Here is a 140,161-nt window from a genome sequence, read left to right as displayed (position 1 = left end):
GGCTACACCCAGTCAGAGATTAAGTGAAAGCAATTTGGGATGCCCCAGCACCTACAAATATTTCAGAGCTGAAGGCTTACTGAACTACTACAGGAAGTTTTTGCCAAACTTATCAAAACTTCTAATGCCTCCTGTAACCTTCTGGCACCCACCTCTTGCAGGTGACCCTTCTAGTCATGTGTGTCTGCAGTCTTTAAACCAGTCCCAGCCCTGGTATCAAGCCATACCCCAAAGGCTTCCTCTTGGGAGGCAATGGTTTCACCCTCTCTGGTCTTTTCTGGCCCCAGCTCAGCCATTAAGTAGTTCTGAACCCCTTCTGGAGACCATCACTTATCACTCTCCAATTGTAGGCCACTTCCCCACCCACTACTCCAGGTCCCAGCCCAGTGACCCTAAGAATAGCAGTCACATGTCACTGCGTCTCTTTAACTAAACTGCTTTCAGTTCTCTGGGCCACTTCAACACAGCCCCAATCTTCACCAAAGCTTCATCCTGACCTCAGGGCTCTTCTATGTTCAGGCCCAGCAGTCAGCCAGGAGCTCTTCCTCACTCCCCCAGTCCCTGCCCACACTGAGCTGTCCATGGTGTTGCAGTTCCTTTTGGCCAGCCAGTAGCACCGTCTACACTCTTCTGGCTCCAGCAAAAAACTGACTGGCTCCACAGCTCCTTTTTATATGGCCCTCCTAGGCCCTGATTGGCTGCTCCCTGGAGCTACTCTAGGCTGCTTGGAGGACTCTTCCACTGCTCCTTTTCTAGGACAGGTGTGGCGGGACCCTGAGGCATTCAGCAGGGGGCCTCTGGGCCTAGTCCACCCCATCACACCTCTGTATATGTTACTTTAAAATGAGATTAAATGCTATTGGAAATCAGCTCAGGAACAAGTGTTTCAGGATTCTAACAATTTCTGCAGACCTCAGAAGTCCTGATCCATTATCAAGCTGACAAAGAACAGATTTTGACTTGTGATGCATCTCCTGGAGTGATTTTAGCTCACCGGAAGGAGGATGGACCAGAGAAACCAGATGGCTTTGTATTCCAGACTCTGTCTTCTGCTGAACATATGGATTCACAGTTAGAGAGAGAAGGATCAGCTGTTATTTTGGGGTGGAGAAGTTTCACAAATATATGTATGGGTGTCTGTTTACAATTTACACTGAACCCAAACCCCTGATCTCATTGATTCCTGAGATAAAGACTGTGGCACAAATGACATCACCCAGAATCCAAAGATGGGTAGTGACATTAAGAGCCTATGAATATGCTATTGTAAACAAAGCTGGGAAATGCAGCTGCTTTAAGCCATTTGCCTTTAGTGGAGACAAAGGAAAAAGACAAAAGTGAAGAGACAGCGTTACTAATGGACTGTCTCGACACACCTTCAGTGACAGTGTTACAGGTAAAATCATGGACTGGTGTAGATCCCGTATTCACAAAAGTGGTGCTTAGGGAATGGTCCCAGACCAAAGTGCCTCAGGATCTCACACCTTATTATAAATGACACGGTGAACTTAGTGTGCAAGACAGGTGTGTATTATGAGGAGCACGGGTCATTGTTCCAAAGCAAGGACGTGACATAATAAAGGATGAACTACATCAAATATACCCAGGTATTGCTAAAATGAAAGGATTAGTCCAGAGTTACATGTGCTGGGCAAAGAGGGATATTGAGAGTGAGAGTGAGGTACATCCTGTTCTATATGTCAAGAGAGTCACAAGGATTGTGGCTCCATATCATCTTTGGCAGTGATCAGAGAAGCCACTGAGGAGAGTACATAGGGATTATGCTGGACCATTCCTGGGAAAAATATTTTTTGTACTAGTGGATGCACATTCCAAATGGGTAGACATCTACCCCATAAATACATCCACTAGTGAAGTCACCACAGAAAAACTAAGGACCACTTTTGGTATCCGTAGTTTACACAAAAAGCTTGTATCAGATAATGGAAGTTCATTTACTAGCATGGAAATTGCAAAAATTTATGACGCAAAACAGCATTCAACGCATTACAACGGCACCTTACCATCCATCATCAAATGGGTTAGCTGAATAAGCAATTCAGTCACTTAAAGAAGATATTAAAAGAATAGCTGGAGGTACGATAGATATGAAAGTGTCTCATTACCTGTTTAATGGTCAGATAACACTGCAGTCAACCACGGGTCTGTTCCCAGCAGAGATGTTAATGGAAGGAAAAGGTCAAAGTTAGCCCTTATCCAGCCATACTTAATGAGAAAATACAGGAAAAATAACAGAAGCCAAAAGCAGCAATGTGACAAATATGCTAAAGAACATAGTTTTACTGTTGGAGAAGCTGATTATACTAAAAAGTTTGGCCTGAGTGGCAATGGGTGTCAGGTATCATTCAAGATAGCACAGGACCAGTGTCCTGCACAGTCATGCTGGCGGACGGGAGGGCTGGGTGCCAACACATGAATCAGCTGAGTAAAAGGGTGTGGTAAACTATGGAGATGTGTGGCATTTAGATGTTGCTTGTAATTATTAGAACTGGGAGCCCTGGCTGTTGGGAGTCTGAAAGGACAGGAAACAAGAAGGAGGGGGGAGGAGTTGAGAGGCTGGGAGAAACCTACAGAGGGTGCAGCAGCAGCTTGGTAAAGAGGTTTTCACTTTGAAAATAAAGTCCTATTGAAGCTTGTTAGTACCTTGCCTGGTTGATACTACTTTTGGCGATGAGGATAGATCTTCTGCCTCTGAACCCACCTGCACCCTTTCTGCAAAGCCCAGGTGAGCCTCCAATTGCTTTTACTACCTGGATCCATATGTTTTGGACTTATCTGCTTGCAATCAGTGCTACAGAGATTTCTGAAGTAAGAAAGCGTGCTTTGCTAATCCACTGCCTTGGAGCAGAAGGGCAGCATATATTTTACACTTTTCCCCTTGCAGATGATAAATATGAGACTGCACTCACTGCATTAAAGAATTTTTGTGTGCCAAAAGTGAATGTAGTAGCTAATCGCTACAGATTTCACCAGCATGAGCAGAAACCAGGGGAAACTATAATGCAGTATATTGCTTCCCTGAGGAGTCTGATTGTAATTTGTGACTTTGGGAATATGGCAGATGAGATGATTAGAGACCAGCTCATTGAGAAAACAACCACGCCTCATGTAAGAGAACGCTTACTTCTAGAACCACAACTTACAGTAGAAAAAGCAATAACCATTGCTACTCAGATTGAGTCAGCTGCAGCTGAAACCAAAATAATGAGCACGGATAGAGGAGGCACAGTCCAGGCTGTGACTCCTTTGCAGAAAAGTTCACTACCACTGCAGACACACAATTGCAAGAGGAAAACTAATGAAAAACCACCGAATCAGTAAATTCAAAATACAGTAAAAGCATGTTTTCACTGTGTATCCCCATAACACCTTGCAAGCTACACCGGATGTCTGGCAAAAGTAGCTCAGTGCAATCATTGCAAAAAGATTGGACATTTTGCTAAAGTATGTCGCAGTAGCCAGTTCAATCAACAGGTGCATGCAGTTACAATACCAGATGTTACTGTGCTGAGCTTGGACAAAATCACTACTGCACATATTCCAGAACAGATAAAGTGCACTGTAAACGTTTCTGCCATACCCTCAGGCAAATCACACTCTATTCAGCTAATACTGGACACTGGCTCAGCAGTATCTATACTACCTGATTCCATCTATCTGCATTACTTTAAAGATGTGCCTCTTACTGAACACAAACTTCACTTGGTGTGCTATTTGAAAAACCATATCCCTGTACATGGCTGCCTGCCAGTAATAGTTACTTTTGGTGATTGCTGTGTAACTGCAGAGTTCTACATTGTCCACAAAAGCACTCCTATCCTTGGCAGAGATTTATTGGCTGCTTTAAATCTCAGGGTAGTTAATGGACGAATTGATCTTCCTCAGCAAAGCACCCTTGCGGTACACACACCAGATTCACCTGGGACCCAACACCAGGTTGAGGAGAAACTTGGCTGTGCTTACGGGTTTCTGCATAAAGTTAAAATGCGGAATAATGTGATGCCTGTATGACAGAAGTTACGGCGCTTACCATTTTCAGTCAGGGAAGCTATTTCAGAGGAACTTAGAAAACTTGTTCAAAAGGACATTATTGAAGAGATCGACTCCTCGGAATGGGTTTCACCTATAGTAGTGACACAGAAGAAGGGTGTAGGCATTCACCTTTGTGTGGACTTAAGGGAGCCAAATAAAGCTATTGTGATTGACAGCCATCCTCTTCCTCACATAGATGAAGTATTTCCAGAACTCCATGGAGCAAAGATGTTTTCTACTCTTGATTTGCAGAGCACATACCACTAGGTCATGTTGCATGAAGATAGCAGAGACCTTGCAGCATTTATTACACATGAGGGACTATTTTGTTTTAAACCTGTTCCATACAGTCTCGCATCTGCCCCAAGTGACTTTCAAAAAATGATGTCATTGATTCTGAAGAATAAACAGGGAGTTCAGTGCTGTCTGGATGATATTATTGTGTTTGGAAATACTTCTGAGGAGCATGACAATATCCTGCAGTCTGTACGAAACTGCATCAGCACAGCAGGCCTCCAGCTCAGTAGGTCCAAATGCAAATTTAGACAAAGTGAACTCTCCTTTCTGGGGCATACAATTTCACAGGCTGGACTAAAACCTGATCCAGATCATATCCTGGCAATTTCAAATGCTCCTCCTCCAACAGATTTGCAAACCTTACGTTCCTTCTTGGGTCTTACCTCCTGGTATGCAAAATTCATTCCCAATTATGCTTCTGTCATTGAACCGTTACGGGAATTACTACGGAGAAGTTCAACCTTAGTGTGGACAACAGATGCACAAGCTAGTTTCGAAACAGTGAAAGACTTGATTGTACATAGTCCAGTACTTGCACTATTCAGTCCTGCATTGCCCACAATTGTAACTACTGATGCTTCTGATTATGGACTTGGGGCTGTTCTCACACAACTGCATGAGGACAACACAGATAGGACTGTTGCATTTGCTTCAAGGACACTAAGTAATGCTGAGAGAAAAAAGAAGCACTTGCTTGTGACTGGGCTACTGAAAAATGGAGAACTTACCTGTGGGGCCGCACGTTCAAGCTGCGCACAGACCACAGACCTTTGACAACGTTGCTCACCATGAAAGGACTGGGAAGAGCAGGATACCGTATTGCTTGATGGTCTGCAAGATGACTCTCTTTCAATTATGAACTGGAATATAAGCCTGGAAACCAAAATGTGGTCGCTGATTGCCTCTCTCGCCTGCCTTTGCCTTCTCCAGATGGTCCACTGGAGGATGAGGATGTAGTGGTTGCACTTATTACAAGCACTCTCACTGAAGTTACAAGAGAACAATTTCAAACTGCTTGTTCAGTGTGTCCAATTCAACAAAAACTACGGGAATTTCTGACAAAGAGATGGCCCAGTAACCCTAAAAACCTCCCATGTGGCTTGTTGCTATGGTGACTCCATAACCCATGAGACCCCGTAGCCTGTCCTCTCCCCCAAACCAACCCTTCTTTGAACCCAGACAAGCTCCTCCCACCCTGTCCTCGCACTCGGCACTGGGCTGATTCTACACCAATTTACATTCCCCCCCAGGGTGAAATGAGCTGCCAGGAGTCACTGGCAGGAGCAGTGGAAGCGTCCTAAAGATGGGGGGAGCCAGAGGAACCCAAATCGTGGCCCCTACCCCTATGCTGTGTTGCTTCCCCAAGGCCCCGCCTCCACACTGCCTCTTTCCCAAAGGCCCCACTCCCACATCACCTCTTCTCTCCAAGACCTTGCCCCCAACTCGCTCCTCTCTGTCTCCTCCCCCGTCATTCACCCTTATGGCTGGTAAAAGGTTGCGGGGGCGGGGGAGGCATGGCCCCCTGGTTCCGCCTGTGCTGGTGCCCCTGGGATTTGACCTGGCGAGGGCTGGGCCCACAGACATCGGAGAGGTGGCTTGTGGGTAACTGAGGGCAGAAAAAGGATCTCAATACCAGCTGGCCTCCAGGCTCCCTTAGCCTGCTAGCTGCAGGGCCCAGCACCTGCATTGAACATTCCCCCAGCTCTGTGGCCCAGGCAGCGTCCACTGCCAGCACTTCCCTCAGACAGCCGACTCACCAGCTGTTCCCCTCTCCCCCTGGTCTCTGGGCGTGGGACGTGGTGTGCTGTCAGAGTGAGGCCTGGCTGAGCTGGGCACCTGGCCTGAACCACAGCCAACATGCGGCACGGGCAATCTTTGGTAATTGTGCTGCCTGCAAAGCCCGTGGAAAGACAGTGACTGACAAAAGCTTTCCCATCACCCAGCCCTCCAGCAGCCCTAGACTGTTCCCGAGTAACTCAGGCCCCGGGGACACAGACCTCTGGTTTCTATCAACATGTGCTCAATAAATCCATTCTGAAACGCCAGTCCATTAAAGTCATCTTAATCTCCAGTGCAAAGAGATAAGCTGAATATGAAATAAATGCAGCTGCTTCCCGTGGGCTGGCTGGGAGCGGCACTACCCTGGCTAGTTCGGAGTGATTCAAACCATGTTTTGGCACATTTTCCCAGAGACGGCTCCCAGCCTTTGATGCCGGCTCTTCTTGAATTGACAAGTCTTCAGTCTGGCTTTGCGGTTCGTGGCCCCCCTGCACCAGGGCTCTGCGCCGCCATAGAGAGTTTGGTTACTAATAGGCTGCTCAAACGCAACTTTATAAAACATGATGTGTCACGAGTGAGCTATCACGTTGCAGGGGGAGGGCCAGATGCTTTGGGGAGAACAGGACATGAGCATTTTGTCTTTCTCTCTGTACTGCCAAGCCGACCTGCAAGACCAGGCAGTGGAGGTTACCCTGAGCTGAGAGGGGCAGGAGGCAGAGTATGAAGTCCCGGCCCGCTAGATGAGTCCCTAATGCAGATAGGGCTTGGTTTTTGCCAGCAATAGCTGATCCATTAAAACAGACAGTGGAATTTGGGGAGATTGGGGAGGAAGGATGGTTCGGGTGCTGACCTGGGACTGGGGAGCCTGGGTTCAAGTCCCTTCTCTCCAAATAGGCCCCCTGGGGCAAGTCCCTTAGCCCTGGATCCTCAAAAGGATTTAGGAGCCTCACTCCCACTGAGCTCCTGGATTGCTGTGGAGTTAGATGTCTGCATTCCTTTCAGGCCCTGGGCCTTAGTCTCTCATTGCCTCATCCCCCATCCCTGGCTCCCCGGGGGCAAACTCCTCACAGAGCAGGAGTGCTCAGCTACCAGGGGGATGGGGACAGAGTTTGACCAGACAATACTTGGTGGATGGAGCCAGCTTCTCCTGCTAGTTACGCTGCTGTTGCTGGGCCGCCTCTCCCAGGTTCAACATGAGTCCCTTCACAGCAGGTGCTTATTTCAGCCTCTTCATCCTCTCCCAGTTTCTGTCTGCAAACTCAAAGGTTTGTCCCCCAGGCCAGAATGGCTGCCATCACCCCCCACCATCAATGGGACTGGAACCACAGGTTGCCCTCTGCCAACATGGCTGTCCTTTCCTGACAGCCTTTGCACGGGAAGGTGAAGCTGCCCCCAGTAAAGATGGCCACCAGCTCTCGTTGTTCCGCAGTGGTCCTGAAGCTACGCTGCCCTCAGGAAAGATGGTGGCTCCTTCGTGGAGGGTGGGATGGGGGGACAGAGGCACACAGAATAGCCAAACTGACATTTTTTTCATTTTCAGGCATTTAGGGTTTTGATAAAAAAGGAAATTTTGCCCAGAAAGTAAGGACCTGTCAGGAATCAGGTCACTGAGTTGAACTACCCAATTTTCCATGGAAAAATGGTTTGGACAGAAGATGTTTGCCCAGTGTGATGCTGGTAGACCATGTGCCAGCTCATGCCAAGGCCCCTAGGTCTCACTGACTGCTGACAAATGCACAGTTGGAAACCAGTCTGATTCACCGGTGTGTTAGTAGTGTTCAAATAGGTATTAGATTTACAGAGCTGTGTTTAGTGTTTGGACTTTATGAAATGCTAGTGGGTCATTGTAACCCATGTTATAAGGTAATATAAACGTGTTTGCTCTAAAACTGTACACAGCCAGGAGAGAAGCAGTACCAAGTGTGAAATATTAGATTACCATAAGAGATGTCATCTCCTGCCCATAGACACCAGACAAACCACTGGGGAACATCAGAGGACAAAAGACTTTGTTGATTGTTTTCCCCACACCCCTAAAGAGGGGATGTGCACAAACGCTCATCCAATCACAGCTTGAATACTGGGGGAAGGGCATAAAAATCCTTGAGGAGAAGAAGAAATTGTTATCTTTACGCTACTTGGACTTCAGGGAGAGGGCAAGATGTCTAAGCACAAGCAAGAGATCCCCAGCTGTTCAGCTTGGGTTAGCCCTAAAGGAGACATAGAGTTTGCACATTACAGCAGCTTCCATTACTTTTTGAAACCTGAGACTGTAACTCATTTGTGTGTGTAAGTTTACCTGCTTTCTCCTTGCACATAACTCTAATTTCTTGTTCCTAGTTAATAAACCTTTATCTAGTTTATTATAAGATTGGCTACAAGCGTTGTCTTTGGTGAAAGATGTAGGGTGCACTTGACCTGGGGTAAGTGGCTCGTCCTTTGGTACTAGGTGTAACTTGAATATTGCTGTGATCTTTGGTGTAAGGGACCACCTATCACAAACATAGGCTCACCGGTATACCCAAGGGGACTGTCTGTGACTGCTTGTTAAGGCTGGTATAGTGCCTGAGGAGTTCACATTTGATTCTTGGTTGGTGAACTCTACATACAGAACTAACAGCCAGTCAGGGGGTGTGCTCTGCTTCCTAACAGTCTGCCCTGAGGCTGGCACTCACGGTCATGAGCCACTCCAGACAGCTTGACACCCAGCTCTGACACTGAGCACACAGGCAAGGACAAACCCTCGACTCCCCATGGCACAGATGGGGAGCAGGAGCCTCACTTTTCTGCACTATCAAAAGTGGCTGCTAATTGGGAGCGCTTCCATGAGTGGGTGCTCAGTTTGAGACACACTCAAGGTCCCGGGGGAGACCACCAAAGACTAAGTCCTCCAAAATAAACTGCAGAATGTCAGAGCAGGGCCTTGGTGGACGGCTCTCCTGCTGGCAGTCCTGCAGCCAGGGGATACTGCCCTGCCAGGGGGCAGGGGTACTGGCCCAACCCACTTTATGAGATTGGAGCCAGGTGATCCAGTGCTGTTCCTTGCCAATGCCCTGTATGACAGATCCTCATTCCAGGGAGCCAGACGTAAACACCCTCTCTCCTTGCAAGGGAGCAAAGAATGCCTCCTGCCGCTGACATGCCTCCTGCTGCTGCTGAGTCGTGGTGCCCAGCGCAGTGCTCCGCACCTTCACTTTGCTCTGTGTCTGCGTGGTTGGAGTGCATGTGTCTCTCACCAGCAATAGCCAGCATATCCCCTTCTTGAAAGGGACGTCAAACCCCAGCCCTCCTGCCCCTCCATCTTTGTCCATTTCTCATCTCCCTCCATGCCTTCCATTCCCAGGGGCACAGTCTGCCCTGGGCACATCAAGGAACTCCCTGGAGACGCTGGTGCACTGGCAGTAACAGGGTGTGTCAGCAGGAAAGGCTAGACCAGGCCCCACTGCATGGGGAAACCACTGCAGTCAACCCAAGCAGCTTCTGTGTGTGTTCAGGGCTTCAGCCTGGCGCCATGGACCGGAGACAGCCATGCTGCATGTGGGGATTACAGGGAATGATGCCTTAGTAACCAGGCTAATTGCCGGGGGCTGTGGTAAGGGCAGGAATGAGCAGCATGTTATCAGCATATGGGGCGCTAGTGAAGAGATTTGCAGATGAATTGTATCCCATGAAACAGCCAGCCAGCGTCAGCCGTGCAGGGACAGCAAGGAACCTGCCTGGGAGCCCAGCTCGGGGCCTCTGAGCCCGCTGTAGTTTAACACCGGATGTACTAAATAGATCTGTCTCTCCGCACATAGCCAACCCACCGCACACTCACAGCACACACCCACACCGCACACATGCATGTTCAAAAACTCCGCACAAAGACACACACTGCTAAACACACCCAGATAAACACACCGCACGCTCGCAGCACACACCCAGACCAACACACCCAGACAAACACGCACATTCAGAAACTCTGCACACAGACACACACAGCTAAACACACACACTCATACAGGCACCTGCACACACAGACACTCGCATCCCACACCCTTAGACACACCCACACACAGACAAACACAGACACAGACAGACAGACAGAAGATAAACACACTAACACAGAACACTCGAAAGCTCATCTCTCTCACCAACAGAAGTTGGGCCAATAAAAAATATTACCTCCCCCACTTGTCATCCTAACACAGACACACTCACATGTAAACACACACCCCCACCACATCCAAAAACATTGCACGTGTACACTCTTCCAAGCCACCGGATGCAGCTGTTTCTCTCCCACCCTCCCGCCTGTTGATGTTCCCCCCTCCTGCAGTCACAATATTCTCCTCTGTAGGCCCACCCTGAGACATCATGGGCGCATGATTCCTTCAGTCACATCGTCCTGATGCTCCTGCCACCCTCTTGTCTGCCCCCCCCCCCCCCCCAAGGAGGAACAAGTGAGCTTGGAATCAGCTGGCCCTTGTGGAATCTCTGCAGCCCAAAACTGACCCACCCAGACATGTGCAAGGAGAAATCTGATATCAGGCTCTGCTCAACGGAAAAGATGCCATAGCATCAGGTCACCTTGGGAAACAGATAATGTAGCCTGGGTCTCGAATCTCAGAGCCAGGAAGGACAGGCCCCCAAGGTGGATGACTCTGGGGATTGGCCTACAAAGCTGGGTTTCAGGACAAAAGCCCGAATTTCCATAAGGCTTGTCTGAGGTGGAAGAAAGGAGAAGGGATCCTGACTTGGCTGCTCCCTGAATCAGAGGAGGCAATTGTGGGAGCTGAGGCTGGACGAGGGTGAGAGACGGGAATGGTCCATTGGGCAGGAGACACCCATCCTTCTCCAGCAGCGAGTAGATGCCCCAGCTGCAATGGATGCCAGATCTGAGTCCATTAAGCAGGGCTCTGCCCAGTCTGCTGGGAGGAAATCATTCCCGGTGTGAGGAGGGCTCCAGATCAGTTTGGATGGGACTAAAACAGATGTGCAAGGTGATCAAGGGGAAAAGCTCTACCATGGAGTCTTGTCTTATGAAAGGAGACTCAAGGAGCGTGGCTTGTTTAGCCTAACTAAAAGAAGGTTGAGGGGAGATATGATTGCTCTCTATAAATATATCAGAGGGATAAATACAGGAGAGGGAGAGGAATTATTTAAGCTCAGTACCAATGTGGCCACAAGAACAAATGGATATAAACTGGTCATTGGGAAGTTTAGACTCGAAATTAGATGAAGACCAAATTAGACAAAGGTTTCTAACCATCAGAGGAGTGAAGTTTTAGAATAGTCTTCCAAGGGAAGCAGTGGGGGCAAAAGATCTATCTGGCTTTAAGATTAAACTCAATAAGTTTATGGAGGAGATGGTATGATGGGATAACATGATTTTGGTAATTAATTGATCTTTAAATATTCATGGTAAATAGGCCTGTGATGGGATGTTAGATGGGGTGGGATCTGAGTTCCCCAGGAAAGAATTTTCTGTAGTATCTGGCTGGTGAATCTTGCCCATATGCTCAGGGTTTAGCTGATAGCCATATTTGGGGTCGGGAAGGAATTTTCCTCCAGGGCAGATTGGAAGAGGCCCTGGAGGTTTTTCGCCTTCCTCTGTAGCATGGGGCACGGGTCACTTGCTGGAGGATTCTCTGCTCCTTGAAGTCTTTAAACCACGATTTGAGGACTTCAGTAGCTCAGACATAGGTGAGAGGTTTTTCGCAGGAGTGGGTGGGTGAGATTCTGTGTCCTATGCTGTGCAGGAGGTCGGACTAGATGATCATAATGGTCCCTTCTGACCTTAGTATCTATGAATCTAGTATCTATGAATAGGGCTCTGTACTGCGCCCATCTGGATGGCACTGCAGAGATGCTCAGGAGGAGGGTGCAGGGATCCCAGCTACACACCTGCTGCAAGGAAAGTCCTTCAGGGACCCTCTCCATGGCTAACAGCAGGGAGAGCTGAGTCCAGCACTTCATCCCACAGTGGCGAGGGCTCCCCTGCCAGCCAAGGAGGAGGCTTGACCCAGCCCCTTCTCTGGGGAGCGGGTTTCATGCAGTGCATAGACACATCCCTGCTCAATGATGATTCCCTGTTTATAATTACATTTTGAGACCTATCAATTAGCTAGCTTTTAATCCATTTACTGTGTGCCAGGATAATGTTATATCATTCTAGTTTTTTAATCAAAATGTTGTGTTACCAAGTCAAATGCCCTACAGAAGTCTATATATCTTGCATCATTACTATCAACCCAACTCGTAATATCATCAATAAATAGATATCGAGTTTGTCTTAATCTATGAAATTTATGTGGTGAGAAGGGGACATCACAGCTATTTGTTCACGCACTGCAGGGCTACAGACAAATTGCTTGTCCACTCTGAAATTAACTTCTGCCCCTGTCAGCTTTATAGGCACCAGGGAAGCATTTCCCATTCTAGCACCCTCTGCCTAGGGTTAGCCTGCTGTCGACTGAGCTGCACAAGGGCAGAGAGATCTGCATCTAGCCGAACCTACAGGATTTTACCAGGGACATTGTGAGAGATTCATGTAGATTCAGAAGTTTTTTTTTTTTTAAATGCCAATGTATTCAGAAAAAGCAGTGGCCCTTCAGGCCAGAGACCACCCTCCAGAATGGCACCAGACAGGACAGTGTTACTGAACTCAGACATCCTGGCTGCTGTGTGCCGGTTCCCCATTTCTAAGGTGACGACTCTGCAGATCCGGGACTGGCACTGCAGCGGGGTTCTGACGCCTGGCACTGCATCGGGGATCTGGGAGCTAGCGGTGGGAAGCAATGGACAGAGGAGCAGGAAGGGAAGTGGCATGTGTCTCATGTTAGTTGCATACCGGGGTTTTCGGTTTCAGGACGTCAGTGGCAGACCATAATCCACAGACACTTTGCCGAAGTGATCAACAGAGCAGCCTGCTCTGCCAATGTGATCAATTTCAGCTGGTTTGAGTTAAGATTCGCTTTAGTCTTAGATGCTGGGGCAATGAAATGTTGTGATCCCTATTGTATGAGTAATGGGCAGCAGAACTGTGCTCAGTGATCCCTTAATTGAGGGCATCACCCTAATTCTAACCTCACTCATGAAGCAGGGGGTAGCGATGTCAAAGCTGTTTGAAAAGCAGAGGGGTTGGGGACAAGTGGTCCTAGCAGGTTGGGTGAGATACACAGTCCTAGCGGCCATAGGCACCGACTCCCGGAAAAAAAACAGTGGGTGTTCAGCAGCCACCTGCCAAGAAGCTGTTCAGCAGCAGGTGGGAGGCGCTGAGGGGAGGGGATGGAGCAAGGGCAGGAAGAGGTGGAGAAAGGGTGGGGCCTAGGGTTGCCAGGCGTGCAGTTTTCGACCAGAATGCCGGGTCGAAAAGGGACCCTTACAGCTGCGGACAGTACCGCTGACCAGGCCGTCAAAAGTCCAGTTGGCAGTGCTGCGGGGCTAAGGCAGGCTAGTCCCTACCTGTCCTGGCTTCACGCTGCACCCCGGAAGCAGCCAGCAGGTCCAGCTCCTAGGTGGGGGGGACTCTGCACGCTGCCCCCACCCTGAGCACCAGCTCCGAACTCCCATTGGCCGGGAACCACCCCAGGGATGAGGGGTTTGGAGTGCAGGAGGGGGCTCCGGGCTGGGGCTGAGGGGTTCAGAGTATGGGAGGGGGTGCGGGCTCTGGCTGGGGAAGTGGGCTCAGGGGTGGGGCCAGGGATGAGGGGTTTGAGGTGGACAGAGGAGGAGATAGACCTGGGTGTGAAGGTCGATCATAAGATGACTATAAGGATCTGTGAAAAAGGCAAGTGCAATCCCAGGACGTATCAGGCAAGGCACTTCCAGCAGAAAGAGGGAAGTATTAATGCCACTGTACAAGGCACTGGGGAGGCCTCATCTGGAATCCTGTGTACAGTTTGGGTCAGCCATGTTCAAGACAGACAAATCCAAACTGGAACAGGTGCAGAGAAGAACTACTAGAATGATCAGGGGAACAAAGGGCCTGTCTTATGAGAGGAAATTACAAGAGCTCGGTTTGTTGAGCCTAGCAAAATGCAGGCTGAGAAGGGCTCTGACTGCTCTCTACAAATCCATCGGGGTAAACACCAGGGAGGGGGATGAGCTACTGAAGCTAAAGGACGGTGTGGGCACAAGAACAAATAGGGAGAAACTAGCCATGAACAAATTGCGGCTGGAAATGAGAAGAAGGTTTCTAAGCATCAGAGGGTGAAGTTCTGGAACAGCCTCCCAACAGGAGCAGTGGGGGCAAGAAACCAAACTCGTTTGAAGATGAAGCCGGATAAGTTTGTGAACAGGATGAGATGAGGGGCTGACTGAGATAGCAGAGGACTGGACTTTGTCAGGGCAGTGATCGGGAGCCGCCATGGGAGACAGATGGATGCACGAAGCCAGTCATTATTTCTCAAGGGCAAAGGCATGTGTTTTATTTCCCCCCGTCACCTTTTGTATTATTTTTGCAAAAACTTGACAGAAAAAATTCACCCTTGAGCAACAACCCAGAGTACCACTTTCAAAAGGGCCTAGGGGCCATCTTCAGATGTGAATTAGGCACTTAGAAGTCTCAGTTCAATTGACCTTCAATGAGACTTGGGCTCCTGTGTTCCAGAATTTTCCATGTAGGTGCCTAAAGATGCTTATAGGTGCCTGGTAGGGTTCTCAGACGTGTCTAGGTGCCTAACTCCCATTTGAAAATCCCACCAGCTGCCTTGCTGCATTTTATGGGGCCTTTGAAAATCTGGCCCTTTCGCACATCTGACAGTTTTACACCCGGTTGAGAGAATTCCCAGTCTACAAATTCTGGAGCTAGGGAAAGGGCCTGTAGAATGGCAATTGTAAATGAGCAGCTGCCACAACATGCCCCAGCCAATTCTATAATAATAATTAATAGATTCTAATAAATATTGTCAGCTTTTTGGTGCAAAGACCGCCGTTTTGTTCAGTGTCTGGTCTACGCCTGGGGAGGCACTGCAGTAATACAAGCAGTAATCTGCGAATCTGTTGTGACTCGTACAGTTTACGGAACCCCAAGGGGATGTGGACTCCAGCGAGCCAGGTGCTGTCCCTGAAAGTAATTGGAGCCAGTCCCTGCCCCAGGGAGCGCCCTGATGAACTTGACAGGGAAGAGGAGAAAGGGGCTATTCTCACTTCACACAGGTGGGGATTGGAGGCACTGGGAATGGAAGTGATGTACCAAAAAGGTGTCACACACAGTTGGCTGCTGAATGCCCTGTTCTCTGTGCTGGGGGTAGTTTTCTGACCAGAAATCAGTTGCAACTTCCCTCTCTAAAATTCTCCCCCTGCCTGGGTGCTCCCCTGGCACCTCCTGCTGTGCTAAGGAAATCCCGAAGGAGCCCAGCAATGCCACAGGCTGAGGAGGGGGGGCCCTAGAAGGTTACAGGAGGGGTTTCCAGAGGGAAACATGGTATTGAAAAGTGCCATTGTGGTGCTACGTGGCCTCTGCAACCTGGCGGGGGGGGGGGGGGGGCAGGAGGATGGGTGTGTGTGTGCTTCAGGGCTCTGATCTCTGCTGAGTTGACACAGGAGCTTTCCACCTCCCATTCACGCACTGCCTCTTCTCGCACTATGAACATTGTTTCAGCTGAACCTTAGATCCTAGCTTCTCTTGGTTCCCTAGGCTCCACGGTGACCCAGGACACGCTCTGCCAGTTCCGGAGGCTCTGACCTGGAACAGGCCTCTCAACGGGCCAGTCACTGCCTGATGTTCAGAGCCATTGCCCCGAGCTGGCCTTGAGCTCCAGGCGGGCTCCTCTCTCCTTCCTGCACTTCATGGACCCTACCCTAGACGTGGCCCCTACACTGAACCACCCGGGCAGCTCCTCGCCTGTTGAATGGCCACAGCTCCCCAGAGCCAGCTGCACTTTCACCCTCGAAGGCTTTGCAGAGATAGCTGGCCAGGCACACGGACTCACACATGCAGAGACACCAGCGTTGAACACACACAGCGTTGAACACACACAGCCCCGAAACGTGCAAGCCCAGCCCACGTGCACAGAACAGGAGCCGGGAAAGGAAGGCAGCCTGGGAGGTGAGGCTGGAGCCTTTGGCTAGCCAGGGCCTGAGATGGCTCCCAAAGAGCCCAGACAAACCTCGAGCAGATTAGACTGCAGAGGAGGGTCTAGGAGATCACACTGCTGGCAAGGAGAAGCAGGTGCCAGCTCCCCTCCCTCCATTGCTGCCAAGTGCCCTTCCCCCTGCTGTCTCTCTGTCTCCTCAGACTGGGTGCCAGATGCTGGCCCATGCTCTGGCCCCATGGCACCACCAGAGCAGCACTAGGAGAAAAGCCCCAGCTAGGACAGCTCTAAGATCTCTCCCCCTGCTCCTGAGCAGGGGGCAGGTCACAGGCATGCCTAACGGATGGGGCATGCATACCAGGGCCAATGCGGCTGGCATAAGTTAGAGCAACCTTGAGTTGCTCCACGTTGCCCTGGGGAAGCATATAGGTGGCACAGGGCTCCCCCAAGGATATCTAAGGATCAGAGCCCTGCCACCTCCCCTGGCCAGCAAAGCTCAGATTGCAGCCCCCTAGGGCTCAACGCTTTTGGGCTGCCAGAATTGAGTTTTCACTATAGCATGAATTTACTTTGACACATGGCGACTAGATAGACAGACAGCTAGGCAGACAGACATCCTTACAGCATAGAAATATCGGCTCCTCTTTTGTACCCATCTTGGAACAACAAATTAGTCTAGTTCCACCTTTTTTAGTTGAGTGACTTTCTGTCCCAGATAAGGATAGGCAAGGCTGCTTTCACCTGGGCTGCTTTACATTCAAGAGCATCTGGCCTGGCCAATCTAGAAGCAAGTTCAAGCCAGGCTAGAGGAAACAAGAGCAAAGGACATTTTCCCCCTCACCCAAATGAAAGCAATCCATTTGTGACATCCCAGTATGGCTCACTGCTGCAGCCACTGTGCAGAAGAACTTGAATTGTTCTTTTGCAGCTTCACAGCCTAGGAGGACAGAGCGTCTGGAGGGAGAAAGCAAGCAAGCAAGAATTGTCCCAGGACTCAGACTTAGATGCGGGGCTGAGGAAAGCCCCCTGCTGCTCAGGCAGTGGCTGTGGGCTGTCTAAGTCTCTCCTGCATAGATAACCCGCTGTCAGGCAGGCCAGACTAGATCAAGGGAAGCGGCCTTGTGACTGCTTGCTCAGGGCTGGGGTTGAAACAAGCGCTGGGCTGCTCTCTGAAGTTCTCAAAAGACAACAGTGCCCCCTTGTGGCCTCGCCCAGTAGCACTGTGGCTGCCTCAGAGCCTGTCCAGCCTGCAGGATGCTCGCCGCAGGTCCACGAGCGCCTGACCCCAGCCCTGTATGTGCCCTGATGTCACTGCTACAGTCTCCTCAGTCTACACTCCAAATACACCATTGCAGCCACAGATTTGCTTTGCTTTGCTCATCCCCCTTTTCCCCAAAGCCAGTCCTTGCGGGCCCTGCAGGTCACTATGCCGTGCTCTGCGGGGAGGCTGGCTGTGGTCTTGGCCTGGCTTGAGAGTTTCTAGCTAAGTCCCTCTCTTTCCTTTCATTGAGGCTTGGTCTGCACTAGGAACTTACGGCAGTAGGGCTACACCACTCAGGGATGTAGACAATCCACACCCCCCCCCCCACATGAGCAATGCAGTTATACCGACCTAGCCCCCAGGGCAGACAGTGCTTCTCCTGTCGACATGGCCACCGCCTCTCGGGGAGGGGGCGTACCTATGCCGGCGGGAGAAGCTCTCCCATCAGCATACAGCCCTGCTGCAGTGCTGTTGGTGTAGACAAGCCCTGAGGCTCGGCATTCATCCCCACAGTGAAGCAACCATCTCAGCCCTGCTCCTCAGGACCCCCTGCCTCTCCCACCCCGGGACAATCACCCTGCACAAGGCGGATGGGTTAGGGTTAGATCCTGCAGCCCCCTGTCCCCTGGCTCTGGGACCAAACTCTGAGTCCCGCTGGGGGTCCCAGTAGCATGTGAGCCAGTGGCTGGTGTGCAGCTGCCGGGGCCTGAGCCCAGGCCGGCTCTCCAAGGGGAGGCGCCCCACAAAGCTCCGCTGGGAACAGCTCGGCAATTACTCGCCTCATTTGTTGTGTGAAAGGCCCCTGTGCTGCTCCACGGGGGATGGGCCGGACCAACACGGCCATGTTCGGCCATTAATCAAGGGGGCAGGGTTGGCACTGTTCCTGCTCCAGCGGCCCAAACTGCCCCATCAAGCCACCGCAAAGAGGGGCCTTTCCCATACCACAACCCTGCTGAACCCTGCTCTGGCATGGAGAAGGGACCTGTGCCCTGGGGCAGCAACAGTGTCTACGAATAGGGGTGGGGCTGGGGGCACTGTGTAGCAGCGGGGTGGGGCTGGGAGGCTGTGTATTTGAATGGGGCTGGGGCAGGGGGGCAGTGTCTGTGAATAGGAGTGGGGTGGGGCAGTGTGTAACAGTGGGGGGCAGTGTGTAAAGGTGGTGAGGGGCTGGGGGCCAGGCGGGGGGCAGTGTGTAATAGTGGAGTGAGGCTGGGAGGCTGTGTATTTGAATGGGGGTGAGGCAGGGGGGCAGTGTCTGTGAATAGGAGTGGGGTGGGGCAGTGTGTAAAGGTGGTGAGGGGCTGGGGGCCAGGCCGGGGGCAGTGTGTAATAGTGGGGTGAGGCTGGGAGGCTGTGTATTTGAATGGGGGTGAGGCAGGGGGGCAGTGTCTGTGAATAGGAGTGGGGTGGGGCAGTGTGTAACAGTGGGGGGCAGTGTGTAAAGGTGGTGAGGGGCTGGGGGCCAGGCTGGGAGCAGTGTGTAATAGTGGGGTGAGGCTGGGAGGCTGTGTATTTGAATGGGGGTGAGGCAGGGGGGACAGTGTCTGTGAATAGGGGTGGGGTGGGGCAGTGTGTAAATGTGGTGAGGGGCTGGGGGCCAGGCTGGGAGCAGTGTGTAACTGGGGCTGTGGGGCAGTGGGATTGAGGGCAATGGGGTAGCATCACGTGCTAAAACTGCTTCACAGCAGCCACAGCCCTGTGACTGCAGTGAAGTCCTGGCTCTGTGGAGCCAAGGGGAGTTGGGCTCTGACTGAAGTGGAGCAGGACGGCCCCCTGGGTGTCAAACCCAGGAACCCTAGCCTGGGGGGAGGAGGATGTACAGGGCACACTGGGAGGGGAGGGGGACACTGGCAGTGCTGGGAGGGCAGCAGGTTTATTGGTTACACGGGTGTGCCAGTACAATGCGAGGCCAAAGGCTCCCATGCCAACATGCCACCCAGCCAGCCAAGCCCAGCGTGCAGCTGCTGCCCATGCAGCGGGCACCTTAGCTGGCAGCCCCGGGGCTGGAAGGGCTCCCGCTCGCGTTCCCTGCCTGGGAAGCAGCTGCCGGGCCGGGAGAGGCCAGGGAGCGGAGGGGCTGTCTGCACTGCGCTGCTCAAAGGCCCTTTCTTGGCGCAGGCCCCATGCTGCTTGCCCTTTGCCAGAGGCGTTTATCACGCTCCGAGGGGCCGCCCGGCCCCACTGCAGCGCTCCCTCTCCTTTGTGTGCCCCGAGCGCTGCCAAGGGCCCTACATTTATTAGTTTGACCTTTGGCTGGGGAGGGGAGCCATCAAAGCAGAGCCGCCAGGGCTCCGGCTCTCTTGTGAGGGGCTTTGTGCCGGGAGCGCCCCGCCCCCTTTCATGGGCCTTTTGTCCCAGGCGCTGAGAAGAGAGCTCCCTCGGGGGCGGCCCTGAATGCCAATACAAATCGATTCGTCTCTGGGCCAGCGGAGGCGGGGAGGGGGGTGAGAACGGGGCTGCGCGCTAATCAAATCCGCCATGGTGCCGGCGCTGTGCAGAGCAGGGCGGGCGGGCCTGGCATGGGCAGGGCTGGCAACAGACGCAGCTTGCCTGGCCCGCCAGGTGGCAGCAGAGCACCGGGTGCCCTTTTCCTCAGGGTGTTTCGGGGAGACCCAGCCAGGGGCTACCCTGACAATCCTGCCATGCCAGCTGCTCGCTGCGAGGCAGATGGGGCAGCTCAGCCAGGACTTGCTGGGGGCAGGATTATGGTCCTCAGGCTCTGACGTCAATGGGACTGGGGTGACTGTGACCCCCAGTGGGCAGATCCCATAGATGGGGAGGGGCAGTGACTCAGGGAACGAGGGGGCATTGGCACTGCCAGCTGGCCCAGCCTACCAAATGCACAGGGCACCTGCTAGTCCAAGCCCTATCCCAGCTGGCTTCCCTGCAGTGCCCAGGGCTTGGGCCCCAGGCTCTGGTCTGCAGAGGTCCCTCTACCCTGGCTGTGATCCTGGGCTGCAAGCCAGCCTGGCACAGGGGCTTGAGGCTGCCCTCACCTCCATCTTTTGTTACCTCTACCTGAGTTCCTGCTAATGGAGCTTGGATTGGCCCCTGACAGGGGCCAGGCTGCTTCGGGAGCCTCACACCTGTGGCAGCGGCTTTGCCCACCTGGCCTGAGCTACGAGGTGAACCTAGACACCTGCCACCACTTCACTGCAGGCAGGGAGAACAACCCAGGCTGAGCCCCCGTCCACAGAGCATCCAGGGGCAGGACGCTGGGGGGCAGAGTATATTAGTGATTAACAACACAAAAAAGGGCTAATACCCAGGAATCAGCCATGGTTAATAATTATTAGTAATGAACCATAATCAGTAACGATCGTAACCCCACTGCCTCCCTCACTGGCATGGCCTCTGGTGGGCCCTCACACAGAGCCAGCCGGGAGTGTCCCGGACGGACCTTGTTCCACTGCCTCGAGCCAGCTGTGGCCTGGGGAAGAGGGTGGGCCAGGGCTTGGCTGTCTCTTGCTGCCAAATCCCGCCCTGGTCTTTCCCCCACCGGCTGTGCCCACGCTCCTTGCCGGAACTCCTGATTTTTCTCTCTAGCTGAATTTCAGACACTGGCAGTTGATTTCCCTGCATCGGCTGCTGCCCTCTCTGATCACAAGCACTAAATATGGTGCTTTTACAACGAGAAAGAGCATGTGCTGGGGGCCAGGCTGGCCCCTCAGGGCTGAGGAGGGTCCTGGAGGCAGGTTCAGGGGTGCTGGGCACAAGCCACTGTGGCCAGGGATAACTGGGTCTGCATTGCCCAGAAGGCTGCCTCCAGCCCTGGATATTTTTGCCTTGGATTTTGCAAGGACAATGCATCCCCTTTCCCTGCCACTTCCCAGCCGGTTAATATTCAGCCCGAGTGCCAGACACCAACGCCCCTCCGCTCTCTTGTCAGCATTCTATTTTAGGAAGGGGCCCCCCCGTATATCCCACACACACACACACACACAAGGGCAAACAGCAGCCGCTGCCTGAGAAGCCCCTTTCTCTTTTTTTGGCTGATGTGCCTTTGAAAACATCTCCCCTTCCCCTTGCTGAACAAGCCGGAGGCTCTTCGCTCTGCAGCCGGTGCTGGGTGGATGTTGGAAACACACACACGGTACAGGCAGACTTCAAAGGGAAGCCCCCGAGCTCTTCCCGCGCCCAGGCTCTCAGACCATGAGAGCCGTGACCCTGATGGACACAATATGTGGGGGAAGGCAGCAGGACTGAAGTCAGGCTCATGTGTTTGCAGGATTGAGGCCCTCCTGCCTGACACTCAGCAGCGTGATTTAAACCCTCACTATCATCCTCAACTTTTCATCCAGGCCTCTCCCAGCAGGTCAGCAGCATCAACCCCATTTTACAGATGGGGAAACTGAGGCATTGAGGGGCAGTGACATGCCCAAGGTCACCCAGCAGGCCACTGGTAGAGGTGGGAACAGAACCCTGTGCTCCTGTGTGCCGTCCAGGTCATAGAATCAAATCATAGAATACCAGAGTTGGAAGGGACCTCAGGAGGTCATCTAGTCTAAGCCCCTGCTCAAAGCAGGACCGAGCCCCAATTTTTGCCCCCGATCCCTAAATGGCCCCCTCAAGGGTTGGACTCACAACCCTGGCTTTAGCAGGCCAATGCTCAAACCACTGAGCTATCCCTCCCCCCAGGTCACTGTCTGCCAGGCCCTACTTATGTAATGGCTGGCAATCTTCCCTCACAATGGATTTTCATCTGCTGCCCCTGGAGAGGCAGAAAAGCGTGTGATTCTGCCCCCGGACTGCTGGGCTCCAGCTTGTTCCTGGCCCTTTGCCCACTTCACTCCAAGGAGACTGGCATCGACACTGTGCACAAAGCAAAACCCAGGCACCCGCTGCACTCTCCAGGCTGAGACAATCCCTGGCCTACCGGTTGCGTTTGTACGGTGTAAGTAGGGGGGCTGGGAGGGTACTGCTAGAATTCCACCAGCACCCCCTAGCATAGTTTCAATGATCCCAATAGAAAGGTGCCTTATACCAGTGGTCTCCAAAGTGGGGTGGGCGCACCCAGGGGGTGCGCCAGAGGATCCCAGAGGGTGCGTGGCAGGAGGAGCGCCACCAGACAGCACTCCGCCCTTTTCTTTTCTTGGGTGGCAGCTCTGCATACCTGCAGCAGGTCTTCCCCTCCAGCGGAACGCCTGCGGCAGGTCTTCCCTCCTTCTTTCTTCGGTGGCACCGTGGGAGTGCGTGATCCAAAAACTTTGGAGACCACTGCCTTATACAACAGAGCTTATTCTCCTTCCCGCATGGGAGTAACGAGCCTAGCATAAGCACTTTCATACCAGTATAACCGGGCCCACACCGGGGACTGTACCAGTATGATTACACTGGTGTGTCTACATCGGGCCAATTTTTGTGCAAGCTTCCTCCCCTCACCCCCGGCTGGAAAAGCTGGCCGGTTTCTCTCTGAGCTGGTGGGTGTTTATCAGGGAAGTCGGAACAGGTGGGTCATTTTCAAATCCCTGTCTCTGCCTTTAATCATTTGGAGCCTGACCCTGCAGACAAAGCTGTCCCGGCCCAGAGGGGGCTTGAGGCTCCAGTTCTTTTAGGTCTGGTCTACGCTGGGGACAGCGCCTGGCCTATCACGGTGCCCCATCTCTGCACACTGGGCACAGCATCTGGAGTGGAAGCAGCTGCCCCACTGCAGACAAGGGAAGCTGCAAGGCTCAGCTCCACCAGTTGCCTGTGGGTTGGCACTGGGGCAGCTCCCCACATCACCAGCTCCCAAGGGCTGCAGTAGGGGGTAATTCACAAGGGTCGCCATGCCCACAGCTGCAAAGCGGGCATAGAGTGGAGAACTCTGCTCTGGGCGCATCTGGTTCTCATTGGAGTAACCAATGCCCATGCTTCTGGACACAGGCAATCAGGCCTCTGGGGCTCTCCTTTACACTGTCTAAATTAGGGCCCTTAACCCCAGGTTTGGCCTCATGGTTTGACTCCATGGTACAAACCTGACTTGGGAGCAGTCGGGGGCAGCAGAGAGGAATGCCAGCCCCAGCCCAGGGTGTGGGGATGTAACCACAGGCTCCAGCTGGAAGCAAGAGGCTGGTCCGGCTAGCCCAGGCAGCCTGCCCCATCTGATATGTATTTCAATAGCTGCACCAGGACGGGAATTCAGCCTCACGTGATCTATTAGGCTGTGAATGCAGAGAGGACAAAGGCGATTAGAAGAGCACTGGCTCACAGCCCGAGGGGGGGGGGGGGGTTAATGGGCACCACATGGGTCCAACTGTGCTGGGGGTGGCGGGGGGTTCAAAGGATGAGCTGTTGCAGGCAACGCCAGGAGAGGCAGAGTGGAGCAGGGCTGCTCCCCCTGCCACCTCCGGCTCTTGCTTGATGGACGCACTGGCTTCCCGTGCCCAGGGCTATAGGAACAGGCAAAGGTCCCATCCCCATGCCAGCACTGAGCACCCTCTGCTCCTATGGCACCCAGCACAGGGCCATGGGCGCAGCAGAGGGCCCAGACAGACCATTTGGGAGGGTTTACTCATAGGACAGGCCAGCCTGCCACCAAGCATACCCATCACCAGTGCATGCCTCAGTCTTGCCCTACCCTTCCCCGCCCCAGCAGCAAGGCAGCCCAGACAAAGGGTGGAGGGGGGCAGTGGGTTCTGCTGAGCTGTAGGCAGCTTCCCCCCAGGGACTGGACTGAGGCCCGCCAAACTCACTGCACAGCAGCTAGTGGCACCCCCTGGCAGCCATTCCATCCCTGCACCACAGGGGAAGTGCCAGGTCCATGCCAGCCAGTGCCCCCTAATTGCTCTGCCATGGGGGATAATGGGAAGCACATATATTTATGCCCAGTCCTTATTCATGCTGAATGGACCAGAAATGTTTCAATAGGAACCCTGGGCTCTGGCTAGGTACCCCCTGCAGAGCAGCTGGGAGCAAAGCCCCCCACCCCTCCCCTCACTAGGGAACCCCCACACCAGTCCGCGTATCACTTTTACGGCGGTGAGATTTGCAGTCAGCAATGCAGGGGCTGGAGCTGAGGAACACTGGGCAAGCACAGGCCCGTTTGGCTCCATTTCCCTACACTTATCTGCACCAGTGCCCCCAAGGCTGCATCCGTGCCAGCCTTGCCCTGGCAGGGCCAGGGTCCATCCTCTGGGCTCGCTCTGGCAGGGGGGGAGGGAGCCGGTGACCTGGGGTACTCCTGGCAGGGGAGGGGGATTAGGAAGACAGACCTTGTTCACAGTGTAGGCAGTGCTTTGGGGGTGCATTGGTTAGGGCCCTGGGGCTACGTCTTTACTGCCTATAGTGACATACCCACCGCCTACAGCTCTAGCCCAGTGATTGCCATGCAGATCATGGCTCAGGGCGGCAACCTGGACTCTGCCACTCAGCCGAGACTTGTGCCAAGGGGTGTTTGCACGGAGGCTAACCTATGGTCCCATGGACTGCATGTGCTCAAGGTAGCTATACCTGCCGTCTGTGCTGAGGAGGGAGGAGAATCTGCAAGGGGGAAGCACAGAGAATGCCCACGCAGTGCCAGACACATGCCCCACTTGGGGGGGGTGGGGGTTAAGGGCCCTAGAGCTCCCCAGCACACAGGGGGATCGCTGCTCTGCCATTCCCCTTCTATCCCTTGCCCAGCTGGGGGACCCTGGGCAAGTCTCCTCCCTGCCTGTGCCAGGGAACTACGCCCCTGCCCTCCTGGCTGAAACATGGGGAGAGCTGGGATGGAAAATGGCTAGAGAGGAGCTGGGCATTGGTTATTGCTGTTATAGCCCCGCTGCCCCCTCCCAGCCACAGTCTGGGCACGTTCCATGCACCCGCCCTCAGGCTCCAGCCTTACCTCACCTCCTGGGAAGGCAGGAAAAGGCCCAAGGCCTGGTCAAAGCTGGGGAGTACAGTCCTTCCCAATCTACCTCCTGAGCCCACTATTACCAGTGTTTAACCCCTGGGGACCCAGAGTCAATCCCTCTGCCCCACCCTCAGCCCCCTCTTCAGCCCCATTGCTTTCCAGATGCAGATAGAGGGACAGGAGCAGCCATAAGACCACAGGCAGCTTTGACGGGGCCAGTGCCATCTCCCCCCAAGGCCATCCTAATCCACTCTGTGAACCCAGTGGTGTGCGAAGGGCACCACACTGTGGAAGGCCCAGCGTAGCACACAAAGGAGGCCAGTGGAGGGGGCTGGGTTTATTTGCTTGTCACTGGGGCTGGTGACTGGAGCAGGGGGCACTAGCCCAGCATGGGGCAGCAGCCCACACAGCACTCAGGTTGCCCAGCCCAAACAGCCATACAACAACCATGTCTAAACCTTGGGCGCCACCTAGTGACAGCCCCGCACACGTGCAGAGGGAGCAGGACCCAGCTTGGACAGATGCAAGTTGGGGGGTGGGGGAGAACCCTACAGTCTGGGGCTTGGGGGCTGCACACGGGGATCCCCAGGGGTGCACCCCCTGCTAGTGGCTCTGAGGCCTCGGGGCTCTGGTGCAGGAGAGCACTGCTGGAAGGGGGTCTAGTACACAGGGCAGGAGCAACAAAATGAACCATCTTCCCTGGCTCAGCTTGGGAAGGCAAATCCCCTGGCCTGGGGCAGGGCCGCTTCCTGTGGCTTGCAGGGGCTGCTCTGCCCTCACAAACATGAGGAGGGTGGCTCTGGGGCTAAAGCGCTGAGTTGGGACTCCAGTTAAGTTAGGTTCAATTCCCACCTAGGCCTTGGCCTCGCTGCCCCCTCTGTAAAATGAAGGCAATGACCCTTCTCTCTGTCAGGCCTTCCTAGGCCCATCCAGTGCCTGGCCCGAAGGGATACTCAGGAATCGCCAGGGGCTCTCTACCTGCAGACCCCACATGGGTATCTTGGTCATTGGGGCAATTCAGGCTCAGGTCTCACTGGCCTCTCTGAACCACTCCTGACCTTGTATGCTAGCCCTAACATGATGCCCTGGGTACAGGAGCCCAGGACTGGCAGCGCCACAGCCCACTGAATTTTCTGTTTGGAGGCAGCTGGTCTGTGCCGTGGCCTCCAGTGGGAATGACCCTCTCCAGCCATGCTGCGTCTGGGTCATGGCGTTCTCCTCCTCCTGTTCCCTGCCAGAACCAGGCAGCATGTGGACTTTCCTGCTGCACCGCACAGAGACACCGCATGGCAGTGCGGGCTCCACCAGGACCACCAAACAGCCGGCACCCCCACCTGCTGGGGCTCAGGAGGGCTGCTGGCAAGGGCCCGTCCTGGTACATTATTAAATGCACCAAACCCCCCTGCCTGCTGCCCCCCAAACCACACCCAGGACACAAACCAGGCTACCTAGCAGTGCACCAGCGAGAAACAGACTGAGCCCACTAGGGCATGGGGCAGCCCCATGTGGGGGTGAGCTCTCAGGGCTGGAGGCAACAGGGCTGGTTCAGTGACCAGAGCCACTGTGACACATTTGCTTTCCCAACAATATTAACCAGACCCAAAGCATTGCAAAGGGCAGCAGTTCATCCAGGTCTCAGCTAGCACCCCAAGCAGGCACTGCGAGCCCCACTTCTAGCTAGAACTGGTGAATGCCCAGGGCACAGCTGAGAGTGGACTCAGGGCCTTGGACAGGCATCCATCCCCACTTTGCCTAGTGCAGCCAGCCCAGAGCTCGGGAGTCCTGCAGGGACTGCCTCCCTGCTTGGAGATTGGGCAGCACCTAACCTAGTGGGGCCTGGTCTCTGGTTCCTAGCCTCCCCCACAATACATCACACTAACTGCTGCTGGGAGGCTGGGTCCAGCCAGACCCGCACAGCGAACGTCAGCTGCATTCCCTGCAGCACCGCAGGGCTCCTGAGGGCGAGTGAAAGCATGGTGAAACTCAGTGGGCTTGGAAGGCCCGTCAGCGTGCAGCTGGCAAGGAGAGGCTGCCCACCTTGGGGAGGGACGGAAACCAGCTTCCTTTTCCCACAGCCATGACAGAGAACATTAGGATGAAACCACTCCCTGAGGCTCAGGCCCAGCCCTGCGGAGGAGAGAAGGGCTGTTCTCCCTGCTTTACACCCAGAGGAAACTGAGGCACGGAGCAGGAACGTGACTTGCCCATGATCACCCTACAGGCAGGAGCAGAACCCAGGAACCCCTAGTCCCAGCCCTGAGCTTTTCCCCCCCTCCCCCCATTTCCAGCCTGGTCGTTCTCATGCACACCCCTTTCATGGGTCTCAGGGCATAGCAGCTAGAACAGCTGCTCCCCTTGGGCCCATTTCATCCTGTGCCAGGGCTTCATGCCACCCTCATGCCTCCTGCACCTCCTCCTCCTGTTTCAAGCCCTGGCAGGGATCAAAGCAACCTGAGGGTTGCCCACCTCAGCACCTGGCTACCTCTGCCCCCATGGGGCCATTGCAGTCACTGGGACAACTGCCTCCTCACCACCAATTCTGCTGAAATGAGGCCCCTGCCTCTAAGGGGCCAAGAATGGATCAATCAGGGTGCACTGGACTCAGGCCCCTCTAGTCACAGCACTGGGGCTCCACGCTCTATGGAAGCTAAGCAGAACCACTGTCCCCAAAGGCTGCTGCTCCCCCCAGCCCGAAAGGAGATACTGCTCTGCCTGAGCACAGCGCCTGCCAGCACTCCCGGGCAGCAATTTCAGCTCATGAAAAGCAACAGAGAAGCTGGCTCACCTCCTGTCGGCCATTGACAGGGAACAATGGACCCTCCTGGGTTAGCACATCAAACCCCTTGGCAGAGGGTAACGTGAGCTGCGGATTGCAGCCGCTGAAAGGCACCCACCTGGCAGCGAAACCCAACACGCCCCACACAGTGGCATCCATCAGCAGGGAAGGCAGGACAGGCGGCTGGGACAGGACTAGTGTTAATGCCCAAGTGGTTTTTAGCTAATTAGACTCAATGCTAATTAGCAAGAAGGAAGGGCGGCGGGGGGAGGAAGTCTGTGTCCCCAGCCAGCTTGCTTCCCACACTGACGCCAGTATCAAATGCTAGTGCTCAAAATTCAACAGCCAGGCCTCAAAACCTCATGAGGCTGGTTTGAAAAGCAGGAGGTTCTGTAAAAATACAGGTGGGGTCAGTTGTATTTGGCTGCTGGCTCGGTGGCCTGCAGCTCACGCACTCAAATCAGTTTCAAGCTTTTCTCTGCTACTAGCAGCTGTGTGTTTTCAATGCCCACCGAGAGTCCCAACTCGTCACAAGCATCCGGGAGCTTGAGAAAAACACCAATGAGCATGAGGCTTGCCACGAAATCACAAAAGCTGCCAACACTACGGAGAACATCAGGTCAACCCAATTCCACTCCCGCAAAACCCCACCGAGTCAGTGGAGTTGAGTTTGGCCCTTCCTAGATCCCCTTCACACTCAGTAACTGCAGGAGGTGACTGCAAGGCAGCAAAGGCAATCCGCGCTGCTGGAAGAGGGCAGGGGTGCTCTGATAGGAGAGCGGTGCACAAAGGGGAAAAGCACCAGCAGCCAGAGGCCAGGCAGGAGCAGGCTGAGTGCAGGCCCAGCGTACCAACCTGGACACACAAGATGCCAGCTCCTGCCTGAGGGGGCCTGTGAGGATGGCAGCAGGGCAGGATTTCACCTGTGTTCCACTGGAGCAGCTAGGAATCTCGGGCCTGGGGAATAGACAGGACCGGTGGCTGTGCACGGGAAGATGGCTTTGGAGCTGCTCTGATGGCTCCAGGGCGGGCGTCGGACGCTGAATCGTCAGGGGGAAGCCAGCACACACGAGAGGGTGGGCTGGGGAGCAGAGCGCTGGCCCGGCACATGAGAGAGCGGAGCTCTAGGCCCCCGCTCTGCCACCACCTCTCCAGACGACCTTGGCCAAGTCACTGTCTCTGCTTGGCCCTCAGTTCCCAGGTGTGCATGGGGGACAGCAGCAGTCCCTGGATCTGCCTTGCCTAGGAGTCTGCAAGCTCTTTGGGACCGGGACCCTGTTTCACAGCTGGCTGAACAGTGCCTCACACAGGGGATCCTGCTCCCAGCTGGTGCTCCTGGGATACTAAAAGGGCAGGGGTGTGGGGAGCCGGCACAGACCCCAGCCTACAGGCCTTGGGAGGGAACGATGCACTTTCCCTCACACTGCGCTCAGCTGATTCCCAGCGGCCTGCTGCGGAGGTCCATTCTCCCAGATTTGTTTTTGTACTGCTCGCTGGCCAGCTCTGCCAGGGGCCTGGAGAGCTAGTGGGGTTTATGACAGCTCCAATTCCACACAAGTGAGACCTGATCCTCCAAAAGGGGAATGAGATCTTAGTCAGTTTGTTTTTTTTAACTCAAATGCTTGAGATACAGATAGGAGGAAAGAACTCGCTGTGAAAGCTCCACCCCCAGGCTCTTGAGGTTAGATTCCTGTGATGCCTTCTGCTTGGGGTGACTCCGTGGGACTAGCTAAACAGGGCAGCTGCTCCTCATATGGATCTTTACCTTGCAACACTCTGGAGTTGTTCCCAAGCTGTGCAGGCTGGCTGGGGGCCTCTGCGGGGAACTCAAGGGGTTGATCTTGCCTTTTAGAATCCTACATCATGCAAGCTTAGCCTCAAGGGCTTGTCCTTATGTTCAAGGCACTCAGTGGCCTGGGCCCAGCAGATCTGCAAGAGCCTCTAGCTCTGGGATGAACACTGCCATCGGGAGCAGAGTACTTGAAAGGCGGAGCCTGTCTGTGCAGGAGACAGAGCTTTCTCAGGGGCCAGGGCTGAGGACCATCCTCAAACATGCCACCTGATGCTCCATATGCCAGCTGCTGAGAGAGTAGCCAGTGCATGAAAACCAAACCCCCAAACTGCAGTTTGAAGAGGAAGAGTCTCTCTACTCTGCCAGAGCTGAAGTCTAACCTTTCTCCCCGACGTTGTCTGTCCCAGTGATATGTGCAGTGCTAAGCAGGGGCCAGGTATTTTTCTATGATTTCAACTCTTTGCTAGCTTTGCACTTTGAGATGGGACTGTCAGAGGGTGGTTGTGACCATGCTTGTGAACTGACCCCAAACCTGAAATGCCTCAAACCCTGTGGGGTTCAGCTGCAGATTCAGGGATTTTCTGAGCCCAAAATTACTTCAAGGGGGAAGATGCATTGTTTGCATTAAGGTGACCTAATCAACCCTTGTTAGGTCATGCCAGAAGGGGAGTGCCCTACTCCGAGGCAACAAACCACTCCTGGGCCAGGCCACCATCCCCACAAACCGAAGGGAAAGCAGCAGCCACCGCTGTCTGGCTGTCAGCCTCTGGCATTCACTTGCTTCTGGCTATGCTGGTCTCCAGCCATGCAACACCACCATGCCGGATAAAGAGGCCTTGCTCCCTGCACCCTGCCGTCTCACCACCGGAGTCCCACAACATGCAAGAGTTGCAACAGCCGTGATCACTTTAGATAAGCTATTACCAGCAGGACAGTGGGGTGGGAGGAGGTATTGTTTCATGATCTCTGTGTGTATATAATGTCTGCTGCAGTTTCCACGGTATGCATCCGATGAAGTGAGCTGTAGCTCACAAAAGCTCATGTTCAAATAAATTGGTTAGTCTCTAAGGTGCCACAAGTACTCCTTTTCTTTTAGCCCATTACATAGCGCTTATAAAGGATTGGTGGTTTACTGTATATAGTTTCATCAACTTGATAATTAGACTAGCTCGATTATTTGAGACTCACCTGCTTCGTTAATCTGATTTGTTTGCATGTCTTCAATTTTATGCTTTTGCTCATTTACTTTAGTTAACACAAAGCTAGAAGCCTCACTTGTTTCTTACCCAGTTATAAGGGGCCAGGACCAATGGAATCCCAATAGAGAGCTCTGTTCCCCACCTAGTGGCAGCCCACAGAACTGCCCTGATAGTCCTCAGCATGTTTTTTTGACCCACCTTAAATAAGAAAAACAGAGTCCTTAAAATTTCATGTGATTTTCTCCCTATGGGGAAAATCACAGGTAACAAATGCCAGTAGTCGTGTTGCTTAAGACACTCTGGTAACGAGGGTGGTATCAGAACTGGAATAGCATATTAGCTCACACTACAATATTGCACAGGTGCCTCTGATGTCATAAGCCTACCAGGTCTGCTATTGTCCACAGAGTCTTCCATGGTCAACAAGACATGAATGCCAAAAGCAAAACAACCCGAGAAGCCCTTTACAAGCCCTCCCAGGCCTCCTTCAGACAGGGTATAAAGCAGCATGAAATCACAAAGAAGATGGAAAGCAGCACTTTCTCTCAGATCCCAGGTTGGTCCTCTTGGGCTGGAGTCAGAAAACCCTTGTCAAATGAGCACAGCTGATCTGGCATCACTGTGTCTACACTAGCAAACTCATAGCGGTGATCGCCACCACTGTAGCACTGCTGCCAAAAGCTGTGGTGTGCACAGGGCTCCACTATTCTTCCCATGAGGGCATCTAACCCTGGTGTTAGAGCAGTGGTGCGCAAACTTTTCCAGTGGCGTCCCCATTGCCGCTCATGGAATTTGTCGTGACCCCCACCATTATTTGCAATCGGAAGTCATCCCTTACTTCTGTGCTGCTGCTGGCAGCGGCAATGCCTTCAGAGCTGGGCGGCTAGAGTGACAGCTGCTGGCCGGGGCATTCATGTTGTTTGTGGTGTGGGAGGACTATTCTTTTTAATCCCACTCTGCAGTGGCCACTCTATTTTTATCCCGCTCCTGCTATTACGGAAGTGGGTCCTGTGAGATCCCAGTTTCTTCTCACCCCCTACCCCACCCAGAGAACCTCGTGTCCCCCAGGAGGGCACTCCCTCCAGCTCACGCACCACTGTGTTAGAGCACACAGTGGTAAAACACTCACGCCTGCCCAAGCTAGCACAGTGCAGCGCTACCCAGTGGTAACAAGGGCAGGAGACCTGCTAGGGCAGCCATGATCGGATAGCTACAGCAGGAGTCTGGTGGGGCTTAGAAGTCATTGCTCTTGTTGGGGTCAGGATATGGATGGAGCCTCGTCACCACATAATCCCCAGGGATGTGGTGGAGTCCCTAGCAGAGCTTGCTGGTGTGACAAACTCCTAACAGGCTACTGCCAAAGGGGCTGAGCTGAACGCCCGTAAGGCAGCTGATGGGGCAGTTAGAGTGAGCTGGAGACCAACGTACACCAATAAGCTGCAATGTACCCACCTGGGACAGGATCAATAATTCCCTGCCGCAACGGCACCAGGATTTGTCCTCCACTGTATAACAAAAACTAAGGAAACTCCCACTGGAAAAAAAACTTGGTTAAATTGTTCAGGCAGAGAGTGTAACTGAAAGGGTTAGGTGATAACATTGCACTGTAGCTTTTCAAAGAGCCAAGGAATTCTACATTAAGCTCATTCAAATATCCTTAACTCTGCCCCTCCTTGTCACCCCTTAGCTCACAACTAGCTCAATAACGAGTTTAGCCACTGGCAGGTAAAGGAGATATTCAATGGCCAAGTGGCTTCCCCTCTCCATTTACCCTCTGTTGGCTGAGCTCATGATCTGCGCAGGGGTGGAGCCTCCTGCACTGCCACTAAGGGTATGCCTGCACAGAGGGGAGGCATCGATGCCAGCGCAGGCAGGCAGACGTGCTAGCAATCCTCCAGCTAGCGCATGACAAACAGCAGTGGGGCCGTGATGGCACAGGCAGTGGGGTGGGGTTAGAGTGTACTTGAGTGGCTCACGCACCCCAGCTGCTGTGTAGACATATCCTTAGCACGTCCAGTGCAGCCATCCTGGTGGTCAGCCCTGTGCTCCAGGACACAAGCCAACCAGTCACGATGGGTCAGGAAGCGACACCCCTAGGGTTATTCCCACGAGTGCGTCTCTTTGCTTGACACCTTCTCCCGTCAGTGACAGGCCATGGGATGAGACGGCCTCCTGCTCTGATCCAACCTGGCCACTCCTACGTTGTAAGAGTAAGAACACCTCAGCGCATCTCTGCGAGCCGGGCCACCGGTCCTTCCATCCCGTCTGTGAGCCGGGGGCCGACAGCTCGAAGCCAGGCACCAGCTCGTGGTCACTCAGCACTAGGAATCAGACCCACTTCAGCACAGGGGCTTCCAAAGGCCACTGCCCCCCAGCCCGTAGGAGAGCACTGCACCAAGAAGCTGGCAGGCAGAGGGACTGAGCTGGCTCCAGAGCCCCCTGTCAGAGACCCGCATGCCCAGCCAGGGGAGAGGTGGGAGCCAGTTTCCTGCTCAGCTGGGCCGACTCAGAGCAGGAAGGAGTCTGAGGACAGAGAATGTCCCCTGAGTTGGAGGTTTCCTATTGTTTGTTACGCTCATTTTACCACGGCCACCTCCAAGGCTGGAGCACTGAGTCCCTGCCATGGGGAGAGGAGAGCAGCATGGCTGGGGCAGTGGCGTTTTGCTTAGTGACCAACCCAAACCCCAGAGCCCTCCTTTGTCTCCAGCTCTCAGAGCTGGAGCACCAAAGCGTTTGGCACATGAAATCTGAAGCAACCCTCCCCGGGCGAGGGCAGTGCCGCCAACACAGCCAGGGGAGCCCTCGAGTAAAGATCACACGACAATCTCCATTTCCGATTTTCTTATCGTGAACAAAAGCATTGGGTCATTTGAGATTCAGATCAGACGTGTTCCCTATTCTCCGTCACCTGATTAAATGGAAGGGCCCAAACTGTTAGGCTAGCCTACGGCAGCTCCTTCCCCAACACCCCGTGTAATGTAGCGTTTGTGAATCAAAGGGCCTTTCCTCCCAGGGCAATGGCACAGGATTTGCCACCCGCACTGGTTACTGCCGGGCGCAACCTGCTGCGACGGTTATTTGTTAGTCCCACCCTGCAAGGGGATCAAGGCAGAGGCTCCAGCTCAGCAGCTTCGAGAGGACGAGGCACGCTGGCATTCAGTGGTCTGTGAAGTTTGCCTTTCTCTTCTCCACGAAGGCTGCCATCCCTTCCTTCCGGTCATCCTGAGAGAGAGAGAGAGAGAGGGGCTCAGGGGCACGGTTTGTACAACAGTCGCTCTACAGACAAGCGGTCCACGGGGCAGCGCCTGTACTCACCGTAGCAAAGGTGGCATGGAAGAGCCTCTTCTCCATTTTATTCCCCTCAGTCAGCGTCATCTCAAAGGCTGAAAAAGAGGAGCCAGTGGCAGACGCGGGTGAACACGGAGGGCGTGGCTGGGTGTTTAACAATCTCATCTAGCCTGCTCCCTGAGAGGAGAGCCCTCCAAGGAGAGCGAGAGGGTTTGTACTGCCCCACCGCAGCCTCACCGGGGGAAGGCCAGAATCATGCACATTCCAGACCTCTCGTCCCCTCCTTCCACGTTCCTTTACCAGGTCCTGGGTGGCCGGGCAGGGGGCTCTCCCCAGACTGCACCCAAAGCCGGCTGACATGAAACCAGTGAGGTTTCAAAGAACCCCTCGCTCACGCGGAGCCACAGCACATTCGATTCCCTGCCATCCCCACCTGTTTGTATGAACCCAGGACTGCACTGTCTGGCCGGGGCTTTGGCAGGTGGGTGGACCAGCTGGGACGGCGGGATGAGCATGCCCGCTAGATGTTTGCGCGAAAAGCATCGGCAGTGAAAGGGTAAACGCTGGCCTGCCCATAGTCCCCGTTAACCCCAGGCTGTCACCCTGTCTGGGCTAGCGCACCAGTCTGACTGCACGCAAATCACTGCAGCAGCCACACTCGGGCCACAGTTGCAAGGTTTTAGGCCCAACCAGCAGAGCCGACGAACCCAGGCTTATCTTCAGAGATCATTATACTGAGATTGGCCAGACGTGAGCCTGCAGAACAGGGGTCACAGAGCTGAAGGCCAGAAGGGTCCCCCAGATCATCTCGTCTGGCCTCCTGTCTATCACAAGCCACCAACCCCACACATTCCCCACATGCAAACCCAGCAACCAAAACGAGACCGAAGCATTACAGCCCGCAGGAGGCTAGACTGCCGTGTGCCACAGGCAAGGAATAGGAGGGGCGGGGGACAGGTGACGGGCTAGAGACCTCCGACCCGAGGGGCGTTCCTGGAGTGGGCCATGGCGGGGGGCTAAAAGGTGTAGTTGCCATTGAAACCGTGATATTACTTTTTTCATGCAAGTGCCTATTCCGGGACACCATTCCTCAGCAAGGCTGGCCTCTACGGCCATGGACCCAGAGCACCTCAGCCTCCCATTGGGTCCTGGTGGGGTCACTTCAGCCCAGTGAACCCACCCCCATGTTCAGCCATCTCTCAGCACTGCCTGCACCTGCATTGACAGCTTCCTTGGCCATTGCTGTTACGAGCTTAGAATTCCCTGCAATCTTCTCCCCACAATTGATGGCTTCTTCCAGCAGCTTCTCCACGGGGTAGATTTTGCTGACCAGGCCTAGGGAGGAGGGGGCACGTTACTGGACTGTCAGCACTTGGCGCTCAGCATTCCCGTGTCCTCCCCACACACCACCATCCGAGAACATGTTCACAACTCCCAGCTTCTGAGCAGCGGTGCTCGTCGGACAGTCTTGCCCGGGGTCCAATGTCTGACACCGGTAACGCAGAGCAGCTGCCGTCAGCAGACCCAGCGCGTGAACCTCGGGTCAGTTAGCAAGCTCTGCACATGGCACAAAGCCTAACTGGAGTACATCGTGGGCATGGCCCGAGGCGCGACTGTGCACGAGCATCCCCTTCCATCCCCTACACCCACTCCCATGTGTACTCAGAGCTGCGGCTGCCACCACTTGAGCTGGATAGTTCGTAGTGCCCAGCACCAGAGTGCGGAGGGACTGGAAGCAGAGCACGGAGCAGCATTCGAACCCAGCAGCTTCGGCCTGGCCACGCAGCCGTCTCGCCCTCAGGTGTGTGGGCTTTGCAGGGCTGTGTGAAAGGCAGCTGGAGTCTTGGCCCCAAGTCAGCTCTTTATTGCTGATGGGGCCAGAGCCCAGGCTGTGTTTCCCATTAGCAAACCCCTCTTCCTTCTAAACCGAGCACAGCTGAGGGAGACACCAGCACGGAGCCGCGGGATGCCACTGCAGAGCCCACAGAAAGCTCCCACTGTCACCCCACTTTGGAGCTTCCCCTGCAGGAGAGAAATGCCCGAGTGAAGCCTGTGGAGGCCATGGGATACCACCAGCCAAAAGCCACCCCATGCCGAGCTCCCTCTGTGCTTCAGACTGAGCAGCGGGAGGCACCTCGCTCCCAATCCCCGTTTTACCTCCTGGCAGCGAGTCCACATGAAACTGTAGGATCCAGAGCGGACAATAAGCGTGTGCCCAGCTACAGGGACAAAGGCCAAACTCTGCCCGGGAGATGGAATGGGGGAGGGTTGTTACCCTTTCTATTCTAGCTACGAGGCAGAGGGCTGCTGTCTACACAGCCAATTGCACACCTAACTGCTGTTCCAGTTGACAGCAATTTGGTCCCCTCCACCCAGCATCAGCTGCTGAGTGCAGCCCTTCCTGCTGGGGATCTGGACACCCTCCATAAGGCCATGGTGTGCAAAGAGCTGCCTTCCTGGCTGGACCCCTCGCCTGCTGGGTTGGTCTGAAGAGCCCCTGAGCTGATTTATCACGATCAGCCGGGATTTGGGGAGTAATAGTGAAGGGAGAATGCCTGGGGGAGGAAATCCTACTCAGGAACGTCCCCTTCTCTCTGAATGATCTATCCCAGGACACTGAAAAGAGAAATAATGCGAGGCAGCAGACCCTCTGCACTAGGAGCGCCAGGGAGAGCGGCTGGGCAAACGCCTGACAGAGACGGGATCAGTGTGGAAGAGCGAGTCGTAAGACAGAAGAGCCACGTGCCCCTAGCAGCCTCCAACCAGGTATGTTCCTAGGAAACAACTTCGCATGCTGGCTGGTCTGCAGCCTGGGGAAGCCACCTCCTGCTCCGTGCTACAGGGATGGCTGGGCCACGCATGCAGCAGGGAACAGCCGGCTTTAAGGGACAGTGATGGATTTGTACTCCGGCAGGGCTCTGAGGCCCCGTTGTGCCTGGCAGCAGAGAATGCACTCTCTGCCCTGACTCATTTAGTTACCTGACACATGCCCAAGGCACGGAGCCAGGAGGATCTCAGTCGTCCATTGATCCACAGATGGGGAGCCCTCCCCAGGAGCCATGAGTTCTGGAGAAGGGCATGAAGTGACTTGCCAGCTTCAGTCAGCTCATCAAGGACCAGAAATGATGCGTGAGCAGCTCTCACGGATTGCCCTCTCACCCACAGCATGGGTACAGATACCAGCCCTGTCCTCAGCACTCTCCCCTCCCTTCCCACCTAGTGCCGCAGGAGGGGCCTGGTGGGAAGCCGTATACACTTGTGCCCATACCTGCTTCTTTGGCTTCCTGAGCAGAGATCCTGTCTCCGGTGAGGACCATTTCCATCGCCAGGGACTTGCCCACTGCTCTCGTGAGTCTCTGAGTCCCGCCAGCTCCTGTGGTTAATTAGAAAGGCTGCAATGAGCTTGCAAGGGTCAGTCAAGAGGAATTTCCTAAATAAACGCACCCCGATCACACACCTGCAACGGGTCAGGTCTGTGCACACGGGGGCGGCAGCACGGCAAGGAGAAGAGGAAGGGTGAGCAGGGAGACAAGCTGTTGGATCCTTATGTAACACGCAGTAAGAGACAGGCGCATTTCTACCTGCTGGCTGTTTTATCACAGGGCTCTAGCTTTGTCCTGGAGCTTAAGGATGTCACCATATCCCATACCCCCACCCTGTGGAATTATGGGGCACCCTTGACTGCCATTCACTCTGTATGTAACCACTTGAACTATTCTCGACACAGATCTAGGCAAAGGGAGTGTTCTGGACCCCGCTACAAGTACATTTCTTGAGCATCTGGGATCTGAGATCGGGGCGAGCTCAGGGATCCCATTCCTTTTATGGGTCTTTAAAGTGACCACATGATTGACAGCTGCCCTGTGCTCGGACGCAGGTCTATCAATAGCTACCAATCAAAAATCAGAGGGTAAATCAGGCTAATTACTGAACGCAAGGCTCCAGATGACCCAACAACAGCATCACCTGACCTTGGAGGAAATGGGGTGTGTGTCTAATGGACAAGAAAGTATCCTGACAACACATCTAGCAGGTGGAAGACCTACAGATTCCTGATGTTAGATACATACATGAAAAAAATGATACCAGCCAAGCCCAGAGCATTGAAAGGCAGCAGGAACAGTGAAGGAGGAATGGGACCAGAGATTGGTGTGGTCATTTAAAAAAAAAAAAGCGGGAGGAAGACACATGCCAGAGATCTGAGTGGGCTTTCACTGTGAAGCAGGAAGTTGTCAGACAGTGATATTTGTCTCTGCACACCACAAGAGGGCTGTCAACATTTGAAAGCCTGGTAGTTCGGGATTCCGAACTAACCAAGCCCATAAGAGATGCCTTGGTCTGAACTGATTGCACTCATGTCTTTATCTGAGTAACCAGAAAGGGTCGGTTTCAATGCTTCGTGTACCACGTGTCACTGGGACTCTCACAGTACCTTTCAATACGTCCTTTTAAAAGCATTCATTTCCCTAATGCCACCAGCCAGTGCCAGAGCTGGGAAGGAGCTTGGCCACCCTAGACGCTCGCAGGCAGGAGTGTGCTCAACATGGGTTACCTGGAATGGTTCCCAGCAAGATTTCGGGTTGCCCAAACTGCGCCTTCTCACCAGCAAAGATGATATCGCACATCATGGCCAGCTCACAACCACCGCCCAGCTTCAGGGGAGAGAGGGGCACGGGTTAGAACTGGCATAGCACCACCCGGCACACAAGGGTTTCTTGCAGTCGAGCTAGGTCCCATGGGATCAGAGGCCTCACAGTCTGCGCTGTATTCATCCAACGCAGGAGGGGGGAACTAAAGTCACTTGCCCACAGTCACCCAAGGAGCGTATGGCTGAGCCAGGACTTGAATCCCCTTCGTCCAAGTTCCCATCTGATGCCCTAACCAGCACAGGGCTATAGAACTCACTCGAGGAGCCCGAAGAGAAACAGCTTAGTACAAAGCATTCCACTCCTCTCTTCCAGAAGAGACTAGGGGGTGAGGGATGGGACATTCCTCAAGGGAGGAAGGCAGAGCTGCTTCCTGGGCAAAGCAGGAGCAAAAAACTCCACAGCCAGAGCTGCAGGGAAGGAGGTGGTGTTTGGATGCACTTCCCTTATCCTGCTGCTTTGACTCAGAAAAATTTCCCATCAGCCCTCTCCATAAAAAGTATATTAAGACTACCACAATTCCCAGTTAAGACTGGCATCTGGGTCTGCCCGGAGCTGGCTGAGACAATGACACAGAAGTTAACCACGGTACAATATTTACCAAGAAACATTTTAGACTGTGGGGTAGATTAAGGAACGGAAAACCCAAACTCACCGCATATCCATTCACAGCTGCTATGACCGGCTTCCGGACCAGAGAGACTCTGTTCCAGTGTGCAAGGAAATTGCCCCCGTAACATTCCTGGAAGGTTCTGTTCTGCATCTCCTTTATATCTGCTCCAGCTGAGAGAGAGAATATTGTGTAGACAGGTTGAACTGGGAAATGACCATCCTTGGGCCACGTGGTGTTGTAGCCCTGTTGGTCCCAGGATATTAGATGTTATGCAGCAGAATGGAAGAAGAGCTCTGTGTAAGCTTGACAGCTTCTCTGTCCCACCAACAGAGGCTAGTCCAATATAAGATATTGCCTCCCCCACCTTCTCGCTAACATCCTTTGATCAGTAAGCGATCAGCACTAGATTGGTTTGTCTAAAACTTACAGGGGCCTATTGAAAAAATTTCAGGTCCAACCCCTGTCTCCAAGTTGCCCTGATAAGATTTGTGATTTGCCAAAAAAAAAAAAAAAAATCCCAGAAATCGTCCTATTTTGTAAAAGTTTTCTTGCCTCCTGTTACTGTGTGAAAAACTGATAGATGCGGGAAAGGCGCTCAGACTGCGCTGGGGAACCCGGGAAACTGACTCTACACTCAGAGCTCCCCCACTGAAAGAGAGAGAAATACTATTTTCTCTACTCTCTTTCCACACAGGGATCTTAGGGCTTACTTGTAGGAAGAGCAGTAGGTAACATATGCTCAGAGAGAGGCGTGATGCTTAAGCTGAGTGTCTCTTTAACAAAAGCACCTGTCACATTGCATGCCAGAAAGACATGGTTATAAAGCATCTGGCCTTAAAAATAATCCCCCATCCTTGGGGGCTTCACACTGGGTTCTCAGTGGCAAAGCCAGACCCTCGCCATGATCCAGGTGCGATTTGTTTTTTCACCCAGGGGAAGGGCTGGAACCTCTAGTGTTTGGACATTTAAAATCCAACTGGACAAACACGGAGGGTACGTCTACCCTAGAAACGCTGCGACTGCGCCTCTGCAGTGATGAAGCGTAGACGCTTCCTGCAGTAGCAGAAGGGGTTCTTCCATCACTGTAGTAAATCCACCTCTGCGAGGCAGCAGCTGGGTCAAAGAAAGAATTCTCCCATCGACCTGGCAGCGTCTACACTGGGATGAAGGTCAGCTTCATTACATCACACAGGGGATGACAATTTTCACAGCCCTGAGCCATATAGTTAAGCCCACCTAGCTCTGGATTGCAGGCCAGCCCTGGGAAGCATCCTTCACTAACCCCTGGGTACGAGGGGGGCCTTTCCCATCTCTAATGCTCACAAGTCTCTGAACATTCTGGGGGAGCAGCCAACCACTCGGGATCCCCAGAATTTTCAGCGGCTTAATGCCTTGAATCTCTCACACAGCTGGGTTCTCCCCTTTCCAAGAGAAGTGGGGATGAGGCTCTTCCATCCAAAACCAGACCCACAACAGGAGTCAGCGATTCCCCTTCCTAAACTCAAGCCCTGTTTTCCTCTGAAAGTGCTCCTGTAAGGAACAGCAGAGCTCCCTAGCATCGCCATCCACAAGGGAGGGCATCCAGAAGGCAGCTCCCAGTTGGGCTCAGAGTTTTCCTGTAGTTCTCACACATCCTCTTCACCAGGAGACAAAACATTTAAAAGCGAAGCAGTCACCCCGAGGCCTTTGCAGCCCCTGCAAGCCCACCACCTGCCAATGGCAAGTGGGTGGCTAAGGCAAAGCATCTTCCAGCCCACTCACCTTGCTATGGGACGTGCTGAGTGAGCCGCCCCAGAGAGCCCCAGGGTGCCCTCTCTGCATACCTGCGAAGGCTTTCTCGCTGCCGGTGATGACAATGGCTCCCACATGTGGGTCCTTCTCGAAGGAGTCCAGGGCCTGGTTCATCTCGTTCATCAGGCCATCGCAGAGGGCATTCAAGGCCTTGGGGCGGTTCAGCTGGATCACTCCTACATTCTGCTTCGCCCCCTTCTTCTCCACCACAAGGTACTGGAACTGAGTGCCTGCCAGGAAGGGACACCGGCACATTGTTACAGCAGTGGGCGGCACTGCACGGGATGGACCTGCTTTCTGGTGAACTGGGATCCCCCTCCTATCCTGCAAGGGCAAGCACCCGCCCCTCCTCTGCCAAAGCCGTCGCACTTCTGCCAGGGCCCCCAGTTACCAGGCCTCTGCACCAGCGTGGAGCAGTTCTGTGGCTTGCTGACTCTGGGCTTCACAAGTCTGCTCTGCTGGCTAGTGTCCTGCACTGAGAACGACTCAGGACAGGGCTGGCTTCCTGTGGTTATGAGCACAAAGTCAGCACCCGCCTGCTGCTTTCCCTGGCGTTTCCTACAATGCACAGGGCTTGCCCCTGCTAGCTGGGGACTGCACAGCCTGGCCAGAGGCTGTGAGAGCTGGGCAGACTGTAGGGGCCTGCCCTTCAGGGCAATGCCCAATGAGCAGCTCAGCTATCCCACACCCAGGCTGCTGGAACTCCTACCCTGTACCTTGGGTGGCTCCACATTTCATTTCAGCCTCTGGCTGACAGCTCTTTAAAGCCCTCCCTACCTGCTGGACTGGAGAAGCATTCTGTGCGTCTCCACCTGACTGCTGCAGGACTCTCTCCCTTACTGTACCCTCTCCTAGAGCCTCTTAGCGATGTGTTGTAGGGAGGGTTGGGAGAGATGACCTCTATTATTCTGTCCCTTCTCTCAGCCTTCAACATTGGCCCCCTCCCCATGGATTATCTAGGCTGGTCTCCCTTTAGAGCTTTCCCAGGGAGTAGTGACACTGACAGAGACTTGTCTATTTCACAGCTGGGGCTGGTTCAAACCAACCTTGATAATTTCACTATACTGCTGCTCTGGAAAGTTCTGGGCAGCAGCAGAGGCACTGGGGAGTTTGCAATCTCAGGCAAATAGGGCTGCATCTGGTATCCCATTTGGAAGGTTTTGTTCATAATCATTAAGGCCAGCAACCTACTTTAAAATAATTCACACCTAGCTCTTGCTTACCAATTGTCAGCAGAGGATAGAAGCACTTTACAAAGGCAGGTTGTACCATTATCCCATTTTATAGATGGGCCTTGCGGGGTAAGGACTACCCTAAGATCACACCAAAAGTCAATGGCAGAACTTTGCACCGAACCCAGGAGTCCCGGATCCTAGTCCAGCAAAAAGTGACAAATGAAAGTGTAAATTCTGCAGAAGCTGATGGTGTAAACCTAATCCCCTTCCATTGGTAGTGGGCATTACTAAGCCCCCCAGGACCTACCTCAATGGTAGCAGTACACTACAGAAGATGGCAGCAGTACACCAACAAGGACAGCCTGCAGAAAAGCAGCAATAATCCAAGGCACTTCTGGGTTAAAAGGTGCAGCCTCCACAACCAGGAGCCTCCAATAAAATGCATTCCAAAAGAATGGGCCAAAAGAAATCTGATGAGGTTCAACAAGGACAAGTGCAGAGTTCTGCACTTAGGACAGAAGAATCCAATGCACCGCTACAGACTAGGGAACGAATGGCTAGGCAGCAGTTCTGCGGAAAAGAACCTAGGGGTGACAGTGGACAAGAAGCTGAATATGAGTCAACAGTGTGCCCTTGTTGCCAAGAAGGCCAATGGCATTTTGGGATGTATACGTAGGGGCATTGCCAGCAGATCGAGGGACGTGATCGTTCCCCTCTATTCGACACTGGTGAGGCCTCATCTGGAGTACTGTGTCCAGTTTTGGGCCCCACACTACAAGAAGGATGTGGAAAAATTGGAAAGAGTCCAGCGGAGGGCAACAAAAATGATTAGGGGCCTGGAACACATGACTTATGAGTAGAGGCTGAGGGAACTGGGATTGCTTAGTCTGCAGAAAAGAAGAATGAGGGGGGATTTGATAGCTGCTTTCAACTACCTGAAAGGGGGTCCAAAGAGGATGGATCTAGACTGTTCTCAGTGGTACCAGATGACAGAATGAGGAGTAATAGTCTCAAGTTGCAGTGGAGGAGATTTAGGTTGGATATTAGGAAAAACTTTTTCACTAGGAGGGTGGTGAAACACTGGAATGCGTTACCTAGGGAGGTGGTGGAATCTCCTTCCTTAGAAGTTTTTAAGGTCAGGCTTGACAAAGCCCTGGCTGGGATGATTTAATTGGGGATCGGTCCTGCTTTGAGCAGGGGGTTGGACTAGATGCCCTCCTGAGGTCCCTTCCAACCCTGATATTCTATAATTCTAATTGAAATCCCTTCAATTGTTCTAGTTATATTTATTCCTGTGTGTGTATGCAGGTACGACAGGCTCCTCCCAGACTATCTGCTCCTCTTAACCTGAGCCTGCCATGTCCTCAGAATGGGGATTTTGTGGCACTTTTTGCCATAGCAACCCTGTCCCAAGCACTGGTTTAGGGGCTTTGCTGCAGCATCTAGCAAGAGACAGATCTGCCTGGGAAATGATGCCCCATTCTTTGGCCTCCTTGGATTATTGGGGGAAACCATCAAATTTTCAAATTGGGGTACCTGAAAATCCATATGTAGGCTCATAATGAAGTGGCCTGGATCTCAGAACTGCTGGAGTCAGTGCGAGCTGCAGGTGCTCAATAATGTTGCAAGTCAGGCTGCTTTTACATAGGAGCCTAAATACGGATGACAGGAAGCCAGGCATGGAAATCAAGGCCCATATCATAGGCTTTTAACTCACAAAAGTTGCCTCCCCAGGCTTGTGTGAACCTGGACAATGATGGGGTTCAAGCTCTGTCCTCACTATAGCTGGCCTTACAGGACCTATTTTTCTATCCAAACCCTGCTTCACATCATATTAGCCACGGTGACCCCTTTGGCAGCATCACCAATGACAGACCCACCAATCAGCCTGGCTGCAGGCATTGATTAAAGGGGCACTGTACGTTGGAATTGTAAGAAAAGCCATTTTCTGATGCTCTGTGCAGGGGCACCATAAATCCGGATTTTATTCTTAAATTCCATTTTTAAAGCATCCAAGAGGTTTCCCACTCCTCTGCTGAGTTTTATAAGGATCTTTTTCCAATTAGCTGTCTCCCCCTCTCCGACTAGCCAGGAGACCCCTGACTTTGCAAGGTGCTGTCACATGCATGATGCACAACTGAAAAGAGGAAAATAGTTTTTCCTCGATCAATCCTTCAGTTACGGGAATGTTGTGCCGACAAGGGGCTCTGTTCAGGAGTCTGGCATCATATGGGAGGACCGGGGCCTTACGTACAGCTTTAACAACAGATGGCACAACAGCAAGGTTGATTTTCAAGTTGACCTGGAAGTTGGTGCCCTCTGAAGTCAAATTCCTGAAACCACTGAATTAACTGCATGGAAGTGGACTGATCGAGTAAACTGATCTATATATGCACCACCAGTATGAAAGTCTCATACAAGAGCAGCAGATCTCCTCTTGTGTAAGCAGAATCAAAGCATTCTACATACACGTCTCTCCTGTGTGTATTTCTGTATTGCACCTAACTGGTGCAAAGTGTAATTCATACACTGCTCTCAAAGCATTTGTCAAAGGAAGATCAGGATCATCATCCCACATTACAAATGGCAGAATGGAGGGGAAATAATTACCCATGTGCTTTTCTGATCAGGAGCCGCAATTGTTCTGGTCACTTACTCCACACCTGATGACATAACCCTCCACTGGTGAGGTCACACTCACCTCCACAGCAGCCAACAGAACCTTAAGTGAGGACATTAGCAGGCAGATGCTTAAAGGAACAAACATCCTGTTTACACACCAGGTCCCAAGGAAGGTTTAGTTAGGCTAAATAAGTTTTATTGCCCAAAAGCATTATGATGGCTAGCATCTACCTTGAGTAACCAAAAAAGGGGAGAAGAATACATGGAGAAATCACAAGGATTCCACCCCCAAGTTTAAAGGAAAGCATAATTTAATAAAGAATGATTTAGTTGGGGATTGGTCCTGCTTTGAGCAGAGGGTTGGACTAGATGACCTCCTGAGGTCTCTTCCAACCCTCATATTCTAGGATAACCAGATCCAGCTTCCAACCCAGCTCAGGCTACAGCTCCCCTCAAATACACCAGGAGCATCAACTCCAATATGGTGCTTAGCACGAACCTTCCACTGAGAAAGCACAATGCCTGAATCCTGCTTCATTGGTCGGATTTGAAAGAATGTTACACACAAAAAAAACCAAAACACATATTAATCATTTCCTGTATGAAAGGTATGGGAGGCAATCAAACATGCACCCACACTTCAGACACTCATTCATAGAATCATAGGACTGGAAGGAGCCACAGCGCTAAGTATTATCTAGACCAGTGGTTTTCAAAGACGGTCCGCCGCTTGTTCAGGGAAAGCCCCTGGCGTGCCGGACCGGTTTGTTTACCTGCCGCATCCGCAGGTTCGGCCGATCGCAGCCCCCATTGGCCTGGAGCAGCGAACCACGGCCTGTTGGAGCCACGATTGGCCAAACCTGCGGACACGGCAGGTCAACAAACCGGTCTGGCCCGCCAGGGGCTGTCCCTGAACAAGCAGCGGATCTGCTTTGAGAACCACTGATCTAGACCAGCCCTGACAGGTGTTTGTCTAACCTGTTCTTAAAAATCCCCAATGATGGAGATTCCACAACCTCTCTAGGCAATTTATTCCAGTGCTTAACCACCCTGACAGTTAGGAAGTTTTTCCTAATGTCCAGCCTAAACCTCCCTTGCTGCAATTTAAAGCCCATTGCTTCTTGTCCTACCCTCCGAGGTTAAGAACAATAATTTTTCTCCCTCCTCCTTGGGGCAACCAATCCACAGGACTTTCCACATACACACGTGAAGAAAAGCAACCCAGGCATACTAGAGGCTGTGTGAATAGATTATCCAGCAGCTACAATACCTAGAATTGCCAGATATATATACACAAGCTAAATATAGCAAGTCTCTTCACTCTAACCCACTCACTAACACTCCTCAGCAGACCTGCAATCAAGTGAATTTGGCTCTAATTTCTTTTCTTAACATTAAAAAAAAAAAGTTCACTGAGACCATGCGAGCAATATTTTTATGCAAGGCCCTGTGTATCAGCTCCTATTGCATCAGCCCTCTCCCCTGGTCAGTAATGCCAACTTGGATGCACAGTGTGTTCCTCCCACAACTATTTTAGTTCCATTTCTCACCCCCTGCCCTTATTCCAATCTGCCAAGCCACTCCCTGTGCTGTGTGTAAATCTCTCCTGAAGCCTCACTTCTCCTCCTGAAGAGTGAATAATTTCACATATGACATTAAGGCTTTGTCTACACTGGCAAGTGAAAGATAAAACTTGTGTCATTCAGAGGTGTTAAAAAAAGCAACACGAATTGTTCTCCGGAGCATTCAACTAATGCCCAGAGAACCAACAGTACCAAGCAGGAGGAATCTGTAAAAGGCTCTGACCACACTGAGCTAGAGTTAGTGCTGCAAAACTGAAATTAACATTCCCACGACTATGTCAGAGCAGCCTGGCAGAACCCAGCCTGTGAGAGGTCAGTCTTCTGGTCTGCAATTAAAACAGACCCTTATTTTTCCATCATCCTCACCATAGCAATGATGGGTGAAGAGATTTGGGCCTAGACCCACTGGTAAATTTTACAAGGCTGGTGTCAGAAAAGAACCTGGTACAAAATAATGGCTAGTAGGAAGCCAGCTGGGGGTAGCTCCCAACGGCCATTCAGTTTCCCACACGAGTGGCAACCCAGCTCCTAGCACCAGCAGCATCCCAATGTCCCCTTACCAGCACGCCTGGAGACTGACCTTGCCTCTCAGCAGGCCTGAGGCACACTGTGGGGCAGCATGGGGAAGGCTTGCGCTGCTGCCCACTCTAAACCTGACCTTGGATACAGGTTTTCCTTCTCCAGGGCAGCACATCCAGTCCCTTTCACAAGCCCCAAATTAACTGAGAAAGAACTGAATGTGGAGGTCTCGCAGACGGGCTCCCGTCACCCTGAGCCCTGCTGGCATGGCTCTTGACACATCCACGTCAGCCGCAGGAACTGTCTGCACAGGGCGAGGGAAGAGGGTATGACCAGGTGGCCCCTAGCCAGTCCTCAGGCAAGCCCCTAGAACCAGGCTGAGGCACTGACTGCTGCGAGGTGCTGTCATGAGTGCCCCATGCCCACAAAGCAGGGTGGGTGCAAAGAGTGCCTTGGAAGTCACCAGGACTGACGGCTCCCCAGCCAGCTTGAACGGGAGACAGGGCACCGGGCACAGCTCTGGCATTACTGCCGCCCACAGTGCAATGCAGCCCTGAGCTCCTGGGCGGCAACTCCAGGGGTGGGCAGCAAGCAGCAAGAGAGTGAGACAGGAGCTGCTGGGGGAACCGTATTTGTTTGGATAGGCAGAGCTCAACTCAGGAGAACTTTGCCCTCTGCTTTTGGGCAACAACTCCTCCTCCTCCAGAGCTGGTCATGCTGGCTGGGCCTTAGGCCCCTGCATGAACTTCCAGACAGCACCCTCCCCACTGCCCTACAGAATCCCCAGGCCGCAGGATCAGGCAGACAGAGAGGGACGGGGCAGTGCAGGGAGCCAGCTCTATGGGGCAGAACCCTCTCCTGAGGAGGTGGGGGAGCACACACAGACAAAGCACATCAAGGCCCAGCAATACTAGCCAGAGAGGGGAGCGACCGCCCGAGGAGCCAGCCGGGCAGGGGCAGCAGGCTCCACAGCGGGTGTGCCGAGCACCCTGCAGGGAACTGAATCACCCCTGTCCCGCAGCCCCTGCGCCCCAGCCCCCCACCATACTCTGGGACACCAGCCCCTGCACCCCAGCCCCCCACTATACCCCGGGACACCCCAGCCCCCCACTATACCCCGGGACACCCCAGCCCCTGCACCCCAGCCCCCCACTATACCCCGGGACACCCCAGCCCCTGCACCCCAGCCCCCCACTATACCCCGGGACACCCCAGCCCCCCAGCCCCCCACTATACCCCGGGACACCCCAGCCCCTGCACCCCAGCCCCCCACTATACCCCGGGACACCAGCCCCTGCACCCCAGCCCCCCACTATACCCCGGGACACCCCAGCCCCCCACTATACCCCGGGACACCCCAGCCCCTGCACCCCAGCCCCCCACTATACCCCGGGACACCCCAGCCCCCCACTATACCCCGGGACACCCCAGCCCCCCAGCCTCCCACTATACCCCGGGACACCCCAGCCCCTGCACCCCAGCCCCCCACTATACCCCGGGACACCAGCCCCTGCACCCCAGCCCCCCACTATACCCCGGGACACCCCAGCCCCTGCACCCCAGCCCCCCACTATACCCAGGACACCTCAGTCCCGGGACACCCCAGCCCACAACCGGCCCCCACTGTACCCCCGGCCCCGGGACACCAGCCGCCGCTCACCCGCCGAGCAGAGCCGAGCCGGGGCTCGCAGCAGCAGGCGAGCTGGGGCCCGGGCCGGACAGAGCAGCGCGCGGAACAAGAGAGCCATGGCGGAGCTGAGCCACGGGACCCGGACCCCGCCCCCAGCGCCTACATCGCATAGCCCCGCCCCCGCCCCCAGCGCCTTCATAAGCACAGCCCCGCCCCCCAAGACCTTCGTCGCATAGCCCCGCCCCCTGCCCCTGGGTGGGTTCAGAGACCGGGGAGAAGCAGGAGCTGTGGGTGGGTGGGTTCAGGAGAGCAGGGATGATGGGCTGTGGGTAAATTCAGGGGAGGATCAGGGGTGTAGGTCGGCTCAGGAGAGGGGGTGGGTGGCCGGCCATGGGCAGGCCTTCTTATCTCACCTGATGGGTCCTGAATGGGTACTGTCCCCTCCCGGCCCTTCTAACTGCTGGAGGACCACGTTTTGTTGGTTCCACAGATAGAGAGGGGGAGCAACTTGCCCAAAGTACAACAGGTCAATAGGAAAACCAGCAATGGAACCCAGGAGTCCTGCCTCCCAATCAGTGATGTCCCTAGGCAGTGCAGGGAGGTCTAGACCCCCTCCCCTTCTATTCCAGGCAATGCTCTTCGTTTGCGTTTTTATGTCAGCTTTCTACAAGGACTCCAGCAGGGGCCAGAGAAGTCTTGAAGCAGCCATCACAACACTTAGTTGTTTATTAGCTCACCAGGAATGCAGTATCTTAAAAGGTTCTCGTGCTTCCAGGGAGTGAAGGATCAGATGCTCTAGTCTTAACCCAATTGTAGCACTGGTGGTCCCTCCCTACTAAGCCAAGTGTCCAGTACCACTTTTAGGTTCTGCAGTTTATTTGTGGGTTGGATCACCTGGGAGCTCCCACCCCATGACTTCAGTTTTTATATTTGGGGTGTTTACAGGGTTGAGTGGTGACTCTCTTTTTTTCTATTGTACCCTTGCTGTCAGAGCTCTTAGATTTCAGCTCAGTTTCTCTGATGCTTCCATCAGTATCAGGTAGATGGCACTGTTGGATAGCACACATCTCACCTTTTCTTGCAAGGTTTTTTGTTTTCTTCATTTTAAGGATTATCTTTCTCTATTAACCCCTACTATTAGATGGAATTTCCCCCTACTTACCCATTTCTTTTAATATTCCAGGCTTACACACTGATTAAGTGCTTATCTCTTTCAATATTCTTTCTCCTTCTGGTGCCATAGCAATTCTTATCACTTCTATAATACAATAGTCATTTGAAAAGGAGACCTCTTTCATACCGTTTCTAAATTAAAAGGACATAGCCTGTACATTCTTTGATTATATAGTACCATTAATTGCTCATCTTTCAATGCTTGCAGCAGAACAAGAGACATTCTGCTGAAGGAACAAGACAGGTCAATCACATATAGAGAGGGGGTCTAGCTGATCCCAACAGTGGACCAATATATAGATCTGAATTTGAAGTAAAAGCTAGTTTGTTTGGATTTGCTGAGGTATCAGGAAGTGTGACCTCTGGAAGGTTTCTGGGTCTCATGGGAAGCTATTCCTTAAACACTACCTCCCATTCCTTAACTAGTTTATTTGATGTAGAGTTCTTGACTCCCTCTCTCTGGCACTTACTTTATTCACAGGACACAATTGGTCAATGGTCCACTCTACAGCAGAAAGCAAAATGCTACTCTTTGTTTGTCAACCTGTGGGGTTCCCTGGAGCCAACCAGCAAAATGGGAAGCTCTTCCACATGCAAATCTTGTCTGCGGAACAAGCATCTGAAGAATTCGATGAACATCCCATATCTTATTTCTGGTGTTTGGCATTTCTGAGGTCTACACTAAAAAAGATAGGTTGACCCAGCTACACCCCCTGAGGGGTGTAATTAAGCCTACCTAACCCCAGGTGCAGACAGTGTTAGGTCCGTGGAAGAATTCTTCTGTCAACCTAGCTGGCGGGTTCTTGGTGAGGTGGATTAATTACAGTCATTGGAGAACGCCTCCTGTTGGCATAGATGGAGTCTACACTGAAGCAGTACAGCAGCACAGCTCCAGAGTCACACCCAGTATTGCTGTTGGGGCCGTGAGTACTGGGGCTTGTGCCTTTGCGTTACAGTAAGGAGGGAGGCTGTAGCTAGGTAAACAAAGAAGTTGTTGCTCTGTGTGGGTTTGCAGGGAGTGGCAGAAGAGGGCACCAGAGGGGTTTGCTGGGGAAAGTTTACTGATGCCAAAGACAACCAGGAGCAGCCAAGACTCTGCCAAACTGGAACTCTGCCCAGGATTCCTGAACTCTGAGTGTAGATGCTCTGCTCAGTGACTACCGCTCCGTATTGTGGTAGCACTGCACGGGCGGGTCCTCTTGTTGGGTGTAATGCTGTTTTACCACTCCCCCTATCTTTCCCCCCATTTTTATCCATTCATTCCTCTGTAAATATTTCCCTTTCCTATATTCATTGTACTATTCCAGGCAGTGTGTGTGTGTGTGTGTGTGTTTACTCCAGGGGGCTTGGAACTGGTGCCCTGGACGGGGTGGAAGGGAGTTTCTCTGCTGCATTCCCGTGGGCGTCTTTTCTTGGCCGGAACTGCCGGCAGAGCGGACTCCATCTTGGCCACGAGTGCACTAGAGTTACATGTGTGAAGTACCATGTGCTCCTGAATCAATCCTTCAGCTAATCAAATGCTCATGTGCAAAGATCAGATGCCCACAAGCCTACAAATGTTGGGCCAGTAGCCTGCCTTGTACAGAGATGTGTGTCAGAAACTGGGATGGAGATGGCCAGGCCTAGCGGTCAGAGCTGGAATTAGGAGTCCATGATGGTCAGCGTGAGGCTGGAAGACTGTGAGCAGGGCAGCAACAAGAGCAAGGCTAGGGCAAGCTGAGGCCTGGGGAGTCTTGCCACCATCAGGCAGCAGAGAGTTCCAAGCCCTGAACTCTCACTGAGCAGACTGAATTGCTGTTGCTTCTGTGGGGCTTATATACCTGCCCCGGAAATCACAGTTCCTGGCTTGTGGATTGGCTGGAACCTAGCACAGGAGTGACTCATGGGATTGGCTACAAGCGTTGCCTTTTGTGTGAGATCTAAGGTGCAACTGACCTGGGGTAAATAGCTGGTCCCTTGGGACTGGAAGTAACCTGAATATTGCTGTGATTCTTCATGTAAGGGACCATCTATCAAAGGCAGGCTCATCTGGTTGGCAAGACAAATTGGAGCAGTGAGGGGACTGTCTGTGACTCCATGGTTAGGCTGTTATAGCATTTGAGCAGTTTACGTTTGATAGCTGGTTGGTGAAATCTAAGTATAGAACTCACAACCAGTTTGGGGGTGTGCCCTACTTCCTAACAGTCTGCCCTGAGGTTGGTACTCACGCTCATGAGATGCTGCCCACAGCATTACAGGCAGCAGAGTCCTTACAGGCATAACCCTGCAGTACCTAGAAAACAAAGGCAAGGCAGCCACATAACCAAGCCCTCTGCAAACAGCTGGAGATAATTCCTAGGAGTGAGCGGATGAGAGACAACAGGAGTGGTGGAAGCCCATTCCTCGGGGGTGGACAAAGCGCTGGAGAATGCATCTGTCACTGGAACAATCTGTGCTAACCCCTGCGGCTGGGTGGAGGAATGTTCCATCTCTTCTGTGATTCTATAAATAACATCTCCACCCCCTCTGTGCAGACATATGCACAGCCCGGCATACGTGTCCCCAAACACAGGCATGCATATATGTGCACACATGCACTCCCCCCACACCTACATATGGGTACCCTCCCACACCTGCACACACACGTAGGTGTACCCACCCACCCCTGCACGCAAGCACCCACACACATTTGTGCACATGCATGGGTGCACCCACACACACAAGCACCCATGCACACAAGAATAAAGAGAGCAAATTCCTCCCCGCAGGCCCAAGAGATCGTGCTCTGGGTCTCTCTCATGGTGTGCTGGCTGTCCCTCTAAGATAGCAGTGCTACTGCAAGCCCCAGTCTCAGAGCAGACACAAGAGCCCAGCCTGGGCACACAGGACATGCCAGGTCCCAGCTGCAACCCCCTTTGCACCATTCCTGAGCCCCCCTCTAGCCCCCCATCAACATAGTGGGGGAGGGGGACTCCCAGCAGTAGCACGAGGAAGACAAAGAAGCATGCCCTGTCTCCCCACCAATCCCCTGCCAACCTGCCTGCATGTCCCCTCCCTGGCCCTATCCCCACTCACCCCTGCCCCTCCCCCCATCCGTTCCTCCCCCCCAAAAGGGCCCCCCAGCTCTCTGCCCCCTCTAATCCCAACCGCTTCACATACATTGCCCTGAAAATACACTGAGTCCCACCATCACATAGTGCGGTATAATCCAGCCGTGCCCCAGATATAGATGCCAATCTTCATCATTGTCTGCGGCACTGAGAGGGGGAGGGGTGGGTGGGGACTTGGCAAAAAGATCCTGTGGGAACGATGAGGGTGTCACTAAAAATAAGAACCCACCGCACCAACACACACACACACAGCACCCATGCGACACTACAACTCCCATATAGAGCAACTGTGCCACACCGCAACCCCCCACACAGAGCAACCATGCCGCACTGCAACCGCCCCACACAGATCACCTGTGCCACACCACAATCCCCGCTGCACAGAGCAGCCGTGCCACACTGCAAACCAACACACAGAGCACCCATGCCACACCGCAGCCCCCCCACATAGAGCACCCATGCCACACCGCAGCCCCCCCACATAGAGCACCCATGCCACACCGCAACCCCTCCCCACAGAGCAACTGTGCCACACCGCACCCCAACACACAAAGCACCCGTGCCACACCACAATTCCCCCCAGAGCACCCGTGTCAAACATCCCCAGAGCACCCGTGCCACACCGCAGCCCCCCCCCCACATAGAGCACCCGTGCCACACCGCAACCCCCCACACAGAGCCTTCGTGCCACACCACAGTCCCCCGACCACCTGTGCCACACCACAATCCCCCTGAGCACCCGTGCCACACTACAACCCACCCCACAGAGCACCCGTGCCACACCACGACCCCTCCCACACAGAGCGCTCATGCCACACCGCATCCCCGTAAACAGAGCACCGGTGCCACACTGCAACCCCCCCCCCCCCCAACACAGCACCGTTGAACACCACAACCCCCGCCCACAGCCAACCACACGGCTCTCCGTCCGCCCTGCTCCGCCCGTAGCGCTGGGCGGGGAGGAGTCCTGGGCGGAGCAGGAGAGACCGGAGCTGCCCGCGCCGCCGCCTCTGCACCGGGGACCCGGGAGCCGAGCCCAGGACAGGGGGGTCCCTCGTGCCCGCAGCGCCCATCGGCAGCGCGGAGCCCAGGGGGATCTGGAGCCTCGGCCGCGGGGCTGGCCCCTCCCTGCCCGGTAGGCAGCGTGGGACAATAGCTGTGTGTGTGTGTGTCTGCCTGTCTTTGTGTGTGTGTGTGTGCTGTGTTTGTGCGGAGAGGATGGGGTGTGTGTGTGTGTGTGTGCTGTTTGTGTGTTTGTGCGGAGAGGATAGGGTGTGTGTGTGCTGTGTGTGCTGTGTTTGTGTGTTTGTGCGGAGAGGATGGTGTGTGTGTGTGCTGTGTGTGCTGTGTTTGTGTGTTTGTGCGGAGAGGATGGTGGGTGTGTGTGCGCGCAGAGGAAGGTGGGGGTGGGCACCGGGGTGTGCAGAGGATGGCAGGTTCTCTGTGTGCGTGCAGAGGATGCTGATGTGTGTGTGTGTGTGCAGAGGATGGCGGGTTCTGTGTGTGTGTGTGAGACAGGATGGTGGGGTGTGTGTGTGCAGATGGTTGTATGTGTGTGCTTGTATGTTTGTGCAGAGAGGATGGTATGTGTGCAAGAGAGAGGAAGGCAGGTTGTGTGTGTGTGTGCAGAGGATGGTGGGTTCTCTATGTGTGTGCGCAGAGGATGGTGATGTGTGTGTGCGCACAGAGGATGGTGGGGAGCGTGTGTATGTCTAGAGGATGGTGGGGGTGTGTCTGTGTGGGGTGTGCGTGCAGAGGATGGCAGTTTGTGTGGGTGTTTTTGGGTGTGCACAGAGAATGGCACATGCACGGAGGACGGTGGTGTGTGTGCACGCAGAGGATAGTGGTGTGTGTGCAGAGGATGGCAGGGTGTGGGGGTGTGGGTGCAGAGGATGGTGGCATGCATGTGGATGTGCGCATAGAGGATGGTGGAGTGTGTGTGTGTGTGGGCAGAGGATGGTGCAGTGTGTGGGCAGAGGATGGTGGGGTGTGTGTGCAGAGGAAGCAGTGTGTGTCTGTGTGGGTGTGTGCAGAGGATGGCAGGGTGTGTGGGTGTGCAGAGGACGGTGGAGTGTGTGTGTGTGTGTTTGTGCAGAGGAAGGTGGTGTGGGGGTGTGTGCCAAGCATGGCAGGGTGCGTGTGTGTGTGTGTGTGTTTGCAGAGGATGGCAGGGTCCGTATCCCTCTTGGTCATGCAGTGGGGGAGCGGGGCTGGCCCTGCCACGATGCTGGTGGCTGCGGGTGCAGTGGGGCCATGCCCTGGGCTACCTGTGCTGCGGGAGCAGGCAGCGAGTGCAGATTGACTCCGCTCAGGTGGCTCTGGGGCGACCTGACCCCCTGCGGCCAGCGGGCGGTGAGGTGTCCGGGCCCGGGCCCATCCCCTCTGCAGAGCGCCAGCCCCACAACCCTGTCCCTGCCTCCCAGGGCCTGCCAGCCCCGCAACCCTGTCCCTGCCTCCCAGGGCCTCCCTGCCCCCATCCCCTCCCCACCTCAACCCTGTCTTTGCCCCGTCCTCTCCCTGCTCCCAGCCTCCTGCCCGCCCCACTACCCTGCCCCCGAGTCCCTTCCCTGCCCCACAACCCTGCCCCCGAGCCCCCTCCCCACAACCCTGCCCTTGCTCCCAGCTCCTCACTCAACCCCCTGTCCCCTCCCCGCCTCACAACCCTGCCCCCTCCCCGCCCCTATTCATGGCTCCCTGCCTATAAACAGTGGCAGCTTGGCACGTTTGGAGGCAGCTGGGTGAGCTGTGGGGTCACCAGCAAGACCCTGGCCCATCCTGGGGCGAGGGGGGCTATTCAAAGTCAACCTGAGCCATTAATGCTCTCACTGCTGATGGGATCCCCTTGGTGTAGGGGGCTCCTGCGTGCTCGGGGTGTGGGGGCGGACGTGGGCATGCTGGCCCTGCATGGCTCAGGCTAGGAGGCTACTGTAACCACTTACTGGGACTGACTCTTCTCATCCGGGCAAAACCAAACCAAGAGGAACAACCTGCCCCAGCCAGGTGCTGCTGCGTCCAGCATGGGGCACTGAAGGAACAGTCCCGCCCCAGCAGAGGACTCTGCCCTGGCTGCAGAGCTTACAGGGATGCCCACAGCTTGCTGGCCTGGGGGGACCAGCAGGGAAGGGGGCACTGTAGTGCCAAGACTAGCGTGGTGCGTGCAGCGTTAACGGGACCATCTGGCAGAGGCCTGGCCCCATGCGGGCTGTGCAGGCTGGCCACCTGGAGCCAGCGGGGACAAGGCAGGAGTTGAGGTGCTCAGGGCCACAGAGCAGATTTCCCCCTCGGAGCAGCTGCACAGAGGCGCTGGGGTCTCTGGCTGATGGGGTGGGGGTTTTGCAGCCCTCAGGAAACCTGGATGGGCATCCTGGCCTCTCACCTGCCCGGCCTGGGGGGCTGGTGCCAAGGGAAGCCAAGGCCTTAGCTATGAGGGAGGGGTTTGCTGCTCTGCTGGAGCTGAATCTATTTCTCGTTGCTTAGAAACGAGCATGCTAATGCCTGTGCTGTGTGCAGCCTGACGCTCAGCGGAGGGCGCGGCTGGGATCAGCATGGGCACAGCTCTGCTGCCTGGCATGGATACAGGGGAGGGGGGAGCAGCAGCTGCGGGGCATTGCTGACTCCCAGCCTGGCCGTGGGGGATGCTGCTATTCCATCTCTTACCCCTTCCAGAAGCCCTTCTGAGCCTGACTCCCCCTTCCTGGCAGGCAACCCTTTCCCCTCGTCCTCAAGGGGCTTCTCTTTGGCACAGTTCCCCCCTCCCCCACCCCTCACTCTATTGCCAATGTTCGGCAGCCAGCTCCAAACTGCCTCTGCTGGGGGGCTCCATGAAGGGCCACGGTGCAGCTTGGCCCACATATGCAGGGCTACAGGCCTGGGCATCCATTCCCTGCCCTGCAGCTCCCAGCCCAGCTGTACCCGGGGGCCCCCATGGCACCCAAGCCCGGCTGCCTCGTATTCTTCAGCAGTGTGGCTCCCAGGGGTTTGGGGTGCTAAGAGCTGATGGTGTCCTCCTTTCATTCCTGGCCTTGTACAACCACTGATTTGTGTCTAGAGTCCTGGGGCCAACCCGCTGGCAGGGCCAGCAGCTCTGAGTGCCCATGTGAAGGGCCAGGTGGGAGCGTGGGTGGCCAGGACACAGAATGGAGCCCCACACATATACTACCAGGAGCATACCCATTAGCTTCTACAGAGGGAGCCCTGTGCCTGGCAGGACTGGGCCATAGGCGCTCGGGGCACAAGGTGGTGCCCATCTCTCTGGATCGGCTCCTTCGGCAGCAGAGGGTCTGACAAATCGCTGCCTTCATGCTTCTCTGCTGCCAGCCTGAGGATTGGGCACCATGTACCCACGGCTGGCTTCCCAGCCAGGCCCTGGCCTCTTCTGCACTGGATCCCTGTCAGGGCCTCGCAGCCCAGCCACACACGGCAAACCTGAGCTCTCGCAAAGCCAAAGGGCAAGGCCCTGCCTGCTGCTCCCCCAGCCCAGCCCCTGAGGGTGCTGTGCCTAGGAGGGGAACATGGGAAATGGGCCCTCTGGCACAGGGAGATGGACTGGCCGGGCTGAGTGAAACAGTGTGTGATGGTTACTGTTTTCTCCTGCCCTCCAAACCCCTGCAGCCCTCAGCCCCCCATGTTACTGAGCCCCCCAACTCCACTCCAGTCCCTTGCACCCCCACATTCCCTGAGCCCCCCAATCCCACTCCAGGCCCCGGCACCCTCCACATTCCCTGAGGCCCCCAACCCCACTCCAGCCCCTGTACCCCACTCATTCCCTGGAGCCTGCCCACATCCCCCTGCACTCCCTTGGTGGTGGGAGGCAGTAGATCATGGCCAGGAGGAGCAGGGGGCAGGGGGAGGGATTTCAGAATCAGAGTTCAGTTTGGGGCTGGCCGGGCTGGCTTTCAGGGGCAGCCGTTCCTGTGCTTGCCTGGGATCCAGTCCCCGTGGGCCCCCCACGTCAGCCAGCCCCAGGCAGAGCCCAGCAGCCGATCCCTGCTGGGAGGGTAACACTCAGGGCAGCACGCCGGGCACGGCCAGACTGTTGCTAAGGCAGGGCCCTGGGTTACCTGCCCGGCCGCTCCAAATTTGAGTGGCATTGAGACCTGGTGCACAGGGGCGCAGCTGCGCTCAGATTTGGCCCGGCCGCACCAGTAGAGGCGGGGCTCTGCCATTAGCACCCAGCTCCAGTCAGGGGCCGAGGCAGGGGCATGGGTCCCCTGCAGCCCAGCCTGACCGCTGGCACCACACCTGGCCCTCCCCGCCCCGGGGGACGGCACCGCTCGTGCTGACGGCCCCGCCCGGAGCCTGGCGCTGACGTGCCTTTTGGTCCCTCTTGTTCCAGGTGCTGGGGGTAGCGCTGGGATGAAAAGACGCACCGCCACCTGCTGGACGCTCCTCCTGCTGGCCGCCGCCTTTTGCGACAGCGTCACCTGCAAGGGCGGGCGGGGCGGGGCCCGGGGGGCGGCCCGTGGCAGGGGCATGGCCCGCAGCCGGGCCAAGGCTGCCCCTCGCTACGGCTCCTCGGGAGCGGGGCTGCGGGTGGCGGCAGCGGCGGCGGCGGGCGCGGCGGCGGGCGCGGCAGCAGGAGCGGCCCACAGGAGGATGAGGATCTCTGGGGAGCTTGGTCCAGATGATGGCTCCGAGTTCCAGGAAGGCAACAGGACGGGCAGCGGCGTGTACAGCTACCGCTCGTGGACCTCGGCTGCCGGGGCCCAGGACACGGCGCACCTTGCCATCTCCTTCTGTCTGGCGACTGGCTTCTTCCAGCTCCTTCCCCTGTAAGGGCCTGTGGCGCCCGACCGACCCTCCCCGTGTCGGAGCCTGCAGAGCGGCACCACCCTGCTGGGGCTCGGCAGCACCAGCCCCGTCCAGCTGCATCTGCCCCAGCCTCCTGCAGGCCAAGCGGCTCTCCCGCCTGCTGCGGGGCCGGAGCAGCCTGCGCTGCCCAGCGGGCTGGAGCCGGAGCAGCTGCCAGTGAGACGGCTGGGGCAGTGCCCCAGGCCTGATCCCGCTGCGGCTTTGCCCTTGGCTGTGGTGAGGGCGGGTGGTGCAGCAGGGGAACCTAGAGCAGCAGCTGTGGGTGGCGTGAGGTTGCCAGGCACTGCCATCGCTGCTGCTTGTGACGGCCCTACTCAGGCTGATCGACATGGACATTTCCCAAAGCACCGGCCCTGCTAGCCTGTGCCACGAAGGGCGGGGCTTGGGCCCACAGGCTAAGGCAGAGCATGAGGGGCAGAGCCTGGGCCCACAAACCGGGGTAGGGCCATGTGTCCCAGCCCCAAGGAGCTGCTGCCAGCCCCCTGCCTCGGGGCCCCGCTGTCCTGCCGAGACATGGAAGGGAGGCCGGAGCGGCCTTGTGTGTCCCGTGGGGGCTGCGGTGAAGGCCGGCTGGGGTGAAGCTGCGTGGTGAGGGAAGCAGCTCCACTCCTATGCCGGTACCAATGTGGAGCAGGATCTCCTGGGTGGGGGGGGGGGGGATCTGGGACTCTGGGCCAGCCTGTCCGAGCATGTGGGGGGCCGGAGCTGGGTGTGAAGCGGGATCCAACCTCCCCCTGCTTTGAACCCCAGCTGCTGGCACTGGCTCAGGCTGGTGAGGATGGTGCCCATTGATTCCACAGCTGGAGGCAACGATTAGAGCCAGCCGCTCCCAAACCAGAGACGAGTGCCCTGGCTCCTTCACACCCAAGGACCCTCCTTGCCCAGCTGCCGTCTCCTCGCCACTCACAGGATCCCCCCAGACTGCCGGACATTGGCTGAGGGGGTCTGACCACCACGGACCTCAGCAACGCCCCACCCCCGCAGGACGGACTGGCTTCCGTGAACTCTGCCCAAACAAGGCCCGTCAAGCCAGGCTGCTCGGGGGGAAGGCCCGAACAGCACTACCGGCCATCGCCCTGCCGTGGGAGCCGCTCAGCCTGCAGGGTTGCCCTGACCGGGCTGCACAGCCACACAGAGCCGTGCTGTGTTCCCGACCCAGCCGTGCCACGTCCCAGCCAGCAAACATTCCGGCTGCTTTGGCTAGGGCCGTGGAGCGGGTGCTCGTTACAGCACAGGGCCAGCATGGGGAAGGGTGGGCTCAGGTTCGCACCTACACCAGGTGGTCAGTCTCTTGGTTTTGCGTGACGACCACAGTGCCTCAGCCCCAAATCCTCCGCACCTAATCACAGCGCAGCACTGGCATGTCAGTGGCGTTCCGGGAAAATCGGTCCGTTGGCGTTTGAACTGCTGATCGGTCAGAAACTGGCCCCAGAACGAGTTCCCGCTCTAAATGCCCTGATTTTGCAGGCCCCTCGAGCTTGAGAACAACACAGTGTTGGAAGCCCAGAAGGCGGGTGGCAGAGCAATCAGGCGGGGGGAGGGGGAGCCCACAAGCTCAGTGCTCCTTTCTCCTGCCTGCAGTCACTGCCTGCACTCCCCAGCTCCTAGCCCCCTCCCCCCCACTACCTTGCACTCCAGGCCCAAGGGGCAGTCAGGTATTAACCCTACCTCCTCTTACTATGGGAAGGTTGCACAAGGTCACTTCAAGCAAGGTGGGACTAACACTCCACCCTCTGGCATGGCCAATCCAAACTCAGCCACGCTGCCTGGCAGAGTGACTGTGCCAAATATAGGCATTTTGGCTAACCTGTCCCTCACCATGAGATGACACTCCCCTCCAAGAGCAGGAGCAGGACCAGAAGTCCTGTGTCCCGTATTCCCACGCTGTCTAGCCACTGGTCAAGTGTCCATTTCCTCCTCGAGTGGCCAGTCCCCACAGGAAAGCCGGTGGCACCAGCAGACCTGGGTGGTAGGTCTCCAACAGGCCAGAGCTCAACCCTACTGGCTGCTGCAGCAACCATGGTTCCCAGCCTGTTCTGCGCTATAAATGGCAGAGCCCTCAGTGCAGTCACGTGTCCCACGGTGGCGGGTCAGGGGTGAGGCTCATGGGCCTTGGCCAGCGGCTGTGCTGCCTGCTGTCCCACTGGTAGGTTTGGGAAGCTGCTGCAGCAGGAAACTCCTCTGGTACCAGCAGCAAGTTTGCCAGGGAGCTCTGGGCACTGGCTGAGGGAGAAACTGGGCTCAGGTGACCGGGGGAAGTGCAAATGGGAGGGGAGGAAACAGGCAGATCCATGTTTGAGGGGGGAGGGATAGCTCAGTGGTTTGAGCATTGGCCTGCTAAACCCAGGGTTGTGAGTTCAATCCCTGAGGGGGCCATTTAGGGATTTGTGACATAAATTGGGGATTGGTCCTGCTTTGAGCAGGGGGTTGGACTAGATGACCTCCTGAGGTCCCTTCCAATCCTGATATTCTATGATTCTATGTGGGGATCCAGATTGGTTGGAAGCCAGTTCCAGTCACCGGCCCTGCTCTGGCTCCAGCCTTAGCTAGCAGCCAGGGGGCCTTTCCCAACACAGCCAGGAGTTAATATAGTCTCAGTCCTTGCAGCTTTTCCACAGGCGGTGGGGGGAGAGTGCTCTTCCCAACATCCAGGGGGCTCCGGCCTGGAGGGGTGCAGATCCCCCTGCTCTACACAGGCTGTGGGAGGAGGCTCCATGCTTTCCACCCACCAGGCTCACTAGCAGCCGTCCATCAAACAGCTTGGCCTCCCCACAAGCAGTGGGGTTTGCTGCCTGACACTGGCCCAGACGCACAGGCTCTGGCCCCTGAAGAGCACAGGGAGGGGGCTGTTCATGGAATCACTGCACTTGGGCGCACAGGGGTTCTGAGCTTTTATTAAAAAAAATGCCCTCTACATTTTGGACCAAACTCCCCCCACTCCCACTTAACCCACCAGCAGCCAGAGGCAGGGTGCAGGTGGTAGATTGGCATTGAGCTGTTCCTCAGTGCCCTAGGACTGGTGGGGATCCCTCCACACCCTGTGTGGCAGGCTGGGCTTTGGGCAGTGTGTGTAGACAGGCCCCTGCTCGCTGTATGTGCATGTGAACAGGGTAGTTATGACACCCCCTCCTCCTCATGCAGAGCCCTGCCCCAGCCCCTTTCCCAGGCCTGATGCCAGCTCGCCCAGCAAGCAGGAGGCCCCGTGTACTTGCACTCACCTGTTTTTAATGTTCCGTGTTTGTAATGGTTTTATACGTGTGTTCACAGTGACGTGGAAATAAAGTCTAGGAGGAGAGTCTGCTGGTGGGAAGACTTCATGTGATGGAAAATCCCCCAAGTGCCTGGTCAGCTATTCCAGGTGTTAATTGGCCTCACTGTTAAAAGTGTGTACCTTATTTCCAGCCGGAGTTTGTCCAGTCACTGCTTCCAGCCCTTGGAACTAGGGTAGCTGTTGGATTTAGGAGCTCTCTCCTGGTAGGGATCCCTACCTCAGGGAGGTTGACAGACACGGTGATCAAGCAGAGTCTGGTCTGCAAGGAGGACGCCTGTGTGATACCCTGCCCTGGCAGACTCAGCCCCACATGGAGGCAGCTCAGCTGGGCCCAGCTACTTCACTCCCCAAGGGGCCTAGTGGCAACTGCACAGGGAAAGCAGCCAGCTCCTGTGGGGCAGCATGAGAGGTGCTGCACTGTCCCCTCAGTCCTTGCTTTGCCCACCCAAATACAGGGGCAAATGACACTACTCTTGGACAGACCACTGCCCACTACAGCAGGGCCCTCAGGGGCTCTGCAGGGAACTCACTCTCTGCCTCTGCCAGAGAACAGCTGTCCTATGTCTGCAGGGAGGTACGAGCCCTGCCATTGCAAGATCCACCACTTACATCAGAACCATGTTCACAATCTCAGCTTCCATCACTCCCACTGGGGCCTGCAAAAGGAACCATGGAAGTGTGACCTGAATGTAAGACACAGCCTGAGCCCATTGCTCTGCGGGGGGGGGGGGGGGGGGGGGAAGAAGCTGCCCAGAGTATGACCGATACGGCAATGCTGCCTGAGTGTGCAGAGAGCCTGAGCGCCTCGCTCTGAGGGGAGAGCTGCCCTGAGTGTGACCGACACAGCGACACTGCCTGAGTGTGCAGAGAGCCTTAGCACCTCGCTTTGAGAGGGGGGAGCTGCTGCTGCCCCTCGGGTTGTATCTGAAACTTGAAGACAATTTACATCACATCACAACACTTAGCTCCCCACACAGATCACTGCAGCACAAACATCCAGCTCACACGCTTGCCCCCAGTGCCAGCCTCTGAGAATGCCAGCGACGCAGTGGTGTGTTAATAAATACCAATGTGGTGACAAGGTGGAACTGAATTTAATGGCCAATAAATCCCAGCAGCAGAGGGCTTGGATTTCATTACATGTGCCCCAGTTTTTATTTTAAACTAAGCTGCCACCACACGCTGTACCTGCCCTCAGGGTCCAGGCCCAGCAACTGGGGCTTGCTGGCACTGGAGAGCAGTGGGCTGCCAGCACTGTGGCAGTGACAGAGCAGACGAGGGTTTGCCTGGACACAGCAGGAGCATGTCTCTTTAAAGGGTCCCTGGTGATCTGTTCTTCCAGGAAACACAGAGGCTGGCTCTGCCCACGGGGGCAACAGTCCAAAGGAACATGAACCTATGCCGGCGAAAGGCAGGGCCCTGAACTGCCCCAAGACCTCCCTGCCCCCGACAGAGGATGGGGGAGTCCCTGGGCTAGGGTCTGTTCATAGCACGTCATCTCTGGGGATGACGGGCAGGCAGAGCCCACCCAAGCAATGACAGGGGCCCTGGCTGGGAAGCCAAACACAGACCCACATGAGGGCTGCTCCCCTGGTCACACCAACCCCAGAGCTGCATGTGCATGGGGCAGGAGGAGGGAAACAGCCTGGGCACGGCCACATCCTGCTTTGCCTGTGAGCCACCTCCATGCCATGATCAACCTGGCCAAGAGGATGGCGGCTCGCCCTGAGGCCAGGCACTCTCAGCCCTCGGTGGGCAGCACTAAGGGGACAAGGCAATGGCTGAACCCACTGGCAGGTCTCCGAGTGCCCTGCACTGGCAGGTGGGTCCATCCTCCCGCTGAGCCCGAGCCAGGCGTGGGGGCTGGGCAGGGCTCAGTCCAACAGCACCTGGCCCAGCTCCCCCTTGCGGAAGGTGCGCAGGAGCTCATAGGCGGCTGCAGGATAGTCGGGCGCAATCACGTTCACGTCCCCTACAAGAGAAGGCAAAGGCTGTAAGTGAGGGGGGAGCTCATGGCCCAGCCCCTCGATGGGTTCCAGACTGTACAGACACTGCCCCAAAAGCAGGCCAAGAGGGAGGGGAGGGAAAGGAGCTAGCTCTGGCTGGTCCCTGGGCGCTGCACGGCCCTGGCTCCATGCAAAGGGCACAAGAGGCTCCCCCACAACACACCAGGGCTCAGAGATCCTCCCTCCCCCCACCCACAGTCACCAGCCTCCATCGCCCCAACGGGCAACTCCTGCCAGCCCCCACTGCCCGTCCTCGTGCCAGTCCCACGCCCTGGCCACACCTCTTGAGGCGATCACGCTGAACAGAGGGTCTGAGTCGGCAGCAGCTGGGGCCCTCCTACCCCACCCCGCGCACCTTCAGGCTGGGGCACTCCCCCAGCACCTCCAGCCAGCAGTGGGTGGGGCATTCCTCTTCTCTCCCCCACCCACCCAGCTAGGGGGCTCCCTTGTCCTCCCCTCCCCCCTTGGAATCTCCAGGTGGCATGGGCACAGCACTTAGCCACCTCCCGCCAGGTTCTCTGCCCAGTATTGGGGGGCCACCCCACCCCCAGCTGGCTCTCACCCGTCCCCCCACGGGGTCCCAGGCCTGCAGGGGCACTCACCTGTCCCTGTGAGCACCTTCACTTTGTGCTTCTTGCCCAGATTCAGTGCCACCCGCTTGAGCACGCTCTCGATGTCATCACTGGGCTCTCCCAGCCCATAGCGCTCCACGTAGCTGTGCCAGGGCAGCGAGAGCGGGTTAGCACCAAAGGGCAGGGGCAGAAGCACCAGCCAGGTCAGGGCAAAGGGCAGCTTTCCTTGTGCAGAGCACCTCACCCAGGGGCCGCAGCGCTCAGGGTGCTCTGGAGCGTGCAGAGGGATGGTGTGGCTGCAATGCATGCAGTGCCTGCTCTGGGGTACGGCCAGCACCCTCCATGCCCCGGCTGACCAGCCAGCCGCATAGAAGACAGGCCCCATGGCCCTCTGGGCTCCTTTCGGCCCCATCAGTCACCCGAGCAGCTCTACCACCACCTCCTAGAGACCGCAGGGATTTCTGCACATTCCTACCTGTGCGGTGTCCCCAGCTGCCACTCTACAAGGGCGGCTGCCAGTGCTGGCTGGCTACGGGGCCTCAGGCAGTGAACACCTTGCTGCTCTGGCGTGGGGCAGCAGGGCTGATACCTGCCCTTTCTAGGCAGGAGCTTTCACTGGCAAAGCCACCCAGAAGCCCCTGCAGACCCGCTGTCAAGGAGGCTGGCTGTCCCTTTCAAGCCATGAGCGCTGGGCCTCCCAGCGGCCAGAAGAGAGCACTGAAGGCACCAGCAAAGTACAGCAGAGCTTCAGCTGATTCTGGGACAAGAGCTGCATTTTGTTCAACAGGTACCAGCTCTTGCCGAGGCTTTAGGCCTCAGCCAAGCACAGACAAATTCACTGCTGGAAACGAGGTCTGTTTCCCCTGTGCGTCAGTACGGCCAAGGTGGGTACTGAACTTAGACTTTTATGAAATGTCTGAAAGTTGCTGCTCACATCAATCACACTTGTAATATCTTTATTACATGATCTAAGATAAATAAGCTTTTGCTTTGTAACCGTAAACTGTTTGCGCTCTGGAATGGTGAGCCTTGCAGGAGGGATGTCTCCTGCCCAGAAGGCAGGGCTATCAAAACTAAATGAGCCATTGTGGAACATCACAATACAAAGACTTTGTTGATTGTCCCTTCCACACCCATAAAGAGGCCACAAAGGAAATAAAAATAGCGAACGAGAAAAACGTGCATCTCATTTGACTCTCCCAGGACTGGAGCCACAAAACAGAAGCAGAGATCCGCAGGGTCAACCTGGGTTAAACATTCTGTGCTGACAGATCACTACAGCTCTGTCACCTTTAAAAACCATAGGCACACATCATGTGTGTCTATACGGTTGCCTGCTTTAACCTTCTAAGAGCTCTAGCATTTCTTTTCCTAATTAATGCATCATTCATTAGTTTACCATAGGCTTGGCTACAAGTGTTGTCTTTGGCATGAGATCTGAGGTACAAACGGGACTAGCAGCAACCCAAATCTTGTGTGATATTTGATGTAGAGCAACCAGCCTTCATGAAGTCCAGCTTGCCTGGGTGGCAAGACAGACCGGAGAGCCCAAGGGGACTGTCTGTGACTCCACAGTAAGGTTGTTCTAGTTCTTCAGTTCACACTTGTTACTGGGTTGGTGCAATCTAATTAGAGACCATATTACCAGCCTGGGGTGTCGCCCTGCTTTTGACAGTCTGCCCTGAGGTTGGCCCTCAAAGTCATGCAGCGTGACACTCTGCATATGACACGTTCTGGGCACCACTCCATCTCCTACAGCCCCTCCTGGCAGCTCAGTGCGGGGGCACCGCCAGCCAGGCTCACATCAGGAGCGGACAGACCCTCCGCTCTGGCAAGGAGTGCCCCCGCTGCAGGAGCTTCCCTGCCAATGGTGTGCACAAGAGCAGACTCCAAGCAAGAGCTGAGAGGTGGCACTGGGGAGACATGGGCAGGAGCCAGCCCCCACAACCAGGGAAGACCCTGGGGTCTCAATGCATGAGCCCAGCCAGCTCCACCCCATGACCCCACAGCAGCCAGGTGCTCAGGAAGTGCTCACCTGAACTGCTGCTGCTTGTTCAGGGTGTACAGCAGGTAGTCGGCCATGACGTCCTCGCCCACCAGGTGGTCCCGGATGGCCCCTATAAGAGACAGAGCAAAGCCTGAGTGCCATCCATGCAGGGCAGAGGCCAAGAGACAGCCCCTCTGCACTGGCCTGGGAGCTGTGCCTCGACCCCTCTCCCACAGGGCTCCAGGGCTCAGGGGCCGGCTTGGCCAACCTGAGACTGTGTGCACAGGGCACCTCCAAGGCGCTGCTCCCGCGGGGCCACCCTGGGCACAGCCAGGCTCCAGCCCACAGCGCCAGGCACAGTATGGAGGCAGCCACTGGCCTAGTAAGAACTCCCCAGGGTGGGGAGATGGGCCATTCCTACTGAGCTCTAGAGCCCACAGTGCCCCCCTCAAGCCCCAGCAGCTGATCTGGATGTTCACCAGCTGCAGCTCACAGTCAGTATGGCCAGGCGGGGGAGAGGGCCAGGGCAGACAGCTGGGCTGGAGCACATGCGCTGGGTGATGCTCCCTCCTCCAGACAGCTGGGAGCAGTAGCCTGTCCCGAGCTGGGCTCCTCAGGGTAGGGGACAGGCAGTGGCTCTGGCCCAAGCACCCAACAACAACAACAACAAGTCTCAAGGCAGGACCCACGCTGCCTCCACAACTCCCTGCTGCCTGGGTGGAGCGTGCCTCCCTCCCCCACACCCTGCCCGCGATCATGAGTTCCGGGGATTCCTCTCTCAGCCCCAGCCGAGTAAGGACAGGCCCTGGCCAGAAGCAGCTGCAGCTCCAAAGCCCTTCTCACCGCACAGGGCCAGCTTCATGCCCGTCTCCACGCTCTCTATTCTCGGAGCCAGCACTCCAGGCGTGTCCAGCAGGTACATAAGGGGCCTCTCAGAGACCTAGACAGGCGGAAGCAGGCTTGTTATGAGGCCGTACGGGTCGGAGAGCAGAGTCCAAAGCAGCACTCTGAACAGCACCGGCACGAACGGAGGGGACGCTGGCACTTCCGAACCGACCCCCCCCCCCACCAGCTGGCTTGGGAACGGCACGACGACTCTGTGCTCCACCAGCCCAGGGAAGAGACTCTGTGGAGCACAAACACTGGCACTGGAAATGGCCCATTACAACCAGGCACCCCAGCTCCGCCCCAGAGGGTCCCTCCAGTAACCTGCCAGCAGCCCAAGGGCCAAAGCAAAGCACAAAGCAGGGCAGAGCCCAGCCCCCTCCTACCCGGGTCACCCGCAAAGAACCAACTGGGCTGGCGCTGTCCAGGACCTGTCCTGGCAGGCAAAGAGGCCCAGGAAGGTTCCGCACCAGGTGTGGGGTCCTGGCACTTTGGCTCTGCTGGGGGGGATGAATGGAGGTGGGTTCGGAGCTCCCAGCCCTTATCCAAATGGGTGGGATGCTGAATCCTTAGAGAGCTCTCCCCCAACACCCCTGGGGCTGCTGGAGGGGCCCCAATCGTCAGACAGTCTGCATAAACATCGCCTCCCTCCTGATGCCAGCAGGTCTTCTAGAGCCAGTTAAGAGGGGGCCCGAACCTAGGGTCACTTCCTTTAAAGGTGACCTTTACCAGCAGTGCAGTTTGCAGAGACTACAGATCCTGGCATGCACTTCATTACAGCCCTGGGGACCTGGCCAAACAGTCCCTGGGACCCAGCCCCATACTCTAGCACTATGGAGCGACTGGGAGGCCTTGCCCGGAGAACACAACCAGGCAGTGCCCCACGGTTACTTTGAAAGCTACCAATGTTGTGTTGTCCCAGGGGTCTCTTAACCCAGCCACCTTCTGACCATTTCAATTGAATGGCTACTGGCCTCACGCAGCCCCTCGCACTGTGCACACACTAGCTACACAATGCAAGCGCACACACCTCTGCCCATGGCCAGTACAGCGCCCCGGCCGGCCATGCTCAGGGGCACAGCTCCCAAGGATAGTACCTGGATTCGGGTAAGCACGGCCTTGGTGATCCCCGGCTCGCCACCCACGGGGGACGCTTTCCCTTCAGGAAAAGGAGAGGCCCAGTCAGCTGGAGAAGGAAGGCTCACTCTGGCCTGGCCTGCTCCCAGGGCAGTGACAGAGCTTTGCCACTGGCCTCACGGTGCAGGGGTGGGCCCTGTGCATACCCAAGAGGTCTCCCAGCCATCCCCCTGACTGGTGTGCCTCATGGGACTGAGGCCCCGTTCAGCCAGCACCTGTTCCCCAGAGAACTCCCTGGTTTCTCTCTTGCTGCTCCTAAGGGAGCTCTGCCAGCCCCTCTGCATCCCTCATCGAACTTCACAGCAACGGCAGAGCAGCTGCAGAGAGGGGAACAAGGGCCCAGCTCCCCCTGCTGCTTCCGGGGCCTCCCAGCTAAACACTGGCTAAGCCCAGCCCTGCTCAGCTTGGGTCACTGAACAGCCAGGGAAAAGATGCAGCATGCAGGGCCAGTTCAGCAGTTGGGAGAGCCAGTTCCCTGCAGGAGAGGGTTGAACCACTAGGAGGTCTGATGAACCCGCCCTACGGCCACCTCAAAGCCCCCAGCCCTCCAGGGATTTGTGACCCACAGGCAGGGGGTGCTCTCCCCCCGAACCGAGGGGCGCAATGGAAAGGCACACAAGGAAGTACCCTTTTTGAGATGCAGCCTCCGCATGGAGTTGATAAGGGAGGATTTCCCCACATTGGGCACCCCAATCACCATGATGCAGTACTCCACGTTCTGGAACAACAGAAAGGGAGATGGATGAGATGCCCCCTCCCTCGGCAGCAATGCCAGGCAGCACCGCGCCATGCTCCCCTTCCCACCCAGCCAGGCCCCAGATCTGCCAGCTGGCACCACACCAGGCTCCCCGTCCCGTTCAGCCGGCCCCCTCCACACACCAGGCAGGGCAGAGCTAACAACAGGAGTCTGGAAGTGTCAAGGCAGATTAATTTGGATCTGCATGGAAACCACGAAAGTCATAAACCAGACATGCCAGGGAATGGAGGCTCGCACAGTTCATTACACTCCTGGCTTCAGCGCAGCCTCGGAGAGACCAGCTGGAAGCCCAGGCCACCAGTGGAATGTTTCCATCTGAAGAGAGAAGCCAGACTCTTCTCCCACTCAGACCGTGGAAAACCAGATTCACTCCACTGGAGTCAGCTGCTCAGCACTGACTCTCGCGTAACTAGGAGCAAGACTGAGCCCCAGGAGCTGAGTGCATGCTGGGGGCCCTGCAGCCATCAGAGCACTGTAACTCCCGCTGGCTCCCGTGGGGACAGAGGGCGCTCAGCACTGAGAACCAGGACCTCTTCAGGTGCCATCTACACGTCTAATGTGTGTGCAGGTTCCCAATCAGTGTGTCCAGCTGGACAAGCCCTTTGCCCATGTGGGGAACTGGGCAGCAGTGTGGGGGTCTCACTCACACACTTGCCCCATTCTCACTCTGGCCCATTAGCTGACCTCAGCTCTCTGGTAGCGCTGGCTGCTGCTGACCAGATCCGTGATGAGAGGGATGACCTGCAAGGCAATACAAAGACAGATGTTAAGCAAAGCACTGGTGGCTTTGTCCTGAGAGGGTAGTAACCTGCCGTTAGATTCCCTGGCTAGCACAGTGCTGATATGAGAAGCCAGGCAGAATTCACTGGCAGGACAGGCGTGTCTCCTGCTGCAACTCACCAGCTAGTGGGAAATCCAGGGACTTCTCTGCAGCTAGCCTGTACTTTAACACAAATTTAAGTGGCAACTGCTTCCAAATGAAGGTGCTAACAGGATGGACAGAGACACAGTGGGGTGAGCCCTTCCTAGCCAGCTTTCACTTCCAGGTGTGTTCAGAGAACAACTAATGCACAGCTTTAATGCATGCAAAGCAGGGGATGTTCACACTGGGGTGGTTTTGTTCCACATAAAAGGCAGACTCTCCTCTGCCCTCCAAAGGGTGGATGCCAACTGATACCGAGCTCCTTCTGCATGCACAGATCTTCCACTGGCAGGGCAGAATATGGGAGCTGAGGACTCCCCTGCAGGTCTGAGAGAAGCGTTTGGCCACAGATGTGGCTGCATGAGCATTAGTGTCATTTTAACAACATTTAAAAGAATCAAACCTTGACCCCGATGTCCCTGGCACGAGTGCTCAGATCCTACTTCTGCATGTACTGCAACGGCCATGCCCACCACTAGGGCACTGCTCAGAAAAGCACGCTGTACCGATGCCAGCAGGCAGTGCTGCCTAGTGGTCTCTCAGCAAGCCTAGGGGAAGGTGCACTCAATGTACGAGTAAAGAGATGCTCTTTCTAATTGCCAGCACCACAAACTCCCCTGGGCTGAGAGATTCAAGCTGGGCTCTTAGATCTGAAGTCAACAATTCCGAGGTGGCATCAGCTAAAGCGGAATCCTGTAGTAAAAACGTAGGGCAGTCACTAATGGGACCTGATCTCACTGAGGCGCCCGGGGCGCTGAACAGCTGAGCGCAGCGCAGCTTGCCCTCAGCTCCAAGCAGTCACATTGTAGAGCGGACACACACCGAAAGGAACTGCTGTTAGAAGAGACAGGGGCTGTTACCTTCTTGACATTTTCATCTTTCACGCAGTTTGTGAAGAGGGTGTTTTTGAGCCCTTCCTGCTCCAAGCGCGTCAGAATTCTCTAGCAAGAAATGAGAGAGATTTCCATGTTAGAGAATGCAGTGGCCCACGGTGACCCCTTGCCCCAGTCACACAGGGCAAAATGACGGTGAGGTTGCTCAGGCTGGAGCTAACTGGGGTGAAGTGTGCTGTAGCCATCTGCTCTGAGTTACCATTTGCAGAGAAGACACAATGCTAAAACACAAACATCTGTTCAGCTCCCCACTACCTGTCTGGAAACCATGAATGCTGGCCAGCTCAGAAAAGCAGACAGGCTCCTGTGGGTGCCCCCCCTGCTCTATGCCTCCCTTTCCCTATCAGTAGAATGGGGATGACAACACTCAGCCAACACACCATAGCTCACAGGGATGCGGTGAGGACCAGGGAGCGTTACATGGCCATGCTATCTACAATGGAGACTGCAGGCTGAATCCAGGATCGTTCAGCCAAGCGAGGACAAGGGGTATATGACAACAATGACAATTCCACTGCCTCTGCCACACAAGGACCCCAGCCCCATGGTGCCTCTACCCTGGCCCGGAGGGCAGCTCTCTGGCCTTAGCCTCACTGCTAGACTGCCGAGAAGACAGTGTGCAAAGGGATGGTTCAAACACGGAGCTAGTGGCAGATCAAGCCAGCAGCAAGGGTGCCCCACACAGGTCACTGAACAGCCAGGTACCACCAGTGGGGATTACTGCCAGCTGGGTGAAGGAGACGCCCATGGGGAACCTCTCTCCCCCACTGCACCCACTGTGTGGCTGGGGGCCCCTAGCTGGACGGTCTCTGTAAAGAGCTGCAGCTGGCTCAGGCCCTGTAAAGACGTGGCCTGTTTGACAGTCGGGGGTGTTGGATCTCCTTAGCGCCATCTTGATGGAATGCTGGCCGCATCCTGCATCCGCAGCCTAGCGCTGGGAGATGGAGGACTAAAGGAAGAGGGAACAAGGGATGTTGATGAACTGAAAGCCATACTTAATACCTCCCCATTTCAAACACTTCAACTATTTTTTCTTTTCTTCTGGATCTTTATTAAAAGAATGTTTCATGGTGTATTTGCCATGGCACTAAGCTGAGGCCTCTGTATACCAAACTCTGAACCTTGTTTAACACTGTTTAACGTTGGGTTCTGTTAACACATTTGGCCTATAGATCTATCTGCATTTATACAACGGATCAATGGACCCGTGGACTGGTGCCAGGGCCTCCCCTGCCAGCAGCTTGACCGGACCACGCTCTCAATAGAAACCCCAATTCTCCTGTGATAACAGGAAATACAACTGCACAAGGCTCCTTGTAACTGATGGGCATTGCCTATGATAACTCCAGAAAACCTGCTGCCCTGCTCGGAGGTGCCATGTGGTTAGTACCATCAGGGCAGGTCTATACTTAAAACGCTGCAGCGCTTTAGTGAAGACGCTACTATGCAAACAGGGGAGCTTCTCCCACCGGCATAACTAACCCACCGCTGTGAGGCGCACTAGCTAAACCAACGGGAGAAGCCCTCCTATCGACATAGAGCTGTGTGCAAAGGGGGTTAGGTCTGTATGACTGTGTTGCTCAGGGTGTGGATTTTTCATGCCTGAGCCACATAGTTATACCACTGTACGATTGCAATGTAGACCTGGCCTCAGCCCAAACATTTACTTTAGATTACAAGAAATTGCATCAGTGAATTAAACGGGAGGATGGTTGTGAAGAGTGGGAGGAGAAAGACTTTAAACTCGGTTCTTACTGCTTTGTGAGTCAGATCAGCCAGGTCCATTTTGTTCAGTACAAGCAGATGAGGTCTGATTCCCAGGGCTTCCTGGAAGGCCGGGTTCCGGCCCGAGAATGGGATGTGCCACCGTTAAGAAAGCCAAACAACTGAGATACCCACAGTGACGGGAAAGGGCCCAGCCTGCAGAACTCTGCCCCATCGGAAACAAACTCTCACCTCTCAAACTCACAAGGCAGGCTCCTGCAGCCCTGTTAGCACACCGTGCCACTGCAAGAATCATAGACTATCAGGGTTGGAAGGGACCTCAGGAGGTCATCTAGTCCAAACCCCTGCTCAAAGCAGGACCAAGCCCCAACCAAATCATCCCAGCCAGGGCTTTGTCAAGCCTGACCTGAAAAACCTCACAGGAAGGAGATTCCACCACCTCCCTAGGTAACCCATTCCAGTGCTTCGCCACCCTCCTAGTGAAAAAGTTTTTCCTAATATCCAACCTGAATCTCCCCCACTGCAACTTGAGACCATTATGCCTCATTCTGTCATCTGGTATGACAGAGAAGTCTAGATCCATCCTCTTTGGAACCCCCTTTCAGGTAGTTAGAAGCAGCTATCAAATCCCCCCCTCATTCTTCTCTTCTGCAGACTAAACAATCCCAGTTCCCTCAGCCTCTCCTCATAAGTCATGTGCTCCAGCCCCCTAATCATTTTTATTGCTCTCCGCTGGACTCTTTCCAATTTTTCCACATCCTTCTTGTGTGGGGCCCAAAACTGGACACAGTACTCCAGATGAGGCCTCACCAATGCTGAATAGAGGGGAATGATCACATCCCTTGATCTGCTGGCAATACTCCTACTTATACAGCCCAAAATGCCATTAGCCTTCTTGGCAACTTCTTGTCCACTGTAACCCTTAGGTCCTTTTCTGCAGAACTGCTGCCGAGCTGTTCAGTCCCAGCATGGGTGCACGGGATTCTCCCGTCCTAAGTGCAGGACTCTGCACTTGTCCTTGTTGAACTGCATCAGATTTCTTTTGGCGCAATCCTCTAATCTGTCTAGGTCCCTCTGTACCCTATCCCTACCTTCCAGCATATCTACTACTCCTCCCAGTTTAGTGTCATCTGCAAACTTGCTGAGGGTGCAGTCCATGCCATCCTCCAGGTCATTAATGAAGATATTGAACAAATATTTCAGGGAGGGAGGCAGTGGGGACTGAAGTGAGGACATTGCAGTGCAGTGCAATGGGGACCGGCTTTGGGAGGACATTGCAGCCCAGGGGCTACACAAGGTGCTGCACAGGGGGGCAGGGCTGCAGCCAGGCCACCTGCTCCAGCCACTGAAGGATATTCGGGCATCGTGCACCTCGATAAGGCAGTCCACCTTGCGCAGCCTCTCCTTCATCCGCCGCAGGCCTGCCGAAGTGGAGCCAGGTCAGCTGTGCCCACCAAGCCTGGCCGCCAGGGGAAGGGACTGGCTCAGCCCCGCCAGTGCTGCCCGCAGCTCGGGCCAGGCCCCGGGCAGATGCCCCGCAGGCCTGGCCTGAGCCTGCCTGGCCATAATAAGGCGCCTGCAGGAGCCGGGACTTCCAGCGGGACCCCAAATATCGCGAGAGCCGGTGAGGCCACGGCTACCGCCTTTGAAATGCGGCAAGTCCGGTCCCCCCGCAGCCCGGCAAGCCCCGCCCCGCCCCCCGGGCACGCTTAGTCCCTGGAGAGCGACGAGACCCCCCCGCGGACCGATCACATCGGGTCCCCCCCCCGGACTCAAACCCGCTGCTCGGGGCTGGGGCGGGCTCCCGCGTACGCTGCGGAGGGGGGCGCGGCAGGCTCCGCAGCGGGCACAGAGGCGGCTCCCCCCCCCCGCCGGGCGATGGGAGAACAAGCGAGCCCCACGTCACAATAAGCCGGCAGATGACACGGTTCCTGTGGCAAATCCCTGAGCCGGCCCGGGGCCCCCCGGGGCAGAGCGCCGGAGCCCAGCCCCGCACCTTTGGCCATGTGCCCGGGGAACCAGGCGGCCACGTCCCGGCCGCCGAAATCGAAGCGCTCCCGCCAGGCCCGCAGCGCGCCCGCCGCCAGCCGCATCCCGCCGCCGGAACCCACCAGCCGCCACTGGGAGCGACCCGGAGCGCGCAACCCGCAACCCCCCCCTCCAGCCAGCTTCCGGTTCCGGCCGCTCACAGAGCCCGCCCCCAGACCGCTCAGCCGAGCCGGGAGTAACGGGAGGAGCCAAGACGTCACGACCAGATCAGCGCCCCGATAACCCTTCCACCAGCGGGGATCCCTCATCGCCCAGCAACAAGGCCGTCATAGGCGCATCTGGCCCCGCCCCTGCCCGAACGCTGCGGGCCCGCGCTGTGGTGTGACCCCATTGGGGGCCCGGCTATGTGACGCAGATGTTAGGGGCGGGGCTTTGTATGTGTGTGGGAGGGGTTGGCGCGCATACGCTATTAGGGCGGGGCTTTGTCGGGGGCGGGCCAATGGTGGCTGCGCGTGTGTTGCCGGAAGCGGCCGAAGGTGAGACGGCGGCGCGGGCGCTGCAGTTCCGTGACCTGGAGGGGCCGGGCGGGCTGGTACCGGGGGACGGGCTGTTTCCGGTGGGCACGGCGAGGGCAGCCGGTTCCGGCGGCCAGGGCCGGGCGGGCTGGAACCGGGGCCAGTACTGCGGGTGGGCTGGGGCCGGGGGTGGTAGCGGGGCAAGGCAGGGTCCGGACCGCTGCTCCCGCGCACACTCTCTCTGTCTCTCTCCCCAGGCAGCGATGGCAGAGCCGCAGCGTGAGAGGCAGCCCGGGTGTGGCACAAGGAGCACGGACTCGGCCCCTGGCCTGCCGGGGACATCCCCCCCCGCTGGGACAGCAGCCCCTGCAGCTCCCCTCGCCGGGGTAGCGCCCCCTGGGCCAGGCCTAAGCCCCCCTCCCAGGGCCGCTCCCCCCGTGGCGCCCCCTGCCATGGCATCACCACCTGGGCCAGGCCCAAGCCCCCCTCCCAGGGCCGCTCCCCCCACTCCGTCTGAAACAATATCCCCCAAGCCGGCTGAGGAAACGCCCGTGCTGCTGGATGACGTGCGATACCAGATCGCATGCACCAACTGGTACTAGAGCTGTCCAGCGCCACAGCATCTGGAGGGCAAGTCCCAGACCCCGGTGTGCCAGGCACCCAGGGATACAGATGGGCTCCATGTCGTCCCCAGGAGCACCTGTGTCACTGTCCCCCTTGAAGATGACATCCTGCATACTGCTGCATCTGATGCTTTGAATAAAGAGCCAGGGTCAAAGCTGCTGAGTTCCTGCTCTTCTCTCCTGCTACTAAGCTCCCAGTTCTACCAGCCTTCACGCTGATATCCCCAAATCACCAGGACAGCGACCCTGGCCGTAACCATGGGGCTTTACTCTCTCCCCTCACCCACAGAAACTTTCCTTCCCAAGGGGCCATATCCCCTCTCTCCCCCATGCACACGTGTCCTGCCTTCTTGTGCTTTGTACGCTAACAGAGCACGCAGAATCAAATCCACTTTTTGCTGGATTGGTGCTTCTCCCCCACAGAAGATATCAATTCACCTTCCAACCCCCCACCCTACCCAGTTGAGCTACAGAGTTGTTGAACACATTAGGCCAGGTATTTTTAATAATGGTGAGTGTATTCCCTCTCCCACGGCTCTAATACTTCAAGGCAGCTGAAACCTTTTTTAATACTGTCTTCTGCCAGAAAGCAAGTGTGAATAGCAGGAGCCCAAACTGCATGAGGTTTGCAGACCCGTGAGTGACTGGAAGCGGTGTGAAACAGAAACCATTGTATAGCCTTAGTTGGAGAAGTTGGGGCTGCCTCTATCATCATTTTTGCTGCTCACTTCCTGAAATGCTGAGTAAAATAACTGCCTTTAGGCAACATTTGTCCTTTTGCTAGAAGTGTGAAAAGAATGAAATAACCAGCATGCAGACCTCCTTCAATGTGGCCAATGCCATGTACGCAGGGGAACGTACAGAGGTATGTGGTAAGATTCCTCCAGCCAGAAAAAATACATAGACTCTCACATGACGGGGAATTGCCACAGGGTCGAAACGTGACTCACCACTTCATTACAGTAGGTTTCTTAGAGTTTGCACTCACTTAGCAGGGAACAGCACTGGGCTTCATGTGTTCAGATCTAACCAGACTTGGTCTATGGGGGTTTAAGTGCATGTCAGATCTGAACTTGTGCTATAGGTCTGAAATTAGCGGTGTAAATGGTTCTCAAACTTATTTGGTCACACCTCCCTTCTTTGTGTCCGTACTAGTTTACAGCCCCCAACTCTGAGTGCCGCATAGCAGCCACCGCTCTGTGACTGCCCAGCTCTGAATGTGTAAAGTGTGGGTTTTTTCCCCTAAAGCTTCTTGTGCTCCCCAGAATACACTCTGCACCCGCAGGGTGAGAACCTCTGGTCTAAGAAGTCTCTATCTTCCCGTTGGGCAGAAGGAGGGGAGGGTGGCGCTTTATTCAACTGACAGAATGGCAATGTATTAGTTTTCTAAGAATAAGGGCTGGGGCTCAGAGTACTTGCCTGAAACATGCAACTCTGTGTGGTGCCAAGGCTGCTGGGAGAAGGCTAAGGGGTGCTGTTGACACCTCATTCCCCCCTCCTTTATCTCTGAGTGTGGCGGGCATTGCTTGAGCTCATTTCTAAGTTACAGGCGACAGCCCCACTGGGTCTGTTGTGTTCCAGCCCCAACAGATGCAGTCTCACTTCACAGCAGCTTGGCTGCTGGCCGCAGAGGCTGTCTTCGCAGCAGGCTGAACCTTGGTCCTGATAGCACGGTAGATGGGACACTCCTCTGCAGTGATTTACTGCCTGGGCAGCTTCTTGTAGCAAATCCTCCAACAAGTCTGTCCTGCTTGGGACGTTGCACAGCAGCTGGCAGTTCAGTGTGACCAGCAGATGGTGCTTTGGGAGGGGGACAGAAGGGCACTAGGGTTTCTGGCTCAAGAGCAGGGTGATGGCTGTGAAATGGAATTGTTCCCAGTGTCACTGTAGACAGGACAGTACCCCACATCAAGGCTGGCTGCTCCTTTCCTTACCACCACCCCATGCTGATTTCAGATCCTCCCTCCTTCCTTTTGCCAAGTGTCCAGGGCGGGCCTCCCTCCTTTTGTCCTAGATTGTCCCAATGGATTCTCTTCCCCGCTCCTCACGCCTACAATCTCCTCCTTTCCCTGCTATCTCTCAGTGCTCTAGGATCTTCAGGCCAGCAGCCTGGGAGGATAGAAAATGAGCCCCTACCCCCTCCTGTAGTTCAGTTCTGCCCCCACCACCTATGCCTCCTACGTTGCCATTCTTGTCAACAACTCCTTGGGCTTTGGTGCTACTAAATCCACCTGTCTCTTCCCAGGGCTGGGCTCACTCCCTAGCTCAGCAGAGTGCTGGGTGTGTGTTTGTGTTCCTAGTCCCCCGTTGCACAGTCATGTTGCTGTGGGGGTCCCGATGGCTACAAGCAGAAACTGCCCTTTCCATGCCTCTTCTGATAAGGAAACTGAAGCCACTGGACACCAGCTCTCCTGGGTGAGAAGAGTCTCCACCCACAGCTGCATGTCTGCCCCTACTAACTCCACCCTTCACTCCACGCCATAACCTTAGCATCATCATTGGCCCTGCTGTTCCCACCCCTGCAGCACTGCCTGAGTACACCACAGCCTCAGCTGCTGTTGTCCTGGCTCCCGCAGCTCATCTCCATGGCTTCTGCCTTGTACATGGCTTAAATCTGGGCAGCTGAGTTTGGAGGAAGTTTAACCTGGCACTAACCTTTTCCAGGGAGAAGATAAGCCCAGGCCAAATTATGCTTTCACACTCCAGGACGTGTGTAAGATTCGTGGGGTATCTCCTGCTGGCAAAGGGAGGGGATGCTCGGCCCCAGGAACTGCTCTGCTTTGAACAGGAGCAGCATGTTCCAGGCCTTTGGGCACCAGCAACGAGAGCCCAGTGCTCCTCTCCCTCCTGTCTGCACAGTCACAGGAACGGGGTGAACGAACTCCTAGACCGGGGGTGGCCAACCTGTGGCTGCAGAGCCGCATGCGGCTCTTCAGAGGTTAATATGCGGCTCCTTGCAAAGACGCCGACTCTGAGGCTGGCGCTACAGATGCTAACTTTCCAATGTGCTGTGGGGTGCTCGATGCTCAACCCCCTGCTCTGCCCCGGGTCCTACCACCACTCCACCCCTTTCCCTGAGACCGCCATGCCCTCGCTCCTCCCCACCAGAGCCTCCTGCACACTGTGAAACAGCTGATTGTGGTGGGCGGAAGGAGTGGGGAGGGAGGGGGAGGTGTTGATTGGTGGGGCTGCCAGTGGGTGGGAGGTGCTGGGGGCTAAAGCGGGGTAGTGGATGGGGGGCTGCTGATGTATTACTGTGGCTCTTTGGTAATGTTCATTGGTAAATTCTGGCTCCTTCTCAGGCTCAGGTTGGCCACCCCTGTCCTAGACAATGGAGAACTCATGCTATGGCCCAAGAGAGGTGGCTGCCCCTAGGTTTCCCTCAGACTGTATTACCTGGACTTGCTGCTGGTGTCCATGGAGCAGGCTGAGGGGCACAGCACCCAGTTCTATCTTCCCCACACCTTGGGCACAGGCCCATACTGGATATGGGGCCACCAGGCCTTTTCCATGGGCTGACTCCCACCCTAGCGGTGAGAATGTCGCATGTGGTCAGAGCTGAAGTCAAGGCTCGCTGGAGAGAACGGAACTCTGCCCATTGCTTTCACCGGGGCTTGTGCGTCACACATTTACACCGCCTGTCTCAGGAGTGTTCGGGGTTTGTGACCTGGCTTGTGGGTCACAACTTTACAGCGGCTGTCTCAGGAGTGTTCGGGGCTTGGGTCACACGTTTACACCACCTGTTTCAGGAGCGACCGGGGTTTGTGGCCTGGCATGTGAGTCACACATTTACGCCACCTGTCTCAGGAGCATCCTGGCTACCATGCTGCTCTCAGGAGCAGACAAAGAAGACAAGCTGCAACCGCAAAGCCCTAACGATAGAGATTTACTTGTTTCTACTGACAGCACTCCATTGCATAGTTAGGTGGCATTTCAGTTCCCTAGTCACCCTCATCCGTGGGGGTGCTGCAGCTCCCAGCGCTGGGTTCAAGCCTACAGCCACCCAGCCTTTAGTCTGATCGCAGGGAGATCAGAGAGACAAGCCACAAAGAGCGGGCATGCCAGCTAGACACAAACTAATCCCTTTCCCTTGGCAACAGCAGGGGACAGAAGAAATTGGAGGTTGAGGAATGAGCTGGAAACCAGAGACCTCTGCATCCCGGCAGCAGGGAGAAGCGAGCGGCATCAGAGCTGAGGCTTGTGCTGGTGGGATTCAGACGTGTCATACAGGCTGAGCAGACGGTCGGCCTCCCGCCAGCCCGACAAAAGGGCCCCATGCGTGGTGGAGTAGAAAGTCCGGTGCGTGGCTTCTCCGGCAAAGAGAACCTGCAGCGGCTGCAATGGGAAGGGCAGAAGCAGGCGTGAGCACAGAACAGCACTCGCAAGGTTAATCACGGTGTTCTTAGACTCACGCGGAAAGGTGGCTGCGTGCCCCTTTCAGGGATCATCATCCAGCTTCCCACAGGATGCGTCACGCACACAGAACCAGGGAGGGGGACTACCGGGGTGATCCCCACTGCAGCCACAGCTTTGTACGTGCACAGCACTACATATACCACACCTCCCATGGCACTTCCCACGCTGGGTACAGCAAATGTCCCAGTGACCTGCCCAGGGTCATGGTGCCTATGGCATTTTGTTGAACCATCCACACGGGCTTTGCTGCAATATACCCATGCCCTGTAGGTTCATTATGGCTGGGGGAGGCCCAGAGCCAACCTCCTAGTTTAGCTCTTGATGAATGGGGCTTTGTTAAGCAGTGGATTCCCTGGGTATTTCAATGCCAAGCTGCCCTTCCCATTTTCCTTGGCACATGCGCCAATGCTGCAGCCATTATTCTCGTGCTGTGCTGCAGCAGGGATTGGGCATTTTTGCCCAATCAGCACATCTAGCCCTGCTCACAGTTGACAAATGCCAGCATCTGGTGTGTCATCCATCCCCACATTAGCCCTACCAGAGCTCCGGCTGCACTAGTGCAAGGGGGGAGATTTCCCCAGGGCGGCAAAGCCTGTTGCAATGCCCCATGCTATGCCAGCCAACCAGGGAGAAATGCTCCAAACCGCAGCAGAGGGATACAATGCAGCAGCTGGGCCCTGACCAGTCAGAACAGAGGGAGCAGCAAGAGACGGTGGGGGAAAACATCAGAAAGGACGGTCACAATCAAACAAAGACAGCTAATTCCCATCTCCAGCCCCACACGGCAACTGCAGTTGTTCACCCCACAGGCCGTGCAGAAGGAACACGGCACTCCTTCGCTACTGTACTCAGGTATGAAAACAAACCCATTACCCAGGGGTCAGCTGCATCCTCGGGAAGGGGTTGAGCCAGTGCGTCAATGTCGTTTCCTGAACTGCCGACGGCCACGTAACTGTAGGAGCCTCTGGTATATGGAGCGCTGTGCCACTGAGATCGCAGCACCTTCTTCGGTGGGGCGAGGTGAGGGTTCCCTGCACCACAAACACAGCAGCTGAACACCCGGCAAGGGGGCCTGTATCTCAGAGCACAAGCTGCATTCATAGAGCATCAGGTGCTAGGACCCTGCACAGACATGCAGAGCTGATCTGCAACTCACCCTAGCAACCAGACCAGGTGAGTCACCTGTTCAGCTCCAGTTCAGGATTATAACAGGGCTTCAGAGTGAACAACAAGGGGCCATGCAGGAAGGGGTCATTTGGGATCCCACCCAGAGTGTGCTAGCAGATGAGGAGGGGGATAATGCCATCTGCTTACGCATCATTTACAAACCGGGACATGGCTGAAGAGCCTAGCTCACTGTTCCACACCCTACAGGCACCTACCTCCGCAGTCAGCTCTGCGAACCAACGCGGGGCCTCACACTTCAACTAACGCAGCAAAGCTGGAATCTCAACGGCCGCCATCGCCCCAGGCAACCTCTTCCTCCACATGGTGGGTGGCTCGCTTCCTACGGTGGGGCTCTGGTCGCGTGGAGCGCTCGGCTTCTGGTTCATGGCCTCCATTTTCAAAAGAGGCTAGTGCTTTGGGGGGCCTCAGCTGGAGGCACCAGGGAGAGGCCTGATTTCCAGAGGGAGGGTGCCCAGCACTTGCTGAAAAGCAGGTCCCTTTAAGGCAAGTCAAACTGAGGCCCCAGGCAGCAAGGCCCCAACATCACTAGTCCCTTTGAAAGCTCAGGCCAATGGACCGAAGAGTTCACATGTGGGCCAGTAGGGGGGTTACCTGCTAGTCTACGGATTACATCTGTTAAGGCCGTAAGAACTTCAGCGTCACTGAGGGTCTCCATGTACTCAGATTCCTTCCCAGCAATAAAGCCACAGAGGACGTGCCCATACCTAAGAAAAGACAGGTGAGCAGCTTCATTCAACAGTATGATGATTTAACTGGGAATTGATGATTTAACTGGGAATTGGTCCTGCTTTGAGCAGGGGGTTGGACTAGATGACCTTCTGGGGTCCCTTCCAACCCTGATATTCTATGATTCTATGATTCCAGAGCGAGGATCTTCTAGGCATGGGGGGGACACTGGTACAGCTAGGTAAATAGCTGGGGGACACAACTCCGCTGAGAGCAAAGACGACTGCTGGGAATGGTGGGAAAGTTGCAGGCCAGCGCTTCAACCAGCAGGGAAACTGAGGCACCGCTGGCAGGTGCTGTGGCCCAAAACTCCCAGGTGCGGTGAGTCACTGGTACAGGTAAGAAATAGCTGTGGGCCTGGACTCTGCTGGGAGCAGGGGAAATATGCTGAGTGAAGAGAGACTGGCACACTTAAGGATGGCTGTGAGCCAGAACTCTGTTGGGAGCAGGGCACACTCAGGGTGGCAAGAGAGCTGCTTTCACGCTTTTAGGGGTGACAGAACCCTTTGAATTAATACTGTGATAACGGAGGGGTGGGTGGAGTGAGTTGGAAGGTCTGATGGGAGACAGTGTAACCTATGCCAGTGGGCGTTAGGGGCTCTTAGGGTTACAGATGCACTCTGCTGCTTGGCAGAGCTCTGAGCAGCACTGGAGCTGCCTGTCGGCAGACTTAGGAAAGCAACACTGCAACAGTTACACTTGGGCCACACTCAGAAAATTCTCTGTGCTGCTACAAGGGCAAGAACCAAGGGTTTTACATAAACTGGAATGGATGAATCAATTCTACAAGGCCCGGTCAGTAACATTCATTGCCCAGTATTTGGCCCCTGGCATCCTGCCCACTTAGCTGGGTACTGACAGTTCTCAAGGGGCTGAGTGGGTAGACTTTGCTGGATGGCTCCAGTGAGAAAAGGCCACAATGCTGCCATGAACCAGTCCCCTGAATGACAGGGAAGTGTGGGGCTGGTGTGTGGCATTCTTATAAGCTGAAATGTACCATCTGTTCTAACCCAGAGCACCCCCAGACGCCAGTTACCATGCCCCAACCCAGGCCCCCACATACTGTTCCGGTGGCTGGAGGACTACGAAGCAGGGAAGTTTTCTGAACCAGCCGGCCTGCAGGTCAGTCCCAGCCTCTATCAGAGGAGACTCGTCCTCCCAGACAACCTTGATCAGTTGGCAGTCCGGTGGCCAGAACGGCTGCTCAAACTCCAGGAAGATCTTGTTGTTCGTCCCGAAGCCCAGCTTTCTAATGGCGTCTGCTTTCCGGGGTGGCAGCGGAGGGTCGATAAAGGTCTCATGATGCTCTTTAAGGAATCCTACGAACATAGGCGGTGAGTTATATGGGCCCATGGTGCCTGCGCTCCACCACTATTCAAGAATGTGGGCCCAGCTCCAACAATGTTTGGGCTTATATTTTACATACATTTTGACGTGAACAATATCTCTGTTCACAGTTGTCCACTGAGCATCAACTTGAAGGGCACGCTTAACCTTATTTCTTAAGGTAGCGCAACCCTGCGTCGTGAAAGCAGGCTAAATTATCAAGGTGCTTTTGCAACGTGCAGGCTTCAAACAGTCTGCAAACACAAAGATGACAATGACGTGGGACTGTGATGCAGACTGGTGTCATTTTCGTCATTGTCTAAGCAGAAGGTTGAAAGTCTGTGTCGTGAATTCACCCACTCCGCACTGTTGCATCTCTTACAAATAAGGCCCTGATCCGGCTTCATTTGAAAGGCGTCCGGATACTGTTTGGGTGCCTGAGGGAAAAAACAGGCAACTTCGGCGGTCTTGGGGGATGATAGTGTTTAGCACAATCCTTGATTATTTTATACTCCTTAAAATAAAGTATATAAGTGGTTGTGTAAGTGTACCACAAAATATAACATATTGAAGCAGGCGAGTGCTGCTGCTGACTTTCCACTTTTAATTGGCCCTCGCAATCTTGTGGCCCCGGCGTGTGTAGCTTCATCTTATGCCTGCAACAAATTCTCGATTTGTAAGACCAGTAATAATGATCAACAATGGATAAATTCTTAATAAAAGTTACCCAGAGAAAAAGAAAAAAAGGGTCATTCATCAAGTGACGGCAAAACGACAAGATAAGAACAGGAGTTTTCAGCAATCTTGGCTATCAAGATTTACGTGCTTGGAGTACAATAAAAAATTAGACAGAGAAAAAAAGGTTCTGAAAAGAAGATCTTAATATTGTGTCTGAAGGCTGAACCAACGTTTATTTTCAAGATTGGTTTTACAGCACACAAAAAATCCTCCTGTCACAAGGAAGCAGTAATGAAGCAGGCTGCTCTGTAATCACAGGTAAATGTTTCTGCACTAATGTCAGCAGTTACAGAAAAGAATCACAAGCAGCTAGGAATAAACTACAAATTTGTTTACAGTATTCAGTACCTACCTCAACAAGGCATAGCATTATGTGGACCTAATGAGAGTGGTTCAAATTTGATGCAGCCCTTGTTGCTTCACAGCACAGATTCAGAGGAACTGGGACAGTGGCCTAGTCACACAAAATACAAGTGACTGTCACATGAGGTTATTAACGAAATAAGCAAAATGATGGCAATGATGGTGTTAAGAGAAACTGTGCAAAAGATAAAGGCTTTTAAGTTTATGCCATTGTAATGGATGAGACTGCTGAGTCGTCAAGAAAAGAACGAGTAAGTTCTTCTTTAAGGTTCTTTTCTAGCGAAGACTGGGAGATTTATGAGGTGTTTTTTGGGTTTTACCAAACCGACGCAATGGATGCTGCTTCTCTTTTCAAAATTGTGGAAGATATGCTTCTCAGGTGTGATTTGCCCTTTTCCAATTACCGGGGGCAGTGTTACCATGGAGCCAGTAATGTGTCTGGCAAATTTACTGGGGTCCAAGCCACAGTGAAGGATCAAGAGCGGAATTTGTGCACTGTGCTGCACATTCCCTTAACCCTGCTACGCCGGATGCCCTGCATCCAGAATGTCGTGATATGTTTTCAATGGTGAAAGATCTCATCAATGCCTTCAGGGAGTCACCAAAGCATATCGCAGCATTCAGAGAGAAGAGGAGCCTTCTTTACGACCATTGTGCCCAATAAGATGGACACTAATGATCAGCAGCGTTAAATCACTGTTCAACAACTACGAGGCCATGATCAACTGCCTGGATGAATTTAGTCATTCTTCAGATGAATTTGGCTCAAAATGCAGTGGATTCTTGAAGCAACTTCAATCTTTTTCAACGCACCTCACACTAACAGTTCTTGTGAAATGCATGGGTTCTGTAGAAAACGTTAATGCAAAAATTCAAAACCTAAACATGTCATTGGCAAGCGTTATGAAGAAAGTTGGCCTGTTGCAAGAGGTGCAAGTGGGATGAGCACCAACTCATCATACAGTCACTTCTGGGAAACAACAAGAGAGAAGGCAAGAAATCTTTATTTAGATGATCCCACATTCCCGAGAAAACACAAGCCACCAAGATGGCTTGACCAAGGAAGCCTTCCTCACACTTTCAGTGACCCCAAACAGTATTTTCATTAAATATATGTCAGGATCATTTATGCTCGCAAAGCTGTCATTGAACAGGGGTTTTCAATGGAAAGCTTTACATTCCCAGTAAAATTGGAGAAGCATATAACTGATGCAGTAAATGGCTTGAAATGGGACAGTGTCCCAATAAGTGAAGCTTTCCATGGTGACATTAACACGGAAAGGCTCTCTCTTCATTTAGAAATGTTGAGTGATATTTGCAGATCGAGAAATTACCAGCTTAATTCGGTGAGCAAAGTGAAGCAATTTCTGAAACAAAATGAAGGCTTGAGTGACATGTCAAAAGTTACAACTCTCCTGAAATTGTGCTACGCAATTCCAACTACAACCTGCACCGCTGAGCGATCATTCAGTTTCCCGTGCAGACTGAAAAATTATTTGCGAACAACAATGGGCCAAGAATGTCTAAATCACTTGGCATTTCTGCACATTCATAAGAACTCTACCTCTGAACTGGACATTGCAAGTCTCCTGGATGACTTCTTTTCAAGAACCGAACAATGACAAAAAGTGTTTGCTGCCTCCTGAATGCTGGAGAAGGGATCTGACCCAGGGGAGAGAGCAGGACCACGCCAGACAGGCTAGATTTAATCCCCAGACTGACTGCAGTTAGTCCTGCCCCTGCTTGGCTGGGGGCGGGGCAGGAAGCCATCAATCCGGGGCCCTGCCAGCGGGGAGACAATGGGCTTGGGCCATGTTTTGCTCCTGTAGGACAGGTAGAGGCAGAAAGAGTTTTAAGGGAAGGGGTTCTTTGCTGCAGAGATAGCAGGGGTGTTCGGTTTGGGGGAGCACTCCTTGGCTAGCTGAGATGTGGATGGGGCATTCTCAGCCCTTCACACACTCAGCTGGGGTGTGGAGAGCTTCCTTCTATAGTGCTGGGCTGAAACGGGCGACAAACAGCACTTTTAAACAGCTTCGAGTACCAAGGCTTTCCCCTTAACCAGCCAGCAGGCACTGCCTGGAGGCCCTGCCAGGGTGGGCAGGACCCAAACATCCCAGCCTCCTGCACTCCTCCCAGAGCAGCAAACATGGCCACCACCCTTGCTCTTCCTCGGCAGGTCCCCTCAGCTCTCACGCAGCTGCTCCACACCCTTGCCAAGGGCCACTCAGCACGGCTGACATCTCATTGTCTCTCTCCCTCGCTGAGCAGCATGTGCTCCACCCCCTGACCTTCCCAAGCCCACCGGGGTTTCAGTTCCCCTAGTATGTGGTGAACTGGCACATCCTGGTTGACAGCCATCTGTCCTCACTCAGATCACACCCAGCTTGGCAGTGGGGTCAATTCCTGGGCTTGGTCTGAGAAAGTTAATCTGCTGCTGTCCCTGGCACTGCTGCAGCAGCCACAGCCAGCGATCCTGCCCCTCATGGTGCCCTTCGCAGAGCTGCCTCCAAGCCCCTTGTTGGATGGGCTCCACCTCACCTGGGCACCGGCACACTGAGACAGACTGCAAAAGGGGAGCTGGCCCCTCTCCCTTGGTCTCTGCTACAGAGAGCAGATTGACCCATACACTCCTCCTGGCAGCCTTACCAGCCATCCCAGCACGCTCTAAGTCTTGGCTCTTTATAAAAGCCACAAGCATTGTTTGAAGCGGCCATGGCCACTTCTCTGCTCTGGATACATGGCTGCGATAGCCCAGGGTCCTTCGTCATTAACCACCCAGGCCTCTGTATAACTGAGCACAGCATGGATGCCACCCGGCACCAAGGTCTCGGCCTCATCCACAGCCTGAGCGTACGGTTGCTGCAAGGAGACCAGGTCAGGGCAGAGGGACCTGGCCGAGCTCCACACCCATCCAATTGCTCCTGGGGGTCAGTTCTGGTCCTGGGCCGTTGGCTGGGAGAACTCCATCCCTGCGCTGCTCAGCTGCTCCTGCGGGGCTCTCAATGCCCCTGCTGCAGCAGGACAGAGCTGGCGAGGGTGGGCGTGGCTGGCAAAGCCCAGAGCCACATTTTTGGTGGGTGCTGAACAGGGTGGATAAAAATCAGTGATTTTTTTTAAAAAAAAAAATCGATTTTTTAATGGATTTTATTTAAATTGGATTTTTTTGATAAAATGCTTTTTGAGGGAAAAAAACTATCTAAAAATAGTTTTAATTAAGATACATTATAGCTCAAAGACATCTCGTCATGGAATAAGGATTATAAATTCTAATTCTATAGTATGAGACAATATATTCATGTAATGATTAAGAAAAATTTTGTAAATGAGTTTCAATAGTTCATGGATTAGGGATCCAATCTTATGGGGTTCCAGGGGCTTCTGTATAGATTATTTAGGTTAATCTTTCTATCTATCCAATGGGACTCAGGGTTCAGTCTAGAAGATACCATCAGAGATGCTTAGTTTTGCAGTTCTCAAACTGGATTTGTCTCTCCAGAGATAACATGCTTGTTAACAGCAAAAATATTTTTAAATAAATAAATAGAGGTGAGAAATAACAGACCGCAACCCTATTGTTCCTCTGCAAATTTGTGTACACAGAGCCAATCCCTTACCTCTCTCTAAAAGTGCAAAGTTTCTAAAAGTTCAATGAAGTGTTGGGGGCAGAATAGATCTGGACAAGGAGATGAAGTCTGGAGATAAATGTGAGAAGGGAGGGACAGGCAACAGAAACAAAAGTGAAACTGTTTGAGCAGTATATTCCAGAAGTCTCGAGGTCTTTCTGAGTGTAGCCTTCATTGATTTGAGATCTACCATACCATTCTCCCACTAGAAGGGAAAACCTATACTGGCAGCAGGCCGTAAAAGAGACCCAGTTTGGGAATATTTTAATGAAGTTCCTCTACCTGTGGGTAAAACAGGCATGTGTGCAAAATGCAAACAAAGAAATGCAAGGCCTGGTTCCCCAATGAAACATCACGAGAAGTGTTCGTTCTCAGGAGAAGCTGCGCTGAAGATGATGAAAGGAAGATGTCTGAACATGCAGGATCTTCAGGTTGGTAACAACCAACAAGAATGCACTTTTATGTAGAAATCCATGATTAAATCCGAGTCTTCCTAACTAGTGATTTAAATCATGATTTAAATCAATTTGATTTAAATCAAATCCACCCTGGTGCTGAAGCAGCAGACACAACACGTGCCCAGGCGCTGAATCTGCAGGCACCTCATTGTCCAGGGCACAAGCCCTTGCTGTGGCCACTGCGACTCAGTGCTGGTGTCTGCGATCATCTGGGAAAGGGCAGGCCTGGATGGTAGGAACCACTGGGCCAAGATGGACAATCCATCAAGGGGCCTCCAAAGGTGAGGCTGTCTCCAGAGCCCTTGGTGAGATGTGCAGCCGCGTCTCTGTCCTCAGGGGCCCTGCACACTGGTTCTCTGAACTGGGGGATGCAGTGGAGCTCCCACATCCGCCCCCTGCGGGAACCAGCTGCTGCATTACCGATTGGGTTCGCCCAGCATCAGGGCAGAGATCTGGGTGCCCTTCCTGGCGAGCCCTCCCCATGGGAAGCCTCCCAAGTCTGACCAGCTGGAAGGCCTTTCCTTCAGTCCCACAGGGTGCACAAGGGCTGCCCCCATTTATCCTGCTACCCCCTCCGGGCGTGGGTGCTGGAATGCCGTACTGCCCAGCTTGTACTCTCTGCGCAGCTGGGCATGGGCCCCTCAGCTTCTTCAGGAGGTACAGAGATGCTACCCAAGGGTCTTTCTCCTCCTGGGTTTTGACACTGAAGGTTTGGGTCTTCTCTGCCCTGAAGACTCCCTGGGGCCAGGAGATCTAGCAAAGCGCATCCCAGGGGACAGGTGAGCGAGGGGAATGGGGTCTGTCGGACTGATCAAAGCCGGCTCGTGCTCTTGTTTTACAATGCACTGAAATTTGGTTTCTCTTGCACAGAACCCCTTGGTGGGGGAGGGGAGGCTGGGTTATTACCAGAGCTCCTTCCTCCCCGGCATAACACCCCACAATAGGGTTTCACCAGGGCTCGGTCTGGGAGGACGGACAATGCCACAGCTGGGGTGTCAGACAGCTGGGAGCTGCCCTTCCCGCGGGCAGCAGACAGGCCAGCGAGTCCTGGCAGGGCAGGGCTCGGCCAAGCCAGCCCACGGGGCAGTGTCTGATTCACCAGAGAGGGGCCACGGTGGGAACAGCTGGGAGTGAGGCGCTCGGGAGCAAGGGCGGGGGCGCAAGGCGGTTCACCTAGAGGCACTGTGACGATGACGTGATCTGCCAGGAACCTCTCGCCGTCCTCGCACTCCACCTGGACTGGGAACGTCCGCCCCTCTTGGCTCTCCTCCCGGTAGGAGCCACCCCAGCGAACTGCTGTCACTGGCTTGTGGAACACCACGCTCTCCTTGGGCAGCGAGGTCAGCATGCAGTCTGGCAGGCCTCCATAGCCGCTGCGGGAGAGGAAGTGCCCAGCATCAGCGCATCAGCATCAGCGCATCAGCCTGGGCCTCGCTGGGGGGCCACTGGCCTCCTCCCCAAGCTCAGACAGACCCACACGCAAGTTCAGCTGCCTCCCCACAGGGAAAGGCCCAGAGCAGCCCCAGTGCCCCAGACCAGGCTTAGGAGAGAGGGGCAGCAGAGTGGGCTTTAATTCACCCCCTCTCTGCCACGGGCCTGGCTCCCCTTGGGGAGCCTGACACCCCCTCACTGCCTCCCTTGCTGCTGGAGTTGCCCTGGACTACTGGGGTGCCCCAGCACATGGGCGACTGTATGACTGCTGGGCTCCCTCTGTGCAGGGCAGACCAGAGAAATACCTGGAGAGGGGTGAGGGAGACACACACACAGATGGGCACACGCACGCCAGCAGGAGACTCAACTTCCTAGGAAGGTGGAGGGTGGGGGGTCTCTCTTTTTACGGGCAGTGTGCCCCAAAACGGCACCACCACAAGGGCTGCGGGCACCTGGGGCTCTGCACCCTGCCGCCCAGTGAGCTGGTAGTGTTATTATCACTTTGCACAGACATAGGGGACAAGCTAAGCATCTGGCAATGCAGGATAACACGAGCCCACCCTGGACAAGCGAGAGGTCACCCGTACCTGCTGAGCGGCACTAAGCCCTCGGCTCAGCAAACCGCACCCCGCGCTGCCCTCTGGGACAACGACACAAACAACACTGCAACAAGGTCACTGCTTCTTGAGCAGCCAGGGCCTTGCTCCCAGCTGTCTGCAAACACAGCACTGTGGAAACACTCCCCTGCCTGCATTCCCCATTTTAAGGGCTCGGAAAAGAGCTCTCAGCTCCTCCTAAACAAGGGACACAGCTCCTGTTATGCTGGGCCCAATGCAACACCTGCAAGAGCCTTTCCCACTGCCTTCCATGGGAGAAAGCCCCACCCACCTTCACCTTTCCAGCTCCAGGCTCAGGCGGGGCCAGCTGGGACTGTGCAGGCTCCCTGCACTGCGGGCTAGGAGCCAGTTCTTTGCTCTGAAGGGCCATTTTTAAAAGCAGAGGCTGGGTTGTTTGCAGAGCCTGGAAGGGGGAGCTGGATTTTCCCACTCCACGGGACTCTACTTATGATGGGCGGACGCTGCGCCAGGTCACTCTCAAACCCTGCAAGCACTGAGAAAGCGCAACCAGCCCCAGCTTGCCCTACTCACCCAGGGAAGGTGCAGTCCAGGCCGGGGAGCATGGCATACTCCCCAAAGGGCCCCAGCGCCACGTGATCCATGCTGTCGGTCCCACACACGCAGCACTCCAGCTTGAAGTACGTGTTAAGGACGGCCAGCTTCAGCCACTTGGTTTCATCATCGTCCGACCACTCCTTCACCTGCTGGGCGATCTCCTTCCGCAGATACTCGCCCACACTGGGCACGGAGACCTGCGGCACGTGCAGGAACTCACGCGTCTGGTCCAGCAGGGTGGAGAACAGGTTCCTCACCCCCTCCCCCAGCTCTGGGGTCAGGACTCGTCCCGCGTTGGAGTAGAAAACCGTGGGCAGGAAGGGGTGGCCCCCCACCTCAATCTGCTGGTTCTCTTCGGACATGGCTTCCTCGTCCAGCAGCCCGTAGTCGGACGCCAGCTTGAAGACAGGGTTCTCCTTGGAGGGTCCATGGATCCAGTGTGCGCCCATCTCCACCACTTCACTCCCTAGGAGGCAGGGGAAACATTACACAGCACTGGCACAGACTCACCCAGCCTGCTGCCCCCCCGCCTGGCACAGCTCCCCAACTCCCTGTCCCAGGGATGCCACCCCCCAGCCTGGCACAGACTCACCCAGCCTGCTGCCCCCCCGCCTGGCACAGCTCCCCAACTCCCTGTCCCAGGGATGCCACCCCCCAGCCTGGCACAGACTCACCCAGCCTGCTGCCCCCCAGCCTGGCACAGCTCCCCAACTCCCTGTCCCAGGGATGCCACCCCCCAGCCTGGCACAGACTCACCCAGCCTGCTGCCCCCCAGCCTGGCACAGCTCCCCAACTCCCTGTCCCAGGGATGCCACCCCCCAGCCTGGCACAGACACACCCAGCCTGCTACTCCCCCCCGCCAGCAGAGAACCCCAACCCTGTACCCCAGAGATGCTGCCCCAGAGCCTGGCACACACACACACAGCCAGGCGCAGGGACACTGCCCCCACAAGAGGTCTCATCCTGGTCTCTAACAGGGAGGGGGAGGGTTAAGAAGCACCCAGAGTGGTTGTTCTCACTAGTCATGATCAGGGTGCACGTTTCCAGGAGGGGATCGTTCACCCACAGGCCACTCAAAGGCAGAGCCAGGTTTCTGTGTCAGAGCCCCGGGGGAATCCCCTCACCCACCCACTGACACATGCTGGGCCGCAGAGCAAGAGGCAGCTGGACGCAGAGGGGCGCTGTCCCAGAGCCTGCCACACCAGCCTGCTGTCCCCGCGTCTGGCCCAGCTCGCCAGTGCCCTGCCCCAGGAAGCCACACCCCGGCACAGCCGCCGGGTGGGTCGGGGCCCAGCTCCCCGCGGCGCCCGGCGGGTACCGAATGGCTGGGAGCAGACGCGGCCCCCGGCCCGGCCCGTGGACTCCAGCAGGCGCAGGTGGGGGAAGGCTCGGGAGCTGGAGAGCCGCTGCGCAGCGCCGAGCCCCGCCAGCCCCGCGCCCACCACCAGCACCCGGGGTCGGGCCCCGCCAGCCGCCTCCATCCCGCGGAACTCAGCAGCGCCCGCCGCCTCCGGGAGCCGCCGCCTCCGGCCCGGCCCTTCGCCGCCTCCTGCCCCGCCCCAATCCTCCGTCCCATGTGATGCGTGGGACTGAGAGAGGGGCAGCCCGGGGCGGGGGCAGAGCCTTTCCCCTCACCCAGCACCGACCAGCGGGAACTCAGCTGGGGCACGCATGGTGTCCTGGCGGTGTCAGGCCCAGCGCCCGCAGCCTGCTCCCCAGGGCGTGTGATTCCACACACAGCAGCAGCCACAGCCCTTTAGTGGGACCAGACTTTAGCTCAGACCAACCCATGTCATGTCCGTCTAAGGGAGAGCACAGAGTGCGTGCCTGCCCAGAGTGGGCCCGGGCTCTGCAATGCGCAAACAGTTAAAGAGCAATAAGTCACCAGGGCCAGATTGCAGTCACCCAAGAGTTCTGAAGACACTCAAATGTGAAATTGCAGAGCCACTAACGGAAGTCTCAAAAAGAAAAGGAGGACCTGTGGCGCCTTAGAGACTAACCAATTTATTTGAGAGACGAACCAATTTATTTGAGCATAAGCTGTAGCTCAGGAAAGCTTATGCTCAGATAAATTGGTTAGTCTCTAAGGTGCCACAAGTCCTCCTTTTCTTTTTGCGAATACAGACTAACAGGGCTGCTACTCTGAAACCTAACGGAAGTCTGTAACCTATTGTTTAAATCAGCTTGTGTGTCAGATGACTGGAGGATAGCTGATGTGATGCCAATTTTTAAAAAGGGCTCCAGAGGCAGTACCGGGTTTACCATAGTGCCACTGGCACTATGGGACTGGGCCCAGAGTCAGAAGGGGCCCCGGCCAGCCTGATCCCCCAGCTGGCTAAGCGTGCCAGAAAAGCTGCCCCCACCCCTACTCCGCCCCACCCCATCTCTTCCCACTCCGTTCTGCCCCAGCCTGGGGAGGAGATGGAGCGGTGGGGAGGGGGCGTGGGATGGGGAAGAGAAAGGGATGAGGGAAGCGGGGGAAGAGGCGGGGGGAAGGAAGGGGGTGAGATGGAATGGTGGGGAAGGGAAGGGATGGGGAAGAGAAGAGAATGAGGGAAGCGGGAGCCCAGCATGCGGCATCCCCTTGGCAAAAGCTGGGGCTCCTCTGTTAAGCAGGCCTATCGAACCCTCACCCTGACCAGCCCCACCTCCACGGCATCTGTACCACCCCAATGAGCCTCCCCAGATACCCTCCCCACTGAGCCCCAACCACCTGCACCTGGACCCCCACCCAAATGAGCCCCACCTCCCCTGCACCTAGACCCTGCCACTGAGTCCCAAACAGCTTCACCTGGATCCCCTACAGAGTCCCATTGCCCCTGCACCTGGAACCCCGCAATGAGCTTCTGTGCATCCAGATCCCCCACTGAGCCACCCGCACCCAGACTGCCCCACAGAGAACTCTCTTACCCCCACCTGGATCCCCCCACACTAAGTCCCTCCACACTTGGATCCTGCTGCCGGGCTGAGCCTGCTCACCCACACCTGGTGCGCCTGGCACGGGGGGCAGGGCCCCAGGGTGTTTCTGGGGCAGGCCTGGCCCTTGCACTGTCAGGGTCAGGTGCAGCCTCACTGCCGAATCCCTGTCCCAGGGTGGGGTGGGGGGAGGTTGCAGGGTAATCTCCCACCTCCATGCAGCCAGTGGCCTGTGCTCCCCACTTCCATGTTGGAGCCTCCACATCTATTTATTGACAAATAAAATTTGCAGAATTTTAAAATACTGTGGGCAGAATTTTAATTTTTGGTGCAGAATTCCCTCAGGAATATGGGGTACTGTGCAGCTGTGATGATGGGACTGTGAGGAAGGTGGTGGGCAGGTCTATGGGTGGGGGGCAATGGGCGGGCGGTGTGGTGTGCAGGGTGCTGTGCAGTTGTGGCGGGAGGCCAGCGGGAAGGGGTGTGGGATGGGGTGGGGGCTGGGCATAGAGATCTGTGGTGGAGGTCTCTGGGCGAGGGGGCGCTGGGCATAAGGGTGGGGCACTGGGCAAGGGGCCAGTGTGGTGCGGGCCCTCCCTGAAGGGGATGGGGGATGCTGGCAGCACAGGGCTGGGCAGGCCAGTGTGCGTCTGGCAGCTACAGGTTCGTAAACAGTGCCCTCCTGCTGGGCTGTGCAGAGCGGGGCAGCTCCTGCCGTGCCATGCCTCATTGCCCACAGCCTGCCCTCACTCTGGAGACTGACCATCCCGCCCCCCTGCACCTTGCCCCATGAAGGCCCACAAATATGTTTGGCGCTGAGCCCACAAAAAGTTTATCCAGCCCTGTCCAGAGGTGATCCCGGCAATTACAGGCCTGTAAGCCTGACTTCAGTACCGGACAAATTGGCTGAAACTATAATAAAAAACAATATTGTCAGACGTATAGATGAACATAATTTGTTGAGGAAGAGTCAACATGGTGTTAATAAAGGGAAATCATGCCTTACCAATTTACTAGAATTCTTTGAGGGGGTCAACAAGCATGTGGACCAAGGGGATCCAGTGGACATAATGTACTTAGATTTTCAGTAAAACCTTTCACAAGGTCCCTCACCAGAGGCTCTTACGCAAAGTAAGCTGCCATGGGATAAGAGGGAAGGTGATCTTATGGATTGGTAACTGGTTAAAAGATAGGAAACAATGGATAGGTATAAATGGTCAGTTTGCAGAATGGAGAGCGGTAAATAGTTGTGTCTCTCAGGGGTCTGTTCTGGGACCAGTCCTATTCGACATATTCATAAATGATCTGGAAAAAGGGGTAAACAGTGAGGTGGCAAAATTTGCAGATGATACAAAATTACTAAAGATAGTTAAGACCCGGCAGTCTGTGAAGAGCTACAAAAGGATCTCTCAAAACTGGGCGACTGGGCAACAAAATGGCAGATGAAATTTAATGTTGATAAATCCAAAGTAATGCACATTGAAAAACATAATCCCAACTATACATATAAAATGATGGGGTCTAAATTAGCTGTTACCACTCAAGAAAGAGATCTTGGAGTCATTGTGGATAGTTCTCTGAAAATGTCTGCTCAACGTGCAGCAGCAGTCAAAAAAGCAAACACAATGCTGGGACTAATTAAGAAAGGGGTAGGTAATAGGACAGAAAATATCATGTTGCCTCTATATAAATCCATGGTACGCCCACACCTTGAATACTGCGTGCAGATGTGGACGTCCCATCTCAAAAAAGATATATTGGAATGGGAAAAGGTTCAGAAAAGGGCAACAAAAATTATTAGGGGGATGGAACGGCTTCCGTATGACGAGACTGGGACTTTTCAGCTTGGAAAAGAGATGGCTAAGGCAGGGGTGAAAGTAACTTAAAGGATTTAACAGTACTAGGGAGTCCTGAGGAGGGGGAAGGGCCTCAACCGGAAGAGGCGTGGCCTCTACTGGAAGAGGCGGAGCCTTTAAATCCCCAGGCCCCTTTAACTTTAAAGGCCCGGGGCTAGGGCTGTTGTAGCAGCAGCTGGGAGCCCCGGGCCAGGGGGAGGGCAGGGTTACGTTTCAAACAGTGGCGTTGGAACACTTTTACTAATGGGGGTGCTGAAAGCCAGCCTTCTTACCTCTGTCCGCTCTCCCTACCCCCCACCCCCTGGAGAAGGGCCGTGTCTAGGGGAGGGCGGGTCCTGGACAGGGGTAAGGGGGCCAAGTCTGGGGGTGGAGGCGGGGCCAGCAGCTGGGATCTCGGGGGCGTGGGGCAGCAGCTGGGATCCCGGGCATGGGGCCGGGAGCGGAGCCCCAGGTACGGGGCCAACAGCCAGGACCCTGCATTGGGGGCCAGAAGGAGAGTCCCCCGTAAAACCTGGGGGTACTGTAGCACCCCCCGCACTCCTAGTTCCCACATGTACATGTGCGGCACTCCTCTGTGTGTGTGTGTGTGTGTGTGTGTGTGCACGCATGTGTGGTACTCCTGTGTGTGTGTGTACTCGTGTGGTATTCCTCTCTCTGTGTGTGTGCATTTGTGCAGTACTCTGTGGGGGGGGGGGGGTGCGTGTGCATGGGGCTTACTCTTCTGCGTGTGCATGTGTGTGTGTGTGCCCGGTAATCCTCTGCGTGTGTGTGTACAGGTGTACTCCCTCTGTGTCTGTCTGTATGCATGTGTACTCCCTCTGTGGACGAGAAGCTGGATATGAGTCAGCAGTGTGCCCTTGTTGCCAAGAAGGCCAATGGCATTTTGGGATGTATAAGTAGGGGCATAGCGAGCAGCTCGAGGGACGTGATCGTTCCCCTCTATTCGACATTGGTGAGGCCTCATCTGGAGTACTGTGTCCAGTTTTGGGCCCCGCACTACAAGAAGGATGTGGATAAATTGGAGAGAGTCCAGCGAAGGGCAACAAAAACGATTAGGGGTCTAGAACACATGACTTATGAGGAGAGGCTGAGGGAGCTGGGATTGTTTAGTCTGCGGAAGAGAAGAATGAGGGGGGATTTGATAGCTGCTTTCAACTACCTGAAAGGGGGTTCCAGAGAGGATGGCTCTAGACTGTTCTCAATGGTAGCAGATGACAGAACAAGGAGTAATGGTCTCAAGTTGCAGTGGGGGAGGTTTAGATTGGATATTAGGAAAAACTTTTTCACTAAGAGGGTGGTGAAACACTGGAATGCGTTACCTAGGGAGGTGGTGGAATCTCCTTCCTTAGAGGTTTTTCAGGTCAGGCTTGACAAAGCCCTGGCTGGGATGATTTCACTGGGAATTGGTCCTGCTTCGAGCAGGGGGTTGGACTAGATGACCTTCTGGGGTCCCTTCCAACCCTGATATTCTATGATTCTATGATTCTGTGTGTGTGTGCGCGCACACGTGTGTGTGGTACTCCGCTGTGTGTGTGCGTGAGCATGCAGTACTCTGTGTGTGTGTGCGTGCGGTGCTCCTATGTGCGTGTATACGCATGTGTACTCTGTGTGTGTGCGCATGTGTGTATATGCATGTACTCTCTGTGTACGTGTGAGTGTGTGCTCCCTCGGTGTGGTTTGCACACCTATCCCTTGCCGTGTATGTGCGTATGTCTATCTGGATCAGCATGCATGCGTGTTCCCCACGTGTGCCACTGAGCTGGCACTTGTGTCCCTGGGCAGCACAGGCAGACCTGTTAGTGCGTTTAAACAGAGCTCAGCTTTTCTCTGTAACTAAAGGGGACAGGCTGCAGCTTTCTTGTCAGGGGATGTTGGATCATATTAAAGAAGTTCTGTATTAAAATCACAAATGAGTTTGATTCCCCAGAGTTTAAATTCCAGGGTATTACTAATTAAGAGGTCTCTTGGTTTTTGGTACTGTTTCTCTCCCTCTGTGTGTGAAACTTGCAAGCTGCTAATTGTGTTAGTGCATTCTAAGACAGAGTCTGTTCTCAAAGCAATTCACAGAGAGAGAGACTCAAAGCAATACTCTAACAACAGAAACAGCACCCAGAGACTCCCCGCCCTTTTGTTGTATTAACAATTGTGATTAAAATAGAGATAGAGGATGTATGTGGATGGATGCTTGGTGTGGATAAAAATAACTGAATGATCAGGGAGGTGCCAGCCTAAGAATCCAGTGTCCATCGGCTGAAGAAGGCGTCAAGTGGAAATAACCAGAGGACTCCCCCCCCACCCCCGGAGGGCAGACTGGAATCCACCCAACAGCCTCAAGAATGGGAGAACCAAAGAACAAGATAACATCTTGGAGCCGTCAGGAATGTGCTATCTGCTGATTGATTCAGCAACAGCATGATGAAGCAATTCCCATAGACTGGCATAGGAAGAAATTCCTATAAAAATAGACTCTAAAAAGTGAGAACTTTGGGGTCTGATTCTGCAAACCAACTTCCAGGAGCATCAGATGAGCATCTGACAAGGCCCTGCTCCCTCCTCATGTCCAGGCCACCTGGCCAGTGGCTTGGCATGAGCAACTCTAAGGCTGGTAACTATGATAACAACCTTGCAGAACGTGTGTGTGTGGGTGTGTATGTGTGTGTGTGTGTGTTTGTATGAATGAATGTGTGAATAAATATGAGATTGAATGGAATGTTATAGCCATAACTAACTGCTTACTATGATTCTTTCTGTATTCACAATAAATGTGGTATTTTGCCTTTTTCCCTTTAATAAGATCCTGCTGGTTTTTATTTTATTGGTACAACAGGGACCTGTCCTCCCTTGGCAGTTGGATCCTTCCTGCGGCTCTGCCTGTTCATGACACAATGGAACAATCATGACTTCTGCATTTGTTCCCTCCAGAGCAAAGATCTCTCCCATGAAGCCACTAAACCCCTCCTGGGACTTGGCGGCAGGTGAAGACGTCATGTGTAATCCGTCTGCCTAGCTCAGCTCCTCGTGGGAACCTAGCGGTGACGGGCAAGGCCTGTTTCTGTGCGGGGAGTGGTCCAGCGGCCTGGACTCTCCACTGGCTGCAGCAGGAGTACGGCGGGGGAGAGCCATGGCCTGGTGCCCAGCGCGTCTGACTGCACCTGGCCAGCGCTGCTGCTGTCCCTGGGGATTGCTCGCCTGTGCAGCTGTGGCCTCCGCCTGAGGCCCAGCCCTGTGGGGGATAGCAGGGATGGGGGCAGCCAAGGCCCCCCTAGGTTGGACCCTTGCACGTCTCCAGCCAGCATGTGCTCCCTGCACCAGCAGCCTCATCTGGTGGGCAAGGCCCGGGGGGAGCCCAACTGTCAGCACAGGGGCCATGCATGTCTGAGGGGAGCCAGCCTCCTCCACCTGCATGACACCAGCCCCTCCTCTTAGACTCTCGGGATCACTCTATAGCTGACTCCGTGCCTCCCTTCTGCTCCCTGATCCTGGGCCCGCTGCAAGGCGAAACTAGCCCAGCATAACTGAGAGCAGCCTCACCCTCAAGGCTGCTCTCAGTTATGCCGTTCTGTGACCTTGTCCTGCCCTGCCACCTGCTGCCCCACCCATCACAGGCCCCCTTGCTGAGCCCTGTGCTCCCTGGCACCCCTGTGACAGGGCAGTCCAGAGCTGCCTTGTCAGGGCAGCCCAGCAGCGCAAAGCAGCCAGGGCCCAGGACTGAGCTGCTCTTCCACTAAGGGCCCATCCTTCAGAGGGAGAGGGCAAGTGTCTGTTCTTCCCAAAGGGCCCTGGCATTGCTAAGGTGGTCCACCCAGACCCCTGCCCGGGAGCATGCAGACCCTCCCCTTCCAACCCCATCACCTGCCCCAGGAACCCAGAAAACCTTAGTTTTAGGCATTAGTTGGATTATGGTAAGCCTTTTGGTACATGGGGTTGGCTTCTTACGCTTTCATAACATGTGGGAATGGTTTCAAACTGCAGCGCCATCTTTCCCATAGTAAGCAATGCCGGTTGGGTTTCACATTTAAAAGGAGGGGCTGTGGTTTTCAAGTGGATGTGCAGCACACACCTCCCCCTACCCCAACATGTGGCTATTCTCTGGGATGATCCCTTCATCCCTCCCCCTGCCACGTGGCTATTCTCCGGGATGATCCCTTTTAGCCAAGCACAAACAACCCAGCATGAACGGGGTCCTTTTACTGTTCCCTTACAAAAATTCCCTTATTTCAACCAGGTGACCATGAATGATATCACTCTCTTGAGGGTAACACAGAAAGATACAGACCGAATGTTGCTTGAATGTGACCAAAACCCAGGACCATTCGCTGACATGCTTTGTGCTGCAATGATTCCAGACTACTTGCTACTGGCTTGGCGTGGTAAAGGATGAAATAAGGCAACCCTCACCAGAAACCTTCTGCAAAGACTTTCATAGTACCTCCAGGAGATCTTCATGGAGATGTCCCTGGAGGATTCCCGCTCCATTCCCAGACATGTTAACAGACATTTCCAGTAGCTGTACTGGCCACGAATGCATCCCAATTCTTCAGGGCAAATCAAACATTAAACACTATTGCTTTAAAACCCTGTACTGTAGTTACAAATGTGCACTCACCAGAGCTGCCTTCTCTGGCTTCAGGGTCGGTGATCCCGCCTTGGGAGGGTATTGGCTCCAGGGTGATGAAAACGTCCTGGCTGCTGAGGAGAATGGATTCACTGATTGCCTGCTACGCATACTCCTCCTCCTCCTCCTCTTCCTCATCCACAAAATCCTCCTCCCAGTTGCGTGAGACTCCCCGCTTGCAGGTGTCCATGGACAGTGGTGGGGTAGTGGCAGGGTCCTCCCCCCAGAATGCCATGCAGCTGATCATAGAAGCAGCATGTATGGGGCTCTGACTCAGAGTGACCATTTGCCTCCTTTATCTTTTGGTAGGCTTGCCTGAGCTCCTTGACTTTCATGCGGCACTGCTGTGTGTCCCTGTTGTAGCCTCTCTCCACCATGCCCTGTGTGATTTTGGCATATATATTAGCATTTCTTCTTTTTGATCAGAGTTTGGCCTGCACAGATTCTTCTCCCCATACAGCAATCAGATCCAGTGTCTCCCTTTCGGACCATGCTGGAGCTCGTTTGCGATTCTGCAATTCAGCATGGTCATCTGTGCTGCTGAGCTCGCCACGCTGACCAAACAGGAAACAAAATTCAAAATTTCTCCGGGGCTTTTCCTGTGTACCTGGCTAGTGCATCAGAATTGAAAGTGCTGTCCAGAGCGGTCACATTGGAGCAATCTGGGATAGCTCCCGGAGGCCAATACCATTGAATTGTGTCTGCACTATCCCAAATTCGACCCAGCAAGGTCAATTTTAGTGCTACTCTCCTTGCCATGGAGGAGTACAGAAGTCAATTTTAAGAGCCCTTTAGGTCGATGGAACGGGGTTGGTCGTGTAGATGCATTCATTTTAAAATCGACCTAACGCAGCTACATTCGACCTAACCACATAGTGTAGACCAGTGCTATGAGTAAAGGGTAGTAGAACTGTACTTAGCCTGTGCTGATTGAGGGCACCAAGAGAGAGGGTGGGGACAGGTGTTTTGCTTAATGGTCTGCCTGAGTGATTGCTTAATGGTCTGCCTATTTGTCCTGCCCCTCTCCACTGTTTAAAGACAGAGCTGATTAGGCTCCATAGATAGTCTTTTGTTTTGTTAAGTGACCACTACAGCTGAAATCACTGATAATCAGGTCTTCCTGCTTAGACGTGCTGAGGGACAGTGTTTCTGTGGAAGAGACAGCCAAATCTGCATGAGCAGTGAGGTTTCCGCACTGAGAGCTCAGCTGAAATCACTGAGAGCTGGGTGGAACCTCAAGAGACCAACTTGCAGAGGTTACACTGGCAGGTGGCAGCAGAAGGTGATGGTGCAGGGCCATGGGCAACAGAGTGATGGAGTGAACAGTGGCACAACAAACAACAGTGGCCAGAGTGAACAGTGAGTAGCTGGAGGAACGACCAAGGTGCCTTCTTGCGCCCCACCTGGGAGGTGAACTCATGTGAAAGCACCTCTGAACTCTGAGTCTCCATTGACCAAAGACAACACCAGTGAGTGTTAATGAGTCTGTTAAGAATGCTGGAGACACAACACAATTCAAATCTCTGGGACAATACTTGAAATGGTGACATCTGAGCTGAGGAAGGTGTCATTTTGCAAGATAAGTAAGTGATTTAAGGGGGAAAAAAGTTAACTCTGCAGAGGCTGGAGGGAATTAAACAGTTGAATGTTCTAAAAATGTTAGAGGCAAAGAAACAATCTGATTTAAATCAGTTGACTATGAACAATTTAATCAAATTTCTTAAAGAACATAAGGGTTTTCTACTGGAATTTAACTGAGCCCAAATGTATAAAAGGGAATGTAATCTATGTACAGCTGTGTAAAATAATTAAAGCCGTGCAGTGAATGTTAAAAAAAATTAAGAACCTAAACAAACACTCCTGGTTTGTAAAACCCTATTTTGTAGTTTAACATGAATTGGTTTTGTTTTGTTTTTAAATAATGCCACTAAAAATCCATTTGAATCTTTCATTCAAAGTGGCAAAACTGACAGACACTTTTTGCCAGACACAAATAATTAGCGTTTGGCTTTGGTATTTAGCATTTAACCCTTAAGGTACCACAATGCTTTATACATTGGCCAGACTGGACAGTCTCTACGTAAAAGAATAAATGGACACAAATCGGATGTCAAGAATTATAACATTCAAAAACCAGTAGGAGAACACTTCAATCTCTTTGGTCTCTCGATTACAGACCTAAAAGTGGCAATTCTTCAACAAAAAAACCTTCAAAAACAGACTCCAAGGAGAGACTGCTGAATTGGAATTAATTTGCAAATTGGACACCATTACATTAGGCTTGAATAAAGACTGGGAGTTGATGTGTCATTACACAAAGTAAAACTATTTCCCCATCTTTATTCCCCTCTCCCCCCTTACTGTTCCTCACACGTTTCAGAGTAGCAGCCGTGTTAGTCTGTATTTGCAAAAAGAAAAGGAGTACTTGTGGCACCTTAGAGACTAACCAGTTTATTTGAGCATAAGCTTTTGTGAGCTACAGCTCACTTCATTGGATGCATAAAAGTGGAAAATGCAGTAAGGATGTTTTTATACACACAGACCATGAAAAAATGGATGTTTATCACTTCAAAAGGTTTTCTCTCCCCTACCCCACTCTCCTGCTGGTAATAGCTTATCTAATAAGATAAGGGTGTGCCTTATCTTCAATGAACTCACACAAATGAGGGTCATTCTTGTCAGTTGCCAGCTTGTGCAGATCGAGGAGTGACTGGTTCACATTCTTTTCCAGGTTTCAGAGTAACATCCGTGTTAGTCTGTATTCGCAAAAAGAACAGGAGGACTTGTGGCACCTTAGAGACTAACCAATTTATTTGAGCATAAGCTTTCGTGAGCTACAGCGAAAGCTTATGCTCAAATAAATTGGTTAGTCTCTAAGGTGCCACAAGTACTCCTATTCTTTTCCAGGTGCAAGGCACACCCTTATCTTATTACATAAGCTATTACCAGCAGGAGAGTGGGGTGGGGGGACAGAAAACCTGGATTTGTGCTGGTTTCAGAGTAACAGCCGTGTTAGTCTGTATTCTGGATTTGTGTTGGAAATGGCCCACCTTGATTATCACTACAAAAGGTGCCCCCCCTCCCCCCTCGCTCTCCTGCTGGTAATAGCTCACCTTACCTGATCACTCTCCTTACAGTGTGTATGGTAACGCCCATTGTTTCATGTTCTGTGTGTATATAAATCTCCCCACTGTATTTTCCACTGAATGCTTTATGAAGTTTTTAATATGTTTTTAAATAAGGACCAAAGTCATGATTGTAATAAGGGACAGCCAAGAGCTGCAGTAAAAATTAAAAAAAAAAAAAAGGGAAAAAGATAGTGAGTGCCCTCTGGAGCAACAGCAGGGGTAAGGTGCACAAAGAATCAAGATTAGAAACACTGAGCCTTAAGGTGGCTCTAAGTAATCAGACTGTCATTGTCACTTTAATAAAAATACATAAACTCTGAGCACCAAAAAAAGGCATATAGTGATAATGCTTCTCAGCTATTACGTGTAAATAAACTTAAAGCTTAGCACAGCAGAAAAACTATTACAAACCTGGTCTGCTGTATAAAAAGGTTTCAGAATAACAGCCGTGTTAGTCTGTATTCGCAAAAAGAAAGGGAGTACTTGTGGCACCTTAGAGACTAACCAATTTATTTGAGCATGAGCTTTCGTGAGCTACAGCTCACTTCATCGGATGCATGCCGTGGAAACTGCAGCAGACTTTATTTATGCACAGAGAATATGAAAAAATACCTCCTCCCACCCCACTGTCCTGCTGGTAATAGCTTATCTAAAGTGATCATCAGGTGGGCCATTTCCAGCACAAATCCAGGTTTTCTCACCCTCCACCCCCCAACACAAATTCACTCTCCTGCTGGTGATAGCCCATCCAAAGTGACAACTCTTTGTCATGCACATTGTGTAATCAAGTTGGGCTATTTCCTGCACAAATCCAGGTTTTCTCACATCCCCCCCACCCCCATACACACACAAATTCACTCTCCTGCTGGTAATAGCTCATCCAAACTGACCACTCTTCAAGTTTAAATCCAACTACAATACCCACCTGCAGAAGTAAAGAAACAGATTGATAGAGCCAGAAGAGTTCCCAGAAGTTACCTACTACAGGACAGGCCTAACAAAGAAAATAACAGAACGCCGCTAGCCGTCACCTTCAGCCCCCAACTAAAACCCCTCCAACGCATTATTAAGGATCTACAACCTATCCTAAAGGATGACCCAACACTCTCACAAATCTTGGGAGACAGGCCAGTCCTTGCCTACAGACAGCCCCGCAACCTGAAGCAAATACTCACCAACAACCACATACCACACAACAGAACCACTAACCCAGGAACTTATCCTTGCAACAAAGCCCGTTGCCAATTGTGCCCACATATCTATTCAGGGGACACCATCACAGGGCCTAATAACATCAGCCACACTATCAGAGGCTCGTTCACCTGCACATCCACCAATGTGATATATGCCATCATGTGCCAGCAATGCCCCTCTGCCATATACATTGGTCAAACTGGACAGTCTCTACGTAAAAGAATAAATGGACACAAATCAGATGTCAAGAATTATAACATTCATAAACCAGTCGGAGAACACTTCAATCTCTCTGGTCACGCAATCACAGACATGAAGGTCGCTATCTTAAAACAAAAAAACTTCAAATCCAGACTCCAGCGAGAAACTGCTGAATTGGAATTCATTTGCAAATTGGATACTATTAATTTAGGCTTAAATAGAGACTGGGAGTGGCTAAGTCATTATGCAAGGTAGCCTGTTTCCTCTTGTTTTTTCCTACCCTCCCTCCCAGATGTTCTGGTTTAACTTGGATTTAAACTTGAAGAGTGGTCAGTTTGGATGAGCTATTACCAGCAGGAGAGTGAATTTGTGTGTGTATGGGGGTGGGAGGGATGTGAGAAAACCTGGATTTGTGCAGGAAATAGCCCAACTTGATTGTCATGCACATTGTGTAAAGAGTTGTCACTTTGGATGGGCTATCACCAGCAGGAGAGTGAATTTGTGTGGGGGGGTGGAGGGTGAGAAAACCTGGATTTGTGCTGGAAATGGCCCACCTGATGATCACTTTAGATAAGCTATTACCAGCAGGACAGTGGGGTGGGAGGAGGTATTGTTTCATATTCTCTGTGTATATATAAAGTCTGCTGCAGTTTCCACGATATGCATCTGAGGAAGTGAGCTGTAGCTCACGAAAGCTTATACTCTAATAAATTGGTTAGTCTCTAAGGTGCCACAAGTACTCCTTTTCTTTTTGCGAATACAGACTAACACGGCTGTTACTCTGAAACCTGTCTTTACACAATGTGCATGATAATAAAGTTGGGCCATTTCCTGCACAAATCCAGGTTCTCTCACCCCCTCACCCCCCTCCCAAAAACCACACACACAAACTCACTATCCTGCTGGTAATAGCTCATCCAAATGAAGTAAGCTGTAGCTCACGAAAGCTCATGCTCAAATAAATTGGTTAGTCTCCAAGGTGCCACAAGTACTCCTTTTCTTTTTGTATAAAAAGGAAAACTGAGGTATATCACTTCATAACTGCACAGTGGAATAATTCACCCTAACCCCTTAAAAGGTAGAAGCCATTGAAACATGGTCTACCGATAGAACAAAACCACAGGAAAGTATGGGGGTAATTCCTCTGTTTTGCCTGCAATCAGCAAGGAAATTTGTAAAAAAAAAAAAAAAAAAAAGTATTTTAAGCTATAATCCCCCTACCACAAGGAGGTAGAAAAATGTTTTTCTTGTCTTTCAGAACTTCAGAAAAAAATGGTACCATCTGAGGAGCAACTCAGAATACTATGGATCTACTGTCGCGACAAAAATTTTGTTTGTCTTGTTGCCAGCATTGTTGTGTATTGTTTGTGTGTTTATATATTAAAAAGCATATAGCGTTAGGGAAAAAATGAACATGAATTTTAAGCACAAAATAAAATTAACAAGGGAAAAAACAGTATGTAAAAACTTTGGTTACTAAAATAAATAAATCTGTAATTGGCAAATCTTAATCTACTTCAAGCCTCCAAGCCCAGCTAAGTGTACCCAGGTCTAGTAATCAGGAGAGAGGCCAGACAAGTAGATCAGCGAAAAGGCACTGCTAGAAATGCCAGCCCCCACAGATGTACTCTCCTTACAAGTCTTGTTGGGTGGATTCAATTTCCTGTGGCCACAAATTTACAAGTATGCTGAGATTATGCTTCCTTTATGAAAACTGTTAAAGAAAAAGACTCAGTGGGAATGGGGGCCAACACAGGATTCTACCTTAAGTACTTTAAAGCAAAAACCAGTCACAGCTCCAGTTTAACAAATGGCCTTGACTCATCGGGAAAGTGTAATCTGTCTGGCTGCTTATGACCTCAGTACTAGCAGCTACTCTACTGCAAAATAATGAAGGAAGAAAACACGTATCAGTAGCCTATGAATCAAGGAAACTGCAAGGCACAGAATTAAATTTTAATCCCTGTGAACACGAATGCCTAGCAGCTGTCTGGGCAGTACAATCCTTTGAACCACTCACAGGCACAGCACCCATTACTATTCAAAGGACACACACTCCCCTTAAATACATTTTATCAGGCAAAATGATGGAAGGTAAGGTTTCTAATACCCAGTGGACCCTCATTCTAGTTAACAGAGAGGTCACTACTGAAACCATGTCCAAACCAGTTATGCGGACGCATGTTTTAATTGAAAAAGGAAATAAACATGAGTGCCCAGAAATCACTCTGAAACAGGGGATTGCTTTAGTGTAAGCACCACCTCTTGAGGAATTGGATACTGTAGGCCAGGAAAAACAATTGGTTTACTAATGGGAGTTCAATGGTAACTGAAGGGACGAGATGGATTAAAATGCTGCTATTAACCTAGAAAAGGAGGTTATTCAGGGACATTTGGCCTGCGGATCAACTCAGCATGCTGAACTTCACACTATATACCAAGTTTTAAAACAGTATGAAGGCTCCCCCCGGACCTGTGTATATCTATGCTGATAGTGATTTTCTGTGAAAGGAATACAGAATTGGATGTATGACTGGCAAAGAAATGGGTGGAAAGCAGCTGCTGAAAAGGATACAGAACTGGTCTGCAGGTTTGGGGACCCCCAAGGTTATAGATGTAGACAATGGGGTTGCATTTGTGGGGGAAATCTTTACCAGAATAATGCATGCTCTGGGAATTAAACAAAAGTTTCATATCCCATACTGACCCCAACCGTCAGGACAGGTGAAAAAAAAAATCGTACCATTAAAGAGACATTGAGAAAAGTGGTAGACCACACCGGTTAAAAACTGGCCTGATAAGCTGCCCTTGATCCTGGCTGCCTTCTGCAGCGGTGACAGGCTGGAAAGAAAAATACAGTCATAACAAATTTTGTTTTGGCAGTCAGTGTGGTTAATAATTGATCCTGAATGCCTAACTAGAGATTCTGAGGAATAACCTACTGTGAAACAGCATAACTACTTCCAGTGGCTCAAACAATTGCAAGAAAACAAAACTACCTTACAATACAGGAAGAAAAGGAGTATTTGTGGCACCTTAGAGACTTACGAGTTTTTTCATGAAGTTGATAGATTTCCACTCCATACGGGTAAACCAAGCCATTGAGGAAAAGAATACAAACTGTATAAGCAAAAAGCCACTGACTCTGAGCTATGGAAAGTTGGTGACCAGGTAATGTATTTAAAGCGAGGGGAAAAGGCTCATGCCCTGGATTTTAAGTGGAGAGGTCTTTATTCCATCATTGACTGTCTTAGCTCACCGTATTAAAAAAAAAACAAACCAACAGCAAACTCAGATGGGTTCATGTGTCACAGATAAAATTGTTTTCTTAATCTGTTTAATTATTATAGGTATTAAACATGAACTAGGAGTATATACCTGCCAATAATCATGTTGCACCCCGGTAAAGATTCCTCGTACACGACCTGATCCTAAGGGAGTCCTGCCAGGAACCTGCTAAGGGCAAGATGTTGCTTTGGGGGATATTTATACACTTTTTGGGGTTCAGGGACAACACATGCACGGGGGAGCTACAATAGTTTAACCGAAAAAGCAATGCGTAACAATACCTCGTATGGGCCCTTCGCACAAACTACAATACAAGCCTGGGTTAATATAACCAATGAGGATTGTAACTGCATGATTAAGGTAACAACCCCTATGGAGCCAAATGTGGATTTTAATCCTTTTTGTGAACCTGGTTCACACACCATTCACACCAGGACCATTAGAGGTGCTCACGATTAAAGTATGGGTGAACAGACCGATTTTAGTGGGCAACATAACAGTGTTACAGTTAAATGGTCCTCCAATCATGGAAAGACCCTACCCCCATTTACTTAAAAAACAACCACCCATTAAGGCACACGTGGCACCCATAATAACAACGCTACACATCACAGTTAATTGGACAAAGAATAATCTAACCACCACGCGGCCTAAATGTGCACCATTGGGCTCATTGGCCGGGCTCATCGGCTGGCAGAGGGCAGTGTCCACACTTCCTGCCAGCATCAGCGTGAGCTAGCGCTAGCCAGGCTGGGCTGTGTGTCAGCGAGACCGCGCTGCAGGGGGCACAGCCAAGAGACAGCCTCGGAGCCTCCACATGCCGGGGACATCTCACCAGCCCCACACACGCTCCCATCAACAGCCCCAGCTGGCCCCACATCCCAGTTCATACGTCTCCGTGCAGGGGGCCTCACATGGGCGACTGTCCCACCGGGCACTACAGAGCTGCTCACAGAAGAGGGGGGACATGACCACGTTTCGTTGGGGCCTGTGATTACGGGCTGCCACCTGGGATGGGCAGTTCCTTCCTCACAGCTCTGGGCCCTACCCACTGTTACCTTGGCAGCCAGCACCAGCTCACAGGCAGCCCGTGGTGCTGGGCAGTGCGTCACCCTGTCCACACCAGCTGCAACTCCCATGGCCCTGACTGCTCCTTGGCACGCAGCCAAGTGACAATGGGCCCCAGCCTTAGCTGCCTCCCAAGGGCAGCCACACCCATCCTGTGCTCAGGGACAGCAGGAGTGTGATCAGCCAAGCACGTCCTGCCCAGCACTGCAGGACTGCCCAGGCTGAGCGGGGCTGTGGAGAGCCTTGTCCTCTCTCCAGATCATTCAGAGGAGTTACACAGAAGCAGGAATATGGGCCAGCCCATGCAGCCAGGGTCTCTGGGTCAGCGCTAGCCTAGCCCCCTCATCCAGCGGGCCCTGGGCACTGTCTGGAGCTGCCAGGCAGGGCCCCCAGCCTCGGGCATTGCTTACTGCTGTCAGGCTCAGTCCATGGCCTCATCGTCCCACCTCTTCCAGGTCCTTTCAGCTCCTCACGTTGCAGATCCGCACCTGGAACAGACGACAGAACAGTGAGTGGGCGGGTTAGAAGGGTTCACCCCATGACGTTCCCACCCCGCTGCCCAACTGACTCAGCGAGAACTCGGCTGCAGGGGCCTCCCTTCTCCACAGGCCTCTTCTTTGCAGCCCTGACCCTCGGATGTGCTATCTCCCCCTCCAGGGGAGCGCCCTGCTCCCACAGGACCCAAGGGCTTATCGACAGGTGGAGCTATTCAGAACAGCCATTCCTGAAGAACTCCCTGTGTGGCCCAGGCAGCCCTTATACAGATGCACAAGGCAGGGAGTGGGATGCAGCCACCTCTGGGGTGGAACATAGTTTAGGGCAAGAAGTGGAGAATAACATACCCAGTTGAAACTGCAGTGGGAATTTCAGTCAGGGGCTGTGTTGGAATGGAGTTGGGGCATGGGGGGTAATGCCCCTGCCGACTGCCGGGAGAGCTTTGATGACCACAGGTGCTCATCACCAGCTCCTATCTTTGGGAAGCGCAGCCCCTCCCTCAGCACAGCACCCAGAAGCAGTGTGCTGGGCACTAACCCTCGTGGAGTCTCCCTGCTGCGTTGGGGCCTTTCCTGTAGGAGTCTCCCATCCAAGGCCCAACCCTGCTCAGCAATTGCCTGGGGCTGTATGCGTCCAGGGAGAGTCAGGAGGTCTCCATTGCCCTATGCCTTGCACACCATTGACAGCAGGGTAGACGGGCATGAGGCAGGAGAATTTCATGCTATGCTCGTGCCCAGGGCTGCCCATAGCGCAGGGCCCTGGAGACGCAGGCTCACAAGGGCTGAGCTGGGTCACAGTTACGTGGCCAGGAGCCTGGGTAACTCCCTGGATTGCCAGTGGAGTGGGCGCTGTTGGGAGCTAGAGAAGAAGCGGGTTCAGTGGGGAGAGAACAGAGCTGGGCCCTGCATGCATGAGAGCAGACTTGGGCTCCATGCTCTGTGCCCGATGGGCATGGCAGGATCGGTGCTCAGGCAGTGGCAGCCTGCACTCTGGAAGCACAGTTCCTGCTCATCCGTGCCCGAGTATGCCCCGCTCCCCTGGCCATGGCATTCACCCATATGCACCAGCAGCCACTTCCACCTCCCAGGGCTTGGGGCAGGGGAGGCAGATTCTCTCATTCTCACCCTCCATCTGCAGGAGGACAGGCCGGCACAGGCCCCAGGATATATTTAGCAACCCCTCAATGAGCAGCTTGCCCTCTCCCTAGGGTACTGCCAGAGGAGACAAGAATAGCCTCGCAGAGGGGAAGCGGGAGGGCCGGCCAGCTGCTCACACCTCCCTACGTGCTGTGCAGCATGGCAGTGGCTCCGCAGAGGAAGGGATCCCCCCACCGCTCCACCTGCAGCTCCTCATGTGCTTGGCTGGGATGGAGCGGCATGACCAGGGGCAAGGTCCGCCCGGAGAACAGCTCCACGCAGCTAAAGTCACGTATAGCTGGGCTGACTGGCGGCACACAGGGAGTGATCTGTAGGGAGAAGCCAGGAGCCTCCCAGTTCCCTGTCTGCATCCCAACCTGGCTATGCCCTAGGGCCCAGAGTGCACGCGGCCCTGGTGCAAGCAGGTCACAGGAGCCCCAGCTGCCTTCACCAGGCCCAGCGGATCAGGAACTCCTCCGGCCACCTGCTCAATGCTACGCCGATTGCACTGCCAGATGCAGCCTCCTTTGCTACCTCTGACAATTCTGCACTCGGCTCCTGGTGCAGCACACTCACGGCCACACCCAGATCCAAGTGGGATGGGCCCCATGGCATCCAGCGCCAGCCAGCCCCAGTGCTGCACTGAGCTGAGAGCAGCTGGCAGGCTCCCGTCCCTGCTGGAGATGCCACTCCAAGGAGACATGCATCTAGCCCCAGGCTGCTCTGGAGCTCCCCCCTCCTGTACTGCTCCACTGCCTCGCAGGCCTGAGCTGGGCCCATGCCTGAGGAGGGGGGCCTGGAGCAGGCGGGGCTCTAGCACTCTCCTTGGGCAAGGATTTTGGCAGCTCCAGTTCTGATCCCTCAGGCTCCATTAGCCCCTTCCTATAAAGGGCGAAGCGCAGGCATGGCACTGCCAGTGACTGGCCCAAGGCTGCTCAGCAGGGCAGTCACAGAGCTTGGAATGGATCCCTGAGCCAGGCTCTGCGCCAGGCACATGCTGCCTCCTGTGGCCCTATTCTGGGGAAAGGCTGCCTCATCTGGGAACCTGCCCCTGCTTGGCTATTGTGGTTAGACGTTGATAGATGTTTGGCTGCATGTGTGTGTTCCCTCTGTGTGTCGCCCCAGCCCAGCCCAGCCAGCTGGCACGGCAGACCTTGAACAAACTGCCCAATGACGACAAGATCCGTGAAGGGATGAAGGCACCCAGCCAGGTTTATTGTTGATGAAGCACGGGGACAGTGGGGCTGTGAGCGCTGGGCTGGCTATGCAGCCCTGTGACATCCCCATCGGAGCGTTGCCCATTGACACTAGTGGGGATCCAGACCATTGACTCCAATGGAGCGATGCCCATTTACTCCAGCTGGGGATCCGGCCCATGGACTCCAAAGGAGCGATGCCCATTCACACCAACTGGGGATCTGTCTTTTTGACTACGACTGATTGACGCCAGCTGGGGATTTGACATCACCTTTACATTAAAAAGGAGATTTTCCTGTTTGTGTTTGTAACTCTGAAACTGCAGAAAGGCTCCGAAACTTGATGCCATTCGCCTTCCCTGGAGCTTCACCTCCCCTCGCCCGCCCCAGAGCTGACTGGTGTACGGAGCCTGGTCCTGTGACAGCACTGCACAACGGCAGGTCATTCCTGCGTTCCCAGCTGTCAGGATTTCATTTTGTTCATTGGCCCATTCCCTTAAACCTTGAGAGATTTGGGGATCTTTTTCCAACAACTGGGCAGATTTCAACCCCCCAACATGCTCTGGGGCAGAGTCCTTTCAATGCTGCCATGATTATTTTAGTCACCTCTTGGGTCCCTGCAAAAACAGATAACCAGTGGGAGCTGGGGTTTTTCCATAGCGCACTTAAAAAACCTCAAAGCCTCAGGACTGGCTGTGCCCAAGAGCAGTAAACTGCCGGAGCTCTCCCCACAGAATAGCGCAAAGTGAAGACTCCTTCAATCAACAATAATTGAATCTGCTGGGACATTAATCTGAAAGATAAACATTTGCTGAAAGGTCACAGAAGTTACCCAGGCCCCTCCTTCTGCTAGCCTGTGTTTTTCCTATGAGGACACCATGCCCCTCTGCCTTCCTGAGTTCGCCTTGTTCACTGCGGCTTCTATTTTAGGCACTTGCTGGCAGTGAGTTATAGCCCCTGGCAGGAAGGTATAAATTCAAGCACAGGGAGCAGGGCTGTTGAGCAACATCCTGGCCGTGATTTAAAACACTACTCCAGGCTATATAGTGGGGTGCGAGCAAACACAGGGTTGGAAAGAAAGCTCTCAGTCCCTCACAGCAAACAGAGGCAGTTTCAAGGACTTCATTCCACAGCTAAAAGACTGTGATCTCATTTCGTAGGAAAACAGCAACTTCTCACACGCACAAGGTAACACGATGCGGTTTCTCAGTGGTAGCAAAATGAGGGATTAGTGTTCAGTACTGTACTGCTTTGTATCCTAACAGCTCAGCCGGCTGAGGAGTAAAGGCCAAGCTGCGTCGAGCCAGGCCGGATTGAAAACCCAGGCATTGTGGAGTTTGAATCAAAAAGACAATAGCCACCTAGCCTGTCTGGCTCCAGGTGCAAATCTATAGGCAAACCAACACCATTTTGCGGCATGGGAACAAGCCCGTCTACTTCAGTGCTAACTGGCCTGGACAGTCAGGGATCCGGACCGTCCAGTCTGAAAGGGCATCAGCTTTGCCAAAGCCTAGATTGCTTTGGGTCCCGCCCTCGCCTTTGTCAGCCGCAACTGAGGAGGCAAAGCTGTCTTGGGCTCCAGCTGGGTTACAGAAGGACTCCCCCAGTTTGACAGGGCTAAGGATTCTTTGCTCCCTGTGCTTTGTGTAAAGGTGGCTGAGTGGCAGGAGTATCACCTTTGCGGAATGGGGAAAAGAACCAGATTAGCTGGACAGGGAAGGCAGGCCCCGAGTTAACCCTTCCCTGTCAGTCTGGGTGAATGGGCGCTTTGCATTCAAACAACTTCACTACTGCGCATCAGACTGAAAAGTAAATTGTTTGCTCACCTGCTCCAGCCTTGTCCTGGATGCTGAGCTGCTTCTGGCTGTGCTGTGTGTTTGTACAAACCTGGCTGCGCGAACAGGCATCTGGCTCCAACTGTGGCGGAGAATTTATTGCCTTAGTTGTTTTTCACGCAGCTAGTTTCCTCTGCCCCCACGGGGGTGGCAGCCTCCTGGGTAGCTCATTGAAAGTGGCATCCTGAGTCTGAAAGCAGAAGCCTCTGCTGGCTGAGCTGAAATTCCCAGATCCACTATCCATGGCTGCAGCAGGTTCATTGAGTCTCTGTGTCCCAGTCACTAGATGGGACAGTGTGTTGCCTGGATCTAGGATTACCAGAGCATTTCATGATGGTGCGCGCCAACCTGGCAGCTGGCACTTTGGGATCCAGACGCACGCAAGACCAGCTGCGGGGCTGTCTGTTCATTGGCGCAGCTGGGTAAGCCAGCTACATTGGGGATTCTCCATCTCTGAAAATTTTTAAATCAGGACTGGACGTTTCTCTACATACAAACTCTGCTCTAGGGATTATTGGGGGGCAGGCCTCCAGCATGTGTTCCACAGGAGGTCAGACTAGATCATCGCAAGGGTCCCTTCTGGCCTTGGGAATCTCTGGATCTCCTGGATGTAAGAGTCTTTTCAGATCATGGTATGCACAGTCACTGGGTCTGACCCTGCTCTCAGGGCAGCAGGGTAAATCCGGAGTAAGTGGAAAGATTCTGCATTTACACTGGGGGAAGTGAGGAAAGATTAACAGATGTGACAGAAGGGGTGGGGCTGGGGTATTCTGACAGTGGCCAGCCCGGTGCCTCATTCTCTCTCTCTGTCTTTGCAGCATGAGATCCAGGCGGCTGATCTCCGTGACCCACCTGCCTACAATCAGTGAGACAGGAGAGATGCTGTTTGTGGGAGGGAGCCACGCGCAGGCCGAGGAGCCCCTGGCTGGGCTGGATGAGTATGTCCAGTCCATTAGCCAGCTGGCCCAGCCATCCTCGCTGTCCAGCGGGCTCCCATGTCCTTGCCAGGGCAGCCAGAACAAGCCTCACAAGCTCCAGAGGGCACAGGGGAAAGTGGCCCAGAGCGGGGTCGCACTCCCCAGCCCTGAGAAGGTGCAGGGCAATGCAGCGTCACTGCAGGACATCACAGCCCAGTTCAACCAGCAGCACAACCTCCAGGGGCTCACCGGCAGCGCTGACCCGCTAGCCTGGCTCTTCGGATTCTCAGAAGCAAAGGAGCAGAGTCCGGGCCTGCGGAAACGGGCAAGTCCTTCTTCCCACTCCTCCCAGACGGCCACCGACGCAGGCTGCCCAGCAGCCCCCCAGCAGACAGCCCAGGGGAACCTCAGTGCCACCAGCGATCCCAGCAGCGCAGCCCGGAAACTGAGCGGCCCAGCTCTGCCTCTGGAACGGAGATGCCGCTGGCAGCGAACACGCAGACGGCCAGCTCTTCCCAGCTGTGTGGTGAGGGGCAGGCCCAGCCGGGCCCAGAGCGCCCGCCTACCTGTCATTTATGAATTGTGATGGACTCTAGTAAAACTCACTTGTCAACGGTGCTCCATGTGGCTGTACTCTAGGGTGGGGGTCACTGCCTGGGTGCGCAGCCCAAGGGCCTGCCTGGATTATATAGGCACACATCACTCAGCGAACGGTGCCCCATACCTCTTACCAGCCCCACACCCCTCTGGCCAGGGGCCCAGGCCTGCCCAGCAGCCAGGCTCTGCCAGGGGTCTCCTCACAGCCAAGGGGCACTCCTAGGGCAGGGCACAGGGCAGCCAGTGCTTTTCCAGTCAGATAGAAGGATGTTGCCCTGAGTGACGGGCACACAGGCCAGCCGGAGCCCTGGGCACAGGCATTATCCTGGCTCAGTCCAGCTTTGTGCTGGGGGATCTCACTCTTCCCGGCTCAACAAAGGGAGAAAGTGGAGCGCAGCGCTCAGCAACTACCACTGTGCATCTCTGTCCTGACACTGCACCACTGTCCTGACCCCCTGCCCCCCCCTCCCCTGCCCTGACACTGCACTGCCCCCTGCAGCCCCTCAGCCCCCCCTCTGCCCTGACACTGCACTGCCTCCTGCGGCCCCTCATCTCCCCCCTCTGCTATAACACTGAACTGCCCCCCTGCCCCTCAGCCCCCCCCCCGCCCTAACACTGAACTGCCACCCTGGGTCCCCCCGGCCTCCCACTGCACCACTTCCCCCCCTGCCCTGACACTGCACTACTGCCTTGTGTCCCCCCAGCGTCCTTCTGCCCTGACACTGCACCATCCCCCCCGCCCCACCCTGACATTGCACTGCCTCCCCTCTGCCCTGACACTGTGCTGTTGCCTTCAGTCCCCCCAGCCTCCCTTTGCCCTGATACTGCACCGACCCCCCACAAGCACCCTCTCTGCCCCGACATGACACCAGCGCCCTGGAGCCCTCTCTGCTCTGAAACTGCACTGCCACCTTGGCCCCCCTCGCACCCTCTCTGCCCCATGCTGGCAGGTGACATGTAGATTGCAATCCCCCCTGCTGGTGAGGTTAGTGATCTGCTGTCCCCATGGGGTCCTGCTTCCCGGCGGGGGACAGGGACGGGGATGATGGGGCAACCCGGCAACCAGACCCTCTGCTCTAGTGCACTGGAGTCCTGCATGCACACACGTATGTGAGGTCACGTTACCGGCTATGGCTGGCCCCACGGAGGGGAGAGGACAGTGCTGCCAGAGCTCCAATGGCCAGAGCCTGACTTGAGAGCAGAAGTGGGCGAGCTGGGCTGGGGAATGAGCGACTCCCTTCCGGCCAGCTGTGTCTGCAGCATGCATCATCACATGGGGTGCGCACGCATGTCATGTTGGTAACGTGTTGCACATTAGCAGCGCAGGCATGCTCCCACTCCGCCAGAGGTGGCCTTGGGCGGCGAGTGGCCCGGCCAGAGGGGAAACTCTGCTCACTAAGGTAAAGCTTGTCTGGGCAGATGCCAGAACTGCCTCAGCTCCTGCTCAGCACTTGCCGTGGGGACTAAGGCCCGTCCCAAACTGCCCCCGTCCTGGAACCAGGCCCACTGCTGCGACCAGCCCCTGGATACAAACCCAGAGTGCTGGGGACACTAATCCAGCCCCAGACACTGCTCCACTGGGGAGGGGCAAGAGAGACCCCCCACCCCAGACCTGAGGTCAGTAATGTATGACCACAAGGTGCCCAGGGTTTGCAGGCACCTCCGGGGTGAGAGCACCTGGCCACTGCACCTGGGCCCTGCAGTGACGAGAGCAGGATGAGATGCTGCAGAGAAACAAACACAAAGTGGGCAGGGTGTGGGATGCCTGCTTTCGGAGCAACTGTTACCAGATTTGCCCGTTACTTTGGGGTACGCTCATTTATTAGGGTTACTCTTCTGGGGCGGGTTCTGTAATTCTGTCAATCTACTGCCTGTGTCACTTGTGTTCTCATACGGAGCTCTACTTCTCCCTGCTGCAAGTTCCCTCTCAATGGAGCTATCCTGCAGGACCTAGGTTCCCCAGGGCTGGGGTCTTGCAGCACCTCCAAGGTGTCACCCTCATACGCCATGGGCACCGCACTGGAACAGAGTACACCTTGTTATACCAATAAAATAAAAACCAGCAGGAACTTATTAAAGGGAAAAAGGCAAAATACCACATTTACTGTGAATACAGAAAGAATCATAGTAAGCAGTTAGTTATAGTTATAACATTCCATTCAATCTCATATTTATTCACACATTCATTCATACAAACATACACACACACACAGGTTCTGCAAGGTTGTTATCATAGTTACCAGCCTTAGAGTTGCTCATGCCAAGCCACTGGCCAGGTGGCCTGGACATGAGGAGGGAGCAGGGCCTTGTCAGATGCTCAATGGAGACTCAGAGTTCAGAGGTGCTTTCACATGAGTTCACCTCCCAGGTGGGGCGCAAGAAGGCACCTTGGTCATTCCTCCAGCTACTCACTGTTCACTCTGGCCACTGTTGTTTGTTGTGCCACTGTTCACTCCATCACTCTGTTGCCCATGGCTCTGCACCATCACCTTCTGCTGCCACCTGCCAGTGTAACCTCTGCAAGTTGGTCTCTTGAGGTTCCACCCAGCTCTCAGTGATTTCAGCTGAGCTCTCAGTGCGGAAACCTCACTGCTCATGCAGATTCGGCTGTCTCTTCCACAGAAACACTGTCCCTCAGCACGTCTAAGCAGGAAGACCTAATTATCAGTGATTTCAGCTGTAGTGGTCACTTAACAAAACAAAAGACTATCTATGGAGCCTAATCAGCTCTGTCTTTAAACAGTGGAGAGGGGCAGGACAAATAGGCAGACCATTAAGCAATCACTCAGGCAGACCATTAAGCAAAACACCTGTCCCCACCCTCTCTCTTGGTGCCCTCAATCAGCACAGGCTAAGTACAGTTCTACTACCCTTTACTCATAGCACTGGTCTACACTATGTGGTTAGGTCGAATGTAGCCGCGTTAGGTCGATTTTAAAATGAATGCGTCTACACGAACAACCCCGTTCCATCGACCTAAAGGGCTCTTAAAATTGACTTCTGTACTCCTCCATGGCAAGGAGAGTAGCACTAAAATTGACCTTGCTGGGTCGAATTTGGGATAGTGCAGACACAATTCAATGGTATTGGCCTCCGGGAGCTATCCCAGATTGCTCCAATGTGACCGCTCTGGACAGCACTTTCAATTCTGATGCACTAGCCAGGTACACAGGAAAAGCCCCGGAGAAATTTTGAATTTTGTTTCCTGTTTGGTCAGCGTGGCGAGCTCAGCAGCACAGATGACCATGCTGAATTGCAGAATCGCAAACGAGCTCCAGCATGGTCCGAAAGGGAGACACTGGATCTGATTGCTGTATGGGGAGAAGAATCTGTGCAGGCCGAACTCTGATCAAAAAGAAGAAATGCTAATATATATGCCAAAATCACACAGGGCATGGTGGAGAGAGGCTACAACAGGGACACACAGCAGTGCCGCATGAAAGTCAAGGAGCTCAGGCAAGCCTACCAAAAGATAAAGGAGGCAAATGGTCACTCTGAGTCAGAGCCCCATACATGCTGCTTCTATGATCAGCTGCATGGCATTCTGGGGGGAGGACCCTGCCACTACCCCACCACTGTCCATGGACACCTGCAAGCGGGGAGTCTCACGCAACGGGGAGGAGGATTTTGTGGATGAGGAAGAGGAGGAGGAGGAGGAGGAGTATGCGTAGCAGGCAATCAGTGAATCCATTCTCCTCAGCAGCCAGGACGTTTTCATCACCCTGGAGCCAATACCCTCCCAAGGCGGGATCACAATTGTTAATACAACAAAAGGGCGGGGAGTCTCTGGGTGCTGTTTCTGTTGTTAGAGTATTGCTTTGAGTCTCTCTCTCTCTGTGAATTGCTTTGAGAACAGACTCTGTCTTAGAATGCACTAACACAATTAGCAGCTTGCAAGTTTCACACATAGAGGGAGAGAAACAGTACCAAAAACCAAGAGACCTCTTAATTAGTAATACCCTGGAATCTAAACTCTGGGGAATCAAACTCATTTGTGATTTTAATACAGAACTTCTTTAATATGATCCAACAACCTGAGCAGGCTGGGTCGAGCAGCACTTTCAATCTGCCACCCTCGTATGTCCCAGGTTCAGCACGTCCCTATCCCCACTTTCACCTTACAATTGTTCTGGTAGTAACCCACTTGATGAGCAAACCCCACAGGGATCTTTAGCTTAGATACAAGGCGGGTTGCTGCAGAGCGAATGGGGAAGCCAAAAAACACCCATGGGGGGGAAGCGAGGGGAGGGAAGAGAGAGAGAGGGAGAAGCAACCAGCTTAATCATGACAGTTATTTACTGCCAGGTAGTAACCATAGGGGAGCCAAACAAACAAAAGAGTTATAATATTAAATCTAACTTAAATTTGATTATAAAAGTCAGGTTTAGAAAACTATAACTGATCACGTAAGTCAGGGCCAGAAGGCTATACCTAGAGAGAGAGCTGGGTTCTCACCACTCCGTGAAGCTTGAACCAATCGGGGGTCCCAGGTGGTGGTGGTAGCTGAGAGTCCAGAGTGCTGGAGACAGGCAGAGCATGATCAGTCAGGAGAAGATCAAGTCCCAGTGGAAATTATGCAGATTTTGGATCCAGGCATCAGAACACTAAGCCCTGGTTTACACTAGGACTTTAGGTTGAATTTAGCAGTGTTAAATCGATGTAAACCTGCACCCATCCACACAATGAAGCCCTTTATTTCAACTTAAAGGGCTCTTAAAATCGATTTCCTTACTCCACCCCTGACAAGTGGATTAGCACTTAAAGTGGCCTTGCCGGGTTGAATTTGGGGTACTGTGGACACAATTCGATGGTATTGGCCTCTGGGAGCTATCCGAGAGTGCTCCATTGTGACCTCTCTGGACAGCACTCTCAACTCAGATGCACTGGCCAGGTAGACAGGAAAAGAACCGTGAACTTTTGAATCTCATTTCCTGTTTGGCCAGCGTGGCAAGCTCAGGTGACCATCCAGAGCTCATCAGCAGAGGTGACCATGATGGAGTCCCAGAATCGCAAAAGAGCTCCAGCATGGACCGAACGGGAGGTACAGGATCTGATCGCTGCTTGGGGAGAGGAATCCGTGCTATCAGAACTCTGTTTCAGTTTTTGAAATGCCAAAACCTTCGTCAAAATCTCCCAGGGCATGAAGGACAGAGGCCATAACAGGGACCCGAAGCAGTGCCGCATGAAACTTAAGAAGCTGAGGCAAGCCTACCAGAAAACCAGAGAGGCGAACGGCCGCTCCGGGTCAGAGCCCCAAACATGCCGCTTCTATGATGAGCTACATGCCATTTTAGGAGGTTCAGCCACCACTACCCCAGCCGTGTTGTTTGACTCCTTCAATGGAGATGGAGGCAACACGGAAGCAGGTTTTGAGGACGAAGAAGATGATGATGATGATGAGGTTGTAGATAGCTCACAGCAAGCAAGCGGAGAAACCGGTTTTCCCAACAGCCAGGAACTGTTTCACACCCTGGACCTGGAGCCAGTACCCCCCGAACCCACCCAAGGCTGCCTCCTGGACCCGGCAGGCGGAGAAGGGACCTCCGGTGAGTGTACCTTTTAAAATACTATACATGGTTTAAAAGCAAGCATGTGAAAGGATTAATTTGCCCTGGCATTCGCGGCTCTCCTGGATGTACTCCCAGAGCCTTTGCAAAAGGTTTCTGGGGAGGGCAGCCTTATTGCATCCTCCATGGTAGGACACTTTACCACTCCAGGCCAGTAGCACGTACTCGGGAATCACTGTAGAACAAAGCATTGCAGTGTATGTTTGCTGGCGTTCAAACAACATCCGTTCTTTATCTCTCTGTGTTATCCTCAGGAGAGTGAGATATCATTCATGGTCACCTGGTTGAAATAGGGTGCTTTTCTTCAGGGGACACTCAGAGGTGCCCGTTCCTGCTGGGCTGTTTGCCTGTGGCTGAACAGAAATGTTCCCCGCTGTTAGCCATGGGGAGAGGGAAGGTTTGAGGGGGTAGCCATGCGGTGGGGGGAGGCAAAATGCGACCTTGTAACGAAAGCACATGTGCTATGTATGTAATGTTAACAGCAAGGTTTACCCTGAAAGAGTGTAGCCATTGTTTTATAAAATGTGTCTTTTAAAATACCGCTGTCCCTTTTTTTTTCTCCACCAGCTGCATGTGTTTCAATGATCACAGGATCTTCTCCTTCCCAGAGGCTAGTGAAGATTAGAAAGAAAAAAAAACGCACTCATGATGAAATGTTCTCTGAGCTCATGCTGTCCTCCCACACTGACAGAGCACAGACAAATGCATGGAGGCAAATAATGTCAGAGTGCAGGAAAGCACAAAATGACCGGGAGGAGAGGTGGCGGGCTGAAGAGAGTAAGTGGCGGGCTGAAGAGAGGGCTGAAGCTCAAATGTGGCAGCAGCGTGATTAGAGGAGGCAGGATTCAATGCTGAGGCTGCTGGAGGATCAAACCAATATGCTCCAGTGTATGGTTGAGCTGCAGCAAAGGCAGCTGGAGCACAGACTGCCGCTACAGCCCCTGTGTAACCAACCACCCTCCTCCCCAAGTTCCATAGCCTCCTCACCCAGTTGCCCAAGAACGCCGTTGTGGGGCCTCCGGCCAACCAGCCACTCCACCACAGAGGAGTGCCCAAAAAACAGAAGGCTGGCATTCAATAAATTTTAAAGTTGTAAAATTTTAAAGTGCTGTGTGGCCTTGTCCTTCCCTCCTCCACCACCCCTCCTAGGCTACCTTGGTAGTCATCCCCCTATTTATGTGATGAATGAATAAAGAATGCATGAATGTGAAGCAACAATGACTTTATTGCCTCTGCAAGCGGTGATTGCAGGGAGGAGGGGAGGGTGGTTGGCTTACAGGGAAGTAGAGTGAACCAAGGGGCGGGTGGTTTCATTAAGGAGAAACAAACAGAACTTTCACACCGTAGCCTGTCCAGTCATGAAACTGGTTTTCAAAGCTTCTCTGATGCGTACTGTGCCCTCCTGTGCTCTTCTAACTGTGTCTGGCTGCACGTAACCAGCAGCCAGGCGATTTGCCTCAACCTTCCACCCCTCCATAAACATCTTCCCCTTACTCTCACAGATATTGTGGAGCGCACAGCAAGCAGTAATAACACTGGGAATATTGGTTTCGCTGAGGTCTAAGTGAGTCAATAAACTGCGCCAGCGCACCTTTAAACGTCCAAATGCACATTCGACCACCATTCTGCACTTGCTCAGCCTGTAGTTGAACAGCTCCTGACTACTGTCCAGGCTGCCTGTGTATGGCTTCATGAGCCATGGCATTAAGGGGTAGGCTGGGTCCCCAAAGATAACTATAGGCATTTCAACATCCCCAGCGGTTATTTTCTGGTCTGGGAATAAAGTCCCTTCCTGCAGCTTTTGAAACAGACCAGAGTTCCTGAAGATGTGAGCGTCATGTACCTTTCCCGGCCATCCCACGTTGATGTTGGTGAAATGTCCCTTGTGATCCACCAGAGCTTGCAGCACTGTTGAAAAGTACCCCCTGCGGTTTATGTACTCGCCGGCTTGGTGCTCCGGTGCCAAGATAGGGATATGGGTTCAATCTATGGCCACACCACAGTTAGGGAATCCCATTGCAGCAAAGCCATCCACTATGACCTGCACATTTCCCAGGGTCACTACCCTTGATATCAGCAGATCTTTGATTGCGTTGGCTACTTGCATCACAGCAGCCCCCACAGTAGATTTGCCCACTCCAAATTGATTCCCGACTGACTGGTAGCTGTCTGGTGTTGCAAGCTTCCACAGGGCTATTGCCACTCACTTCTCAACTGTGAGGGCTGCTCTTATCTTGGTATTCATGTGCTTCAGGGCAGGGGAAAGCAAGTCAAAAAGTTCCATGAAAGTGCCCTTACGCATGCGAAAGTTTCGCAGCCACTGGGAATCGTCCCAGACCTGCAACACTATGTGGTCCCACCAGTCTGTGCTTGTTTCCCGAGCCCAGAGTCGGCGTTCCACCCCATGAACTTGCCCCATTAGCACCATGATGCATGCATTGGCAGGGCCCATGGTTTGAGAGAAATCTGTGTCCATGTCCTGATCACTCACGTGACCGCGCTGACGTTGCCTCCTCGTCCGGTATCGCTCTGCCAGGTTCTGGTGCTGCATATACTTCTGGATAATGCGTGTGGTGTTTATTGTGCTCCTAATTGCCAAAGTGAGCTGAGTGGCCTCCATGATTGCCTTGATATGGCGTCCGCACAGAAAAAAGGCTCGGAACGATTGTCTGTCGTTGCTCTGACTGAGGGAGGGGTGACTGATGACATGGCTTACAGGGTTGGCTTACAGGGAATTAAAATCAACAAAGGGGGTGGCTTTATATCAAGGAGTATTTCAGGCAGGACTTCACGGAGGGTTCCAATAAGCATTCGTGCACCTAAGTAATTGTTCTTATTGGAACAAGCAGGTTGGTCTGGCCTCTGATTGATTCATGGCTAGATTTACCTCACTGCACCTTCTTTTGAGTGACTGCAGTGTGACCTAGAGGAATGAGTCCCCTAGATGGGGGGCGGGGGGAAGCAAATGAGTACAAAACAAATCTGGTCTATTTCTTGTTTTGATCCACTCCATCTATCTTTTACATCTTTGGCTGGCAGCAGACTGTGCAGAAGGACTGCAAGCCATCCACATCTCATGGCTGCTTGGCAGAAGATGGTACAATAGGACTGCTAGCCATCCTCATCTCTTGCCTGCCCAGCAGAAGATGGTACAATAGGACTGCTCGCAATCCATATCGCCTGCCTGCTTACCATAAGATGGTTCAATAGGACTGACTGCAAGACTAAAGAGAATGACCTGGTCAAGTCACTTCTAATGTAGTCCCTGCACCCATGTCTGCCCAGGCGCTCCTGGCCGACATGACCAGGAGCACCTCGGACATGACGATGATGGCTACCAGTCCTACTGTACTGTCTGCTGCCACAAGGCAATGGGTTGCTGCTGCTGTGTAGCAATGCAGTACCACGTCTACCAGCATCCAGGAGACATACGGTGACAATGAGCTGAGCGGGCTCCATGCTTGCCGTGGTATGGCGTCTGCACAGGTAACTTAAGAAAAAAGGCACGAAATGATTGTCTGCTGCTGCTTTCACGGAGGGAGGGAGGGAACGGGGGCCTGATGATATGTACCCAGAACCACCCGTGACAATGTTTTAGTCCCATCAGGCATTGGGATCTCAACCCAGAATTCCAATGGGCAGCGGAGACTGCAGGAACCGTGGGATAGCTACCCACAGTGCAACACTCCGGAAGTCGACGCTTGCCTCAGTACTGTGGAAGCACTCTGCCGAGTTAATGCACTTAATGCACTTAGAGCATTTTCGGTGGGGACACACACACTCGAATATATAAAAACGATTTCTAAAAAACTGATTTCTATAAATTCGACCTAATTTCATAGTGTAGACATACCCTTACTTGAGCATGGACAGGGGGTTTTGTAGGGAAAGAATAATGGCTCAAGGGAGAACACTAGATTTGTTTATGTGTAAACTGATGGCTCAAGGGAGTATACCAAAGTTGTTTTGTAGACAATAGGAACTGATCATTCCTGGCTATGGGTGGTGTTCCTTGGAGGGAGCTCACAATGCAATTTGGGAGCTTCACTATTTTGGATACCAATAAAGGATTTATTACTAGAATTGGTCTGATAACTTCTGAGCTGGGTGTGTGCAGGCATGGGTTTATTAACATCTGGAGCAGAGATTCCCCCATCATGCAGTGCTTCCCCGCTTTTCTGGTCCCAGAGTTCCGTGCGGTTCTTGTCTTGGAATCTCCATTCTCCATTCTGTATGCTAATGAAGATGCCTCCTTGTTCCATCTTCGATGCAAATGAGGCTAGGGGAGTTTCCTTAATCCTGTCACCCTTGTCCCAGGGGTTAAGGCAGGGATGGGCAAACTACAGCACGCGGGCCAGATCCAGCCCATCAGGGCTTTGGATCCGGCCTGTGGGATGTTGACCTGAATTTGATGGGTTAGTTGTTATGGCTTGCCACTGATTGCATCGAACCAGAAGATTTATAGGTTCTTATCCAATTCAGACTACAAAGTTTAAGAACTCAGAGAGTTCTATATCGGGAGAGGATTCTTGGGGTGTTTGGCAAGAACACGTACTCTGAGGACAATACCAAATTGATAAAACCTTTATTGAAATTAACATAAAAATAAGAAATGCAATGAAACTTATAACTGCAAAACAGAAAAAGAATTCCAAAACTCCTGGTGGTACCATCTCTGTTATAAGTACCTTAACCTAACATACTCACACCCTTCCTGAGGACCCGGTAATAGGAGATGAAGGACGAGCCTCACTCCTGGCATGCCCGATTACGCAATGGTGCTGGCTTCCCCAATGATTAGGAATGTTGAGTAGTTATACTATACTGCATAAGCTGAGCTGATAGAAGATAGAATAGATAGATAGAGCTTAGAACTTAGAAGGGTAAAATTTATCCCTAAAGCTAACCCTAAAGACTGACTATTGAATCGCTCTTACAGGGTATTTTATAGGATCCTGACCTATGTAATTCAGGCCCAACCTACTATACCCAAATCTTATTTCTGTACCCTAAGAAATTTATGGGTACCCTTCTTCTATAGGTTAGTGGATTATGACATTTACTTTCTAAATATATTAATAAGGATTATCTCATTCCAAAACTGCCAACCTCGGCTCTCTTGATGACCTCCAAGTTGTGGTGTACTCTGCAGTTACCAACCGGTTGCAGAAGTCAGATAAACCTGTGATGTGATGTGGATAAAAGTTCCTCCCTTTGGTTCCCCAAAGTTCAGGGACCATTCTTATCTGTGCCAAAGGCTGCCACATTTTATGCTGACATAGTTATAACTGATTATACTTTTTGCTATATAGCAGATCTTACCGGATCTTACAGGCCAGTAGGCTTCTTCCATTTCAGCATTTCAGCAAAATTTATTATTAGGAAACACATGCCTCAACACATCCTAAATTCCAAGGAATTCATACTGATAAAATATAAGAATAAAATGGATTAATTTAAGAAAAGAAACATATTAATTGATACTGCTGGCTGGATTAGTAGGATATAATAGCAAAATAATCCTGTGGACTACAGGGATTGCCACCCCTGTGGCGCCGCAAGGCTAAGGTAGGCTGCCTGCCTGCCCTGGCCCCGCACTGCTCCCAGAAGTGGCCAGCACCACATCCCTGCAGCCCCGGGAAGCAGAGGGCTCAGCGCACCGCCCTCGCCTGCAGGCATCGCCCCCTGCACCTCCCATTGGCTGGGAATGGGGAACTGTGGCCAATGGGAGCTTTGGGGGAGGTACCCGCAGGTGAAGGCAGCACGTGGAGCCCTCTGCACCCCCACCCCCAGGGGCCGCAGGGGCATGATTCCAGCTGCTTCTGGGAGTGGCATGGGGCTAGGGCAGGCAGGGAGCCTGCCTTAGACCCGCTGCACACTGCTGCCACCCCGGAGCCACTCAAGGTAAGCAGTGCCGGGCTGGAACCTGCAGCCCAAACCCCTGCCCTGAGCCCCCTGCTGCACCCTTTACCCTTATTTCTGAACCCCAACCCCCTGCCTTGATTCCCCAGCCCCCTGCTCTGAGCCCTGTCCTGCACTCTACACCCTATCCCTGCACCCCAACCCCCTGCCCCCAACCCCCTGCCCTTAGCCCCCTCATATACCCCGCACTCCTCCTGAGCCCCAACCCCTTGCCCTGAGACCCTTCCTGCACATCGCAACCTCTTCCTGCACACCGCACCCCCTTCCACATCCAAACCCCCTGCCCCAGCCCTACATTCATGGCCCTGCATGCAATTTCCCCACCCAGATGTGGCCCTCGGGCCAAAAAGTTTGCTCACCCCTGGGTTAAGGTGTGTCTCCCATTGCCTTTTCATTGCTTTTTGTAAGTCTTTCTTCTGATTGGTTTTGGTTTAAACAGAGGCTGGGGGGTGGAGTGGGGAAGGTCATTCATGAGTTAGACAGGTTGGGTACTGTGCCCTATTTCCCCAAGAACACAAAGCTGATAGGTGACAAGTCTCTCTGTTGATGGGGCACTTGTGCTGAGCTAGTGTCCCCATCAAATCCTTACTCTGTGGTACTGGGACTGATCTTCAGTCCATTGCAGCCACCGCATCAGTCGCTGGATCCAGCAAATCAGTAGAACCAGACCAATTGCTAGTATAATTTGGAAACCAATGATCACCACAAAGGGGTGAAGCATGATATTCAGAAGACCTGTTGCACTGGGGCTCCACCCAAGCAAAGTCTCCCACCAGGAGTGATGGCCTGTGTTTTTAACTGTAGCTGCTAGGCTAGAGAGCTCCTGGGTGTGGTGCTGAATCTCGAGTTTGCCATTCTCCCCCAAAAAGTGCGGAGCTTCTGCAGCTCAGTCTGTGAGGAGGGATGAGTTAGTAGTCCCTTAATTGCAGTGAGACCCATGCCCAGTGAGATGGGGAAACCTTCTTGTAGAGCTCAGGGTAGGCTTTCAAATGTTGCACAGTCTATATAGGCACTGTACACTTAATATCACAACTAACAGTAGTGGTCACATTACAGAAACAGCGATTAACGTGAGGCACCATGGGTTGAATCCAATGTCCATTAATCAATACAATATTACATCTTGTTCTTAAAAACACACATGCTTTACCAACATAAACAATAAAAGACCCCTCTTCCTGGATAACATTGAAGGAACAGTGAGATTTATTCCCAGATTGCGGGAAGAAGCATTCATCATGTTCCTCCAATGCCTCACAGAGCTAGCCCAAACCTTCTTTTCTCCTACACCCCTTTATATTTACTGTGTTCCACACATTATCTTTCTGCCAGGCCCAAGCGTTAGGATCTCTGGATTACATTACTGAGTTATCATTAATCTGTAATCCCAGTGGGATTACTGGGTGGATTACTTGAATTTCTTTGCCTGCCACAGTTATCAGGAATAACTGCGAGCTTTGCTGGTGGTGATTGTATGAAGCATTAACTAGTCTCCACCAGGGCCGGAGGACTAATTCTTCCTCCATTATATGGGGCCAAATCAAGTTGATTGCCTCCATGGGACTTTGTCCTGCTATGGCTTGCCGAATCATTCCCATGATTACGTTCTGGCTGAGAACGTGAGTTTGCTCACATGCTGAGGTCAATGACACATTATTCTGGAGGGACTGTACACCAGACATCCTTAACTCTTCATCTTTTTCTAGGAGTCCTTCCCACCCAGGAAATACCTTACTTATTAACTGCTGTTCCTCACTTAACTATTTCAAAGATGCAGTTAATGGGGTTCCCATCTTTCCTATATTTTTGGTGGCATATGATAGTTTATTAGAACTTCTATGTTTGTGGCATCAACTAAAGAGATTCTTGTTCCTACAGCTGCAATCCAATCACTTAATTCCCTTTTTACTCTATTTACACGGTCGGCTCCTTGCCACATACTTACCCATTCATCCCAACCCTTATGGCTAGTTCCAATCAAGGGAGCTCATACAGGTGCAATGTGAGAGTTATTCATACCTTCTAAGTGGATTTGCACCTCCTTCAGAGAAGTCTGAGGTTCAAGAACCAAACGTTCTTGTTGATCCAATTTCAACAAATTGGGTCCAGAAACTGGGGTTCTGAAACGTCAGAGGGGATCGAGGTTTGTGATCAGAGGGTCAAAATTTAAAACTGCTTTTTGTTGTTGGCCCAATTCCATTCTGTACAATCTGGGCTCATGGAATCCCTCCGAAATGGCAATGTGCCAATAGAATTTAAACCAAATTGTTGGCATGAGCTTGTCACAGTGTGTGCCCTTTAATGGAATTACCCAGTCTGGAGGACCTTGCTGAATCAGGTCATGTCCAGTTCAGCAGTTCCCAGTTTATGAGGAACCGTGTGATATCCCTGCTTGCTGGCGTGATCAGAGATAGCTGCAGTTCATCTTCAGGTAATGGTGGCGTCTGGGTTCCAACGACAATGATGACACATAGGGGCATGGTTGGTCTCCAAACAGTGGAGGAAACCAGGACTATCCTGCACCTTCCGCCACCTGAGAGGTGTTCGATGGTGTACGTCCCTTTTGAGACCACGACGGCTTACAGAAGAATGGGATGGAGTCTGGTGTGGTCTCAGTTTCATAACAAAACTCGAGTGACTCCCCTGTGGCACGCTGCGTGCAATTGGCAAACCTTTCCTGGGGCAACCCGAGGAGTTGCCGACAGCGTAGAACTGACAGCAACTCAGCAGGGCTGGGGGTTGCTCCCATTCCCATAGAATCCATGCATGAGGCACAGCAATTTTACTTCCTGGGCTCCAGCTGACAAGCACCTCCAGAGGTTCAGAGGGGTCACAGGTTCAGCATAGAGCCTGGACGGCATCAGACTCCAGACACTTATGAACAGCAGGGTGCTGGTGCAACGGTGGGATGTCATGGCTCATGTTTGGGACCTGTGAAGGGGCAGAGAAGAGAGAACAAACTCCCCCTCCCCCCCGTATATACTGGGAGAGTCTGGGACCAATACTGTAGGGTGAACATAAAGCAGTGACCTACGTGAGGGTGGCCATAATAAGTTGAGGACTTCTCTGACCTTTTCCTACCTCAACATTGGGGTAGGCACTGAGAAACCCTCCCGATGTGTATTTTCCAACGGCTCCAAGAGGTTCCTTCTTGCTAGCCGAGAAGGGTGGCTGACAGGATAGAGAAGGCAGTTATCCTATTCCTTGAGGGTCAGGTGGTTTTACTCTTCTGCTCTTTGAGCTGTGAGGAATGAAACCATTTCCACCAGGGTTTCCCATTTTTCCCATTCAGGATTTCTACCTGATAAACACCGGGGCTGGCCTGATTCACAGTAAAGCAGGGGCCATCCCAGGTGTGTGTCAAAGAGTGCTCCTTTGCTGAAAACATCCAGTACATTACTGGTTGGCCCAATTCCCATAGAAACGGAGGTTCCCCCCAGCCTAGATTTTTGTCCATGTTTTGTTGTACTATGCCCAGCTGTGCTGCCGCTCACTTGTGTAAAGCAGTTATCGTCTCTACTAAGATTTTTACCCATTCATCTGTTGCCACCTTCCCTTCCCAGGCACTAGGAAGTTCCACTCCCAACCTCCAACTTTCAGGCATGTGCATTTGCCTTCCAGTCATAACTTCAAAGGGAGTGTACCCATGTATCACCTTAGAGCCTCTTAGAGCCATTAAGATAGTTGGTAGCTTTTCATCCCAACCCGCCCTGAGCTCTTTACTTGTTTTTCAAAGCTTCCTTTAGTGTGCGATTGGTTTGTTCAACCTGTCTAGAGGACTCAGGGTGTCCAGCTATGTGGAAATGTCGCTTAATGCCTAAAGCCTTGCATAACATCTCCCACAAAATGGAATCCCAAATCTGAAACAATTACTCTGGGAATTCCCATTCCTGAGAAAACTATGTTAAAGAGCAGCTTAGCAGTGACTAAGGCAGTGTTGGTTTTAGTAGGGATGGCTTCCACCCATTTGGAGAAGGGATCTACTATTACCAGGCAGTATTTATTCCCTCTACTGGTGGTGGGTAAAGGGCCTATGTAATCAATCTGAATCCGGGACCAGGGACAGCGATCAGCATTGACCTTGGTGCACTGCAGACAATTATCACACCACTGATCTATATCCACTTTCATGCCTGGCAACCCCCCTGTATCTTTAACCCTATTTAAAGTATCCTGTTTTTCTTTATGCCCTTGCTCATGCACAAACTGAATCAGGTCCCCCCCCCGCAGCTGGCTTGGGACTATCCAGTGTCTTTGACAATTTGCCTCCACTGCCCACCAGACATTTCCAACCTGCTCAATCCTGTATTTTCCTGTGAGATCTTTCCCTGTCTTGGCTAAGGACTGGATTTCTGTGTCCCCATCTTTAAGGGTACTTAAGCCCAAGTTATCTATTCCTTTGCCTGAAGTTTTTCCTCGGGTAGTAACTGCTTCTATTTGTTCTACCTGGTCTGTGTCTCTAGTGTGGTTACTAGTGTAGTAGCAGCAGCTTTGGCTAAGGCATCAGCTCTGTTGCTCAGGGTGCTTCTTCTGAGTGATTTTCCTGATGTGCCTTTATATGAGTCACCCAGGTGTCTCCAGTTTTTTCCTTGATAACCTGTTTATCAGTGGGTCTCCCTCCAGAGATCCACCAGGGACTTAGAATGTTTACTGATGCTCCGGTGTCCACTAGCAATTGGGCTAATATCCCTGGGTTCCCCACAGTGGGTCTCCCCTATATGTCGCACTGAAGTCTTGCGATCAGCTGGGGAGGCCTGCGGGAAACCGGACACCCCTACTGATCATCCGACTCCCTCGAGAACCTCCACTCAGAAGAGAGGGCAGGGATCTGGTTTTGATAGGGAGTGGGCATGGGGGACACACTCCGTATTGGGGCAGTGGGCCGAGGGGGGGCTGCCTGCATTAACCCTGTTCTCCTCATGACCTGAGACAAAGCATTAATCAGGATGCTGAGGGGCTGACGATCATATTTTCCCATATCCTCGCCTAACTTCACCAGCTCCATCCAAATCATGTTCCTAAGGGTCTCCTTGGGTCCGTGCTGCCCAGGGTTGTGGGAGATAGGGGGATTAGAATTGGGAAAGCAACTGGCAGAGTGAGGACCTTTATTCACAAATGTGATAGCCTGTACTGCCTCTGAGGTAGTCTTTTTGCTGATTTGTCTTTTTAAGACGCCAGTCTCTTGCAGCAAATCCCCTGCCTGTTTGATTTTTGCCACTAGTTCATTCCAGGTTAGGTGTTCTATATCCACAGCCCCCATGGTCATTTTTGTCTGATAATTTAGTCCTGCATAAACGCTGTGTACTAATTCGGGTCCCTGATAATGGGAAGTGATAATCCCATTCTCTTCTGTCTGGAGTAATGAATCAGTGAGAGCTGCCAGCATCTTTTTTCGAATAAGATAAGCTGTGGGGGCCTCTCCTGGTTTCTGCTCTTCCATTATACATATTTTCTTGAGGGAAGAAGCAGGCAGTAATATTTTGAGGGCACTTATCATGCATTCCTGGGGTCCAGTGGCAGTCCGCTCCCAAGAACCTATGCCTATGTCCAGAGCATCTGCATCACAAGGAGAGGCGCATAACTGAGCCAATTGGGTTAAGTCCATGGCGTCAGCAGAGGGGCACATTTGCCAAATGTGAGCCAGCCATGCCACAGCAGTGTCACAGTTCAGTGGCCCCAGTCTCTCGGCAATAGCCTTGGCCTGACTAGGAGACCACCTTGCTATGTCCTTGCTCCATTGTGGGAAGATTGACTCCTGCAACTATGTGTTTAACCTCCCTTGTGGAAACAGAGGCAACATTATGCGTGTGTGGCCAATCAGGGTTGAATGGGTTTTTGGGGTCAGCATCAGGGGGGGTCTCTATTTTCCTAGGGGGCTCCAAATCGCAATCCTCTCTCAACCTTACAGCCGCTATCACCCCCTTATCGGTACTAAGTTTGGCATGCAATTTACTAATATCTGCCTCACACTTCTGATGGCCTGATGCTGCCTTGGCTGCCTTATTCTCATCTACAAGGAAGCAAGTTGCTACTCTCTCTTCTTCTAACCAAATTGTTGTGTGTGTTAACGCTTTCCTATACTGTTCTGCATTCCTGTTGGCCTTGTCTCTCTCCTCTTGCATATTTCTAAGTACAGTCACTATTTTAAGCTTTTCTGCTATAAATTCACACCCGTCTGTCTCACATTTGTTCAAATACTCCTTCCCAGCCCCCTCTGAATGCTCGTGGCTTTGTGTAGGGCCTAGCTTTGTCCAGCGAAGCCACCTGGTTAATATGGCTGGGCCTGAGCCCAGAGGTGGCAGCACCCCCTGGGCCGGACCAATGGCATGTGCTGAGCCTTGTGTCACAGGGACCCAGGCCCACTGCAGCCAGCGGCCCCTCCCTCGGGGGGATGCCTGCTGACTCGCGGGGCCAAGGTCATGCCGAGGCTTCCCAGAAGTTGTCGGACGAGCCGGGTGTTGGGATCCTTGTGCAGAGACCCTGTTGAAGGACATCCCGCAGGGGGCTGGCGTGAATGATTGATAAGGGAGTGAATGTAGGGTAATGTTCAGCTGGTACCACTCTGCAGTCCCCTCCTAAAGTATTAATTAGGTCAAAATGAGTAGCCACACGCCCACTGGGCATGCTTGCAAGACACGTGACTCCTTTGAGGAAAAAAAGTATAAAAATCCAGCAAATTAAATTACTGTTGGGGGATTCCTTAATTAACGCTTGAAGAAGCAACGCTGCTAGACAGAGTAGCCAAAACTCCGCTCCATGGGCTCGAGAAGGACTGTGAGCCAGAGGGGTTTCCAGGCAGCCAAGGCCTGGCCTCGAGGGAATCCGAGACAGAGCAGAGGGCTGAAGAGACCAGACCTGGAGAGAAGAAGTCGTCCATAGTATTGGTAACTACCTTCTCTGTTTGCCAAGCAGGAACTGTGTGAGGCTAGCGCAGGGCCTATTTGTGTATGTTTGTGAGGAATGTATAGCTCTTACTGTATTGTTCTTTAATGTCTAACATAGGAGTTCTGTGCTTAATGTAACCCTTTACCACTTGTATAATTCCTTCTCAAATAAACTGCAGTGTATGCAAGTTAATTACTGTTGACCTTTTTCTCTGGTATGACAACAAGCAGCTCCACTGGGAGCATTAAAGATCCATTCAGGGGTAGTAGCCCCTTGTGCCAACACCGGGGTGGGGTGGGAGAGTTACGATGCAGTGAACCGGCCTCGAGTGAGGGCAGCTGCCGGCCGCCCAGGTGCAGTGAAACACTCTCCTTCCCTCCTGTGCATTGCCTGCCTGCTGCCAGTGCCCCCTCCCCCCTGGCAGGGAGCGCCAGTACAACCCCGAAGCCCTCTCCCCGGCTGCTCCGGCTCAGACCGTGCACTGACCAAGCATCCCCTACTCCTGCAGGCAGGGGAGGGCGGGGGCTAAGAAGGACCCTGTAGTGTTCACGCGGGCGGGCATACACCCCACAGGGGGCCCGGAAGGGAGAGGCCTGCAGATGGTGGACACTGTCATTAGAAAAGCCCCCTCCCCCCGGGCGCTACTGCTCCCTCACGCACACTGAGCCAGCTCGTGCAATGGCTGCTGGCCTAGCAGCCCAAACAGCTTCTCCTTGCCAAGCACCATGGGGCAATGAGGGACAAGCTCAGGGCCAGCTGCCTGAGGCAGAGCCTGCTGTTTCCAGACACTGCAGAGCTGGCATTGTGCTAGTTTGATGGGGGGAGACCCAGCCCTTAGACCTGCTCCCACCCTGCACGCCAGCACGTAGAATATCTAGAGAGAGAACCCACAGAGATAAGATGGATAACATGGCCCATCTCCTCACTCTCGTGTGACTCAAACCCTCTCACGCATGCACGGGGTGGGCAGACAGCGGCTGTATTTTCAACTGTTTTGATGTGTTATCGCTTAAATTGGGATAGTGGGAACGCTACAGCATCTTTAGCTGGACACAGATACTTTTAACACTCGATACCCCAGTATATTGTGATCATAATGCAAATCTTTAGACCCACATAAAAAAAACCCTAAAGATTAAATTATTTTCTGGCAACTGGCAAATCCATAAACAAACCAGCCAAATTGCTCAAATACCCAGGGCTGTGTGAAGACAAAGGCTGGAGCCTCCCAGGGGATGGAAATTCCCTTTTGTGGAGGGTTTAAGATTTCAGCAGTTGGGTTTGTGCGGAGCTGGAGCAGAGTGGAACATTGCAAAGTTCAGCGCAAAGGAAAATCTCCCCCCATCCCCATTTTTCTGCTTTGAGTTGATCAAAATGTTTCCTTTTGACCTTGGCTTTTTTCACCTGTTTTATGTGGTAACAGAGCTCCAATCCCAGCACCAAATAATAATAATAAACAGGCCTGAAACCAAACGTCTTTTTGAAGGGGAGAAATGGGACCGTTTTGTTGTGACAATGTCACAACAGGAGGAGGCGACAATCTTGGGACTTTCACCCCATTCCCCCCCACCCCACCCCCGGCCATCACACGTTGATGTCGCTGAAATGTCCCTTATGCATAGTATTATTATGGCCACAGGGGAGAAGATTTTGCTTTGTAGACATTTGTCTGCCTGCAAACATTTCCCCTGCTGTTGTTCCAAACAACACCCATGATCCCTAGCAGGGACACCAGACTAGACCCCCATTTCTGCTCCGCTGGTGCCTGGGACAGGGTTAATGCCTCGGTTTGCACTAACCCGGGTTTGAGCTGCTGATATCCCTCTGGTACACCCCATGAGTGACGGGGAAACCATTATTCAGTCGGGGCAGCTGGGCTCTGTCAAATCTGGAGCAGGTTCCATTTGCAGGGACCTGCTAGATCTGGGGCAGGGGAGGTTTGGGAAGTCTGCTGGCTGTTTCAAAGTCCTCTCAGAGGGGTTGTTGGCAACTATGGGCCATTTGATGGTTGGCTACCTGTCCCAAGGGTGCTGAGCTGCGATGCCAGTCACCCTTGGGCGAACAAAGGGAGGCCGATGCAGCGGCCGGTCAGTTTCCTCTGCATGTGGCATGGGCTATTTTAGGTCAAGCAGGCTGGGCTGGTCCTGCTGCTATGCGAGGCCCTGTGTCAACAAGGATGCAGCTGGGAAGGAACAAAACAGCAGCTCGCTTAGCACGTTGTGAACTCCTGGCTGGGTCTGTACGTCCACAGGCTGCGTGCCAGCCGGCTGGTGCTCAGAGAGAGGCGATGACTTGGCTCACATTCCTGTATCCCACGCCCCATGGGTCAGGCAGGGCGCTGGGGCATATGCCAGCCACGTGGCAGGGATGCACTAGCAATTGGATTGCCAAGTGCCTGTTGACCTGTGTGCCACTGGATGGCAACCAATGTGGCATTTGTTTCCCTCCGTGGCGACGGGGTTCAGTGGAGCAGCAGTGAGGGGCCAGCCGTATCCCTGCCCTGTTTGTCAGGAGTGCCAGGAGCCTTTCATTCTGGATTCCCTGGGTTCCAGGAGCCCTGGGGGAGGCTGTGAGTGAGACACACCACTGAAATCCTGACTAGTTAGCGCAAGCTGTGTCTCCATTCAAAGCCCGCACTGCCAGACCATCTGCACTGAACACGGACAAACAGGGCCAAGCACAATGCGTCCTCGTCCTCCCCACAGGGTGTCCAGTGTCTGAGGGGGTTACACAGGAGCTGAGCAAAACACTCATACAGCCACTAGGGTTAACCTAGGTCTCAAGATGTAGCGATGGGCCCGAGCCCCAGATTCAGCTGGGAATCCTGTGGGTGGGGCAGTGTGGCTCAAACTACTCATAATGAGGAACCCCACTTAACCCAGCCAAGCAGAGATGGGGTGTAAGGCAGGGTGCCTGATAGGCATGTCCTCCAGTCCAAAACCAGCCCACAACTGCTCCTGCAGGGCCCAAGCCGCTAGACCTAGTGAGCACTACAGCCCAATGGCACATGGACTTTCTGCCCTAGTGTACCATGGGAGCCTCACAGACCACCAACACCTGCACAATATCCACAACAAAATAAAGATGCATGTAAGTCTCATCTAAAAACTGGCAGGTATGACCTGGGGAGCTGATGCAAAACCTCTGCAGATTGAATTATTTTTCTGGAAACTGACAAATCCATAAACACACCAGCCAGACCAGTCAAATACCAGCCAGGTAGTCACCCTACCCAGGGCTGTGCAACGACAAAGGCTGGAGCCTCCCAGGGGTGCAAACATTGCAAAGTTTGGCGCAAAGGAAAATTCCCCCCCCGCAAACTTTTCTGCTTTGAGTTGATGGAAATGTTGCCTTTTGACCTTGGCTTTTTTCATCTGTTTTGTGTGGTAGCAGAGCTCCAATCCCAGCACCAAATAATAATATAAACAGGCCTGAAACCAAACGTCATTTTGAGGAAGAGAAATGGGACTGTTTTGCTGCAACAATATCACAATAGGAGGAAGCAACAATCTCGGGACTTTCACCTCCCCCCCCCCCGAAAACAAAATATGGGTCATGCCCCATGTTCACTGGCCATGCTGGGGTGCTCTGGAGGAGTACAATACCTGCATAGTATTATGATGGCCACGGGGGAGAAGATTTTGCTTTGTAGACATTCGAACCACCCGTCTGCCTGCAAACATTTCCCCTGCTGTTGTTCCAAACAGCACCCATGATTCCTAGCAGGGACACCAGACTAGACCCCCATTTCTGCTTCACTGGTGCCTGGGACAGGGTTAATGCCTCAGTTTGCACTAACCCGGGTTCAAGCATCTGACATCCCTCTGATTCAGGGGTGGCCAACCTGAGCCTGAGAAGGAGCCAGAATTTACCAATGTATGTTGCCAAAGAGCCACAGTAATACGTCAGCAGCCCCCCATCAGTTCCCTACCCCCGCTCCCAGTGCCTCTCGCCCACCAGCAGCCCCACCGATCAGCGCCTCCCCCTCCCTCTCCGCACCTCCCAATCAGCTGTTTTGTGGCATGCAGGAGGCTCTGGGGGGTAGGGGGAGAAGCGAGGGCATGGCAGGCTCAGGGGAAGGGGTGGGAAGAGGTGGAGTGGCGGCAGGGCCTGTGGCAGAGCCAGAGGTTGAGCAGCGAGCACCCCCTGGCCCATTGGAAAGTTGGCGCTTGTAGCTCCAGCCCCGGAGTCGGTGCCTAGACAAGGAGCCGCACATTAACTTCTGTAGAGCTGCATGTGGCTCCGGAGCCACAGTTTGGGCACCCCGGATTATGGGATCATTATGGGCACAGCCAAATCAACACCACAACCATGGCTTCCTGTACTGGTGCACATCCACCCACCCCAAATTAGCCATGACACGAGTTAAGAGTACCAACTTATTTGAGGGAACAAAGATCTTCTAGTATATGGAGATCTAAACAACATACTGAGATTCCAATTCCAATCCAGAATAACTTTCTGGTTTGCAGCACAAGAGGTTAAATACTCAGGGTTTCCCCCTGAAGATCAATGGCAAGCAAGGTGGAAGGACACCAACATCCTGAGCAAATACCTCATCAGGGATGCAACTGAAGAACCCAGTGGCTTTTCAGCCCTATGGGAAATATGGTCCATACATCCACACATCACATGGCAGATATGCCTACCTCCTCCATAAATGGGGACTGAGACACAATCTTATATGTGACTGCAGAAATGGACTTCAAACTATGGAACATCTTGTCAACCAATGGCCCCAAATGATCATATCCTGGTGGTATCTCTGTGTCAGGTGATGTGGAATGGATGGCAATCAGTGAGATTGCCAACCTAGACTCGGACATGGGTGTTGCTGTTCTGAAGCCATATGAAGGAAGAAGATGGAGAGAGACATTAACTAGTGTGAAGTGCTGATCTCCAATAAAAGATGTTATATCCTGCCCAACAAGAAAAAGTGGGACGTTAAAAAGGACAAACGACTTTGTTGTTTGGCTATTACCACCTGTGATGATCTGTATCCCTGTGTTCACCTTTTTTACAAGGCTAAATTTTGTACAAAGTATGCCTTGTGAGGTATCATTTGAAAACTCAGAATTTGCTGACCATTATTGTCCACATAAAATATATGTGAAAACATTGCATGTAAAGTTATAAGATTCTACTGTATGGGATTACTAAAACATATTCCAAGCCTAGGGACCAGCCACAAACCAGTTCCCCAGAGACAAAAGGAAAGCTGATGCCTCTGCCAGGTGTCGATAAAATCAAATGGACAATCACCTAGTTAAGTGGCCACTCCAGGGCAGCCTTATAAGCAGTTGGGTGTGCCAACCCAGCACTGAGGGGAATTAATGTTGTTGGCACATGACTGTACTTTTGCTGGTCATGTGGAGGCACAGAGAACCTATGACAAGTTGAAGGAAAATTTCTACTTGCCAGGAATACAGAATGATGCGAGGAATTATTGCAGGTCCTTTGAATTATGTCAAAAAAGGAAAAGACCTGCAGGACCCCAGAAAGTTCCTCTCTCCCCCTTGCCTGTGATACAAGAAGCATTTCTAAGGGTAGCAGTGGATACTGTAGACCCTGTGCCACATCCTACCTACCAAGGAACTTGGTGGTAGTGGATTTTGCCGCTAGATATCCTGAAGCAGGAGCTCTGCCTAACATAGGGTATGTCTACACTATGAAATTAGGTCAAATTTATAGAA

The 140,161-nt window shown here is 53.5% G+C and overlaps 5 protein-coding genes and 1 long non-coding RNA gene across 12 annotated transcripts; 3 read left to right on the top strand and 3 right to left on the bottom strand.

The window, feature by feature from the left end:
* Positions 1–33,815: 33,815 nt before the first annotated feature.
* On the bottom strand, positions 33,816–49,011 carry ECHS1 (enoyl-CoA hydratase, short chain 1). Of its 2 annotated transcripts, none has more exons than XM_073353101.1 (8): positions 48,887–49,011; positions 41,298–41,557; positions 39,579–39,779; positions 38,830–38,929; positions 37,546–37,650; positions 35,493–35,612; positions 34,305–34,372; positions 33,816–34,211 (listed from the first exon to the last, which is right to left on the bottom strand). In XM_073353101.1, the coding sequence occupies exons 1-8, from the start codon at positions 48,972–48,974 to the stop codon at positions 34,146–34,148; spliced, it is 1,008 nt and encodes a 335-aa protein (XP_073209202.1). In that variant the 5' UTR covers positions 48,975–49,011; the 3' UTR covers positions 33,816–34,145. The 2 variants fall into 2 exon arrangements, with proteins under 2 accessions (XP_073209202.1, XP_073209203.1); XM_073353102.1 differs by having other exon boundaries at positions 39,579–39,706; positions 41,360–41,557.
* A 5,047-nt stretch (positions 49,012–54,058) lies between these two features.
* SPRN (shadow of prion protein) lies at positions 54,059–62,224 on the top strand. The gene is made up of 2 exons (XM_073353099.1): positions 54,059–54,253; positions 58,454–62,224. The coding sequence occupies exon 2, from the start codon at positions 58,474–58,476 to the stop codon at positions 58,891–58,893; it is 420 nt and encodes a 139-aa protein (XP_073209200.1). The 5' UTR covers positions 54,059–54,253; positions 58,454–58,473; the 3' UTR covers positions 58,894–62,224.
* Positions 62,225–63,275: 1,051 nt separating this feature from the next.
* MTG1 (mitochondrial ribosome associated GTPase 1) lies at positions 63,276–75,478 on the bottom strand. Its single transcript, XM_073353098.1, has 11 exons — positions 75,081–75,478; positions 74,441–74,505; positions 73,115–73,219; positions 71,327–71,407; positions 70,229–70,285; positions 69,415–69,505; positions 68,748–68,809; positions 67,609–67,705; positions 66,814–66,895; positions 64,809–64,921; positions 63,276–64,172 (listed from the first exon to the last, which is right to left on the bottom strand). The coding sequence occupies exons 1-11, from the start codon at positions 75,379–75,381 to the stop codon at positions 64,075–64,077; spliced, it is 1,152 nt and encodes a 383-aa protein (XP_073209199.1). The 5' UTR covers positions 75,382–75,478; the 3' UTR covers positions 63,276–64,074.
* Positions 74,369–76,374, top strand: LOC140914668 (uncharacterized). Its single transcript, XR_012159935.1, has 2 exons — positions 74,369–75,609; positions 75,846–76,374. It is a non-coding gene; the product is annotated as an uncharacterized lncRNA (long non-coding RNA).
* A 3,930-nt stretch (positions 76,375–80,304) lies between these two features.
* PAOX (polyamine oxidase) lies at positions 80,305–108,403 on the bottom strand. 4 transcript variants are annotated; one of them, XM_073353093.1, is made up of 8 exons: positions 108,306–108,403; positions 101,031–101,593; positions 91,629–92,118; positions 90,223–90,422; positions 83,605–83,860; positions 82,407–82,519; positions 81,501–81,658; positions 80,305–80,546 (listed from the first exon to the last, which is right to left on the bottom strand). In XM_073353093.1, exons 3-8 carry the CDS (start codon positions 92,099–92,101, stop codon positions 80,397–80,399), a joined length of 1,350 nt encoding a protein of 449 aa, XP_073209194.1. In that variant the 5' UTR covers positions 92,102–92,118; positions 101,031–101,593; positions 108,306–108,403; the 3' UTR covers positions 80,305–80,396. The 4 variants fall into 4 exon arrangements, with proteins under 4 accessions (XP_073209194.1, XP_073209195.1, XP_073209192.1 ...); XM_073353094.1 differs by having other exon boundaries at positions 101,031–101,110; XM_073353091.1 differs by lacking the exons at positions 101,031–101,593; positions 108,306–108,403 and adding an exon at positions 93,440–93,458.
* Positions 108,404–110,180: 1,777 nt separating this feature from the next.
* Positions 110,181–116,115, top strand: DEPP1 (DEPP autophagy regulator 1). 3 transcript variants are annotated; one of them, XM_073353095.1, is made up of 2 exons: positions 110,181–110,426; positions 115,399–116,115. In XM_073353095.1, the coding sequence occupies exons 1-2, from the start codon at positions 110,347–110,349 to the stop codon at positions 116,081–116,083; spliced, it is 765 nt and encodes a 254-aa protein (XP_073209196.1). In that variant the 5' UTR covers positions 110,181–110,346; the 3' UTR covers positions 116,084–116,115. The 3 variants fall into 3 exon arrangements, with proteins under 3 accessions (XP_073209196.1, XP_073209197.1, XP_073209198.1); XM_073353096.1 differs by lacking the exon at positions 110,181–110,426 and adding an exon at positions 113,711–113,933; XM_073353097.1 differs by lacking the exon at positions 110,181–110,426 and adding an exon at positions 113,941–115,267.
* Positions 116,116–140,161: the final 24,046 nt, after the last annotated feature.

Source organism: Lepidochelys kempii, chromosome 7, assembly GCF_965140265.1.
Source record: "Lepidochelys kempii isolate rLepKem1 chromosome 7, rLepKem1.hap2, whole genome shotgun sequence".
Classification (NCBI taxonomy): Eukaryota; Metazoa; Chordata; order Testudines; family Cheloniidae; genus Lepidochelys; species Lepidochelys kempii.
Note: the sequence above shows the minus strand (reverse complement) of the source record. Positions and strands in the feature narration are given on the sequence as shown.

What these genes read in the sequence shown, in the direction of transcription:
- PAOX (XM_073353090.1), bottom strand. Translation starts at nt 93,133, where the DNA reads ATGGAGGCGGCTGGCGGGGCCCGACCCCGGGTGCTGGTGGTGGGCGCG. An exon ending in GTCCTCCAGCCACCGGAACA is followed by an intron (nt 82,520 to 83,604) that starts GTATGTGGGGGC and finishes GTCTTTTCTTAG; the next exon opens with GTATGGGCACGTCCTCTGTG. An exon ending in TGTAATCCGTAGACTAGCAG is followed by an intron (nt 81,659 to 82,406) that starts GTAACCCCCCTA and finishes TTTGTGGTGCAG; the next exon opens with GGAACCCTCACCTCGCCCCA.
- DEPP1 (XM_073353095.1), top strand. Translation starts at nt 110,347, where the DNA reads ATGGCCTCATCGTCCCACCTCTTCCAGGTCCTTTCAGCTCCTCACGTT. An exon ending in CTGGAACAGACGACAGAACA is followed by an intron (nt 110,427 to 115,398) that starts GTGAGTGGGCGG and finishes CTGTCTTTGCAG; the next exon opens with CATGAGATCCAGGCGGCTGA.
- MTG1 (XM_073353098.1), bottom strand. Translation starts at nt 75,381, where the DNA reads ATGAGGGATCCCCGCTGGTGGAAGGGTTATCGGGGCGCTGATCTGGTC. An exon ending in AAGATGAAAATGTCAAGAAG is followed by an intron (nt 70,286 to 71,326) that starts GTAACAGCCCCT and finishes ATTGCCTTGCAG; the next exon opens with GTCATCCCTCTCATCACGGA. An exon ending in GAGGCTGCATCTCAAAAAGG is followed by an intron (nt 68,810 to 69,414) that starts GTACTTCCTTGT and finishes CTTTTCCTGAAG; the next exon opens with GGAAAGCGTCCCCCGTGGGT.
- ECHS1 (XM_073353101.1), bottom strand. Translation starts at nt 48,974, where the DNA reads ATGGCTCTCTTGTTCCGCGCGCTGCTCTGTCCGGCCCGGGCCCCAGCT. An exon ending in CAGCTGTGAATGGATATGCG is followed by an intron (nt 38,930 to 39,578) that starts GTGAGTTTGGGT and finishes TCTCCCCTGAAG; the next exon opens with CTGGGCGGTGGTTGTGAGCT. An exon ending in TCAGGAAGCCAAAGAAGCAG is followed by an intron (nt 35,613 to 37,545) that starts GTATGGGCACAA and finishes CCTCCTCCCTAG; the next exon opens with GCCTGGTCAGCAAAATCTAC.
- SPRN (XM_073353099.1), top strand. Translation starts at nt 58,474, where the DNA reads ATGAAAAGACGCACCGCCACCTGCTGGACGCTCCTCCTGCTGGCCGCC.